This window comes from Capra hircus, chromosome 28 (assembly GCF_001704415.2).
Source record: "Capra hircus breed San Clemente chromosome 28, ASM170441v1, whole genome shotgun sequence".
Classification (NCBI taxonomy): domain Eukaryota; kingdom Metazoa; phylum Chordata; class Mammalia; order Artiodactyla; family Bovidae; genus Capra; species Capra hircus.
In genome coordinates, this window is record NC_030835.1 from 36137773 (window position 1) to 36281951 (window position 144179).

Here is a 144179-nt window from a genome sequence, read left to right on the forward strand (position 1 = left end):
AATAACAAATGCAAAATGCATTTAATGGCAAAATGCATTAAAAGGGTTTTTAAGAGGAACTGCAGAGCAACAGATAATCTATGACCAATATTTTAAGTTCAAGTAACAACAGAAAAGAAGTTTGCTCTGGTCCTCAGCTGAATAATCAAACCAGGGGATAAGTTTATAATCACAAAAACTGAGGAGGTAGTAATCAGAAAACAATCTGGAATATATCCAAACAATTCTTTTAAAATGGAGAAAAATATACAATTCAAGGTCACAGCATGCTTTTTTAAAACAGATAGAATATTTACGAATCTCTGACTTGTTCTTTTTACTTTTCTAGTTTACTTACAATTTTTTTTTCTTCTCATTTACTGCTAAAGTAAAATTCAGCACAGTACCATATATCATTGGAATTAATATAAACATGACTGAACCAAACATTTGTGGCATTTTTCTGTTTATTTGCACATTGATGAGACTTGTAAAAAAACGAGGATTTTTTTAAGCAAAAAACCCAATGTCTTAAGCATAAAAATAGGTCTGATTTTCATTTCTCACTATTTTCATTTCTCTCAAACCTGATCATTTTTGTAAAGAACAACAACAAAAATTCCTTTGAGAGATCTGTTTTTAAGGATGACAGAGACATTCTTGGAACTTAAAAAAACCACATCATTCTCTGCAAGGCAGTTAACACCCCATGCAAAAGATCATTAGCTATCTCTGGAAGTAACTGAGAAGCTGTTTTGGTTGTTGTAGATGCTGTTAAAGCAAAAATGAAAGGTTGTGTTCACAAAAAGAGAGATCTGCATGGAGCAGAGAAGGGAGCCTCTGAAACTATAACTCTGTTTCCAACAATCTTCAAGAAAAAAGACTGACACCCTGGCATCAAAGAGAGCTCCACGTCCTAAGACAAAGGAACGCATCTAAAATATACAGGTAGGATATCCGATCTCACTCCCGCATCCTGCGCAGCTTCTTGGAGGGGCCAGTTCACTCCATTTGGGCACATGCCCTTGCTCTGGGAACAGACTGTGGTATACTCATATGGGACACTCTTCAGCAGCACCAATCTATAGTGATACTAAGATGCCTAGTGGTTACCTGGGACCAGGAGTGGGGCAGGCAACACAGCAAAGGGCCCAGAGGGAACTTTTGGGGGCGACGGAAACTTTCCATGTCTTGAATGGACAGATAGTGATACCCACTTATTGCTAAACGGAAGTGTGCGATGTAGTTGTGAATTGTATTTCACCAGGGTTAGTGAAAAACAAAACAGCGAAACACACAGGGCGGGTACTCCGGAAATACGGTGGCTGGCCCCAAGCTTCAGGATAGTGGTAGCCAACATTTATTTGCAGAGCGGCTCGCGCTGCGATCAGTAGGTCATCTGATGAAATTCTCAGCCTGTTTTCATTTTATAGAGGAGATACCGAACTCCGAGAGCCGAGAATTCCGTGCAACTCAAAGACCCTAGAGTGGGTATATTAACCCAGGCTGTGACTGCATGGTTCAGTTTTAACCACCGAGCCATGCTGCCGGTACGTAGTAAAAATCTGGATACGTACGTTGAATGAAAGATTCCTGCTACGGAACGTCAAAGCTCACAAAAGGCCCAGTCAGAAACTGAAACGCAGCACCGAGCCAAGTACAGACCACAAGCCTCCAGCAGATCAGGACCGCGCGGCGGAGGGGCGGGGCTTCGCCGCCTGGGGGCGGAGTCATCGTTTCGCTTTCCGGCAAGCTTGTACCTCTTCTCTTGCCGTAGTGCCTGAAACCGGAAGTTCGCGCGAGGCGTGCTCTACATTTCCGGTCGAGAGCTGGACGTCTTGGTACCCATGTGGGAGCTGCTGTGAAGATTCATTGGCTTCTGAGTCCTGTCCAGAGTCGAGCTCTGGGTGAGCAGGGGCTGTGAGTCGGGGCGGTATGCAGGGGAGGGTAAGATGTCCTCGAATTTTCGAGTCTCCGCGGAGTTGGAGCTGAAAAACGCTTGGCGCGGCCCTCGGGGATGTCATTAGCTATTATCGCTGTTGCTTTGGGGTTTCCACGTTTGGCGTCTGGGGGTTCCTGGACGGCAGGTGATGCGTCCGCAGCCGCGCTGAGTGCGGAGGAAAGTTGCTTGTACGTGAGACATTTGCTGTTTGCCGTCACACCGTCTTACACTTTTGTAGAAGGTTCTCACGGTGGGTCTGTTTCTTAACCTGTGTTTTTAGAAGTCTCGCAACGTGAGAGATGACGTCCTTAGCCCAGCAGCTCCAGCGACTCGCCCTCCCTCAGAGTGACGCCAGTCTCTTATCTAGAGATGAAGTTGCCTCTTTGTTGTTTGACCCCAAGGAAGCGGCCACCATCGACAGAGAAACCGCCTTTGCCATTGGTGAGCTGCCTTTTAACTTAGAAAAAGCCCTGGGAAGCATGTGTGACCCGGATGTTGCTGTGTTTTCTGACCCGCTCTCTTAGCGGTTTGTAACCTGCTAACTCGACTTATGTTGTTACGGAAAAGAGAATGGCAAATAACTACGCTCTAGATGCATAAAATGTGTATAGGTGACGGCATCTGAATTTCACACCAAGGTTGGAGGGAGTCATCTAAGGTGTAGAAAGGAAGAGGCTGGAAGAAGTGGTTGGGGGATCAGGGAGGGGTCTTCCAAGGACTGGTCTAGTTATGGTACTGAAATTGTATTGGAAAAAAAGAAAAAAGGCCCCCTGCCTGGTGGTACTTTTTCTTCTTCTTGGTGAGATGAAATTTATTTTCTATGTTGGATAGAAATCTGTGTTTGGGACTGTATTATTCTAAAAGAATAGAGAGAGTGTTAGAGAAAAACCGTAAAAGAAGTGCGAGGTGAGTTTACTTGCCAAGAATTGTTAAATAAACTGGAGTTTTCCTAGGATGCACTGGCCTGGAAGAGCTGCTTGGAATTGATCCTTCCTTTGAGCAATTTGAAGCACCGTTGTTCAGCCAGCTAGCAAAAACCTTGGAGCGCAGCGTTCAGACCAAAGCAGTGAACAAACAGCTGGATGAAAACATTTCATTGTTTCTTATTCACTTGTCTCCTTACTTCCTGCTGAAGCCCGCACAGAAATGTCTGGAGTGGTTGATCCACAGGTAGCAAATGAAATTACAGAAATAATTATGGGATGATAACATTGATGTTTGAGAACATTTATTAATTTAAATATTGAGATAAATATGGTTTGTATTGGGCGAGATAAGTGTGTCCTTCTATGTTGAACTCATTTTTATTGATAGTGAAAAGTAAAACTGCTTTTTAAAAGATCTTGAGTAAATAGTCTAACCTCATTAGTTCTAAGGGGCTTATGTCACTTCGCTATTACAAATTGCTACTGCATATTTGGGGCAATGAGTGTTATTGAACTTCTTGCCAAAATAACAAAAATGGTGGTTTGGGAAGAGAATAATATTATTCTTTAAAATACCATAATTTAAGAAAAGCAGTAATAGCTAATGTTTATGGAACACTTTACACCAGGCCTGATGGTAAGCACGTTGTATGCCTTACCTCAGTGCTTACAACACTCCTGTGGGGGAGGTGCTTCTTTTATCCCCATTATACAATTGAGAAAACAGGTGTAGAAAGTTAAGCTGGCAGAGTCACATGACTAGTAAGCGGTGATATAAATTTGTTTCCAAGGCCTGATCTTTCATCTCCTTTTGAAATTGTCTTAAGTTTACTCAGTTTATTTTCTCATTTATTTACATCACATTGGTATCACATCATAGTTAACACATTTTTTTTTTCTTATGGATGTTTTAAAAGTAGAAAGGCTTCCACTTCATTAACTGAAGGAATGAGGGTAAGGGAAGCCAGTGGGTCGTTGAGAAAACATATTTTAACCTGGGTCTTCTGATGATCACATCATTAGATTCTTCAGACCAAAAAAAGAGTCAAATTTGTACTATTTCTCTCTGTCTTCTAGCATTTGATTTTCCCCAGATAAATCATTATTGTAAGGAGTACTTTTTGCCTTTGGTTTTCCATTTATTTATTCATGTAACTTATTTATTTAGCAAACATTCAGTTCAATACAAGGATGAATATGCTGCCTTTTCTTACCATTGTGAAATAAATGCCACAGTAAGGGTGTATACAAGGTTTTGGGGGTGTATGGTGATGCCTGAAGTAGTTGAAGAAAGCTTCATGGAAGAAATGATGTCTTGGCTAGTACTAAAGCCCTAATATAGAAGTAATAAAAGGCAAGAGGTATGGTGCTATAAGAGAGAATGGATAGGAGGGCTTAGACAGAGGGATCACTTGGCTGGGAGAATTTAGAAAAACATCTTGAGAAAGAAGCCTGGAAAGGATTTAGATCTTAAAGGCTGCTGCTGCTGCCGCTGCCGCCGCTGCTGCTGGCTGCTGCTAAGTCGCTTCAGTTGTGTCCGACTCTGTGCGACCCCATAGACGGCAGCCCACCAGGCTCCTCTGTCCCTGGGATTCTCCAGGCAAGAACACTGGAGTGGGTTGCCATTGCCTTCTCCAATGCATGAAAGTAAAAAGTGAAAGTGAAGTTGCTCAATCGTGCCTGACTCTTAGCGACCCCATGGACTGCAGCCTACCAGCCTCCTCCATATCCACGGGATTTTCCAGGCAAGAGTACTGGAGTAGGTTGCCATTTAATGAATCTGACAGAATTAATAAATCTCTCATGTTAATTAGGTGGCATGACCAATACCAAGTTTTATAAAATTCATGGACGAATTAAATATGCTTGTAATTACATAATTTTTGTATTCAAAGAAGGTAAAATGATTTTCTTTGTAATTAGTCTTCTGGCTTTCGGATCATGATATTAATAGTGAGGTAAACTGAGGAAACAGCTGTGGAAGGTGAGCTTTGGAGAACAGAGAGGAATTGAGTGTTGCCTAGTTGACCCAGTTTGGTTTCCTGTCGGTTTGACTGCAGTGATCCCAAAATCATGTTAATGTCATAAATGGGTTTTTTTTTAAGTTGAGAAAAAGTGAATGGATGTCAATTTTGATATTGAATATTTAAAAATATCACTGCATAAGAATTGGCCAACCCTATTGAATACTTTAATCCCTGTGCTTTAGGTGTGCTATACCTTGCTTCTAGTTTTATTGTTGTTTTAAATGGGTTTAGGTCACTGATATACCATTTGGGCACATAAGGAAATATATGCTTGTAAGTTTTATATCCATTTGAATTGTTTGCTTCTTTTTTCTCCAGGTTCCATATCCATCTTTATAATCAAGATAGCCTCATTGCTTGTGTTCTGCCATACCATGAGACAAGAATATTTGTGCGGGTTATACAGCTTCTAAAAATTAATAATTCAAAGCACAAATGGTTCTGGTTATTACCAATTAAGGTATGATTGTTGAATGACATGTATCTGTATTAATTGTAAGCCTTCATAAAAGGTGTTATTTGGAAAAAATAAATCCATTGGTGTTCCTGAGAGTACACCAAGTATTACCTTCATCAGTTTTATTTCCTAGCTTCCATTTAAAACTATTATGAATAATAGCTGGCTTTTATTTGGTATGTGATAGTAGAATAGGCAGTTTGTATTTTATTATCTTTGATTCTCACAAAAAAACTTTTTACGGATGAATACAGGCTCAGAGAATTAAGTTACTCACCAAAGTTCAAGCAGCTCTAAAGTGGCAGAGTCGAGATTTGAATCTAGATCTGATTCTAAAGCTTGTCTTTCCATTATACTGTGCTGTCTGGCATTTAGAATTTTGGAACTGAAAAGCGTAAAAAAAGACTTGAAGGACTTCAGGAAATTATTGTGAAGAAGATGCTAAGAATTAATTTACAGATAAGTAATAAGATGATTGCCTTACAGGAAGGCTCTGACTGAGATAAGATAGCATGATTTTGTAGGAAAACAACTGACTTGCCATTACCACCTTGCTTGTAACTATAGTAAAGAAAGTAGATGTATGTTTTTGGCAAGAATTTTGTTAAATGTTGAGTGGTGATTTGGGCCAGCAGGCAGCAAATGGGATGAAAGTAGGCCAACAGGCTGTGACCTTGGAACGAGTAACTTTCTGGCTGATGACAGGTGGTCCATGATCAGAATTAGTAAAGAGAAAGGAATGGGAATTTTAATTAGAAGAAGAAAAGAATTTGGAGGTAAAGCACTTAAACTAAAGAATATTCAGGAAGAGAAGGCCAACCTGTAGTAAAGCCTATCAAACTTTTACTCATTCTGCTAGTAACATTATTTTTTTCCCTAATCTACACAGAGACCCTGCTGTTCTCTAGGCACACTTGTTTCAGGTATCCAAACCACACTTACCTATTACAATTTGCAAATTATCTTTTCACTGATCTATTCAAAATGATGGGGCACGTACATATGCCATGCGCAGTGCTAGGTCGTGGCAAGAGCAGTATAAGTTGACTGGTTTCCTAGTCTATTTCTGTTACTCGTGTTATTGTAAAGCAGTGACAAAACCATATCACACTGACTCACAAACCAGGTTTAAATGGTAGAGTTACTAAGAATCTAGAGAATCTGGATTTAGATAAATGCATGTCAAAATGCAACACATGATAAGTAACCATTTTCCACTGAGTACCTCCACACACGTTGCTGGCCCTTCTCGTTTGAATTTCTTAAGTTTGCACAATTTTATATGTTAATCTCTTCTTTACCACCAGTTATAATGGAAGACTATATTTTGTATTAATGAACTGTAGCAGTTTGAAGCTGTTACTTTGTTAGGTACTTAAATGATGAGTTGATGAATTATCCTTAGTTAACAGTTGGTTCTTCCTGTCTGTAACAGCAATCTGGAGTGCCCTTAGCTAAAGGAACTTTGGTTACCCACTGCTACAAAGATCTTGGATTCATGGATTTCATTTGTAGTCTGGTGACGAAATCTGTGAAGGTGAGTAGCGTACTGTTTCATGAACGTGTAATTCCATTAGAAGGTTGTTTCTTCGGCCTGGAGAAAGCAAATGAAGGCCTTGTGTAGTAATAGTGGGACTTGGAAGAAGTGCCTTTTGTTAAGTGATCTCCACTTTTGGAACATGAGCAGCTTGATCAATCTTTCATCATCAAAGCTGTTTTTCTACAAAAATAAATTATTGTCTTCCTTGCCAAATTCTTTACAATGACTGTTTAAACAAAGACACAGTCTAAAAAATGTCAGGAAGGTTGTTTATTCTTGCCATGTAAAATTAGTGTCAGCCTGAAGTAGTTGAGAGCTGTAAATATTTTTACACCTATATCTCATTAGCTTTTCACTCCTAAATGTGTTTGGTTTGTGGTTTTTGTTCCAGGCTTTTGCTGAGTATCCTGGGAATTCCACTCAGTTGAGGGTGCTCTTTACTTTCTATGCCTCTACCATTGTGTCTGCTCTGGTGGCTGCCGAGGACTTATCCGACAATATAGTTGCCAAGCTGTTTCCATATATTCAAAAGGTTGGTCCTGCTTATGTGTAAAATAGATTATTTTGTACTGGAAGAAATTTTCTTGCTATTGAAGATTTCACTTAGGCATAAATGTTTTTACACTGGCAGTTAATTTCAGATGGTTGATGAAATTTAATTTTTAGGTTTAAAAAAATGACTTCTTAAAAACCTACCAGAGTGGAGTCTTAGTTAGGAAGCTCCTTAAGAATGAACACTGTGGGACTTCCTGGCTGGTCCAGTGGTTGAGATTTGGCCTTCCAGCGCAGAGGGTACTGATTCAGTTCCTGGTCAGGGAGCTAAGATTCCACATGCCTTGTGGCCAAAAGACCCAAAACCCAAAACAGAAGCAATATAGTAACAAAGGCAGTAAAGGCTTTAAAGAATGGTCTAAATCAGAAACTATTTGAGAAAAAAAAAGACAAAGTGAAATTGTTTTTAAAAGAATGGGTTAGAAAATCTCTTCAAGGCAGAGGCTCTCTTTTCATTCTTTTTGTGTTGATTTCTTCTTGATGTTTCTCCTGCCCGAGTGCCTCATAGCATTCCGCCTTTCCAGGTCCCCCGTAGACGAACTGCAAAAGCCCCCCCCACCAGTGTCCCTAAATTATTGTCTTTAATCAGATACTGTTTTGTTTCTGATTGAAGTCTCCCTTACACAGGTGGATGTTTACATGTAAAGAAGACTCCTTTGCTCCTTTTAGCATGTGTAGTAGATGTCTGAGTTAGGAGGCCTGCTGAGATCGCCTTCTGTCTTTCGAGAGCTTTGTCTCATTTCCACGTCCCCTCAGGAAAGGGGGCCAGCATCTTGATTTTTCACTTCCAAGGAGTGTTGACTCTCAGTGTGCATTAGGTTGTATTCATCTCTAATTTATGACACTTCCAATTTGTCAAAGTCAAGTAACATTTTTCAGTAGGCTAAAATAACATAGTTTGTCACTTTTCCTTATATTTTAAAAAATATTCAGGGATTGAAATCATCTTTACCAGATTACAGAGCTGCAACATACATGATAATATGTCAGATTTCCGTGAAAGTGGCCATGGAAGATACCTTCGTTAACTCCTTGGCTTCACAGATTATCAGAACACTGATCAGAATTCCGTCTCTGATCAAGGATGGATTGAGTTGCTTGATAGTGCTCCTTCAGAGACAGAAGCCAGAGAGCCTGGGGAAAAAGTACGTACACTTGAATTGAGAATGATGATAATTGGAGGTGAATGAAGTTATTTTGAGGAGATTTTTCATAGGATAAATTTTATGCTATTTTTAAAAATTGCCACTCACTGTCTTCTAACATGTAAACTCAATATCTTATGTCTTTGTTTCTTCAAAGGCCATTTCCTCACTTGTGTAATGTTCCTAATCTTATTACGCTACTTCATGGGATTTCTGAAACACACGACATTAGTCCTCTTCTGCGTTACATGCTTCCCCACCTGGTCGTCTCCATGGTTAATCAGGTTACAGGTAAATGGTTTTACATGTTGTGTCCAAAAACTTACTTTCTCATATTTGATTTAAAGATAAAAACTATACCCTGGTTAATATCTTTTAGATATCTAGAGTTTCTGCTGTCCAACTCTTTTTGTGTAATTTGTCTGTTTTTCTGACATGAGAAACATTTAGGGTGGGGAGCAGATTGGTTGAAGGGAGAACCTTGTTAATTGAGTGATACACTCAGTATTTTTTTTAAATTAATTTGTATTGAAGTACACTTGCTTTACAACGCTGTGTTAGTTTCTCCTGTACAGCAAAATGAATCCGTTATAAATGTACCTATATCCTTTTGGACTCCCTTTCAGGTTACCACAGAGCATTAAGTAGAGTTCCTCTACAGTAGGTTCTCATTGGTGGTGGGGGTTTAGTTGCTAAGTTGTGTCCGACTCTTGGGATCAGGTGGACTGTAGCCTGTCAGGCTCCTCTGTCCATGGGATTTTCCAGGCAAGAATACTGGGGTGGGTTGCCATTTCCTTCTCCAGGGGATCTTCCCGACCTGGGAATCGAAAGTGGGACTCCTTCATTGCAGGCAGATGCTTTACCAACTGAGCTCTGAGGGAAGCCCAGGTCCTCATGAGCCGCCTGTTCTATGCGTAGGATCAGTAGTGTGTGTGTGTCAGTTCCAACCTCCCAGCTCCTGCCAGCTTTCCCCCTTGGAATCCATACATTTGTTACCTATATCTGTTTCTCTGTTTCTGTTGCAAATAAGATCATCTATACAGTTTTTCTGGATTCCACCTGTATGTGTTAACATACAATATTTGTTTTTCAGACTTACTTCACTCTGACACTCTCTAGATAGTATTTTTTTTTTTTAATGTGTGTTCTTTTACATGTTTCTACATGGAAAAAGACTATGGAATTATTTTAAAATAGTTAAAACACATTGTTGAGTCAAACTTTCCCTTTTCATCTAGATATTTAATAAACTTTAGTGATTCCTTTATAATAAACATCTAGTCGCCCAAAAAAGTTTTTCTCCCTGAGTCATTGAAAATATAAGATGAAAAATCTCATGTGTGAAAATCCAGATTTAAGAAAGCCCAGAAGTTAATTAGAAGGTGATTATTGGCCTTATATGTTTTCCACCTTTCAATAAATATGGAAAGATAAGAAAGACATTCTTGGTGCTGTTGCTACTAGAATAAGAAAGACATACTAAGAAAGTCATCTCTAAAGTTACATCCATTTATTGGAAAACAAGGTTTACTTAACCCAGTCTCAGTTTAAACATGAGTTTCAGAAACATGGCTAGCACAAATGAAAGGGTACATTTCCTGTTCAGGTGGTGAGTAATGAAGTCAGGGCCAAAATTCATTCTTACATAATGGAAGATGACAGCTCTTGGTTCAGTCAGGAGGCATTGAGATGAAAGTTTAGTCTGTATTCAGATAGTTTATTGAAATGTAGATTCAGGTCCCAGCTTCACCGCTTGTAATGTGGCTTGGGGAAAGACTGTGTTTTTTGGACTTCGGTTTCATTAATGAGAGAGGCATGATAGTACTTGTTTTAAAAAAAATAGAGAGGATTTCAAGTAAAGGATAAATGAGGGTGATGTATACAAAATGATTTTAAAAGATAAAAATGACCAAATAGGTGAAGTACACTTGAAAATAGGTATAAAGCTGGATGTGGATATATGTCTTAAAGTTATTCCTGTAGAAAGATTTTCTGCTATAAAAAAACCTAATAGCATGCACATGCAAAAACATTTTTCTCCAGTCAATTTTAATTTGTTATGTATGCTAAGGAGAAGAAACTACAGAGATGGATGGTCAAGTCTATAGGAGACTCTTAGAAGCCATACTTACAAATATATCCCTGAAGAACAACTTAGACCATTTGTTGGCTGGGTAAGCTAACATATTTTTGATATGCTTTTGATATTTGTATTTCTGTGGCTTAGTATACTTCTCAGGGTTGGTTAACAGTTTTCCAGTATCCCTTTATAATGTATTTGTTGCTTTGTCCATGTTCATTTAATTGTAAGTACTTAGTCAAGTGATTATGGCAACAGAAAAAGAGGTAATTTCTCTTGTTTGTCTTTAGTGTATATATGTGATCATGCAGAGTTAATAGTGAAGATAAATTTGGGTTATATTATATGTAATTTGTGGTTGTTTAAAATTTCCTCATACTAAGTGGACCAAAATGCAAGAAACAATATATCACAGTTGGTAATCAGTAAATGTCATTAAGAAACTTAAACCACTAAGGAAAGATAGTTGAGAGTCTCCTGTTTTCTTTTCTTACTGGAAGGGCAACTGGATACAGTGTAAAAAATGTAGTCATAGTAGTCAGAAAAAAAGTGGAGGTGTTAGGTGCTCAGTCACTCTTTGTGACCCCATGGGCTGTAGCCCGCCAGGCTCCTCTGTCCATGGAATTCTCCAGGCCAGAGTACTGGAGTGGGTTGCCATTTCCTTCTCCAGGTGATTTTCCAACCCTAGAGATTGAACCTGGGTCTCCTGCAGTGCGGGCAGATTCTTTACCATCTGAGCCACCAGGGAAGCCCAGACATAAGTTATATCCTTCCTATTATCTCCTCCAGGCAAGTAGAGTAGTGAGTTCTGAAAGTCAGGCTGTGCGGATCTGGTTTTGTCATTGTGTATCGTTGGGCAGGTACCTATCTACAGTTCAGTTGAGTTCAGTCGCTCAGTCGTGTCTGACTCTTTGCGACCCCATGAATCGCAGCATGCCAGGCCTCCCTGTCCATCACCAACTCCCGGAGTTCACTCAGACTCGAGTCCATTCAAGTCAGTGATGCCATCCAGCCATCTCATCCTCTGTCATCCCCTTCTCCTCCTGCCCCCAATCGCTCCCAGCATCAGAGTCTTTTCCAATGAGTCAGCTCTTTGCATGAGGTGGCCAAAGTACTGGAGTGTCAGCTTCAGCATCATTCCCTCCAAAGAAATCCTACAGAGTGTGTCATTTGTGCACCCTGCTCCCAAGTTGGCTTGTGAATTAAATGAGGTTAAATATGCAAAGTACTGTTGAGAGGTTGGCTGTGGACTCAGACAGGGATTGAAAACTGTGCTCCACTTTTTATGGTATAATAGTGCTCACTGAGTATTGCCTCTTGTTGCTGTTCTTGTTTAACCTAAGGCAAATTATAAGACTTCTTAGTCTGAGTTTTTGTACCTGTAGAATTAATCTAATTTTTACCCTGTGGAGGACAGAGATAATACGTTCTAAAGCACGTAGTATGTAGTAGGTGTTCAATACATAGTCACTCTCATGCTGCTAGTATTTGTTTTGTTTTGCAGCCTTCTTTTTGAAGAGTATATTTCATATAGTTCCCAGGACAAAATGGATTCTGATAAAGTAGCTTTGCTTAATGAACAGTTTCTTCCACTTATCAGACTTTTAGAAAGCAGGTAAGCTGTGTGGATGTGTGTGTGTGCACTTATTAATGTGTACCGCTGGTTTTATAAAGAGATGATTTACAAGTTACTTAAAAAGTGAAGGAATTATAAAGGGATTGTTTTTCTTTTCTACCTTTTAGGAAGGGACAATTATAGGACTTAAATATATTTGAAATATAAGTGAAAGTAAAGGTTGTATGGGGACAATGAAGAGTATACTTTTTTATATAAACTGTTGTGGAGATAGTCATAGTAACAACTCGATCAATGTCATTTGGTTTTACATATTCCATCTGTCAAAAATTTAAGTCTTAATCTCAGTAATTTGAAAAAGTTACATTTTTTTTTTCTTTTATACCTAGATGGTCTGTGTAGTTAATAACTTTATTAAGAATAATAAACTGACTCTTTAATTTCATCCCAGATACCCCAAAACATTAGATGCTGTATTAGAGGAACGCCTAAAGGAAATTACAGACCTGAAAAAGCAGGAGCTTTTTCACCAGTTTATCTCTCTTTCTACAAGTGGAGGAAAGTATCAGGTAACGTTTTCTTCGGGGGATTTGTGGCATGGATATTCATGGGATTATTTGAAGAGCTTGGGAAGGAAATTTGCTACTTCACTCCTCTGTTTGAGAAGTTCCGCGGAGAGAGAAGGTTTGCTCAGTTTGCCTTAGTTACCAGAAGTGAGACTCTGAGGCAGGAGTTAAATAATTGCAGAAAGGTACAGTAATTTTTACATAACTGTGAACCTGATGCTTATTTCAGGAAAAGTGTTATTTGGAAATTTTATATCTCATGCTCATTAGCAATCACCAAAAGATGGCCTAACTTAGATTTCTAGAGATCCTTATCTTTCTCCTGTATCTTCACTTCTTAGCACAGCACCCGCCAGCCACATGTGGCTATTTAAGTCATTGATTAGGAAAAGAGAAATAGATTTTGTGTCATGATTATGTTAGGATTCCAGAAATTCTCTAGGGACAATTTGCCCCAAGTCTTTATGCTAGAAGTTAGACGCTTAACGTAGTTCTTATTGTCTGCCTTGAAAACAAATGTTATGAAGAGAAGTGTGATTGTTTTGGTTTTTCTCTTCCATGATTAGACTTTTGCATCTTTAGTGGTATTTCATTTCCAGATCACAGGTTGATAGGCTTCCTTCTTAGTCTAATTACATAAATAAGTGAAGTTGTCAACAACTCCATTGTCACATCATTTTCTTAATAGATGAAATGCATTCTCTCTTCAGTGATCAGTTTTTTTGATGCATATTTTCATTTAGATGCTAATACCCCGTGGTTTATCTTAGGTGTTTTTCACCTTGCCATCAGATATACATAAAGAACACAGAATCACTTCATAAATTACTTCACTGATTTAAACCTACATATAGACACAACTATACATGAAATCCCACTCCAGTTCTCTTGCCTGGAAAATCCCATGGACGGAGGAACTAAGAGTCGGACACGACTGAGCAACTTCACGTTCACTTTTCACTTTAATGCATTGGAGAAGGAAATGGCAACCCACTCCAGTGTTCTTGCCTGGAGAACCCCAGGGACGGGGGAGCCTGGTGGGGTTGCACAGAGTCAGACACGACTGACGTGACTTAGCAGCGGTGGCAGCATACACGAAGTCACAGCATTCACAGTACAGATTTTTGTATCTATTTACAAATCATACTGTTTTGGAGGCAAAGATTTTGCTTTACTTTTTACTTTTGGTTTACTTTACATTTTGCTTTCTGAAATTAGATGGTTATTGAATATGTCAGCGTGGTGTGGTTTTCTTTGGTTCTTGATTATATGCTGCTCAGATGTAATGGTGAGATCATTTGCTAATTGTGATGAATCCTACAGTTTTTAGCAGATTCTGATACCTCCTTGATGCTCAGTCTGAATCATCCGCTTGCTCCTGTGAGACTTCTGGCCATTAATCACCTGAAAAATGTCATGACAGCACCAGAGGTTTGTGTTAAATAGCTTTCATTTTTGATGTTTTTATCCTTGTGATGAACAGTGTAAGAAATTGAAGTTACCACCTAGAGTCAATATTGTTTAATTATAGAGGTAACCCTAATAAAGCAGATGCGAGTTCATTGGACAAAGATTTAAGACCATACATACTGAAAGCCTCTATTTTTAACCTGTATATGTTTTAGCTGGTAAAGAATCCACCTGCAGTGTGGGAGACCTGGGTTCGATCCCTGGGTTGGGAAGATCCTCTGGAGAAGGGAAAGGCAACCCACTTCAGTGTTCTGGCCTGGAGAATGCTATAGACTGTATAATCCATGGAGTCGCAAAGAATCGGACACGACTGAGCAACTTTCACTTTCTTTCATGTCCTAGTAACAACTTGTTATCGATGTTTCCACATTGCAGATGATTAGGTTAGCTTTAATTGAGAGTTTTTCAAGCTGGGATTAGGGATGAATTTATAGAGGGTCACAAATTATCTGAGTTTTCAGTTTTGGAATTTGAATTTGACAGTCTGACTTAACATGGACATATTTGAGGATATCAGAATGATAGCTTTTGGAACCCTGTTCAGTTTTGGTACTTGCCAGTCTCATTTGTGTCTAAAATTTTGGTGACTCCAAATAGTAAGTACAGAAGCTGACGTAATTTGTAAATAAAGCTTTTGCCCAAATAATATTTTACAAAGACTTTGCAGTGATTCGAGTAGAGTGGTATTTTCCGAACTTTAGTCATTCAGCCGCATTTTTTTGCTGTATTAGCTTACAACTGATGTTATTTTTTAGCTCCTTTTAAATGGACTCACTGCTTTTTCACATAGCCTTATTTGTTCCTTTTCTTAAAATATGGTGGACTGGGGCTTCCATGGTGGCTCAGTGGTAAAGAATCTGCTTGCCAATGAAGGGGACTTGGGTTTGATCCTTGGGTTGGGAAGATTGCCTGGGGAAGGAAATGGCAGCCCACATCTGTATTCGTGCCTGGGAAATCCCTCAGACAAGGAGGAGCCTTGTGGGCTGCAGTCCATGGGGTCACAGAGGAGTCGGACATGATTTAGTGACTAAGCTACAACAATGGTTGATTATAGTATAGTATAATATAGTATTATATTTCTTTTTTTTTTTTAGCTTTTTATTTTGTTTTGGGGTAGAGCCGATTAACCAACAGTGTTGTAATAGTTTCAGGTACAGTATTATAAGGAAATGGCAACCCACTCCAGTGTTCTTGCCTGGAGAATCCCAGGGGCAGGGGAGCCTGGTGGGCTACCGTCTACGGGGTCGCACAGAGTCGGACACGACTGAAGTGACTTAGCAGCGGCTTAGTAATTCAGTATTTTTATAGGTTATGCTTCAAACAAAGTAAATATACAATATTGACCATAGTCCCTGTGCTATGAATTAATTCCTTGTAGCTTACTGAATTTACACCTAGTAGGCTTGCACTTCATTCTCTTCATCTGTTTCACATAGGTTTTACATCATGAGTTTGAAGTGCTAACTGTATGTACATTTTATTATAGTTAGTACAGTTGGAAATAAGAATATCCATCCATGCACTATCTAAAATCACCTCGTGCTCTACCGCTTGCGTATTTGGGAAATTTTTGGACTAGAGAAACGCAGCAGGAGAAATTCATCTCTTCGTAGCGCATAGCGGTGTAAACAGGCTGAGCTCTGAGCTTGAAACCAGATTCATATTGCACGTAGGATTTTATTACAGCTAGTCATAATTACTGCTTTAAATTTATTCATGACTGTTCTTTTTAGTTTTTTAGCTTTTAACTTAATTTTATAAATATTTTGAAAATGTTCTAGTTTAGATTTTTAAACAGTTATACTTACTTTTGAAAATGGTTGATGTACTCATATTTGAAAAATACTGCTTTGCTTGATTGATTCCTGATCTGGTACAAATTATGTTTCTTTCATGAATTGCTGGTAGATTTGTCTTACTGACTTGTTGGATAAGTAAACCCAGTGAGTACTGTTCTTTGTTGTAATCGGAAGATTTCAGTGAGTAGAATAAGAAAGGAGTTCCTGAAATCTCCTAATATTATTGAACTCTTTCTCATCCTTCTTCTACTCTTTATCCAGTCCTACCCTGGATTTGTTAGTTTTTCAGTGAAGGGCAGTATATACGTACGTTCAACTTACAGGCTTAAGTACTGTAATTGCAGTTAATGTCTGTCTTCGCATGCATTGATTTCCTTTCACTTCTCCATTAATGTCTGGACACAGGTAGGTTCTGTTCTCGAATTCCAGATTGAGCAATTGGGCTACTTGTTAGCTATTGAGGAAAATTTGACATTATACTTTGACTTAGTTTTGTGGATTTGAAGGATTTTACTTTTTCTCTTCTAACCTTCCCTTCTGATCTACATTTTTCTTCTATAGGATTATTAACTTTTTTTTTTTTTTTTTTACCACCTACAGTCAGAGCTATAGTCAATTGGGTTCAGTTCATTTCAGTCGCTCAGTTGTGTCCGACTCTGCAACCCCATGAATCACAGCATGCCAGGCCTCCCTGTCCATCACCAACTCCTGGAGTTTACTCAAACTCATGTCCATTGAGTCGGTGATCCCATCCAATCATCTCATCCTCTGTCGTCCCCTTCTCCTCTTGCCCCCAATCCCTCCCAGCATCCAAGTCTTTTCCAATGAGTCAACTCTTTGCATGAGGTGGCCGAAGTACTGGAGTTTCAGCTTTAGCATCAGTCCTTCCAATGAACACCCAGGACTGATCTCCTTTAGAACGGACTGGTTGGATCTCCTTGCAGTCCAAGGGACTCTCGAGTCTTCTCCAACACCACAGTTCTAAAGCATCAATCCTTCAGTGCTCAGCTTTCTTCACAGTCCAACTTTCACATCCGTATATGACCACTGGAAAAACCATAGCCTTGACTAAACGGACCTTTGCTGGCAAAGTAATATCTCTGCTTTTGAATATGCTATCTAGGTTGGTCATAACTTTCCTTCCAAGGAGTAAGTGTCTTTTAATTTCATGGCTGCAGGCACCATCTACAGTGATGTTGGAGCCCCAAAAAATAGTCTGACACTGTTTCCACTGTTTCCCATGAAGTGATGGGACTGGGTGCCATGATCTTCGTTTTCTGAATGTTGAGCTTTAAGCCAACTTTTTCACTCTCCTGTTTCACTTTCATCAAGAGGCTTTTTAGTTCCTCTTCACTTTCTGCCATAAGGGTAGTGTTATCTGCATATCTGAGGTTATTGAGATTTCTCCCGGCAATCTTGATTCCAGCTTGTGCTTCTTCCAGCCCAGCATTTCTCATGATGTACTCTGCATAGAAGTTAAATAAGCAGGGTGACAATAGACAGCCTTGACGTACTCCTTTTCCTATTTGGAACCAGTCTGTTGTTCCATGTCCAGTTCTAAGTGTTGCTTCCTGACCTGCATATAGGTTTCTCAAGAGGCAGGTCAGGTGGTCTGGTATTCCCATCTCTTTCAGTATTTTCCACAGCTTATTGTGATCCACACAGTCAAAGGCTTTGGCATAGTCACTAAAGCAGAAATAGGTGTTTTTCTGGAACTCTCTTGCTTTTTCCGTGATCCAGCAGGTGTTGGCAATTTGATCTCTGGTTCCTCTGCCTTTCCTAAATCCAGTTTGAACATCTGGAAGTTCACGGTTCACGTATTGCTGAAGCCTGGCTTAGAGAATTTTGAGCATTACTTTACTAGCATGTGAGATGAGTGCAATTGTGTGGTAGTTTGAGCATTCTTTGATATTTCCTTTCTTTGGAATTGGAATGAAAACTGACCTTTTCCAGTCCTGTGGCCGCTGCTGAGTTTTCCAAATTTGCTGGCATATTGAGTGTAGCACTTTCACAGCATCATCTTTCAGGACTTGAAATAGCTTTACTGGAATTCCATCACCTCCACTAGCTTTGTTCATAGTGATGCTTTCTAAGGCCCACTTGACTTTACATTCCAGGATGTCTGGCTCTAGGTGAGTGATCACACCATTGTGATTATCTTGGTCATGAAGATCTTTTTTGTACAGTTCTTCTGTGTATTCTTGCCACCTCTTCTTAATATCTTCTGCTTCTGTTAGGTCCATACCATTTCTGTCCTTTATCGAGCTCATCTTTGCATGAAATGTTCCCTCGGTATCTCTAATTTTCTTGAAAAGATCTCTAGTCTTTCCCATTCTGTTGTTTTCCTCTGTTTCTTAAGGAGTCTTATATTTTTGTTGTGAATGATTTTATGTTTTATTTTCTTTCGTAATTTAAAAGAAAAACATGAACTTTTTTTTGGCAGAGTGCATGTCATCATCCTTATAAAAACTTTGAAAATTAATATGCTTCATTTTAACACTGCTGATGTCTAAGGCACTGTTTTAAGCATTGATATGTATTATTTGATCCTGTAGCAACCTTTTGAGGGATGTACTGTTATTAGCCCTGTGTTATAGATGAGAATAATGAGGCTTAGGAAGGTTATGTAACTTACTCAAGATCTCATAGCTTGTCCAGTTCTAGAGCTGGGATTTCAACCTAGACAATCTGGTTCTGTAATCTCTGCACTCCCAATATGTAGGTTTTCTCTCATTTTAACAAAATAAAAATTGCATTTCAATTACACATGTTATATTTTCAGTGGAAACTGGAAAAAGTTTGTACCAAACAATTATTCATTGTTGGACTTTGTAGGACTTTTAGAGATTGCCTAGTTCAACGCCAATTCAATTCATGTGTGCTTAGTTTTGAATTTGCGCCAGGGGCAGCAGAGCCTGTGTTCCTTGACTGGAATTCTGGAATGCCTTTCACAAAACCATACTTCCTTTCTAATTTAAAGTCTCAAGAGATTTTAGCAACAACTAATTTTTTTTCCCTATTGTTCAGGAGAGTATCGATGAGTCTTTTATAAAAGAAGCTATTTTAACCCGATTAGATGATGACAATATAGATGTTGTTTTGTCGGCTGTAAGTGCTTTTGAGGTGAGTGACTTTGTTGTTCATTGAAATGCATGTTTTGCTTGTAAATATTTACTTACCCTTCTCACATGAATCACCTCTAGGCAGGAATATATTTGTAAATTATTCTTTTTTGGAAATAGTTCTGTTGAGATCACAGACTTTTAACTGGGGAGAGCACATAGGAGTAGTTAGATAACACAGCTTTATATATCTGGAAGTTCTTTTAGAATGGAAAAGTGCTTTTTATTAATAGTAAATTCACGAGGTTCATGGGAAATTGGCTCCTGAGTGCCACTTTTGAGAAACTGCTCACATACAACTTTTAAATTATGTTGGGATTCTTGGGAGGTAAATTCTCTTTTTTGGAGGGGGGGATAAATTCTTTATAATTCATAATGTTTTTAAGTTTAATAAGCACCATATTTGAAGCAAGTAAAAATTTACTCATGGGTATTTTTTTCTCTCTAGATTTTCAAACAACACTTTAGTTCAGAAGTGACAGTTTCACATCTCCTGAATCTCTTTCGAAGAGCAGAACTTTCAAAAAATAGGGGATGGTAAGTATTTATATCTCCTCTTACAGATAAGTTAGTGAAATTCTTGTATGAAGTTCACTTTTATTTGGGTTTGTATGGGTCATAATATTCCCTGTGTTTGAAATTTTTCTTAATAAAATGGAAAAAAATATAATGTGTGACATAATGCTAAGATCTGGGAAGTAGGATGGGAGGCGACTTTTTTACTTTATATAATTTTACTTTATATACTTTATTTATATAATTTTTTTTACAAGAATAATATAATACTTTATAACTAAAAACAAATACAAATACATTAAATAAAAAATAGACTCAGAGGCACATGACACTTTTTTGTAATATTTGATGAGCTTTTGTTATTTCATTTTTGGCACCTACCCTTTTTACATGGAAAACTGACTAAGGTCTTTAGAGAATGAGAGCGTGTCTTACAGGTTTTTATATCCTATATAGGTAGCTGAACAGAGCGTAACATCTGTTCAGATATTTTTTTAACTTAAGAGTGAATCTTGGATTTCTAGTGGAGTTGAGACATAGTATAGTGTGATCTTTGTTTTATGTTATAATTAATGATCTCTCAAAAAAAAATTGGGCTTCCCCTGTGACTCAGCTGGTAAAGAATCCGCCTGTCATGTGGGAGACCTGGGTTCGATCCCTAGGTTGGGAAGATTCCCAGAAGGGAAGGGCTACCCACTCCAGTATTTTGGCCTGGAGAATTCCAGGGACTAAGTCCATAGGGTTGCGAAGAATCAGACACGACTGAGCGACTTTCACTTTCAAAAAAAATATGATTTGACAGAATTGATTTAAAATTCATGCCCCAAATAACCCCTTTGTTATCATGGATTTTAAGTGATATCTTGATGTTTCTTAGTAATTTATTTGGTAAAGAGACCAGGACAGTGTCAGTTGAGCTGGGAAAGTATGATGATGAGTTTTTGTTGAACTGAAGTCTAATATATCTCAACCAAATGTGTTTATGTATCTTTTAGGTACAAGGTACTTGAGATTGCAGCAGGCATACTGATTAAAGAGGAAATACTGGGTGAAGATGATCAGTTGTCAAATCAGGTGGTGGTGCATCTGTTGCCATTTATGATCATCAACAGTGACGATATGGCATCTGCTGAGATGAAAATGGCTGTTTATTTATCAAAATCAGGAATTTGCTCTTTGCATCCTTTATTAAGAGGCTGGAAAGAAGGTAAGAGATGAAGCTGTTTTTCAGAAAAGGTAAACAAGTGACACTTTAAAGAAGGAAGATAATGACAGGTAAAAATGGACAGTGATTGTTCTTTGAAATTGTTTATGTTACATGCCAGCAAGATTTTTAAAAATTTTTGCTGATATGAAAAGTATACTTTGAAAAGGAAGCTGACCCACTGATGAATTCTAAATTGTATGAAAAGAAAAATAAAAACCATACCTTCACAGGAAGATTGTAAAACTTTTGCCTAAATTCCTTACTCTGCATTCAAGTGAATGTTGGTGACAGAAGAGTTCCTGGTGTTTGATTCTTATGTATGTATACTTTTTTTCTGTAAACAGCTCTTGAAAATGTGATTAAAATCACAAAGTCAGAAGAACTAATTGGTGTAGCAAATCAGAAGATGATTGAGTTGCTGGCTGACAATATAAATTCAGGGAATCCCTCTTCAATGTTAAAGATGGTAGGTACACTTTTGAAGTCCACACCTTGGGTTTCCTTCTCAGAATCTTTCTGGACTCTCAGTGGTTACTTGACTAGGTTCTTCTTTTATTTAAAATAACTTTTCCATTCTTGAGTACTTCGTTTTGTTTTAAAAATATATAGTGTTATTTAGTGTATCTTGCAGATTGTTTGAAATCCTTAACATTTTGGAGAATTTATTTCATCATGGTTGTTTATTGGACCAGTAGGAATATAATGTATACTTTTAAATCTTTTTTCCTCTCATTTAAAGTATTAAAGTCATGTTATTTTTAAAAGAACAAAATAGAATCTGAAACAGGAGAAATTTTCTTTTGCCTTAGTAAATAAACCTTTTAAAAACATAAAAACATCTAGTTGGCAGGTGCAATTATGTTCATTGTAATTTCTCAGATTATTTTTATAATTACTCAGAAGTCAATGCTTATTACTTTTTTAACGTTTTATATTTATCATCTCTGGTATTAGAACAAATGATACCTAGATAGGCAGAGGTTGAGAAAATTGTTTTTATGCGAACCGAGAGCCACCATTAATGGAGGTTGTTTATTTTTCAAGGTAGAGGATTTAATAGGTGTTGGAGAGAAGGAATCCTTTAGCGTGAAGCAGAAAGTGACTTTTCATGTAGTCATGGCTGTGCTTGTCTCCTGCTGTTCGTCCTTGAAAGAAACTCACTTTCCATTTGCAACAAGAGTCTTCAGTTTGTTGCAGAAAAAAATAAAGAAGCTTGAAAGTGTCATTACTACAGTGGTAAGTAAGGAGTGCAGAGGCTCTGGAGAGTCGAATGTTGAGACCACTTTGCCAATCACAGTAGAACTGAAAATTGGAGGCTGAGATGCTGAGTCTTTGGATTCTAGGAGTAGAATATGAAGTGGCCTTTTGTAGTAGTAGGTAATGAATTAGGCACTCTCTTCCTTTTGGAAATACTCAGGAAATGTGATTGAGTAGTGGGATTTCAGGTTTGCAGTGTTTGTGTCTGATAATTGACTCTACTCTGTGTTATCTCTATTGGGCCATTTTCTGAGTTATACTTAACTACATCTGGTGATAAGGAATTCACTAGATACATTACTGTTTGAATAATATTGTTTTGTTGTTTACTAAAATAGATCTTTTGTATTATTTTTATTTGGATTTTGCAAGCATATTGTTATCTTTGACAGTCTTACATATTGATATTTTTACCTACTACCCCACCTTGAGGTTACAGATTTCTTTCTTTTAATATCTGCCGTAAATAGCGTCTCATAATAGTGTCATCTTTATTTCTTAGGTTCCTTGTTGTAGGAGTTGCTCAACAGATCTCGTGTTTTTCACATTCGTTTGTACCCTTTAGGATTTTATAAGTTCTGTCACAGCCATTATAGCTGAATTTTTGTAAACTTTATAGAAATGAATTTTCATATTTTAAAAAAGTGACCCAGGGAATTCCGTGGTGGTCTCATGGCTAGGACTCTGCGCTTTCACTGCTGGGGCCCAGGTTTGATCCCTGTCGGGGAGTTAAGATCCCCCAAGCCATGAGGCTCAGCCAAAAAAAAATTAAAAAATAAAACGTAATTCAGATGAGCCCTTTTTAACTTCTTTCTTTATTTTTTTGAACGCATGGTGACCTGGCCTCTACTTGTTTTCAGTGATAAAGTGTAGACAAATTGAACATTTTATTAATGGATAGATAACATGTTGTTTTATACCTGATACCCTTTCTGAAAGTTTTGAGCATCTTTTTGGCTGTAGTAGCACATTGAGCCAATGGATTACACTACCAGAGCCATTATCTTGAAAGTCTGGCTTTGGGTTATTTTACTTCCAAGTTATTACTCTGCACTTGCCTTGCGGAGTCTCATTTGTCATTTTCCTGCACCACTTCTCATGCTTCCTGTCGGCGTTTTAGTGTAATTTAGTGCGCCTTAATCTTATGCTGCTTATTTAGAATCATCTGCAAATCTGGGGATTTGACCATGTATTATTCTTCACATCAGCAGTAAAAGTGTGAAACGAGAAGTCTCTTTAAGGATCCCTTGGATATGCAATTCCTTATCTTCTGTTTAGAAACATGCTTACCCTTTATTTGATAAAGCATAATTAACAGGAATAACATTTGATTTAGGGATGGGTTTTAAGAAAACACAGATAAAAATGAAGCCACGCTGAACTTATTTGTGTCTTTTCTTGTGAATAGTGATGGTTAGACGTCTTAAAAAATCTGATTAAAACAACTAATCTCCCTACCCAAATACATGTATAGACAAATTTTTTCAAATTACACAGTTGTACAGCCATTGCAGTCCATCTCTATAACTCATGTTCAGGACACCTTTGAATTAGTGCTGTTTTTGTTTTGCTTTAACATTTCAGGAGATCTCCCCAGAATGGCATTTTGAGCTGATGATGGACAGAGGGATACCATTGGAGCTGTGGGCACATTACGTAAAACAGCTCAATAGTGCCCAGCGGATTGACGTGGAGGACTCGGTGTTACTCTTGTTTTCACTGAAAAATTTTATTCATACTCTAAAGGCTCCTGAATCTTTCCCTAAAGGTAGGACAAGCCGTGAATCCCTTGAGTGTGATACTGTGGAAAACTGAAGTATTAATTCTACAGTGTTGCTTGTCTTGAATGAAAAGTTCCCAGCAGTGTGTTCACAGAAGCTTACGCGCCCTTTCCCGTTCTCTTCGCGTCCCCGTAGATGACACATGGTGGAATCCCGAACAGCTGCGAGAAGACAGCAGAGACTACCTGCGTCTGCTCATTGGGCTCTTTGAGACGGTTCTCAGTGGTGCTGATGCCATTCACTTTCGGGTTCTGATGAAACTTTTCATAAAGGTACCAGGTCATCTTTTTCAGACATACTCTTCCCTTGAAGATGATGTTATAGATTATTTCAGTTTTGGTAGTTTTTAATGAAAAAGAAAGCAGACTTTTAAGCAGTGGAGTGTGTGATGATGGAGGCAGGCTGGTAAAGCTGTGCTGAATCATGACAGCAGCCCATAGGTTGGACAGAGACTGACATTGCTGCCGGCCTCCTAATGTATTAGTCCTGCTCAGGTATTTAATAATCACAACAGCCCAATATATCTGGCTGACTAATGCCATTACCAAAGAGAAACTGTGGTTCAGAGAGGCAGTTTAGGATGTGCAGAGCCACTCAGTGGAGAGATTTCGTCACAGCACCATGACCTCCATGCTGCCAGGCCCAGTGGTCAGTTCTTTATCCTGTCTTAACCTCTAAACAGTGTTTGACACAGTTGACATGGGTCACTCCGCCCTTAAAGTACTTTCTCAATGAGGCTTCCTAACATCATTCTAGTCTGGGTTGTCTGCTTGGTGACCTCATCCTTTTCATTGTTTGAGCCCCAAGTTATAGAGAAGTCCTCTGAATACCGCTGCCAATAAGTCCTTTGAACTCATCTATATCCTTCCCAGTGGGTTAAAGTATCCAGCAGAGATGAATTTTAAAGTGACTAGACAAAGCAAAACATGGCAGTAAATTGTTCTTTGTAACTGTACACTAGAGGAAATTAGTGCACAAATTGGAACCAGCTTATTTGAGTAAAGGGCTTCCCTGGTGGCTCAGATGGTAGAGTCTGTCTGCAATGCAGGAGTCCCAGGTTCAGTCCCTGGGTCAGAAAGGTCCTGTGGAGGAGGGAATGGCTACCCACTCCAGTCTTGTTACCTGAAGAGTCCCTCAGACAGAGGAACCTGGCGGGCTACAGTCCATGGGGTCATGAAGGGCCAGACACGACTGAGCGACTAACACTTTATATACTATTTGAGTAAGGTTAACTTCACTATCTTTTTTTTTTTTTTTTTAGGTACATTTAGAAGATGTTTTTCAGTTATTCAAGTTCTTTTCTGTTTTATGGACCTATGGTTCTAGCCTTTCAGACCCACTCAACTGCAGAGTAACAGCAGCGCTGCAGACGCAAGCTCTTTATGTGGGCTGTGCCCTGCTCTCTTCTCAGAAGGCACAGTGTAAACATCAGCTGGCATCTGCGTCTTCTCCAGGTACTACAAGTAGCCTTGTCCTGTTTTGTATGACCAGCTGGTAATGCTTTCTCTGTGTGAGATGTGTGAAGGTTGTGGTTTGGAGAATTTGTTTTTATTAGTGTGAGTGCACACTCTCTCTCTCGGGTGTGTGTATGTGTGTGTGTGTGTGTTTATGTGTGTTTATGTATATGTAGGCTGTTTGTGACTACTTTTATATTGCTTTTAAGTTCTAAATATCAATTGCAAAATCTTGCCAAAACAAATAACAAAAATGGTAGGTGATTAATTTTGGGATTTTACTATCCAACTGTTCATTTCTTGAGTAGTCACAGGCTATCTAGGGAAACCAAACCATCTTAATATAATTCAGCATTTAACTGATTGATTGTATAAAATTGGTCTCCATTCAGGCAACCCTTCTGGATTTATCTCTTTTATCTGGTATAAAGTAATTTTCAGGTTGGGCACTCAGTAATGAAACAGCCAAAAATAAAACTTATGCTTTTTATAAGTGAAATTACAAATTTTTCAAAACATGCAGAATTTCATAAAGTTGATGTGAATATGATTTTGAGAAGTGGATTGACTTGTAAAGTTATTGACAAATGAGAGGATCTGGCAGAATCAGACCCTAGTGAGAAAGTTGATGAGGATGATGAAATCATTTTAGTATGAGAGGAAGAAGAGTGGCCCGTGGGAAATCTGAACATGCTGTTGGTTTTGTCTTCCCAAATCACTCTTCATAAGTGGTCTGTGAAAGCAAAGTGAATGATCCTACATTTTCCTCAGAACAATTTCTCAGTGTTTTATTAGCTGCTTGAAAGAGGACATAATTATGATTGTAATCAAAATTTTGTTATATGTGAGATAGATACAATTTCAAGTTTTACTTACAAAGTTAATCCCATGAATGTAATTCTTTTTCCACTGCTTACTATAAAATTGCAGTCCTCTTTTTAAACGGGTTTACTTTTTTTTTTTTATGTTTTGGCTCTCTGTATCTTCATTGTTGCAGGCAGGCTTTCTCGAGTTGTGATGAGCAGGGGCTACTCTAGTTTCGACGCATAGGCTTCTCGTTGTGGTGGCTTTTCTTGTTGAGCACAGGCTCTAGGGTGCTCCAGCTTCAGGAGCTGTGGTACACAGGCTTAGTTGCCTTTTGGCATGTGGAGTCTTCTCAGACCAGGGGTCGAAACCATGTCCCCTGTTTTGGCAGGTGGGTTCTGGACCACCAGAAAGTCCTGGATTTACTTTTAAGAAGGTGTATTTAGGTTTTTTGGATGTGAACTTCATGCACATTTCTTAACTTTCCATTGAATACACTGTAAGCATCTTTCTATATTAATATATATAATTATATATTTTTTAAATGTCTGCAGAATATTTTATATGGAGATATGCCATATTTTATGAAAATAGTTATTCACTGTTAAACTTGTGAGTTTAAAAAAAAAAGTCACAAGTAGTTAGATTTTCTAGTTAGGTATGAAATGTGCTATCCTTTAGCATCAAAGGCAGTGGCTTCTCAGGGCCATGCCTCTTTGTGGGCAGCACAACAGCGGACCTGACGTTTCCTGTGGCATTGCAGCAAGATGAGCTCCCTTCATACTCCTGCTGCTTTGCTTTGTGTTGCCTCCCCCTTCCTAAAGTGCTGTTGCATTTATGCTCCCTAGACATGTCACAGGACTGTTAGAAACAGGAGAGGTGCGTTCCGTTCTGCTTGAAAGCTCAAGGACCACTAGCATCGCCTAGGCCCAGATAGAGGGCGCTTACTCATTGCACCTGTCCTCAGACCACTCCACTGCGAGTGTGCAGTGAGCTGCTGCTGCTTCTAAGTCACTTCAGTTGTGTCCGACTCTGCGACCTCAGAGATGGCAGCCTACCAGGCTCCTCTGTCCCTGGGATTCTCCAGGCAAGAACACTAGAGTGGGTTGCTATTTCCTTCTCCAGTGCATGCATGCATGCATGCTAAGTCGCTTCAGTCGTGTCCAACTCTGTGCGACCCCATGGACAGCAGCCCACCAGGCTCCTCTGTCCACAGGATTCTCTAGGCAAGAACACTAGAGAGGGTTGCCATTTCCTTCTCTGCAGTGAGCTTCTAGCCATACCTTATCCATAAGGAATCTTGGCTGGTATTTATTTTCATATAATTACAAAAAACATGATGTTGTTAAAAAGAAAAAGGACTGGAGATTCTAGCAAATAGATACCTGGGCCTGAAGCTGCCCTTGTGAATTCAACTTTTCAGCTGTTCATTTCTGGCTTTATTTTGTAAATTAATTTTCTGGAGACCAGGAAAGTCTAACTTTTGTATGACCTCAGAAAGGTATGAACACTTGTCATACTGTTTCTTGGCATTCCAGAAGTAGTATATATAGAATGGATCATTTCTAGCAAGATAAAAAGTACCAAAATTTGCCCCAGTAAATAGCATGGAATAAAGCATAAATAACTAACTACTATAAAAGGAATTTAGTTCTCTTTATCCCAGAGACTTCTCTTTTAAAAAACCCTGATTCAGTAGCTTTCACAGATTCATTTTACCATAATCCTTAAAGCCAGTTTATTTCAATGTTGTTGAGCTGGGCAGGGCATAGAATGAAGGAAAGCTTCCAGATTTTGTTTAAAACCAGCACGGCATGCTGACAGACAAAAGGCGATGGGTGCTTTGAATAATAATGCAACAGTTCTAAATAAAATATTTGTTGGGTCCCGGAGCATTATTTTAAAGAATAAACATTTCCCCAGAGTTCATTCCAGCAGGACAAAATTGGTTCAAAACTAGGAACTCTATTATGTAATTGGCTAGAGAAAACTCATATAATCATGTCCAAAGATCTGAAAAGGCATGAGATAAAAATCAGTAACTATTCCTAATTAAGTGACAGCAGAATAGGAGTAGCATCATGAAAATACTTCTCAGATCAGAAGCTAGTATTTTTGCCACGTAATTGGGGAAACAGAAACATTCTTGTTAAATTCATCAATTTTATTGAACATGGTTCTAGTTGGCAGAAATAGATGCCTTTCAAATACTAGCGAGATGTATGAATGATAAAGCTGACATCCCAGATCTGTGGGGTTCTTAGGTTGAATATTAAACAGAACATCTGGTTAGTCATTTGGAAATATTAAAGAAGTTTGTCTCCAGCCTTATTCCTTAGACAAAAATGTGAGCTGAACTAAAGATTGCACATTAAAAAGAAAACTTAGCTTTAGTGTTAGAAAATGTGGAGTACATATGATCACTATCTAAATATAGAGGTAGATACTTTTTAAAGAGAGCACCTTTCTAAGCAACATATAAAGCTAGAAGAAAGATTCTTCTATAAAGCTATGAAGTTTCCACGTCAAAAAGAATGTGAAAGCAAACATCAGTTCAGGCCAAAATATCTGCCAAGCCTGATGCACGAGTGGGTTATTTCCTCTGCACACTTGCTCAGGGGTGTATGTACAGGACGTTTGTTGCAGCGGTTTTAATGCCAAAAGACTAGAAACAATCTGAACTTTTACTAGTAAGGTACTAGTTTTTAAAAATATGGACAGCACAATCTAGCATTTCTGTACAGTTTTAAAAGGCTATTTAAGTTAGATATGTATGTATCAATAGTGGTATGGGAAACACTCCCAGTGTGCACTGAGATGTGAGAGCAGCTGTGCAGAATAGCACGTGTGTTCTCTGGTCGCATGTATTTTCAGACAAGCACACCAGTGCACATCCAGCATTTCTCTAGGGTAGTGAAATGATTAAACAGTGACTTCAGGGAGGGGGTTTGAGCCGGGAGGAAAGCTTTCATCATGTACTGCTTGATACTGTTGCAATTTTATGCTGTTTCAATGTTTTCAATTGTTACTTAAATGTTTTTCCCTTTGGTTTTAGTGGTGATATCTCTACTCATTAATCTGGGCAGCCCCATAAAAGAAGTGCGCAGGGCTGCCATTCACTGTCTCCAGGCCCTCAGTGGAGTGGCATCCCAGTTTCAGCTGGTCATAGATCATGTGGTTCCTAAAGCAGAGGAGATCATCTCAGATGCCACCTACGTCGTTCAGGTAAACTCAGTGGCGGAGAAGATGGAGTGTGTGCAGACGTTGTGGACACGCGAGCCATTCTCCCCTTCGTTGATATTCTGCTTTGCAGGGCATTTGATTGGCTAAGTCATTGAATTTAGAAATTGATATGTCAATATCTGCACATCTTTATCCCCTAATCTTAAAAAGATAGCAGTATCATGTTGCATTTCTGCTATCTTGTCACTGGCTAAAAGACCAGTGTTGGTAGGAAGCTACCAGATGGGTAGTGATACCATTTCCTATTCAGGTTTCAAGGGGAAATGAAAAATTGTTGCATCATTTGGGAAAGCATCTTCCTTGAGTAGCACATGGAGTACCCCCCCCCCCCCCCGGCCCTTTTTTTTAAGCCACTTTTCTTTTTTGTATCCTAGGACTTCGCAACTTTATTTGAGGAACTACAGAGTGAAAAGAAGCTGAAATCTCATCAAAAGTTATCTGAAACTTTGAAAAACCTCCTTTATTGTGTATATGGTTGCCCATCTTATATTACAAAAGATTTGATGAAAGTACTTCAGGACATCAACAATGAGGTATGTGTAATTTAAGTGAGCTATATCCATTCCAGGTGATGTTAGTGAAGATTATTTTAATTAGTCATGTGTGTACAAGACTGTGTGAGAGTTATACACACTCAGGCGTAAATACTTTCATATTAACGTGAGAGAGAGAAGAGCTGAGGTGGAGGAAAAAGATACAGGCAGTACTGCATTTCTGTCCATTTTAAAATTGTGTGTTATCCCTGTCTCATCATTGACTTGATGTTAAATGAATTTTAAAATCACAGGGAAAACCGATGACAATGCATTGATGAAAAATAGTTTGTGTTTATTCTCAGGTGAAAATCTCCACAAAATAATAATATTTGAACATGTAAGTCTATGTATATTTCAAAATTGTTTACTCTTTTTAAAAATATACATGGCTGTATATTTCTGGAGAGGTGGGGGGAGAAACAGAGCTTTCTCTGTGGTTCCAGGGAAGCCTGTGTTACAAAAGAAAGAGGTTTATGAACCACTTGTGTAATGGTTTGTGCTTGTAAGCCAGAGAAAACTGCTCCTTATCCTTGTGTTCCAAAAACTCCTCTGGACCTTACCAATCTTGGGACTTGACTTCAAGTTGAAGAAGTAAGAGAGGGTTGAAGTAAGAGAGAGTTGTTTAGTCGCTAGGTCAAGTCTGACTCTTGTGACCCTGTGGACTGTAGCCCGCCAGACTCCTCTGTCCATGGATTTCCCAGGTAAGAATACTGGAGTGGGTTGCCATTTCCTTCTCCAGGGGATCTTTCCAACCCAGGGATCAAACCTGAGTCTCCTGAATTGACAGATGAATTCTTTACCACTGATGCACTAGTGATGGAGAAGGCAATCGCACCCCACTCCAGTACTCTTGCCTGGAAAATCCCATGGACAGAGGAGCCTAGTGGGCTGCAGTCCGTAGGGTCGTGAAGAGTTGGACACAACTGAGTGACTTCACGTTCACTTTTCACTTTCATGCATTGGAGAAGGAAATGGCAACCCACTCCAGTGTTCTTGCCTGGAGAATCCCAGGGATGGGGGAGCCTGGTGGGCTGCTGTCTATGGGGTCGCACAGAGTCGGACACGACTGAAGCGACTTAGCAGCGGCAGCAAGCCACTAGTGAAGCCCAAAAGAGGATAAAATGGAGTAAAAGACATTTCATTATATTTTCCAGGCCAAGAAAATAGATGGCCTGTGTCAGTTCTGTGTTGTTCCTGATACAGTTTAAACTAGGAATTGACAGTCTTGTTCTATGAAGCAGTGTCCCCAAGCTTCTTGGCATAAGGCACTGGTTTTGCGGAAGACAGTTTTTCCACAGAAGGGGTGGCGGGATGGTTTCGGGATAATTCAAGGGCATTACTTTTATCGTGCACTCTCTTTCTGTTTTGTGGCCATCTTGGGATAGTCCACCTTGACTTTCAGGTTGGGGCTCATGCTCCTGTGAGAATCTAACGCCACCGCAGATCTGACTGTAGGAGAAATTCAGGTGGTAAAGCAAGTGATGGCGAGCAGCTGTAAATACAGATGCAGCTTCACTCACTCGTCTGCTGCTTACCTCCTACCGTGTGGCCCAGTTTCTAATGGGCCACAGCCCAGCCCCGGCCCACAGCCCCTGCTGTAAAGGAGCAGATAATAACTATTTTAGGCCCTGTGGCTGTACAGACTCTGTTGCAGATGCTCTGCTCTCCCATCATATTGCCAAAGCAGCTTCAGACAGTATGTAAACAGAAGAGCATGCCTGTGATTTTCAACAAAATTTACAGAAACAGATGGTCCTCTGAACGTGGCTTGCAAGCCATAATTTGCTGGCTGCTGCTTTAGTTAATGAAAACTTCACATATATAATTTGAATTAATATTAATTATACCAAGTTGGAAATGTTGTGTGGAAAAGCTTAATTTTATTTTTGTAGTCTAAAATTTCAGTTTGTATTTCATGTTTTTAGAAAGCCTTAGAATGCCCACAGATTATTACTACTGAAAGATTCAGAGCTTTTGATTATTACAGACTGAACTGTCATGAGGGACCTGGGTGCCTTAGTTGGATTAATAGCTGTCCTTATGTCTAAGAGGCCATTACTGTTGGTTTTTTTCTTCTGTGTTAAGCGTCTAGTCTTTGGATGTATCTTTGGATGTTTTTGTACAGCAAGGAAAAACTTGCATCAGTATAAATAACTATTTACTAATAAATTTTCCAAACTTTAGCTGGTGCTTTCTCAGCTGTTGTCAATGATTGACCAACTTTTAGAAAAGAGCCAGAAGGAGCCCACAGCTGTCCTGAAAGACGAGGCCATTGCCCTGCATCTCGCTCTGGGAAAATATAATGAATATTCAGCTTCTCTTTTACATAAGGACCCGAAGAGTCTAGATATATTTTTAAAAGCTGTGCACACAACAAAGGAACTTTGTACAGGAATACCAACCATTCAGATTACAGCTCTCGAAAAGGTCAGTGATTTCTTTCAGAGATTAAAGCATGTTAAGCTTTTGAAAATTTGTAATGTTGACTTCAAGAAGATAAAATGGTCTGAACATGTTTCAAAGGAATATGATATATTTGACCCATTTTGTCAAAACTGGATGATGTACGTGAGTCATTTAAATTGACAAAATGGGGACCAATTTTACATTGTAAGACAATGATGGAAACATCATTTTTAGAATTCAAGTTCGTTCATAGATCTCAGTTGCATTTTTTCTGCCTCTAGATTACGAAGCCATTTTTCGCAGCTATAACAGATGAAAAGATTCAGCAGAAGCTTTTGTGCATGTTGTTTGATTTACTGGTGAACTGTAAGAATTCACATTGTTCTCAGACTGTTAGCAGTGTTTTCAAAGGGGTAAGCTGCAAGCTTGTCATTTGTTTATTAATATTTCTTCTCTTCCAAGTAATGCCATGTTTAAGCCTTCTCCCTTTTGTAATTCCTTTAGGAAGTCAGATATTCCCATTAGACAGAATCATAGAAAAGTAGGTCATAGAGAAGGGCAAAGTCAGAGTTGTAAGTCCTCACTATTACTCTTATGGTATGAAATATTTAGTTTTGAACGGTAAGGTGTTTGTTAGTTTGGGTGTTACTCACCTCCTAGGCAAGAACCGGAAGGAATAGTGGCTTGATGTTCAGCAGGGTCACGGATTATTATTCTGCTTAATTTAAGTTGTTTCATGACACACAGAGTGGAATTGGGAACCTGCTCGTTGGTGTGTGTGTGTTGACCCTAGCTGTAGATCTGAATAGCTGCCTAATTTCCCTGTGTGTTGCTTTGTTGTGCTTTCTAGGGAAACTTTCTTTCACAAAAATACATAATAGCGTGGCGAAGTCCTAGTGTCCAGATTCTCCAGTTCTCAGAATTCTAACATATTTTCTTAGGTTTCTAAGAAAATTTGTTCTAAGTGGGACAAATTAAGGTACAGAGCAGTGTGATAATGTGCTCCTGTGTGTGTCTAATCTTTATAGAGCTGTTGGTATATGGAAAATTTCCCCGAGGAATACATAAGGGATTGTCAGTGAAGTTTCCCTTTGGGTATTGGACTGGGCTCTAGGGTCATAGGGAGACGTAAAATGGGACAGAGACGTTTGCATTGTATCTCTTTAAATATACGTAAACTGCTCTAATCCCGTGGAATCCTATCATCACCCATTTCTCCTTAATATTCTAGATTTCTGTTAATGCTGAACAAGTCAGAATAGAACTGGAGCCACCAGATAAAGCCAAGTCCTTAGGCACAATTCAGCAGACGAGGAGGCAGAAGATGCAGCCCAAGTAAGCGTGGCTGTCCCCAGGCCGTGAATGTTTGGAACCATCATGACTTTTTTGATGCCCATCAATGTGGCATAATTGGTTTCAATAGTTTTTATTTAACATTGACAGTATTTGCTTTTCTTTTTGTCTTGTCCGATTCCCAGAAAATCACAAGATCAAGAATCTGTCCAGGAAGTTGGAGGTTCTTATTGGCAAAGAGTAACCCTCATCCTGGAATTATTGCAGCACAAAAAGAAGCTCAAAAATCCTCAGATACTGATACCGACTCTTTTTAACCTGCTGTCAAGGTAATGACACTTGCTTTGATTTATGAGAGAATAAGATTCTAATTCTTGCCTGTTTTCATACTCTCTTCTTGCTCAGCTAGTCTGTAAAACAATGCAAGTTGAATACTATGGTTGGAAGATTTAAAGAATGGTTATAGGAACCTGTTTGCCAAGGCCTGAAACTAGCCTTCATCCTGTATTGTGTAGTAAATGAGCACTTACCTTGCAGCCTGCTTTTCTGCTTCATGTTCAGTACTGTGTCCCTGGGGCATCATGACTTCTGTTTAAGGATGTAGCGTGACACTTAGTGTCTTTTAGCCCTGCATCATTAGATAGCCATAGTGTGTGCCTTGCATGGTGGATGTGTGCTCTCGTCTGAAGGAAAAGTAATTCTCAAGGTTGTCCTCTAAGAAGGTTCAAAATGGGTTGATGGAAAGTTCAGTAGAAAGGAGAGGTAATGTGACGTCAGCGCCTGCCCGCAATAGAAGAATCAGCGTTAGAAATCTCACAGTGTTTATAGACATAGTGTTAATATTTTAGTTCTTCCTCATTTAATATATGCTCTAGGCATTGGTCATTACTGCAGAACTGAAACTGTACAACCCTTTCATTTCCCATCGTTTCTCTTCCGGAATTCCTGAAGGTGTTTAGAGCCTTTGCCACCGGAGCAGGGAAGCATGGAATACACCAAACAGTTAATTCTTAGTTGTCTGCTTAACATCTGCCAAAAACTGTCTCCAGAAGGTGGCAGAATACCCAGAGGTGCGTACTTTGTTGGAAGCAAGTGGGGAAGGATTGTCTGCTTTGAGTGTGAATGTACCTACCACTTGGAGATTTTTTATTTCTTGCCCTGTAGACATTCTGGATGAGGAGAAATTCAACGTGGAACTGATAGTCCAGTGCATCCGTGTTTCTGAGATGCCTCAGACCCATCACCATGCCCTTCTGCTCTTGGGTACTGTTGCTGGAATCTTTCCTGTAAGTGTTAATGACTTTAAGGCTTATGCAGATATTTTGGATGTTTTCTTCTGTGGACATATATAGGCGCACATGGTTGGGATTCTGTGGCGTTCTGGATCTTACGGTGCAGGTGGGACTCCCAGGCCTGCCTCTTTAGTTGAGGCAGTGAGCTGGCTGATCTTTCTAAGCTTTGGCTCCACCTTTTGTAAAGTGTAAAATGTAGTAACCTTCATAGAATCATGAGAGTGGGACTGGATAATTTATGGTTAGGACTTAGCGTGGCACTTGGTGCAAGGTAACTCCAGTAAGTGGACTTAAAAGTAATTTGATTATAAACTACCTCAGTTAAAGAAATCGTGTTCCTTATAGAAATACTTCATTTAAAGATGTTTGAAGAGATGGAAATTATTTTCATCTAAGGGATATGTTCCTAACTGACGATTTTTGGTTCTCCATGAGCTTCTGTGGGTCTCTTAATCTGCTAAAATCGTGTAAGATTTAATGTGTATAGGATTTTTTTTCCCTTGGTATAGAGTCAGTAGCCCTCAAAGGGGTTGATAATCCAGAAACAATTACGAATCACTGATATTTTTCTTTTGTTTTTATTGAAATATAGTTCGTATTGTTACAAAATCTACCGATTTGAAGTGTGCGATTTAGTGGTTTTAGCTTACTCACAGAGTTGTACAGCTATCTCCATTATGTATTTCCAGAGCACTCTCATCAGCCTTAGAAAGAAACCCCATATGCGTTCGCGTTCAGTCCCCATTCCCTTTACCACCAGCGCCACCACCTCTGGCAGCCAGCTATCTGCTCTTCTGTTCTGGACATTTCCTGTGAATGGAATCATATAATATGTGGCCTTTTTTGTGTCTGACTTTCTGCACTTCGCATGTTTTCAAGGCTAATCCATTTGGAAGCTTAAATCAACACTCCTTTTATGGCTGAGTAGTAAACCGTTGTAGGACTTTTCCTAGTAGCTTGATGGTAAAGAATCCGCCAGCAATGCAGGAGACATGGTTCAATCTCTGGGTTGGGACGATCCTCTGGAGGAGGGCATGGCAACCCACTCCAGTATTCTTGCCTGGAGAATCCCGTGGGCAGAGGAGCCTGGCAGGCTAAGTCCACAGGGCCATAAAGAGTCAGACAGGACTTAGAGGCTAAACAACAGCAATAACAATACACCTTTGTATGTACATTATTTTATTTATCTGTTCAGTAATTGATGGACATTTAAGTTGTTTCCACTTTTTATCTATTCATTAGTTGACATATTTGTTGTTTCCACTTTTTGGCTGTTAATCATGCTGCTGTGAACATTCATATAAGAGGTTGTGTGTGAACGTGTTTTCAGTATTTTCAGTAGGAGTAGAATTGCCGGGTCTATGCTAACTTTAACTTCATGAGAAACTGTCAGGCCATTTTCAAAGTGAGGTCATTTTGTGCCCACCACGCAGTGTCTAGGGGTTCTAATTTGTCCTCTCCCTCACAGTTATTACTGTCTTTTTTATTATATTCGTCCAAATTGGTGCTTTCTGATTTGGATTTTGCATTTCCCTCATAACTGATGTTGACCATCTTTTCATGTGCTTATCAAGTGTTTGTTTGTGAAGAAATGTCTTTGTGCATCATTTGCCTGTTTTTAAGCTGGGTTATATTTTTTTATTGCTGAGTTGTAATGAATCATTGATATTTGATCTGCTTAAGGTGGAAAATGTTGAAAAATGTGTTTGCTTTCAGGATAAAGTTCTGCACAACATCATGTCTATTTTCACATTCATGGGAGCCAATGTGATGCGTCTTGATGACACCTACAGTTTCCAGGTTATCAACAAGACAGTGAAAATGGTTATTCCAGCGCTTATTCAGGTGAGTTTTCTACCGGCGTTGGTGTTATATTTTTTGACTTTTAAGATTTTACATAGCGTGAGATTCAAATAGTAGTTAATAAATGACATTAAAAGCCTCTCCAGAATGCTCAGGTATCAGTGACCGTTAAATTTTAGAGTGGTGAAGCTAAGGAGTAGTCTTGGAAATATCTTTTCCAGAAATATCTGTCCTGTACTGCAAGCGTATAAACTATACAAGTACCTTAATGTTCTTCTGACAAAGTGAATTTACAGTCAGGGTATATCTCAGGACAGTGCATCAGTTTGATGAGACCCTTAAGTAGGTCTGTGCAGATGGGAGGTTTTAAAGGTATGGTGGCAAATGTGTTAACATACAGTTTAACAGACGTTTACCAAGTGGTCTCTGAAGCTTAGTACACAAAGAGATGACCGAGACCTGGTCTCTATCACCCTAGTCTCAGGAAGAAGTAAAGACCTTGAAGCTAAGAAATAGCCTTGGAGATGAACAGGCGTGGTTTCCCACTTGTGCTTTTTCTTCGCCTCCACGGTTGCTCCTTTCTCTTCTCACGTTACTGACCATTTCCTCAGTGACCATACCGAGCACCTTCTCCTTTTAATCTTGGTGTAAGGTTGGTATTCTTTGTGTCCAGCAAATTAGCCAGTGTGGGACACATATATAAAAAGGAAAATAACATTATGCATTCATGTGATGTATGCCAGTGGGGTAGATACAACACTGAAGAGTTCATTGTAGGGGAAGGCCCATATGGCCAGCATGACCACAGACTTCCATAAGAAATGCACTTCAAACTGGTATGAAGAGGGTAGGATTTGTTCTCTGAAACAGCTGGCAGCCCCAGCCTGGGGTTGTATGCAGTGTGTGTGAGGGATGTGGAAAGCAAAGTCGGGTGGAAGTAGGGGCGCTGGGTTAGCTGGTCGTGTCCTTTCTTCGTTCTTTCATTCATTCAGCAGTTGTCTTTCATGCACCCATACCAGATGGTCAGAACTGTATTCTGAAAGCAGCAGGGGGCTGTTGGCTTTGTCCTGCTGCGCTTGTTAGATTATACCGTCCTTCTCCAGGTGTAGCTCAAATCCTGTCTGGTTTTTCTGGACACCCCAAGAGCAGCCTTGCTCTCAGGGCCTGTGGTTGGCCCCTGCAGTCTCTTCACGGGAGCGTGGTGTCTGGCGGAGATGATGTGCCTCCTTCCGGGCAGGGCTCACGTCTTGCACTTTGTGGCCCCCTCATGGGAACGTAGTCTGTACTCCTTGAATACCTACTGATTGGTCTTTGATTGTTAGAATTCCTTTGATGACTATCTTGGGAGCACATCAGAAGGCCTTTTCGAGTCTACTTAAAGCTTGTCTCATGGCGAGTTGTTGGCTTCTCCTTGCTGTCCCCTGCTTACTGCCCTGCAGTCTGATGGTGGCGACTCCGCCGAAGTCACGAGGAACGTGGAGGACATCGTGGTCAAGATCATTAACGTGTTTGTGGACGCGCTGCCCCACGTGCCCGAGCACAGGCGCCTGCCCGTCCTTGTCCAGCTTGTTGACACACTGGGTGCAGAGAGGTTCCTCTGGGTTCTCCTGGTCCTGCTCTTTGAACAATACGTCACTAAAACCGTGCTGGCGGCCGCCTATGGAGAAAAGGTCAGAGTGCAGAGTGGGGTGACAAGTGAAAATGGGAGGTGTTTCACATAGATTTTGCATTACTTTTCACTTTAAACTTGTGGCTGGTGATGCTTAATCCACATGAGCTCAGAAGTGCTTTTAAAGGCATTTTTTATATTCTTTGGACCTACTTCCAGAGCCTGAGGCACTGAATATCCTTGGGAGTAACAGGACTTCTGTGGGTGACTGGAATTTAAGAAACAATTGGTGCCATGCTGGGTGGGTCTGTTTTAAGCACAACAGCATAGGGCTGTACAGGAATTAAACTGTGTCTCATTTCACGGGGCAGGGGAGGAGAGTCAGTGTTATAGAGGCCAGTGAGATGCAGGTAACTGTTTTGAAGAGCCCTGTTGAGAGAGATGATGGGGGACTTACAGGTCCAAGGCTGTTTCTAAATGACTTCTTAGACAGTGGGATCCAGGAATAGATCTAGAACCTGTGTTAAGTAATTCAGTTCTACCAGAAATCATAATGCAGTTTATCCTGGACTTACACCTCTTAATTCTTGTAAGTTGGCTTTATTATGTAAGGAGCTCACTATCTGATTCTTCTAGTCATACACATGACCACCCTTATGGTCAGTGTGGAGTGGTTTTGTGTGCTGAGAAGTATTTTTAAAATGTTTCCCTTATTTGTACTTGTTAAGTAATATAAATTGGAGAGGTACGGTTTTATTACTTCTTTCTCTCCTCTACGCAGGATGCTATTTTAGAGGCAGACACTGAATTTTGGATTTCCGTCTGTTGTGAGTTTAGTGTCCAACATCAGATCCAAAGCTTGATGACTATCCTTGAGTACTTACTGAAGCTGCCAGAGGACAAAGAAGGTAGGTGTAAGTCAGATGTTAATCACTGTCTGATGCGGAAGCTTGAGAGAAGCAGGAGACGATGCACTGAATCCTCAGAACCCGTGGCGTGTCTCAGAGGCTTTTTTAAAGGGAGTCAGCCATCTATATGGCCGTCACCTTCTCAGATCTTCGTAGGAAACAGTAAGGAGGATTTCTCCTGCCATTCCTCAAACGCTGGTTTCTGTGTCTCTGTGCTGGTATGTGGGCTGTGGAGTGTTCTGAGTGGGGTGAGTTATGGTAAAAAGACAGCAAGTTAGTAGGACCTGATTAGCAGCCTCTAGGACAGTGATTTGTAAGTGGCCCACCAGTAGACACATACCCCTTTTATATTCGATACATTTGAGTGTGGAATTTTAGAGTTTAAGGACAAAGGTCCTCAACTTTTAGGTTTAAATGTTGAAGGGGAGGGATGACCCTCCTTCAGTCCGTTGTGGGCCATCAAAGTACATGCCTCTGTAGCTTCAGAAATGGGGCATGGAGCCAGTTTAGACTCTTCTTGCAATATCTTTGTCTTCCATTTGTTTGTCTCAGTTGCCTCGTTTTTTGTTTGTTTGCTTTTGTCTTATATACTCTTATTCTCAGGGCTGTTGGATATTTTATTTGTAAATATATCTTTCACTAATTTAGAAAAGGAAAAAGTGGACATAACAAATTATATGTATATATATATATATGTATTATAGGGCTTCCCTGGTAGCTCAGACAGTGAAGAATCTGGCTGCAATGCAGGAGGCTCAGGTTTGATCCTTGGGTTGGGAAGATCCCCTGGAGAGGGGAATGCTATAATACCCACTCCAGTATTCCTGCCTGGAGAATTCTATGGGCAGAGGAACCTGGCAGGTTACAGCCCATGGCGTGGCAAAGAGTCAGACATGACTGAGCAACTAACACTTTCACTTTCTTTTCGTGTATATTATATGGATATGTTTAGTAATATACATGTATTTTATGCATAACAGTTCTCTCTAAAACTTATATGCATTTATCATGCTCATTCTGTGTCTGTACACTAAAATATCAGGTTGGAGATGAGTGAGGTCGCTTGTTCGTTGTTCTTTTTCAGAAACCATTCCCAAATCAGTATCTAACAAGAGCGAATCACAAGAAGAAATGCTACAGGTCTTTAACATAGATGCTCACACTAGCAAGCAGCTGCGGCATTTTAAATTTCTGTCTGTGTCCTTCATGTCTCAGCTCCTGGCTTCCAACAATTTTATCAGAAAGGTGAGATGTTCTTTAAATGTATTTATGATATAATTTTGCTTTTCCTGAAGAAATTGTGATTTAGGCTAGTAAAAATAGCTTGGCAAGTCTCTCATGAAAACATGAGGCATGCCTATAATAGAAAACAAATAGTGCTATTCACTTCGACATGAACATGTGTTGGGCACGACCTACTAAGATTGTATATGCATAAACCCTGTGGCTCAGCAGTTCTATCCTGAAATGGTACATACCTGCAGAGTGTATGACTGTGTGCATCGAAAGACATTGGAAAGTATGTCAATGGTAGCGTTATTGATGGTGCCAAGACTGGGAACAGTCCAAGTGTCCATCAGCAGTGGAGTGGTTAAAGTGTCTGTCATCGTCACTGGACGTGGGTGAACCTCACTGACACACTGTTGACACTCATCAGTGTAACATCGAAGGAAAGAAGGCAGAAAGAATGCATCCTGTGGCTCCTGTTGTATTAAGTTCAAAACCAGGCAGAACACACTTGTGGTTTTAGAAGTAACAACGGTGTCTGTCTTTGGAAGGAGGAGAGGGCAGGAGTCGGGGTCAGGTAGGGGAGGAATTTTGAGGTGCTGATAATACGTTGTTTCTTTACCACGTATAGTGAGCTCTGCACACACTATTTGTGCACCTTTCTGTTTGTGTGCTAAACTTTAAACAACAAGAGGGAAAGAAGTACATATGGAAACGAAGACATGAAGAAACAGAAAGAAGAGACAGGGTCACAACCAGGAACACAAGAATGGCTGAGCGTTTGAATATCTCTGTCCTCATAATGCATGAACTGATCGAGAGAGGAAATCTCTGATCACTGAAGTATTCAGACAAACAGCTTAGTGAATTCTGTACATACTCATGACTTAAGGACAGTGAGCGTCGGCATCATGAGGTCAGTGGAACTCCTTGGCCTGATAAAGACGTGGTTTATACCACACTTCATCATGAGTCCTGAATGTGTGCCCATCAGAGCTTGGAACAAGGGTGCCCTAGGTCACTGTTCACACTCAGCTAAAGGAACGAAGTGTAAGAATCAGAGGAGGACTTGACAGACTTGCTCAGCGAGTAATCAGCTAAGCAAGCTTGCTTGAGAGTGACCGGTGTAGACACTGCTTGTGTCACGCAGAGGCGAGGACGGCGGTGGTGCCTGATGCTGCGAGTGGATCGGTGTGACTGGACATCAGCTGGCCACACCCGCGTGATGTAAGAAGCACTTCCCATGCCAGGCAGCACCGTGTGACAGTGGGGAGAGAAGTGTGTGAGACCTAGGTCTGGTATGATTTGTGCCAAGTAGGGGGGAAGGCTCACGTCACATATGAAGTTAGAGTAAACAAAAGGAAGATTAAAAACTTCAGTGTGAAAAGGAGTGCTTGACACTTTGAGAAGAAAATCAAAGAAAACATAACCAGAGGGTGGAGAAGAATTTCTTAAAAACTTCAATAAAAAGCCACCATAAGCAAAATGAAAAGAAAACCACAGACTAAGACAAGATTATTGCTGTTTATAAGTCAAGAGGCATCCATTTCTATTAGAACAGTTGGCAAGCAGTAAGAATTCACTGAAGAGGAATCTTAAATGGCCAGTGAGATGAAACAGCCTCCTTAGTAGGAAGGAAAACGCAGATTAAAGGGGATGCCACTGTGATGTTATCAAACTGGCAGAAATTTTAAAGTTGTTAATACAGGCAGCCACAAGGCTGTGGGGACACGATCATTGTTCTGTGCGATGTTGGGTAGTGGGACTCAGTACTGCCACTTCAGGAAGCGCTGGGCAGTGTCCAGTCAAGGTGAGGATATTGTCCCCTGTGATCTAGTAGTTCCCTCTCTCTACCAAAACTTGGCTAGATGCTCAAGGAGAAAGGTTCTTTTTAGCACTGTTACTAAAGGAAAAAAGGATGAGGGGGGTGACATGAACTTTGTAACATATCCACAGAGAGAGGTGAATTAATAGGTTGCGATACATCAGGAGGAGTAGTGTGTGAAGTTAAAATAAGTGACTAGAGCAACACGAGTCACTTAGCGAGACCCCCCCCAAATCGAGTGTCATCAAGGAAAGCGTGATACTGCCACGTATGTACTCTCTAATGACATTTCACTGCAGGTTGAAGTTTGTGGGGCCCGGGGTGGGAGGAGATTGGGATTAGAGAGCAGTAAAGTGGGGACCACAGCTGTACCCTTCATGTTTATTAACATCTTAAAATTAGATACAGGCCTCACAAAAGATTAACATTTCATAAAATTAATAGGTAAGTGTTAAATCATTTGCTGTATTTTTCTGAATCTTTGTAGTACTTTACAGATAATATCTATAAAATGTAATCAAAATAAATTAAGGGAAGTGGAGTTAATACAGTATGATGGGGGTGATTTGGACCTGATTAAGTTGTAATATCAGAAAACACTGGGGAGTGAGTTGAATTTCTGAAGTTTCACTTCACTTACTTCAGTGATTTTTCATCACTGACTTCCATATTGTTCTAATGAACATATGTCCATATTGTTCTTTAAAAATCAGGTAGTTGAAAGTGGCGGTCCTCAGGTGTTGACAGGCCTGGAACAGAGGTATGTTCCCCTTTCTTTCTTTAATTTGTATTTGGAAATAATTTCAAACTTTTAATCAGAAAGCTGGAAGAAGTTAAAACTCACATGAGTCTCCTGTGTTCCAGGTTGCTAGAAACAGTTCTTGGCTACATCAATGCTGTAGCACAGTCCGTGGAGAGAAATGCAGACAAGCTAACTGGGAAGTTCTGGCGAGCACTCCTCAGTAAAGCTTACGACTTGCTGGACAAGGTGGGCGTTTCTTTCTCTCCATCTTCTGTGTTTTGTTGCTGTGCTATGTCATTGTCTGGTTCTTTATCAGAAAGTTTTACTTTAAGAATAAAGTTAGTGATACCTTCTTTTAATAGAATGCAGCTCAGATTTTTCTTGGAAAAGAATTTGATGCCTGGAGATCATTTTATCTGAAAAACAGTTGCTTACCTAGTGATTGTGAGATCGTGTATCTCAGTAAATTTAAAGCATTAGCTTTAAATGTTGAGTCATATCCTACTGTATGATGTTCCAGTTTATTCAAGTGTGTAGTTCACCAGTAAAATCACTGGCCAGCACCACTGTTTAACATTGAGCTGAACTGCTTATCTGTGTGGCATGAGCAGTTAGCTTAATGATAGCATCCTCTTTTGTCGTTGTGTGTTTGATAAATCTGGTTAGTCGTGCCTCCCTGAGACGTGAGTGTAAACTAGATAAGAATTGGTGTGTGAAAACGCCTCATATTTTGAAGGTGTGCAGCGAGTGGAAGGTGTGCATCTGTCTTAAATGATTCATCTTCCCTTTTGTGTTTTATATTTTCCTCTTTTGTTAAATGTGAAACTGCTGTGTAGGTCAATGCCTTGCTGCCCACAGAAACCTTCATCCCTGTGATCAGAGGACTGCTAGAGAACCCACTGCCGTCTGTTCGCCGGAAAGCTTTGGATCTTTTGAACAACAAACTACAGCAGAAAACCTCCTGGAAGAAGAAAATTGTAAGTGAAGACTGTACCACAGACCCATTACTCGTTCCTTGCTTTATCAGAGCTGCATTTAACTCCTTGTAGTTTCTCTAATGGTACAATTTAAATAAGTATGTTATTATCCAATAAGGTTGTGATGCCTGTGTGTTTAAATGTGATGTTAACTCTGGTAGGAGCACTATATATGTGTTATAAGAGCTATTAGAGTGGAATTGGAACTAAATGGAGTTCTTGCTTAATATTGACCACATGTTGCCTTAATTTTAGCATGGTTCTAGTCCTTTTTCACTCTAAACTGATAGGGTGCTTTATATAAATACAGAATTGATTGCAAGCACATGCATTTATTTATTCGTAAGTAACACAAGTGAGGAAATGGTTGCTTGTGTATCATCGTATGGCTTAGGACTTCTTGGTCTGATCTCCGTTTAAGCAATCTCAAGCAGTGAAAATGGACAGAAGACTAGCATTTCTTTGTAGCTTTAATTGTTTGGGAATTCTGGCTGTCTTCCTCAGATTTACCATTTCCTCGACCTGGTCCCCGTCCTCGTGGCCATGGTGAAGCATAAAAGAAAGACGTTAGAAGACCATCCAATAAACAGACAGACGGCTCTGTATACCTTAAAGCTCTTATGCAAGAATTTTGGTGCAGAAAATCCAGAGCCTTTCGTCCCAGTGCTGAACACCACTGTGAGGTTGATTGCTCTGGGTGCAAAGGAGGAGAAGAACGTCCTGGGCAGTGCCCTGCTCTGCGTGGCCGAGGTGGTCTCCACCCTGGAAGCCCTGGCCATCCCTCAGCTCCCCAGGTATGCGAGGGGACCTGGGGCAGGACCGCCGTACAAGGTTTCTGCTACCAACTGGGAAGTAAAACTGTAGTGACTTTTTTTTTTTGCCCGTTAGTAGAAGTTTCATAAAATTCGATTTGTTGGAGAGGTGATCTTTTCTTCAAACTGGAAAACACAGCATTCTCATTTATCTTTATGATGTGCGTTGCCGTGGGTTTTGCTCCCCTTGGACCAGCAGTCCTAGGAAGCAGTGGTGGCAGCTCCATCTCATGGAGGAGCCCTTCCATGGTCGGGCCTCGACTGGCCCGTGCCGGCCACGCCGGAAGTGGCCACTCCTGGCTGTCTCGCTGGCTCCGGTATCTGCTGGCCATGCAGCCTTGCCAGGGTTACTTAGCCTGTAGAGCTTTGCCACCTACAAACCGAGACAGTGCCTGTCTCACGGGGTAGTGATGGGGCAGTGATGGGGCAGTGCATGCAAGGCTTTTTTTTTTTTTTTAGATTAAAAATTTTTTTTAATTGCATAGACTGCTATTTTCAGAAAATACAGTAAAAACAACTAGAAAAATGAAATAACACAGGCACACAAAATTTCTTATTACTGTTAAGAGTCACAGACATAAAATCACTCTGCCAAACTGCTATAAATGTTTAAGAGCTTGCTCACAGTCTCGTTACTTACTGCTTTGTAGACCAGTAACAGGTTTTTTTGTCTTTTTTTAACATTGGAGTACAGTTGCTTCCATGCAAGGCTTTTTTACCTGACGTGTAGCAAGTATTCAGCTGAAAGACATTGTCATTTTTTAGGTAAAGTGATATTGTGTTGGTACTATGGGCCCTGGGAGAGCTCTTGCTCTTGGTCACGTGAAATGTATAGATGTTTCATGGGCTTGGACGTCAGAACGTAAGGGGCATGGATGGTGGTTTCGATTTTTTCATGGTGACTTCTGTTCCATCTTCCATTCTTTGTTTCTGCTTTAAGTTTTGAAACTTTCTTTCCAGCCTGATGCCGCCACTGCTGACAACCATGAGAAGCACCCGCGAGCTGGTCTCGGGTGAGGTCTACCTGCTCAGCGCCCTGGCAGCCCTGCAGAAGGTGGTCGAGACCCTGCCGCACTTCATCAGCCCCTACCTGGAAGGGGTCCTGTCTCAGGTGAGTCAGTGACCGCAGTAGGGGAAGGGAAACGTCACAGATTTGATCACTATGTTTGTGCCTGAAGCTTCTCGTTTGGCACGGAGACTCTTATTCTGACGAGATGTGCTGCTGCTCGCTAAATCTGTGCCTTTCTTGCTTTCGCTGTCCCTCCAGTTCAGTTGTGACGTTGGTATGGGTGCTGCTTTGTCATGAGGCTCTTTCCTTCTTTGATTTTGCAGGACGTATTTTACTGATTTCTTTTGCTGTGAGCTCTTTGGACTTGGGCTGATAGGGCTTCTTGTAGAAATGGGCATGCCTGCTTTGTTCCTGCTTTGTTTCTTAACCCTAAGGTGTGTCTTTCAGAGTGGAATGCCTGTGCTGCAATTCAGACAGTGGGCCAGTGGCATTTCTAGTGAAATGAAAATGCCTGAGAATGGCCCCCGATCTGTTGTGTTGTGTTGATCACTGGCCATTTATGAGGTTAGGAGCCTTAGCTGCTTTGACACAGATGACTTAATGGATTCACATACTTTCTAGCCACACCTTGAAGGTAGACATCGTGAAGAAAGGGACCTCTGCATCTGAGCAGCTTTCTAGATTCTTTAGCAAAGAACGTAGCTCTCCTCATGGTCCCTGGATCCTTATCCTCTTAAGATCACTGTCCTGAGCCCTGCCCTCTGTGTCCTGCCTCCTACCATTTGCCTGCATCCCTGACTCCTCGCTGGAAAGAGGTGTCTGTCCATTTTTTTCTATTTTAATTTACATTAAATATTAAAAATGTCTTTATTTTTGTTTATTCTTCTGTTTGGGGTTGGTGCATGAGCATGGCACGTGGACTGGCTTCTCCGTCCTCAGCACAACTCTCTGTGCATGTGTAGACAGACGCGCTCGGCGAGGACCTGTGGTGGCCTTAATGGTGGTGGTTATTTCCTACAGGTGATTCACTTGGAGAAAATCACTAGTGAAATGGGTCCTGCCTCCCAGGCTAATGTGCGTCTCACGTCCCTTAAAAAGACGCTGGCTACCACGCTGTCACCCCGAGTGTTACTGCCAGCCATCAACAAGACATACAAGCAGATTGAGAAGAACTGGAAGGTCAGACTGTACAGGGTATTAGACTTGGGAGGATGGAGATGTGGCACTGAAATTTTTAGATTTTCATTTAAAGAATATGGTTATTTAATGCCATTACAGATGCATTAATGAACTCTAGGAGTAGTAAAAACGGGCACATCTCCTGTGTTTTCAGAATCTCATGGGCCCGTTTATGAGCATCTTGCGTGAGCACATTGGGGTGATGAGGAAGGAAGAGCTCACCTCCCACCAGCCCGAGCTCACCACGTTCTTCCTGGAGGCCCTGGACTTCCGCACCCAGCACGCTGAGGTAGGCGTGTTTCCACCCACCTGTCCTGAAGTTACCACCTAGCTCAGAGCCAGAGGAAAGTTTAGCTGTGTAACCTGTTGTACCTGCCAGAGTTAGACCTAGATGTCAGTACTCTGGCTAATAAATTAGCTCTTCTGTTTTTAGAATGATCTGGAGGAAATTGGAAAAACGGAAAATTACATCATTGACTGTCTTGTAGCCATGGTGGTCAAACTTTCTGAGGTCACATTCAGACCCCTGTTCTTCAAGGTGAGCTTTCTTTCTCTTACTCACATATCAGTTACAAGATCCATAGAAGAAACTAATATTATTACTCTTTATCTTTTTAGCTGTTTGATTGGGCTAAGACAGAGGATGCTCCCAAGGACAGGCTGTTGACATTTTACAACTTGGCAGATTGCATTGCTGAAAAACTGAAAGGGCTTTTTACCCTGTTTGCTGGTCACCTAGTGAAGCCTTTTGCTGATACCTTGAACCAGGTGAACATCTCCAAAACAGGTAGGTAGCGGACTCTAGGTCAGTTGGCATGCTTGCTCTGTGTACCTTACACAAGGTGTAGTAAGGAAGATAAATTTCTTACTTTATAGTCAGTTGTCAGACACTGTTTTAGCATGTTATTAATTGGGGCTTCCCTGGTGGCTCAGATAGTAAAAGAATCTGCCCGCAATGTGGGGAGTCTGGGTTCAATCCCTGGGTTGGGAAGATGCCCTGGAGAAGGGAACAGCTCTCACTCCAGTATTCTAGCCTAGAAAATTCCATGGACAGAGGAACCTGGCAGTCCATGGGGTCGCAAAGAATCGGACATGACTGAGCAACTTTCACACACACAGTATTAATTCACTCACTTGGGAGAAAGAATAAAGGTCATTCCTTTGCTTCTGGAATTAACTCTAAAACATTAAAGTTGGTTTATTCTTTAATGCTTGCTAATAACAAGCAGTCCATTTGCCAAACTAAGCAATCTTAACAACTGAGAATGTTAACAACTCTGAAGGTGAGCCAGTCCCCTGAGACGTCCATTTTCCTTCATCCTGGTTGATTTCTAGATCATTTTAGAAATGCCCCTCTACTTATAGTTCTTGTAATAGTGATATGAATTTAAACACTGGAGATTTGAAACTCAGCTTTTTACGGGTTTTCCATTTTCACTCTCCCCAATCTACAGATGAAGCATTTTTTGACTCTGAAAATGATCCTGAAAAGTGCTGCTTGCTACTACAGTTTATTCTGAACTGTTTATACAAAATCTTCCTTTTTGACACCCAGCATTTTCTAAGTAAAGAGAGAGCAGAAGCCTTGATGATGCCCCTGGTGGATCAGGTAACCAGCAGAACCATCTGCTGTTAAAAGTTGGGACAGTCAGTGAGTGGCACATGCCTGCAGGGTTTATGTTGACCAGAACCACAGTTCGCTGGGTTTTCTTTTCCTTTTTATGAACTTTTTATTTCAAAACTGATTTCATGTTTCTCATGAATGTAACTTGTCTTCACAGTGGCATTGACCGAGTTTTTAATTTTTCAAATAAAAGGCATGATTAAGGTCTATTAAATTTCTAATTCTTAAAAACTGAGTTTCTTGAGAATGTGTAAGGGTTTGGCTGCTCTTCTCTGTTTCTGCAGAGGAAAGGGGGTGATGCTACGGGCTGTGATTCCATTTGAGTTCCTCAAAGGTGGTAAATTTGCTCTAGAGAGAGTAATAGAATAAATAGTACCTGGTTTTTCAGCCTGCTATTAGGAAGGATAGTAGAATACCATATATGCTGAGTATTTTTTTCAAACAGCAAGAGACCCACTGCTGTCCTTGTCTCACTGTCAACAGCTGGAAAACAGGCTTGGAGGCGAAGAGAAGTTCCAGGAGCGGGTGACAGGGCACCTGGTACCATGCCTCGCCCAGTTCTCAGTGGCCGTGGCGGACGACTCGCTTTGGAAGCCCCTCAACTACCAGATTCTGCTGAAGACGAGGAACTCCTCACCCAAGGTTAGGCGCCACGGTGCCACATGGGTGCTGCGCACCTGCCCCGTGGCCGCGGGCGCAGGACCTGCTCTGCTGCGTTTAGCACCAGGGGTTGGCCTGTGTCAGGCAGGAGACTGACCCTGAGAAACCGGAATTCCATCTACAGGCCGTTTATAAATAGCAGTCCTTCCCACGCCCCTGGTGTGTTAGACAGGACCACTAAAATGCGTTACACTTTTAAGTATTGAAAAGACCTTAGTTCCTCGTGTTTCTTAAGCACCGTTTACATGTCAGTGTACTCCCAGACACATGCTGGGTTTGTCCACAGACCATTCCTTTGAGTTAGAGCAGTGTATTATCCTGTGGTATACACACCGCAGGCCTAGGACTTTGTGAAATAACGTGCATCAGCATGGGGCGGTGATGTGTGGAGGTTTGAAGTTTTCAAGCTGTCCTAGTGATGGGTCACCATTTCTCAAGCTGATTATTACACTGGAATTTCAGTGGATAAAACAGACCAGAGCAGTGTTTTATTATTAGATTTATTGGTTGAAATTCACAGCATTTATTTTTTTGGAAGTAATGGAAACAGTGAGGCTCTTCAGTGTACCCCTACATTTTAAATTGTAGGTTCGTACAGAGTGGCTGCATTAGATTTATTGTAACTTGTTGTTTTGATTGGACCAGATCAGGAAAATCCTGATTGAACATAGGCAGTTGCAAATGTTTTTTAAACATCTCACTTTGCTGTATCCAGATATTCTTTAAATTACCCCAAACCAGAAAGAGCACTAACATGGCTTTTGTTTCAGAGTGAATGACTAACAAAGCAAACAGCTGTTAACAAAGCAAGGAACTTGGGTTCCTGTCACAGACAAGACATGTGAACAGCACTCCAATCTTTAAGTTCCAAAACTGGGACATTTATGACACACTGAGTGTCTTCCAGTCAGGCTGAGGAGGGTGCGGCCCCTCACACCACCACACGGTGACCCCAGGCGGGGTTGAGGGCAGGAGTCCTGCCTGCAGTGGCTGGGCACGCGCCCGCCAGGTGGGCATCAGCCAGGTAGCCAGCAGCTCCAGTGCAGGCACATTTGATGACACACTCGAATTTGCACTTGGCTTTTTTACTGTTTTTGTTTAAGGAAAATGTTACAAAAAAACACATTCACATAAAAGGCCTGCGGTACTGGAACACAGATTGAAAGGCTCTGACGTACAAGGTTGCCCATGTTATAAAACAGATCTCAAACTGTTAAATGAACTAGTATGCTAAGATGAAGCTTGAATGGAGAGAGTGAAATAACAGTTTAAAATTCAGAGCATGTCTCAAGTTAGATCATAAACTAAACAGAGCTATAATAGTTCTTTGGTTTTAAAAAAATGATTCTTCATCTTTTCAGGTTCGATTTGCTGCTCTGATAACTGTGTTAGCACTGGCTGAAAAACTGAGAGAGAATTATATCGTCTTGTTACCAGAATCCATTCCATTCTTAGCTGAATTGATGGAAGGTAATTCCCAATCTTTTAAGAAGTAATTAAACCTCTGTGGGAATGTGCCCAGTGGGAATGCCCGTTGGGAGAGACTGTGATGAGCTTTTGGCTCCAGCCCTTTGCCTGGAGGCTGAGCTCCTGTTTTGAGTGGGGTGGAGGGAACAGTTAGAAAGCAGATGCCTCTTCATTTGAGATTTGTTTACAGCCTAACCCTTACTGTCTTTGCCTCTGTGTTTTTGGCTGACAGTACAGACCAGAATATTGTTTTGCTTTAACCTCATACATGACTATGGTTGAATATTTTGGTCCACACATGCAGGGTTATTGTATCAAAACATTCAGTGCCACTAAGGGTGCCCAGCACTTACTCTGTGTGGATGAGCTCATTAATCCTCTCCAGGCACATGCCCTTATCCCCCTTTTTAATAAAGGAAACAACTAGAGGCTTTAACAGGATTAAGTAATCTATCTGATAACGAGTACGACAGGTGGAACTGGGGCTGAAGCTCAGGTTGCGCAGGTCTGCACGCAGAGCAGAGTGAGCGCGGTGCTACCGTGCAGCCCAGGAAATAGTGCAGGTGCGAGCAGGGGTGGCGGAGGCAAGGGCAGGTGCTCTCACATTGGGCGTTCACTGCGCAGCCCAAACCACGTGCCTGCACCTTTGTCCCCCCGCCGCGGGAGGGGCTGTGTGAATGACTAAACAGAGCGGCGTTGCTAGGTGTCGGGAATGTTCATTTGTGCACCACTATTTGGGGTCTTTCTCCACTTCCCAAGTCTAAGACCATAAGACGGGGGGTCAGGCAGGAGGGAGAAAGGCAGGAGGGACTTCAGGGTGGCTTCCGCCTCAGTACTGTGCTTCACTTCTCTCCTGACTCAGGGACTCGCAGCGAGAGCAGGATGCACAGACCCAGGCTGATGAGAACCGAGGCAGGAAGACTGACTTGATTTTGTTTTTTAGATGAATGTGAAGAGGTAGAGCACCAGTGCCAGAAGACCATCCAGCAGCTGGAGACCATCCTGGGAGAGCCTCTCCAGAGCTACTTCTGAAACTCTGGGTTTGGGTATTTCGTACTCTGTTCAGAGATCAGACTGCTTTTTCGTTTCTTTATTCTGGGTGTTCAGGACCATATTACTTTTGGTGCCTTAACCCTACTTGGATGTCTTTACCAAATTCCCACCTGATCTATGCGACCACAGAAGCCTTTCCTGGCAGTTGTACAGAATCTACAGAGAGTAAATGATATGTGGTATTTTTATACAGACTGCTGTGTTTGTTCAGCGCTGATCATGTGGGTAGTGTGTGCTCAGTTGCTCAGTCTTTGGGACCCTTTGGACTGTAGCTCCTCGGGCTTCTCTTTCCATGGGTTCTTCAGGCAAGAATGCTGGAGTGGGTCGCCGTTTTCTCCTGCAAAGGAACTCCCCGACCCTGGGGATCAAACCCAGGGCTCCTGCATCGCAGGTGGGCTCTTGTGCCGCTACACCACTGGGGAGCCCCCGCACGGACTGCAGTCTCTCCCGATCGATGTTGCTGTCGCTGCAGGCGTGTCTGATGCCAGCACTCAAAGCTGACCTGCCTTTGGACTATAAAGCCTGAACGTTCATGGTAAAGGAATAGCTTTGTACATGGTATCCATGTCAGGGATTTCACTCAAAGGAGCTCTTTAAGAAAATGACAGTTACTCAGCCCCAACAAGAATGCTTTCAGCCCTGAAGCCACTGGATTCTTACTTTTCGTTCTGGGTGGATAACACTTCAGTCTTAATTTTTGTGTGTGCCGCATAGAGCAGGTAGTTCTGGAATGCATCTTCTACTCCAGACTGTCTCTCCTTTATCTTTCAGTCTCTTGGGGGCAGGGTGGTGGTGGAGGCAATAGACTGTTACAGAGCAACCACACCCCATGATCCTACAAGAAGCCAGGGCCTCGAAACCCTCGGTAGCAAGAAGGAGCCCCTCCAGTCAGACGTGCTCACATTTCCATTGGCAGTTAACCAAGAATTGAGGAATAAAGTAAATAAAAGAATTTTTTCAAAGCTTTAAAGTTCTCTCTATACCATGTCATGATGAAGCTAGAAAGAACGTTCAAGCGGAATTAAATCTGCCTTTATTTTGTTTAAGACATTAATTGATGCCTTTTAAAAATTTAAGGCATCTAAGAACTGTTCCAAAGCTGTTACAAGTCTGAAAGCCCTTGATCTAATTTAATATAGAAATTTAGTGTGGAATTGTGACAAGCAGAAGGCTGGTCTGCATCTGGAGACAGAGCTTGCTAGGAGTGTGTATTTCTCTTTAAGAAATGTCACAACAGGATTTATTAATAAATGGTAACACCTTATTTTCTAAAAATGATCTTAAGATTTTATATTTACTCTATCAAAGAACTGTCTGACTTAGGTTTGTCCACATAAAAGGAAAATGTACTGTGATTAAGACTTAAAACAAGGTAAGGGGGCTTTTCTTTTTTTCTAAGTGGTCCACAGTTTCTGCCATCTGCCAGGCCCTCTGATGTTCTTTTCTGAAGGAAAAAAATAACCCTGGGGATTCTAGACCCTTCTTGCCTTGTACAGCTTTCCCAACATCCCCACCTCCACTATTTTTTTTTTTTTTTTAGTTTGGTGAGACTCAGCATAATAAATTAACGTGAAAAGATGGAAAAGGATTAAGTGCTCAAAGTATCCACACTGAGTACCTTTAGGAGTAAGATTGGTAATAGTATTTTCTGTAATATAGGGATACAAATAATACCTCACCACAAACTGTTATGAAAATATCCCCAAATCCTGGCAGAATTCAGCCCAGCAATTTAACGTGATAAAATGATGCGACTGATCTTTTTTTCCCCTCCCCACTCGCAAACCTTTGAAATTCCCTGTAACAAGATCTGACCTGTAAGAATTCTACAAAGAAGTTCTGCCAACTTGCTTCAAAGAATAATAGACAAAAATTACAGAAATGCAACAGTTTAACTTGCTGATACAGGTTTTGATTTTAACCACTAAAAGCAGAACAATGTTTTGATCTCTGTCACTAATGATGATGGACCCGTCTTCAGATGGGCAGAGGAGCTCCAGTCTACGCTGACAAGGGGCAGAAGACCAGCGCCTCTCCACTTCACTGGTCTCGGCCGCTGTACCTTACTTTTCGGATAGGGCCTGCTTTATAAACAGTCATTAACTCTAATCTTGACACTGCTTTGTTACCCACAGACATTTTACAAATTGAGACCATCTCTTGTCTACCTTACACTCTCTATAGAGTATGTGCATAGGAGACCTCTGGCTCACTCGAAACTCCAATATTCTAAAATATGCATTTACTGGTACAGAAATCAATGGCCTTGAGGCTGACGTCAAGTTAATTTCAACAGCATTTGGTTCAGTTTTGCTTTGCTTTTTGCCTTTATCATTCTGCTGCGTTTAGAGTTCATAGTGTTAATCATTTGGTAATGCTTACAGCTAGCAGAGCTAAGTATTTACCATGCTAAAGAAAATCTCCAGACATAAATCAACATCAGTCCTCCCAATTATGGGATACAATCAAACCCTGAGCCAGCACTGGAGGAAGTGTCACCTACGAATTTGTGTCGTAAGTCCCTGGTGAGTCTAGTGTGTGAAGGAGCGACAGTGGCCCAGAGCTTGGCAGAACAGGGAATGTACGCACCCCACTGTGTACCCCTGGCTCCCACCACACGTGGAAAAGAGAAACGCTCAGTGCAGGCTGGCTTTCTCTGTTGCAGTGGGTTTAAAAGAGGCAGTCAAGGTGCAGAGGAGAGAGCAGGAAAGCCTGTTATAGTAACGGCTGTGACTACCATCGCATCAGTCTTCTCACTCTGGGCTCGGCAGGTCGCGCAGCACCGACTGAGGACACCCAGCGGGACTTAAGGACTCTAACAATGTATATAAAGCATGTCGTGATAGAGGCGCTTTACCAAGGCCAGTGTTACAGGGGTCATACTGTATTTCAGCATTTGCAGCGCTCGTGACAGCTACCAGCTCCGCACTTCCAGTAGGTGGATGTCACCGTCGATCTCCAGCGTGTCAATTTTACTCAGCTCCTTAAACCTGTGCTTGTACTCCAGGCTGTGGACACCGTTTACCGCGACTTTGAATTCTCTCACGTCACAGTAAATTATCATCTGGAAGGAAAGCACACACGAGCGGTTCCCCAGGCTTTAGAAGTTTTTGTGTCTTGCACACAGTGTTAAAAAGTACACCATTTAGTTCTTCTCCCAGCCTGCCAGCGCTGACACCCTGCCATGGTTTCTAAGCTCTGACGGAAGTGTATCTGGTGGTGGCACTCTCTGCCTTGTTCCACTCACGGAAGTGGCTCACGTGCCTGGAACCTCACCGTGGCCTGAGGCCCGCTGGCGACTCCATCCCCTGCTCCTGCCCCGCATGCACCCGCTCCTGCCCCGGCTCTCAGGGAAGTGGGAAGTAGCCTTCCTTGAGACACACGGGAACTCAATTGAAGGAGGAGAGGGAGCTGCTGCTTGCCCATGGGCTAGGAACCCAGGGCCTTCGGTCCTCACTTCTCTGCCTGAAACTTGGGTTTGGGGCAGCTGGTGGGGACTGCGCGGCTGCCTGGTGACTCTGATCCCCACCCCCACTCAGCACACTGTGCTGCTCTAACGCTGGTCAAATCTCCTTGTTCTGTGAGCCTCTGCATTCTGGCAGAGTCGCAGTTCAGAGTCATCACTGGTGTTAGCCCTTCAGAGTTAACAGGAGAGTCTGCTGCCCTTATACATCTCCCATCCGCCTCAACCTATCCCCCTGCCACCATCCCCCGTGCCAGGCCAGCCACTCACTCCACCCCTTCTCCACCCTCACTGAACAGCCCAGCGGGGCGAGTCCACGGCTCTCCCCTCGCTCCCTGCCTCTGCCCCAGAGGCAGACGGAGGCACAAAGTCTGGATCCTCAAAGCAGCAAACTGAGTGCCTTTCTTCCGACACAGCTAGTGGGAATGGCTGCTGGGGGAGATGAGGAAGGGGGGAAATTGCACAGATAGCAGCAGTAACTGACACAGATGAAGGCTTCTGCCTTCTGGGTGATGCAGGGAACTGGGGGAGATATCCGTGACTGGGGGTCCTGTGCCCACAACAGTGGTGGCAACCCCAGTTTGAACCAGGCGCAAAGACTTCTCTGGTGGACATTTAACAATCTCCACAGAACAGAGGACACAACCACCCCAACAAGCTCAGAAGGGAAAACAGGCTGGCGTTAGGCAGACACTGTGGAAACAGTTCCTACGGGACATCAGAGCAAGTGGAGAGCCAACATGTTCAAATGGGAGATAAGTAGCCCCAGCCTGCTGCACACGTTACTGTGCCAACTGAATTTATAAAAAAAAGAGCTCACAGATGAAGTTAAAGAGCCGAAAGACACTTTTAAATGAAAAAAATTAGCACCACAAAAAACCACAATGATCCAAAATGAGGTCAACTGCCCTTCCTGAAGTAGAAAACCAGGAAAAGATTATTTAAGAGAATTTATTATTCTCCTCTTTCATATTAATGCAGTAGTCCCAAACTTGGACTCAAACAGGTCAAAAAAGACACGAGTTCCCAGTCACCAAACACAATCCTCGACCTTCTTCCAGAGCATCCACCGCTCCTTCAGTGAACCCACGTCACCCACACACCCTGACACCTGCCACGTCAGCAACCCTGGGGCTGCACGTCCCACCTCCAGCGACTTGTCCATACGTCCGCAACATCTGAAAAACGCAGTGTACCCACATCCTTCTGAATCCCGAACCAGTGTCCGTCACTTCCAGGAGCCTGTGCTTGGCTCGTTCCTGTTACTCCACACACACTGGGGCATGCCTTAGACTGGAACTTATTAATAAAACTAGTGTCAAATTGCCACCTTTTATTCAGCCTGATGTTCATGCTTTCAGCAACTCTGAGGAGTCTGGCGAGCTTGAATTGTCCAGAGCACGTGACAATTTAAAATGCGGAGGGATGACCGAAATCAGTGACCCTCAGTGACCATATGAGGAGTCAGTCACGCAAGCTCGTGAGGGTACCCCGCCGACCACGTGGCATCAGACACACCAAGGAGACTGGGCTCAGCAGCCTGGAAGCACGCCTGGGGAAAGGCTGCGCTGTGATACTCCGCCTCTGGGGGCTCAGGACTACACGCCTTCAAGTCCTGACGGTCTAAATGTGTCTTTCTCTGAAGGTACACAAGCAGGATCGCTTGGAAGAAGGTGCTGCCACCTCAGCGGCATGTCACCAAGACAGGGCAAGGAGTCTCGGCTCCCATGTCCTCGTGGTCACTCAGGGTTCAACATGTTACTCAGCCCTGAGACTGGGTTCCTGTTAAAATTCCTATTAACTAATAGGGGCTACACAGACACTGTCATCATGAAAACAAATGTCGGATACTTCCAGTGTAAATAATGTGGCACTCAACTGGCTTGGCCATTTATGCTGATTACCTATGTAACAAAACGGCACTCAAAATAACAGTCTCCAGCTAAACAAAACCACACACAAGCTCCACATAGTAAGCTGTACTTGATTTAAATAGTGAAAGTCGCTCAGTCGTGTCCGACGTGTTTTGGCCCCGTGGACTATCAGTCCATGGAATTTTCCAGGCCAGAATACTGGAGTGGGTAGCCTTTCCTTCTCCAGGGGATCTTTCCAACCCAGGTCTCCCACATTGCAGAAGGGTTCTTTACGAGCTGAACCACCAGGGAATCCCAAGAAGACTAGAGTGGGTAGCCTATCCCTTCTCCAGCGGCTCTTCCCGACCCAGGAATTGAACCTGGGTCTCCTGCATTGCAGGTGGAGTCGTACCAACTGAGCTATGAGGGAAGCCCAGGATGGACAATTTATCCTACCCCTGCCCCCAGGACTCTTTTTCCTGTACTGTTTTCAAAAAAGATAAACATCTCACCTCAAAGTACATCCCAGGACTAAAAGGGAAACAGGTGATATTCCTCTCTTCTTCTCCCCAGGCCTCCTGAAGAAAAGAATTTCTTACAAATGCTTTCATATTCAGGCGTGGGTTCAAGTGGAGAGCAATATCCTTGGATTTTCCTGATAGCAGGTCAACATTAAAGCTTTTGAGAGAATTAAAGAAAAAATTAATTAGCCAAGGAGAAGAGAGGGGTACAGTTTTAACAATAAGAATTAACTGATGACACAGCGCATGCAGACTCAAGGACCCAGGAATGCCACTGAAGGTGATATGTAAAACTGTCGGTCAGTATACCATTGGTATAAGTATGTTATTTGCAAAATAAAAATACGGAAAGCTTAAAAATCAGTGTTTATAGCTCCGACTGGGAAGAAATTAATGGGTTAGAATAAGTGACCCAAAGGATCACATCTGTCACAGGAATAGGGTCCCTCCAAAGTAGAAGCGCTCTCAACATTTACAAGTATCCCGTTCTTCAAAGTGTACTGTGTGCACTCAGTCATGTCTGACTCTTTGCAACCCCTTGGACTGCAGCCCGCCAGGCTCCTCTGTTCATGGGATTCTCCAGGCAAGAACACTGGAGCAAGTTGCCATTTCCTTTTCCAGGGAATCTTCTCCACCCAGGGGCTGAACCTGAGCCTTACGTGGCCTGCACTGGCCGGCAGGTTCTTTACCACTAGTGCCACCTGGGAACATAGCTCTCACTTCCAACTTTCAGCACTCTGGACATCCCTGGAAAAGATTATAAAAGCAGGAATTTTGAAGTCCCATGACAAGAGGAGTCCTGACAAAACTGATCTGCTCTCGTAGGCTGCCCTGCAGTTCAAGGCGAGGGCGCGCCTTGTGGACAAAAAGCCACCCTCCTCTCCTGTGTAGCCACAGGAAGCCCAGGGCTCTGCCACCAACTTGTCCTTAGCAGTGTGACTGCCTCTGGCTTTAACTGTCTTATTTTTCAAATGAAGCTCATGATGCTAGCCCGACGTGCACCTCACGAGACTGCTGTGCCAGGGTAAGAGACACACACGGCCCCATCTGCACTTGTATGGTCACTTAACGATACTGACCCTTTGGCGTTTGTATTTACTTCTCCTTTTATGACGACGGTCCGTCCAGGGCCCATGGAGGAGTTCAACCTTGCTACGAACGGCAGAGTCTGCAAAGAAACCCCAGTCAGTGCCAGGCAACCTCAGAAAGAGATCTTGTGGGAGAACTGCCTGAAGACACCGGGACTTGTTTAAAGGCTGTGACCCTGTGACCCCCGTGAAGGGACAGATGAGCCTGCCTTGGTCCCACGGGGGGCCCCGGCCGTCAGCACTGTGCCGGCTCCCAGCAGACTCTCCATGTTTCAGACCATGAAGTGAACGGATGTGGGGAGGGCCCTGAGCCTCCGAGTGACACTCCCTCTGAGAAGTCACCTCGGCTGGGGTCTGACGCGTGCTCTGTGTCCAGCCTGGAGGGGAGGTGGCCGAGGCGGGGGCAGTTACGGAAACACACTCAGGGGCTCAGGGACCTGCTCTCCATCCACGACACACAATGCCAGTGCCAAGTGGCTGCTTCAGGCTTGGACTGAGGGTGGAGGTTACGCAACCAGCTAACTAAAACTTAATTCGTTACACAGAATTAGGAAAATTTTGGCTCTTCAAACCTTTGACAAACAGTTGGTAGGTAGTATTTTGGCGCAAGTCAAAGTGTGATTTGGCGGCGAACCTTTGCTCTTGGTGTAGACAGTTCTGGGGACGATTTTAGAAATGTCTCCTCTATTACTAGGCTGTAGGAAAACAGTTCTGCAATAAGGTATGGAATAAGTGAAGCTGTCTTCCCAGGCTTAAACTTCATTTCCTAGACACTCTTATACAAAGGTTCCACGTGTTATATAGCAAAAATACTTACAAGCTGTGACCCGCCAGACTTTTGTACCTATTGGAAAAGAAAGACAAAAGGAGAATGTGTGAGAGGCAAGAAATAAACGGTATAACATGAGCAATCGGATCTTCCTGGCCGTGTGACTCAGAGCCTGGGACAGCAGGGCCTGCCCGGCCCTGGGCGGGGGACGTGCAGGGGCCAGTGGCTTCCGAACGCGCGCAGGGAGCTGCAGAGTGCCACGCAGCCTGGGGACAGTCTGCCTGTCCGGCTCATCGTCTGAATTCTATAACCTCCACCATGAGCTAAGCATTTTCCAAAGGCCACACATGGGGTCAAACATGTTTTACTTCTTTCCAGGGTGCTCCCCAGATGCTGAGATTAGAGTCTACTTAATGAACGTGCTGAGATAGTTAAGACCTCACTTTTCTCCGCTAATAACAGCTAAAAGGTCTGAACTGCACTTGTTTCCATGGGGAACAAGTGGAAACGTGGAAGCTGTTTACTGACGCACTGGTTGTGCTCACTGTGTATAAACACCTCCTGCCAGCCCTACTCAGCAGTTAAGACAGTTTCTGGTACATAAGATTGGTGGGGAGTGGTCAGATCAGAGTCTAAACAGCAAAACTTAACGCAACCGGCACCCTGAAGTATATGCCTCAATTTTCAACTTCCAGCATATTAATTGTTAAAAATGTAAGTTTTCACATTAAAAACATGTTTTCATATTAAAAAGGTAAGTGTTCATATTAAAAATGTAAGTTTTCATATTAAAAACATAACTTAAAGAAAACTCAGCCTGCCTGCCACCTAATTTACATGGCAACTAAAAAAGACATTTTTAAACATTTTTAGACATTTTTAAACTTTAAAAGATTTAATATTTACATTTTCTTTACTTATCCCTGTCTGTTCCAGAGTAGATCCTTGGGTACTTCCTAAATCCTGAAAAAAAGTTCAGATTGATGTTTTAACATCCATCAGAATTCTAAACATATCTTCTTGACATATCAAAAAAATCATAAATGGTACTAAACGTGCAAATATGCAAATATCCAAAATATCAAAAAATGCAGCAACATTAGCATCCTTCTCCTACTACCAAACTGACAAAAGTTACAGAGATAAGAGCAAGTGTGAAGACTCTGAGTGAATGTATACAGATCTTGAGACTAATTTGTTTTACTGTTTGTGGAGGGCAAGTTAGCAATTTCAACTGGACATCCCACTGCTGGGAAACAGTTTTAGAGAGAACTACCCCACTGTACTCCCACGTCAAGGAAATACCCCCACTCCAGCTATAAAGGGTTGGCTGGTTGTTTTGTGGTTATCACTTCAGGTTTTTTATAGAACCATGCTAGATTTGAGATCTACAGGCAATAAAGCTCTAGTCAATGATTAGCATCCTACTAGTCCGAATATTTACTTCTAAGAAATTAACACACTAGTGAGGGATATATTTACACTGCTTTCATCTCAACAGATGATGTTAGTTAAAGATGTCCCCTACATTTCATCAGAAAACGTCACCAAAGAAGACCCCCAGACCACCGCCCCCTGCCCGTGGAAGGGCCCTCACCGAGCTGAAGCTGAAGCCCACAGAGTGAACGATGACTTTGCCGTAAATGCCCAGCGTGTCGATCCTCTCTGGGCTGATCCTGTGGGCATACAGCAAGGTATGCTTTCCATTGACAGCCACCTGGACAAACAGAAAACAGCCCCCTCCAATAAAGCAGTCAATAAATGGATTTTATTAATCTATCCAAATTCAAATCTGCTGACTCAGATTTAGGTTGAGACTTTTCCCCACAGGTCTCCCCATGACATGTCTGACCAAACTGTGATGAAAGCACCCACAACGGGCAGCACTCTTGACTCCCTCTGAGTTCTCCATCTGACTTAACACCAGGGACACTCTCTCCAGACGGATCACACGCCTGTGAACACACGCCCGCATGCCCGTGTGGCGCAGGCCTGTACACGAGACACCCTGGGTGCCCATGAGCCCTGGCAGAGACCTGAAGTCACCCCGCTGTCCTGAGGACCAGACTCTGGAGACCACCCTGCACAAGGCAGGTGCTCCACACACATTTGGTTAATTTGCTGAATGAATGAACCTGGGCAAATGACCCAAGTTCTCTGAAATTCCTATCTGTGAGCAGGAAGCATGCGCCCTCCAGACGCCGCTGGTGGGAGATGACCCGGTCCCTCTTGTGAGACTCCAGCCCAGTGCCTGACTGAGAGAGCACCAGTGCTCCGGGCTCCTTCTTCCTCCCTCCCAGATACCAGTACACGTGTACGGAGTGTCGGGAAGACACGCAGAACACAATACGGTCTCTGACCTCAAGGAGCTGAAAATCCCAATGGAAGGCAATAGGAAGGCAGGGAAAAAAAACCAAAGCACCATAGTACAGACAAGCGTTAAAAAAAAAGATACAGAAAGATACAGACGCAAGGACTCCAACAGCCAGAAGAGGAGGGATGGGGGTGGGGGAGGTTTCGGGGAGGAGGGATGGTGGGAGCAGGCTCTGAAGGTCAGAGGGGTCTGCACCTCGGGTGGGACGCTTCCTCTGTGCCATCGAGTTTCTACTCTGGGAGGCTCCACAGGCTGGAGCAGCCTCGGGACCACATTCCACCTCTGCATACACTAGGGATAAAGTGCTCGGTGGTCCTGACGATATGTGGGCTTTCTAAGATCTCCTCTGGTTAGAATCTCTGGATCCTACGGGACGAGGCAGCGCAGGACGGAACTGAATAACCCCCCTGGCCCCGACTCCAATGCCAGGAACCCATCTGTCTGTCAATTCAGACTCCCCCACGCTCAGGGTTCTGGTGCCTGCAGTTAACTTTCCATCATCAGTGTAAGCCTGAGTCAGTTCGGAACGAACTCAGTCCTGCAAGGAGACACAATCCAGCAGAGATCCAGTCACAATAGACCTGCATGGTGACATCAGCAGGGACACAGGAGCCAGGCTGTGCCCACCACACAGGAAGGTACCCGCCGTGCCCTACTTCTGAGGAGAGTTAGAAAGCCAAACCGTTTCTCGGGACTTAGGAGATCTACGGGCGAGTCGCCACGTGTGGAGGCCTTCCCTCCTGCTCATTGTCACGAGTGAGGAGTCAACCTCCACCCTCCAAAACGTGCCTGGAACTTCTCTTTCAGCACCATGATCACGATCTCGAACGACTTCTCTTTCTTGAAAGGCGTGTCGTAGGTGATCTCCTCCCAGCCCCACTTCTCATTTCTCAGAGTGTTGCAGACAATGCAGTTGGCCCTTTTGAAGCGTGGATTGAAATGGAAGGCCACATCTGCTCGGGGTTTCACGCTGCTGCCACACTGCAGGTCCACCTGGAACCTGTGGAGGGAAGAGACGGCCACGTGGGGACTCCGGAAGGCGGCCGTGTGGAAACCCAGGCCGGCTGACACCTGACCGCTCCTCTACTCACCCACCCAGGGGGCCCAAACGGTCCAGAATAAGCACCTAATTTCCCGGCCTCCCTGCAGGAGGGCTGGCCGAGGGGTCCCAAGCTCTGCCAACAGGGTGGAAGGGAAGAATTCACAGAAAACTACAGGAAACGGCCTCAACAGTCAGTTGACATCTGTCTTCTGTCCACCCCACCCCTTCCCCCCAAAAACCACATGTGGACCCAGGCAGCCACACAAACACAACGTGAGGATAAGAGTCCCAGCTTCCAGGAACCGTGAGAAAGAAGACATCACCGTGGGACAGTGGGTGGGAGCACGAAGGGGCTCCCGCCTCTGACAGCTCGATGGCACGGCCTTCAGCCATCTGGACTGTCCCGTTTAGACGTCGCATTCGCCTCTTATTTAAACCACTGTTACTCGGGCATCAGTCATACAGAGCCAAGTCCAACTCCCGCTGATACAGCCTCATCCAGACTTTGTGCCCAAGGCAAGCATTAGATAAAACCGCCTGGGACAGGTCTGAAGAGACGCTGTGGGGAAGTTACACTGTAACTAGGCCATGTCCTTGTCATCTGCCCACTATTCCCTCCACTAGCTATGTTTCTAATTCTTTACACTAAAGTCAGACTCAGGGCAATAAAAAATCCAAAGCACCTGTATTTCAGTTTTTCATTCCAGTTTCCTCAGCACCTTGGCCAAGGCTGTTGTGAGAGCAAAATCAGCCTCGAGCATCCAGATGGTCTCTCCTACATTATCTGCTGTTGCCCACAACCACAAAGATGCACTTCTTGTGTTCTCGCCTAACACAATGACTGTACCTGTCAGAGTCACTAGGAACATGCCCACGTAGCACAATCAAAGTTCCCGGCTCCAACTGCTCAGAAATGGTCCCGACATAGGGGATTACCTAGGAAAAATAATTTTAACAAACGTTCACTTACAAAATCAAACGACTACACTCTTAAAGGCTGCACACGAATTTGCTCAGACCCTAGCATTTTTCCAAGTCCCCACCATTCAAACAGCTGTGCAGGAACAACACAGCCTGGAGACAGCACAACGCCTGCAAACCACTCTGGGGTCTTCAGAAATACATGCATGCCATTCACAGCCGTTTTTATCCGGCTGGAGTGTGTGCTCATGCTCGGTGTGTCCGCCTCTTTGTGGCCCCATGGACTGTAGCCCACCAGGCTTTGTGACCATGGGTTTCTCCAGACAAGAATACTGGAGCAGGTTGCCATTTCCTCCTCCAGGGGATCTTCCCAACCCAGGGACTGAACCCACGTCTCTTGAGTCTCCTGCCTTGGCAGGCGGATTCTTTACACTTGAGCCACGTGGGAATATCGGGCAGAGGGTTGTATGAAATGCCACACCTTGCCCCTCTGTTTTTCCTAAGGTTCCGTGGATGATGCCAACATGATGTAGGCCAGGCCAGGCCCTTCTCTAGCGCTGAAGAGGACGATGACGAGCATGCACTGCCTGCAGAGAGCACTCCACTAAGCCACTCCACCACACCTGGGACTGGCTGCCTTACCTTACCCACCGGGCCTCCACACTGCACCCCCACGGGAACCAGAGACCTGCACGGTCTGAAGGATGCACTCAGCGTGCCTGTGGGTCTCTAGAGACACGGCATCTGACGGGTGTTCCCACACAGGATTCGGGCCTCCCCCCTGCCCCTCCCTCACCTGGAAGCCAGCATTCTTGTCCGGGGCCTGACAGTCACCCCCCTCCCCGGGTGGCTCCACCGTCCTCCCTGACCACTGGTTATGTGGCTGCATCTCCTGCTCCCCAACCACACCCCACTTCCAGCTGAGACAAGCAGGTCAGACGCCAGCGTGCCTTGCACCAAGCTCACCTGGGTTATGATACCTGTGCTGAAGTTGATCAAGGTCGCTCTGACTGTCAAGAAGTAAGAAATAAAACAAAAGAGGCCGTACACTCCCACCTGAAACACAATCTCCTGTGTGAAGCCTTTTTTGGACTCGCTGGACCAACTGAGTCAGCCCCCTCTGAGGGTCATCACGGTACTCATTACTCTGTTCCTGTGCAAAGGTATGCCTAGATTTTGAGCTGCATGGGGCAGGACCCACCCATCATCTTTACACCCCCAGGACAGAGGTCAGGCGATGATCAACAATCACTTGGTGAATGAATGAGCTCTCACCATTCGGGAAACTGGGTTCTGACAGGCCTCACATATGCAGAGGCGTGGCAACTAATCAGCTGCTGAACGGAGTGTTGCTGCCTTGAGCAGTAAGACAAGAAATCACCAAAGCCACTAACCATCTGGTGTCACAGTCACTGCTGGGGGCAGCGTGGGGGAGATGAACAGGGCGTCAAACCAGAAAAGGAAAAACATAATAGATGTGTAGAGCACGGCCACAGCCACACATCAGACTGGATGGGTTCTGTGTATAGAGAACATGGAAGTCTCTTGGCCACAGGCAAGAATAAACAGCAGCATCTTTCATGACGTGTATCTCTTAATAAAATGAGAAGCGTTTTTTTAACTTCAATTTTTTAAAATATATTTTCAACTTATATTTGGGCTTCCCAGGTGGCTCAGTGGTAAAGAATCCACCTGCCAATGCAGGAGACACAAGAGAGGCAGGTATGATCCCTGGGCCCAGAAGATTCCCTGGAGTAGGAAATGGCAACCCACTCCAGCATTCTTGCCTGGAGAATCCCATGAACAGAGAAGCCTGGCAGGCTACAATCCAAAAAGTCGGACATGACCAGCAACTGAGCACAACTTATATTTATGCAGAATATTTAATAACACAGAACTGTTAGTGGAATAATTATCAGTGAGAAACTAGCCTACAAAACTCCATACAGTGTGGTCTTAACCAAGTTAATAATAAACATCAAAAAGCAAAGAGAAAACACTAAAGAAGTAAGCCAAAAATGTTATAACACTTTTCTTGAGGAATGAGATTTTAATTTTATTTATTTGTATATTTTCCAGATTTATATAATAAGCATTTATAATGTTTATTACCACAGATTTTTTATTATATCACTCTGAGAAACAACTATAAATTTGGGCCATTTGCTGTTTGTTTTCCATAGTAATGCTTCTACTCAGGACTGTACCCTAATTTATATTAATACCACTGCTGCTGCTGCTGTCATGTCTGACTCCTTGCGACCCCATGGACTGTAGCCCGCCAGGCTCCACTCTGTCCATGGGATTTTCCAGGCAAGAATACTGGAGTGGGTTGCCATTTCCTCCTCCAGGGGATATTCCTGACCCAGGAAATGAACCGGGGTCTCCTGCATTGCAGGCGGAGTCTTTACCTGCTGAGCCATCAGCAATACTCAACTTTTTTGGACCATGTGAAGGAAACAAAAGCCCCTCAGCCCGCTTACTCCCTCACAAATAGGCTCCTGTGGAAAGGGAGAAGGGTGCTGTTTTCAAGGCAATTCCAAACTTTGAGGCTTTGATGTTTCACAAATAATTTACATAAAACAATACAGATCTGAACACACTGGGACAGTATCATAAACTTAAGCCTTAGTCAGGCTTGGCATTAACCTGCCTAAACATCCCAGCTGATTCAGACTGCTTTGCCTTTTTCATGTCATTTATCAGATGTCTGCCCTACACCAGGGTTGGGTCAGGCAGCCTGCAGCTGGAAAGAAGTATGAGTTCTGCCCATCTGGGAGGAGCTGATGATACAGTTGGGAAGAAGTCAGATACCCTCCAAAAGATGATCAGTGGGAACGTGACACTCTGTCCAGCTGTTTGAATCGGAACCTGCTTCCAGCTGGGAAACCCTCTATCCTATGAACACGAGCCCTCATCCAGACTAGGACACAGGCATATGACGCACATCTGTCCTATGAACACGAGCCCTCATCCAGACTGGGACACAGGCATATGACGCACATCTGTCCGTCAGCACCGCCAGTTCAGACTCTAAGCTAGACGCCAGGACAAGCCGCAGCCAGAGTCCTGCAGTGCCCGCGCCAGCCGAGGGGGCAGCAGTGCCACCTGGGTCAGAGGCAGCAGGCGGCACCGCCAGGGCACGGAGGACCGTGTTGGTCCGCTGCGGAGAACAGCCCTGAGCCAGGTTTGGGCTGTCATCTGTGATGACATCGTTGACAAGGCTGGTTCTTTGGTCCAGCCTGCTGACATCACTTAATAAATTCCTTTTCTGCTCAAATTAGCGGCTGGCTTCTGTTTTTGCGACTACCAGCCCTGGCCAAGTCAACATCTTCGCAAAAATGGGGCAAGAAGGAAGTGTTGAATAAATGCTTCAGAAAAATGTATAAAGAGCTGTAACTGAGGTGGCCACAGCTGATGAGTGAGGTATGGTGTGACCTGGGGAAAAAATACGGTTAGGCAGAAAGGAGAAGGAAGCCAGTTCAGGTAGAAATGTCCAGCTACGAAGGCAGAGAAGCAGGGAGAGACGAAACTTGTCTGGGAGACAGTAAGCAGTAAGGGAGCAGTTAGAGACAGAGTTAGAGGCGGGCTTTAGACTAACAAGACAAAAGCGGGGGCTGGGAACAGCAGCCCAGTGGGCAGGGGTGCATCTGGGAGGCTGCCTGGCAGCAAGCAAGCCTGGCGCAGAGATAAGAACCTGACCCACGCGGATGGCAGCAGACGCTGAGGGGTGGGCGTGGGAGAAGATAAACACATTGAGCTATATCAAAGAGAACTGTCTACGTGGGGCCCCCACCTAAAATGGTAAAGCTGTGGAAGACACAAATTTCAGAAGGAAGATGACTTTAGCTGTGAACACCCTTAGTGTGAAAGGCTGGCAAGACCTCTAAGGGGAAACTCACTGAAAGGAGTGGAGACTCAGGACCAACATTAAGTGAATGGCCGAGACTCAGCAGTCAGAGAAGAGATGATGACTTAACGAAATGAGAGGTACGAGACAAACTGAGAGAGGAAGTCGGGGGCAAAGCCGCAGTGGTGGTCAGTTACGGGGTGTGCGGTGTCAACACAGCAGACCTGGCTGCTGGCTTTGAAAGGCCTCCTTCCAAGAAACTTGGCTTTGCGGACAGCACCCACCACCCTAACTGAGAAGGGTGGGTTACCCACCTCAACTGTTTGTGCAAACATGATTTATGTCGAACACCTGCTTTCCTGCTGGGAGTCTGGGGTTTTGGTGCCTCCTAGGCAGATCCTATCTACACAACATCTCTCAATAAAGACCCTGGGTGCTGAGTCTCTAATGAGCTTCCCTAGTGGAGAAGATTTCACGCAGGTCACAGCTAGCTGCCGGGAGGTTTCAGTCCATCCTGTGTGACACCACTGGCAGGATTCCCTGGAATCCTGTACCGATTCCCCCGGGACTTCGCCCCATGTGCCTCTTCCCTTTGTGGTTTTTGCTCTACATCCTTTCACTGGGACACATCACAGCCACGGGTATGACTGATGGTGAATCACTACAACTGAGGGTATGTGGGAGACTTCGATGCCGGGGGTGAGAAGAGAAAGACGAAAGAAGGACCTGACAGAGCAGGGCAGTCGTGTCAATGAAGTCAATTTCAAAAAGGGAATGTCTCTAACATGGAAAGATAAGGAAGACCTCACCCCTGCCTCCACCAAAAGATAATGAAATGGATACCATACTCTCTGACACAGCGATTCCACTTTCATAGATTTCTCTTGTAAAATACTAGCACATGTGCACAAAGACGCACCTCTCAGGATGCACACTACAGCCCTGGATAATCATGGACAGATCTAGCCCTTTAACAGGGGGCCGGTTAAGTAAGTCACAGAACATCCACACAGTGGGCAAATTATGCAGCCGCTAAGATAAGTGAGGAAACTCTATGCGATACCTCCAAAATGTGCTAAATGGGAAAGAGCACAGTATAGCACAGTTTATCCCACATGATACTTGCATGTAAAGAAACAACATACAAAAGGTGATACACACAGCATGCGTTCACTCTGGGATATTCACATACAGTCTCAGGAAGGGTATACAAAAACCTGGTAGAAAAGTTACCTTTAGGGAGGGTAAGTGAGCACCAAGGTAGAAGGAAAATTTATGTTTTAATGAAATCCTGAAATACTGCTTGAATTTTTAAAATGCTGTACATATCTTTCCTTGTATTTTTAACGTAATAATAAGGAAAAGTCATTTGAATTTGGGATAAATGAATTTAAAATTTTGAAGACAGATTAACTTCAAACTGTTGGGGGCTTGGCAGCATGGAAGGACACTGAAAGAAATGGACATCCACGAAAGGGAAACTGGTTTGGAAAGGAAGATGGGAGTTTCGTTTTGAACTCACAGTCCTGAAGGGCTGGCAGGGCATCTAAGTGAGCTGGAGGTCACAGAGCTATATACAAACTGTCCACATATTCAAAAGTGCTCAGTCAACAGAGAAACAGACGAAGCACAGGCTGGAATCAAGATTTCAGGGAGAAATATCAATAACCTCAGATATGCAGATGACACCACCCTTATGGCAGAAAGCAAACAGGAACTAAAGAGCCTCTTGATGAAAGTGAAAGAGGAGAGTGGAAAACTCAACATTCAAAACACGAAGATCACAGCATCCGGTCCCATCACTTTACGGCAAATAGACAGCGAAACAACAGAAACAGTGACAGACTTTCTTTTCTTGGGCTCCAAAATCACTGCAGATGGTGACTGCAGCCATGAAAGTAAAAGACACTTGCTCTTGGAAGAAAGGCTATGACAAACTGAGGCAGCAGATTAAAAAGCGGAGACATTACTTTGCCAACAAAGGCCCATCTAATCAAAGCTATGGTTTTTCCAGTAGTCATGTATGGATGTGAGAGTTGGACCATAAAGAAAGCGGAGGGCAAAGAATTGAAGCTTTTGAACTGTGGTGTTAGAGAAGACTCGAGAGTCCCTTGGACAGAAAGGAGATCAAACCGTGTGTCAGTTGCTTAGTCGTGTCCGACTCCTTGTGACCCCATGGACTGTAGCCTGCCAGGCTCCCCTGTCCATGGAATTCTCTAGGTAAGAATACTGGAGTGGGTTGCCATTTTCTTCTCCAGGGGATCTTCCTGACCCAGGGATCGAACCCAGGTCTCCTGTATTGCAGGCAGATTCCTCACCATCTGAGCTATAAAGAAGTCCCTGAGATCAAACCAGTCAATCCTATAGGAAATCAGTGCTGAGTATTCACTGGAAGGACTGATGCTGAAGCTGAAACTCTAATACTTTGGCCACCTGATGCAAAGAGCTGACTGACTGGAAAAGACCATGATGCTGGGAAAGACTGAAGGCAGAAGGGGACGACAGAGGATGGGGTGGTTGGATGGCATCACCGACTTGATGGACACGAGTTTGAGCAAGCTTAGGGAGTTGGTGATGGACAGGGAAGCCTGGCGTGCTGCAGTCCATGGGGTCACAAAGAGCTGGACACAACTGAGTGAACTGAAAAGACAGCAAAGAAATAAAGAGAGACACTGAAGACGAGAGTGGTAAAAAAGAAATGAAACTAAGGGTAAAAACTCAAGAGGGCAGGGAGGAATAAATTAGGAGCTTGGGATTAACATATACACGCTACTATATACAAAATGGATAATCAATAAGGACCTACTATATAGCATAGGAGAGAAGGAAATGGCACCCCACTCCAGTATTCTTGCCTAGAGAATCCTGTGGACGGAGGAGCCTGGTGGGCTGCAGTCCATGGGGTCGCTAAGAGTCAGATACAACTGAGTGTCTTCACTTTCACTTTTCACTTTCATGCATTGGAGAAGGAAATGGCAACCCACTCCAGTGTTCTTGCCTGGAGAATCCCAGGGACGGGGGAGCCTCGTGGGCCGCCATCTATGGGGTCGCACAGAGTCGGACATGACTGAAGCGACTTAGCAGCAGCAGCGGCATATAGCACAGGGAACTCTACTCGGTACTCTGTGATTAGCTACATGGGAAAAGAATCTGAAAAAGAGTGGATACGTGTAGATATTTATAACTGAATCACTGTGCTATACACCTGAAACTAACACAACCCTATAAATCACCAATATGGCAATGCAAACTTGGAATTTCAAAAAAATTAGGATTCAGAAAAAAAAAAATCAAAATGCAGAGTTATGGTGCAGAAATCAAGACAGCAGAAATCGACTGTCTCAGGAAGGAAGTTAGCAAAAGAACAAGAGAACAAATAGGAAGGATCTTCAGGGATTAAAAAGAAACTTCATCGTTTTGTGTTTTAAGGTTAAAATGCAAGGTAGAAAGGGAGATTCCTTAGAATACTAAGGAAAAAAGAATCAATGTGGAAGTAAGGTTCCTAAGGAAATTGGAATCATGAGCTTTTCAGGGTGGGATTAATATTAGCAGACGGCTTGTTAACTAAAAGCGAGAAGCGAATGGATTAATTTCTAAATAACTTCTCAACTCACACCTGATCACATCCTAAGACCTCTATAAACAACAATAATAAAATATTTAAGCAGATATATTGAGTTGCCAAGCAAGAGATTTCACTGAAGGAACTTCTGGTATGAAGATACTGTCTTCCAAATTAGTCACTCAATTTGAGTAGAAAGAAAAGTGAGCTGGACTTTCTTAAGTCTTGGAATTCTATCAACTGAACTTGTCAATGAAATATACTAAATAGGAAAAAAATTATACAGGCCAGCTATACAATTGACTTAATCTTATGAACAGAATTTGTCTACCACAATTTTAAAATATATTTTAAGTCATTTTTATTGAACTGATTTTAATTATACTGATTTAGCTGGTGGCAGCTGCCCCAAACCAAGATAAAGGCCTTGTGAAGGCCATTCAACATCCTCAAAGTAATCCAAATGCAAAAGCAAACTGGATATATTGTTAAAACAGTTATACTTTTGAAATTATACAATCAAACAAACAATGCAGACAAGTGTGGTGGCCAAAGCATTCATCTGGGTTTCTCCATAACATGACGGAAAAACCTGGATGAACTTTTGGGCCAAACCAATATATTATTCAAAAAGACATTACGCATTTCATTAAAAAATAATTTTGAAAGAAGCTTCAGTTTTATAATTGACACATTCTGTACTTCATGCTCTCAAAATAAGAAATGCCCTAAAACTAACTCTATGTTTCTTTACTGATATGAATGAATAGGATTCGTATCAGTAGGAACTGAAATTTAACATATAAGAGACAATACACGTGGACCAAAATGTTAGAAACGTAAAGAGATAAAAATAGAAAGATGGCAGTTCTGTGTCTTCACAAGGCTTAATGAAGAATATAGTAGAAACTCCATAAACACTTCCTAGTTGAGTGAACCGATCACTAAGGAAACACCCAGAATGCAGGAAGACATCTACTCTGGAAACACACTGTCATGAACCGTTCTCAGAACTACCCGGAGTTCTGAACGCAGCATCTGTTCCAAGAGCCTTGTCCTCAGGAAATGAAACGTCAGCTGATTTTCGTTTCAGCCCTGTAGTCGAGGGTACTAACCCCAGAAACCACAGTAAACTTCAGTGTGCTAGTATCAAGACAAGCGAGGATCTCAGGTTATAAAACTGTTTCCTAAATAACACTCAGATAAGCTGTCTCTGTGATGCAGGGCAGCGCTGAACATTAACCCGACCATCCACCCCTCCTGGCTTGAGCAAGGGTTACATTTCAGTTCCCCCTGGCAGGGAGAATATTTCTTTTTTTCTTTCAATCTTTGCAGAAAGTCAAGTCTACAACTTTGAGATGTTTTTAATTCTTGAGATGCACAAAATCTTTTAAAATGTCTAGCTGACTTCAAGTTCAGCAAGTGTTCCTTTTTAAACCTACTAGAAGTGAAGGCTATTTCTTCCAAAACGGACTTTGCTTTACATGGTGGTTGTACCTCATTCTTACACAACGACAGTAAACCTTAGCGGGGAAAAGAGAGCTAGAGCTACAAAGTAAATAACAAAAAACTGAACTCACTCACACTAATAAGACTGGCTGAAGGCCTTACTTGAAGGACTCTTACCAGGAGTCTCCTACAGAGGGTTTACCAAAAAAAAAAAAAAAAAAAACAAGCAGCAACTCTGTCTTGGATCTAAATTCAAGATTCAGTTTCGGACATATAGAAACTAGACAGTTCTAAAGATTCTCACACCACATGAACTGAAACCAGTTCATTACTGAAATTTCTAGTAATTACGTTCACGGGTTCCTGAACTGGCCTGAGGTTCACACAAGACTATTAGTTTTTCTCCTTCTCCACCTCACCCCTGGCTTTGAACATTCCCCTGCTCAAGTAACAAGCAGGATTTGAAAGGCAGGGGCAAAGCTGAGAAACGAACTTCTCACGAACAGCTCTAGTTAAAAAAGAAAATGAAAGCGTGTACAGAAAGAAATCCATTCCCTCTGAAAATTATGTCTTACGATGGTCTGAGTCTTTTTCCCACCACGATCAGAGTGGCTTTCCCATCACTCTTTATCCACGTTCTTTATTCACAGCACGTCTCATCACCTTGTACAGCTGACCTTTGAACAACACAGGTTTGAACTGCGCAGGTCTCAATCTACTTACACTTGGATTTTTCCAGTAAATACGTACAATCTATTGGCAATTGGCTGAATTCCCAGATGCCGAATTGTGGGTACTGAGAGGAGAGCTGAATATTGAATTTAAGCACCTGTGGGGCTGCAGGGGCTGGAAATGGTTTTTAGTCAGCACCCACTGCAGTTCCATCACATAGCAGGTGCTCCATTTATGTTTACTGAACTTCTGCCCCCACCCACCCCCTGCACTGAGTAATTGTTGTTCAGTCTAAGTCGTGTCCTGATTCTTTATACTGCAGCATGCCAGGCTCCTCTGTCCTCCACTATCTCCCAGGTAATTATTGGGTTGGCCAAAAACTTCATTTGAGTTTTCCCGTAAGATGTTATTGAAAAACCTGAACTAACTTTCCAGCCAATCCGATATTACTCTTTGGACTTGCTCTCAACACTGCCACAGGCAAAAAGTGATTGTGGAGATCAGTTACCGGGTTATAGATGACATTCTGTAGATTGTTTAAGGACAACATCATTCTCTTCCACCTTATTGTTGACTGGGCTCTCTTCCGGGTATGGTCTAAGATTTTAAGTACGTTTCACTCAAAGTATTCCCAGATTGAAGCCGAGGCACGTGCCCTATGTAAAATCAAAACAGAGGGAAAGAAAAATAAGCATACACCATTTTTCGTCATATTATAACTATTTTAAAATATATAAATTATTTTACTAATATTTATCAAATAACAGGATGCTATTACAATCAAAGATCTGACTCCAACTCTTATCAAATGTACTCTACTAAATAATTTTGTATTATGAGGACAGCACATATTAAATTTAAAAAATACATCTGTAGAACATTTCTAACGTGGAAACTTTATTAAAAATACTTATTACTGGGAGTTTCCAGTGGCCTAGTGGCTTTTACTGCTGTGCTCCAGGTTCAATCCCTGGTCAAGGAACTGGAATCCCACAAGCTGTGCGGCACGGCCAAAAAAAAAACCAAAAACTTTTTATTAAAATACTAAACCAAATAGCAGGAAATACTCCTATAAATCATCAAAGATATTCATTTAAACTTTCTCATCTGTACAATAAGAATAATAATAGTGTTCACCTCACAGGTTTATTCTACGGATTAAATGAATAAATAAAACAATGGAATAACACATGCTTTAGAAGTTTTATATATTGTTATTAGTAGAAGGGAATGCTCTTCCTCCTCCAAATTAAACAAGTTGAAAGAAACAAAAATCCAATGCCTCAAATATTAACTGCCCTGTGGCTTAGAAAAAAAAGTGGGGTATGGAGCAACAGCCACAGTTTTCAAGATAAAAGGACCCATTTTACAGCTCCAGGGAAGACCTGAAGACAAAGAAGAACTAAAAGGGAAACAAAACTAAAGCTTCTGACATTTTACTTCCACTAATTCTATCATTATACCAAAGGGCAATACACACTGATCACATCTATCACTTTGAATCTATTAAGGAAAAAAAACTGCATTTCCAACTCTGGATGTAACTGAGTGGTGATGTTAAATTACAGCAAGAGGGACTCTGCACGTGAAATTAGTTACAAATCAGCTGATGTTAAGACAAGGAGATTGTCCTCCATTATCTAGTGGGCCCCATGTAATTACGTGAGCCCTTAATAAAGAAGGAAGTCAGAGAGATGCGGTAGAAGAAATCAGAGATGTGAAGCGTGAGAATTTGACACAGGATTGCTGGCATTCGAGAGGGAGTGCAGGCAGGCACACAAGGAAACTAAGAACGAAACTCCGAAAACAAGCTCAAGTATCCTGGAAGTGGGCTATTCCCGAGAGAATAGAGCCCAAACTGCAAAACACCTGCACTTAGCTTTTGACACCCTAATCACCTAACTGAGCTAGTAACACTCATCCTGGTCCCCCAAAGATCTGTAAGAAATAAGTGGGTGTAATCGAAACATCAAGTTTTATGCCCTAAATATATACAATTTCTGTTTGTCACATATACCCCAATAAAGTTGGCAAAAAAAAAAAAAAAAAAAATCCCAGGGGGGAAAAAAAAAAAACGGTATCCCTCTTGGTTTATAAATGTGACCGCAATCTATTAACTTACTACGTTAGTCAAAAATCTCAAAACTTGTTGTTTTGCTCCATCAAACTCGGGAAGTATCAACAAGACCAAAAAAAAAAAAAAAGGATACAGAGATTCCACGGCCCCATTCATAATTTACTTGTGACCAGAGAGTGAAGGCGATGGCACCCCACTCCAGTACTCTTGCCTGGAAAATCCTATGGACAGAGGAGCCTGGTGGCCTGCAGTCCGTGGGGTCGCGAAGAGTCTGACACGACTGAGACTTCACTTTCACTTTTCACTTTCATGCACTGGAGAAGGAAATGGCAACCCACTCCAGTGTTCTTGCCTGGAGAATCCCAGGGACGGGGGAGCCTGCTGGGCTGCCGTCTATGGGGTCGCAGAGTCGGACACGACTGAAGCGACTTAGCAGCAGCAGTAGCAGAAAGTGATCCAATTTAAGCCATAGGCCCGTGTGAATTCCCGGAAACATCCCCAGGCCCGAGTCCTGCTCTAATTAATTAAGACTTGGTTCGCATCCCAAGAAGCCATCAGGATGCTGAAGCAGTTAAAGGACTTGCGTTCCCTATCGTTTAATCCTGCAGTCAATGACTCTGCATCTCACAAAAAGCGTATTCAGAGTCCGGGAAGACCACGGAGGTCGGTCATTCCCTGAAGAGCTCGTCATTTAAAACACTGGGAAGGAAACGACCGCGATCCCACCGAGTGAAGGCGGCGCTCGGCCCCAGGCGGGGAGGTCAGTGGGGCGAAGGCAGCCCCGAGGGAGGGGGTGGTCAGCAGCGGGGCCAGCGCCGGGCGCCCGGGGCCCGCGACCCGGGACCACGACTCATCCCTGGGGCGCCGCGCGCCGGGCAGTGCCGGCCGCCCAGCCGGATCCTCCGCGGTGACGACACGCGAGACGGGGAGACGGGAGCCAGTCCCACCGTCTGACTCTGACGCGGGCCAGAAACGCCCGGCCCCCTGCTCGGCCGGCGCACCCACCGCGGCGACGGCCCCCCGACGACTCACCCCGGGACTGGCGTCGCAGGCGCGGAGCGTTGGAAGCTGTCCACCGCGGCGCGTCGTCCGCGTTCCCGGCCGGGCGCGCGCGGGCGGCGACCGGAAGCGAGAGGAGGCAGTCCGCCGCCACTTCCCGGTTCGCGCGTGCCGCGCGTCGCCGTCGGCCTTGCGTCTGCGGCCGGGTCGCGCTCCCGGCTCTGCTGGGCTGGGGGCCCGGCCTCGCTGCTGCCCGCCGCCGGGCTGGGCCTCCTGCACGGCCTGGGGACGCGGAGCGCGGCCGGCTTGCTGCGGGACGAGCAGAGAGGGAGGGGGCAGAGTGTGTTTACAAAATTCCCAGACGTTCCTGCAGGCGGGACTGAGGGGCCGGGAAGTGCGGCAGAGAGGAGAGACCACCTGCTCCCTCCGCCCGCCCGCGTGTCCGCGGCCTCCAGCTCCTGGGTGGACGCCGCACAGGCCCCCCTGGGCCCGGCGAGGCCCCCTCCACGCGGACGGGGGCCGTCTCTGACCTTCCCTGGTCGCGGGGGTCAACGGGGTACATGCCAGGTATTTCTTTCTCTAGGTTAGCCGCCTTGTCTGCCTGGGGTCAGAGGCCAACCAGTGCAATGAAAGCACTGGAATTTGGAAGCACCCCGTTTTGGGCCGCACCTTCGGGTGTAAGTAAAGTGATGGGGACATGGGTTCAGTATAGCTGGACTTCGTCCAGTCTGGAGCCGCCAAACATTTAATCTAACTTGGACTTAAGTCACTGCGGCTTCTCCGCCAGTTTTGTGTGTTGCCGTTTTCTTAGTTTTATCAGGACTTCCCTGAGGAAAATGTCAGCGGTACAGAGCCCAGTTCTGAGCACGGTAGGTGTTCACAGATAACCAGCTTTTCCTATCCAGGGCCCATACTGACTGCCAGATTGACCTACTGGCTGTAAAAAAAAAAAAAAAAAAGTCAGCGACAAGTACAAAGTTATGTAAGCTACCTTGAACACTTGGTCCACTTTGTTTTCTGATAGGGATCATGAAGTTCTTATCTTCCTACTTGTCTCTGCTTGACTTTTATCCAGGTTTCCTTTGAAAGGCAGGTTTTGCTGTCCCTGCCTTGGACCTTCTCCTCTGTATCTTTGGGCTTTATTATTTTTTATTTAAATTGAGGAATGCATTACACACTCCATACCATCGAACTCACATTCTGATTCCCTATTACATTTCTCTCCTCCTATTCATTTTCCAAGTTTGCTTCACTCTTCAGGATTCAACTTCAGTAGCTGAATTTAACCTTTAAGATACACTACCTGGAATTTGTACTTAGCCTTGTTCAATCTATTCAACACGGATTTAAATTGAAAAGAAGAAATTGTCCTGTATATTCCCCAATGCCTAGTGTAATAATGCTTTGCATGAAGTTGACACTCTAAATGTTAGGTTAAAATGACAGGTTATTGATAAAGAGGAGCAATTGAATGTCTTCACAACTTTGCCTGGGTTGATCACCTTTCTCCACAAAGTTGAAATAAATATACATCAGTGCTCTATTTCTTTGGTAAATGGAGTTTAGGTACAAATGGGACTGTGTAAATGGGCTTCCCCAGGGGCTTTGGCCATCGGATGCAAAGAGCTGTCTCACTGGAAAAGACCCTAATGCTGGGAAAGATTGAGGGCAGGAGGAGAAGGGGCAATGGAGGATGAGATGGTTGGATGGCATCAATCACTCAATGGACATGAGTTTGAGCAAACTCCTGGAGATAGTGAAGGACAGGGAAGCCTGGCTGCTGTAGTCCATGGGGTCGCAAAGAGTCGGACACGACTGAGCGACTAAACAACAGTGGCTTAGCAGCAGTTAAAAAAAACATCTGCCCACAGTGCAGGAGACTCGGGTTCCATCCCTGGGTTGGGAAGATCTAGGAGGGCATGGCAACCCACTCCAGTATTCTTGCCTGAAAAACCCCATGGACAGAGGAGCCTAGTGGGCTATAGTCCATGGGGTCTCCAAGAGTCCAACATGACTGAAGCATGACACGGGACTGTGAAAGGGCCAGAAATCCTGGGTTGGTGCAGTAATGTTGGACTAAAAGGAGCGCAAATCCAAAAAATTTATTCTTAAAAAAACTTTGGTCCCTGTTTTGCTCAGTGAGCTCAGTATGTTTTTCATATCTTTAAAAATCAACAAATACATACTCAGTGCCCACTATGACAAGGCACAGTGGTGAGGAACACAAGGAGACAACGAGCTTTGCAGTATTTGCCTTGCAGGGCCCTTCTAAAGGCAGAGAAGAGAGAGAATATATGGAAGTCCCACCTCTATTCCTTGGATTATTAGAATAGCTTCTTCATTGATTTCCCTGCTTTTGCCCTTCCCCCCTGCAGTCTGTTCCCAATACAACAGCCAGAGAGATCATGACAACACAGGATCCAAACAGCGTTACTCCTCTCTCAAACCTTCCACTGCTGCTGCTGCTGCTGCTAAGTCACTTCAGTCCTGTCCGACTCTGTGTGACCCCACAGACGGCAGCCCACCAGGCTCCCCCGTCTACTTTTTGCTTATTCTTTGGGTGCAAGTCCATTACATTTCATGTTCTGGTCCCACGTCTGTGCGCTCTGACTTTTCACTTCCTACCATGTTCCTCCTTTTTTCTGTCCTGACCACACTGGCCTTTGTGGTGTCATCACCACACCCGTGTGCTTGTCACACTCCCAGATCAGAACCTTTCCTTGTGATGTTGCCTTTACCTCCTTAAAAGTCTGTTCAGTGTCAATTCTCAGTGAGGCCCTTCCTGACCACTGTATTTAAAATTGTAGACACCCTCCCTAAACACACACACACAATCCCCTATCACTCCTTCTTGCTTTATTACTCTCTAGCATTTACCATATTCTATCTAATACGCTGTATTATTTACTTTTTTATTTCATCCACCAGACTACAAGCTCCATGAAGACAGGAGCAGTTTTGACTGCTCTTGTTTATGGCAGGTAGTAATTTTTTTTTTTTCTTTTAGATCTCATTGTGCAGCATGAGGACATTAGTTTCCCAACCAGGGATCGAACCCCATGCCCCCTCCATTGGGAGCATGTAGTCTAACCCCTGAGCCACCAGTCTTTACCCTGCCTCTTCTTGTTTCAGTGGCATTACATTCCAGTGGGGGACACAGGGAGTGATGCATTTTGGAGATTAAGATGATGTAATTGGGAGCACGTGGGTGACTTTTGTTGCATGCCTGGGAAAGTCTCCAAAAAGGTGAAGTTTAAGCTACTGGTAAAGAAAGGAGACAGCTAAACAAAACGAAATGATAACTTATGGACTGGGAGAAAATATTTGCAAGCATGCGGCTGACAAGGGCTTAATGTCCAAGATATATTAACAGCTCATGCAGCTCAATACTGAAAAAAACAGCCCAATAGTAAATTGGCAGAAGACCTAAATAGACATTTCTCTAAAGAAGATATACAGATAGCTGACAGGCACATGGAAAGATGCTCAGAGTTCCTAATTATTAGAGAAATGCAAATAAAATCAAATGCAATCAAATCAAAATAAATGCAGATCAAATCAAAATATAATATGCTATCATCTCTCACTGGTCAGAATGGCCATCATCAAAAAGTCAAATAATAAGTGCTGGAGAGGGTGTGGATAAAAGGGAACCCTCGTACACTGTTGGTGGGAATGTAAGTTGGTACACTCACTGTGGAAAACAGAATGGAGAGTCCTTTAAAAACTAAAAACAGGCTTGCCCACCCCTGGGCTTATATCCACAAAAGACAAAAACTAATTTGAAAAGAAACATGCACCCCAGTGTTCACAGCAGCACTGTTTACAATAGCCAGCATGTGGGAGCGACCTAAGTGTCTGCTGACACATGATGAATGGGTAAAGAAAGTGTAGTGTATAAGTACACATACACACACATGTACAACAGAACATTACTCAGCCATAAAAAAGAATGAAATAATGCCATTGGCAGCACTGCATGGACCTAGAGATTATTGTACTAAGGGAATAATGTCAGAGGAAAACAAGTATCTATGATATCCCTTCTCTGTGAAATCTAAAAAAAAAAATGATACAAATGGTCTGATTTACAAAACAGAAATAGACTCAGACACAGAAAACAAAGTTTTGGTTACCAAAAAGGAAAAGGAGAGGAGGGATAAATTAGGAGTTTCAGGTTAACAGATATACAGCAATGTGTATAAAATGGATAAAGTCTACTGTATAGCACAGGAAATTATATTCAATAACCTATGATGGAAAATAATCTCTAAAGTATATATTATACACACACACATATATATATACACACACACCCTCTCCAGCAATACTTATTTGTAGACTTTTTGATGATGGCCATTCTGACCATTAAGAGATGATAGCATATTGCAGTTTTGATTGCATTTCTAATAATTAGGTACGTTGAGCATCTTTCCATGTGCCTGTCAGCCATCTGTATATCTTCTTTAGAGAAATGTCTGTTTAGGTCATCTGCCAATTTTTTATTGGGTTTTTCTTTAATATTGAGCTGCATGAGCTGTTTATATATATATCTAGGCTTCCCTGGTGGCTCAGTGGTAAAGAATTCACTTGCAAGGCAGGAGACAAAGAAGATTCAGGTTCAGTTCCTGGGTCAGGAAGATCCCCTGGAGAAGGGAATGGCAACCTATTCCAGTATTGCCTGGAGAATCCCATGGACAGAGATGGGCTAGGGTTGAAAAGAGTCAGACACAACTGAAGCGACTTAGCACACACATATATATATATAAAATATACATATTATATATATCACTTTGCTGTATACCTGAAACACAACATTGTAAATCAACTATATTTCAATTTTTTTTTTAAGTAAAGCAACTATATTCCATAAAAATTTAAAAAGTAAAAAAGATGAGAGGCAGTCACATGAAGATCTTGGGGCAGAGCACTGTTGACTGAAGGGATAGATAAATGCAGTCTTTCGGGCTCTTGAGAACACATCGGAGGTTTTCAGGCACGGAGACCACCAGCACGGCCAAGCAGAGTAAATGGGGGAGAAATGATATGCGATGAAGTCATGGACTTTGATGAGGTCACATGGGAGGGTAGCTAGATGGACAAGTTGACTTGGACAGAGCCCCCAGGAGAAAAAAGAAAGAAGAAAAAACAATTATAGAGACTTGAGAAGGGGCGGCCACGGAGACCTGCTGCAAACGTGTCATAGCCGCCAAAGGAAGGAAGTGCTTTAAGAGAGTTGAACAACCAGTTGTGCTGTTAAGAGGTCAAGGAACACAGAAGTGACCAATGCATTTAGCAACGTAGAGGTCATTGGTGACTGACTCTGAAGTGGACTGAGGCATGTGAGGTGGTGGAAGCAATGACTATAAATATCTTAAGAAGTTTTGCTGTGAAGAGGAAGAAAAAGTGCTAAGGCTAAGGAAGCAGTGAGGTAAAGCGACTGTTTTTCTTTTCTTTTTTTGCTTTTTAAGCAGAAGACACCACAGTGGTGCCTTTTATCAAGTAAGCCACAATAAGAAATACATTTACTTTGTGACTTGTTACATGCCTATTAAAATTCACGGAAACAAAAATTTCACAAAACTGTACTCTTGAATGAAGCAGTCTCATTTTTTTCATTTTAAAATACTGCTTAAAACTCTCTAAAATGTTCACAAGACTAAATGTTACAAATTGTTTGTAGACAATTGCCTTGGACTTCCAAAGATGAGGGGTCATTTCTAGTTGGATCAATTTTTTTTTTCATCTATCTTTATTGTCCTCTTTCCTTACTCAAGAAGCCACATTCATAAAGTACAAATTTAAAAACTGTGATATAAAAATACTAAATACACACACACTACTATATCTAAAATAAACAAGGACCAAGGACCTACTGTATAGCACAGGGAACTATATTCAATATCCTGATAATGGAAAAGTATGTGAAAAAGAATATATATTGGGTTGACCAGAAAGTTTTTCAGGTTTTTCCATGAGATGTTACAGAAAAACCCAAATGAACTTTTTGGCCAACCCAATCCTATATATATATATATCTCTCCTATATGTAGGTGTGTATATATCTAAATGTATATATCACATATGGCACTGAATGGCTGAGTGCCAAAGAATTGATGCCTTTAAATTGTGGTGCTGAAGAAGACTCTTGAGAGCCCCTTGGACTGCAAGGAGATAAAACCATTCAGTCCTAAAAAAGTCAACCCTGAATATTCATTGGAAGGACTGATGCTGAAGCTGAAGCTCCAATACTTTAGCCACCTGATGCAAAGAGCTGACTCATTAGAAAAGACCCTTATGCTGGGAAAGATCAAAGGCGAAAGGAGAAGCAGGCAGCAGAGGATGAGATCGTTAGATAGCATCACTGACTCAATGAACAGGAATTTGAGCAAACTCTGGGAGATGGTGGAGGACAAGGAAGCCTGGCGTGCTACAGTCCACGGTATCGCAGAGTTAGTCACGACTTAGTGACTGAACAACAATATATGGCACTGAAGCACTTTGATATAAACCTGAAACTAATGTTAACATTGTAAATCAACTACAATTAAAGAATTAGAATATGAAGTAATATATGTTGCCCCCATTTTAAAAAAAATTAAAAATCACATGATTTTAGACTTATGAGTTTAAACTGTATATACTGTTCACAGGATTAATTGACTAATTAATATGACCTGCCATATTTTGTCAATGATGTGAACTATGTTGTTTCAAGCCAGGAAATATTTCTGGTAGTGATTTTGCTTATTATTGTGCTGCTGTGTTATTTTTGTTTTTATAATAATTTTTTGAAATGTTGGCCCTCCAAACATTCATTAAATGGTGGTGCCACTGCTGGGAAAATATGCTCCCATATCAATAATTATGGGATACAAGTTACATGTGATAAAACATTATAAAGAAATCTAAATAATTACTCTTTTTTTTTTCCCCACCATGAATTTAGGAGCCAGAACTCTAGAACGTTTGGCAATAATAATGATAAACAAAAGCAATATTAAAAAGTTGCCACAATATGTATACATTTATGAACTCTGAGAACACATACACTGCTTTCCATTTATTCTTGTGAGAAAATTAGTCTTGAATTTTGCAGGCTTTAAATTATGCAGTCTTTAGGAATGCATTCTTCACACAATCATAGCACTCATATTTCTTATACGTATATCTCCTTCCCAGGGAAATTTTTATGGTTGGTGTCATCTACTTCTTCTGACTCCTCCGCCCCCTCATTCTACATGGATTCATGTCCTCTTTGAATCCTCTAGCTTTGAACTATGTCTCCCACACCCCAATACTGGTACCACGCATAGAACTCAAAGTCTTTTCTCACCCCTGAGACCCACTGTGTTGGTTGATTAGGCTTACCTCTTATGTTCTACAGGATCATGTCCCAAATCTAGTCTTTTCAGGTCTGAGAAACAAGCTTCTAGAACCATGGCTTTGTCATAAAATAAAAGAATCTTGGAGACAGGAGAGCTCTTCAGAGGAGTGTGGATTAATTTATCCCAGTGGCTCCAAGAATGAGATGCTGTCCCATTTTCAAAATACTTTTCTTGAATGCCTTGGCAGGCTATGGTATGTTAACTAGAACATGTTGTACTGTTATTTGATATAAGAATATATCTGAAATTATTTAAAAGTCAAAACAAAATAGAACCCTTTAAAAGTTTACATATACACACACACGTATATAAATTGAACAAAATGTTACACACTAGAGATACAGTGGGTAAAAAATATAGCTTTCCCAGGGACTTCCCTGGAGGTCCAATGGCCCAGTGGCTAAGACTCTGCATTTCCAATGCCAGGGGCAAGGTTCGATCCCAAGTTGGGGAAATAAGATCCTACATGTTGCACAGTGTGGCCAAAAAAAGAAAAAAAAAAAAAAAAATATATATATGTTTGTGTGTGTGTGTGCACGTGTGTCCTCAGTCACTCAGTCTTTGACGCCATGGACTGTAGCCTGCCAGGCTCCTCTGTCCATGGAATTTTCCAAGCAAGAATACTGGAGCGGGTTGCATTTCCTTCTCCAGGGTGTCTCCTACATTGGCAGATGGATTCTTTACCACTGTGCAACCTGAGAAGATGAAATGAAGTGAAAGACACTCAGTCGTGTCCAACTCTTTGCAACTCCATGGACTATACTGTCCATGGCATTCTTCAGGCCAGAATACTGGAGTGGGTAGCCTTTTCCTTCTCCAGGGGATCTTCCCAACCAAGGGATCGAACCCAGGTCTCCCACGCTGCAGGCAGATTCTTTACCAGCTGAGCCACAAGGAAAGCCCAATCTTTGCTTAAATCTAGTGGGAGTTAGACATTCAGTAATCACATATATGAATTTTTTTAAAGTGCAAAAGAGTGATGTTAGTGACTGTTAATCTTCATCGTGATCTTTGTTCCTACATAGTTGCTGCAATACGTAAAATCGTTAAAAGGCCTCCCTCAGTCTCCCTCTCTCAATATTTAACCAACCCCTCCTGCACACAGCTAATCTCCTTCTAGCTTGTATTTACACAGCTCATTGTAAAATAAAGTGACAAGCAAAAGCTCAAGGGAAGAATTTTTGTGACAGGTTGGAGCAAGTAAGAAATCCAGGTGGTTTTTCCAAATAGAAAAATGTTATTGAGTCCAAATACTTACAAAATTAAAAAAAAATTATTTTGAAAATTTCAAAACATACACGTAAGAGAGAGTGGGATGAATTCACATCCAGTCACAGTCTAGATCCAGCATGGACACATCTATCTTATCAGCAAGTCCTATCTTGTTTCTGCTCCTAATCCACTCTCTCCCCACCCCCAGATCACTTTGAAGCAAATCTCAGACTCCATTAATCTGAAAAAACTTCAAAACTCGTTGTTAGACTTTAATGTTAATAAGATCAGGTTCAGTTTCTTGCCCAGATGACTTCATAGTGGAATTTATTTCCAATTACAAGTCAGCAGAAGCAGCTTCAAGTCTGGTGGTTCTTTTCTTTTTAAATATTTATTTATTTGTTTGACTGCACCAGGTCTTAGCGGTGGCACGCAGGGTCTCTGATCTTAGTTGCTGCATGCAGGATCTTCAGCTGTGGCATGCTAACTCTTAGTTGTGGCTTTTCAGGATCTAGTTCCCTGACCAGGGGTTGAACCCGGGCCCCTGCACTGGGAACACGGAGTCTTAGCCACTGAACCACTGGGGAAGTCCTCCGGTTGCTTTCCTATGAGCAATAACCACACCTCAGGAAAACCTCCGGAGAAGGCAATGGCAACCCACTCCAGTACTCTTGCCTGGAAAACCCCATGGACAGAGGAGCCTGGTAGGCTGCAGTCCATGAGGCCACTGAGTCAGACATGACTGAGCAACTTCAGTTTCATGCATTGGAGAAGGAAATGGCAACCTACTCCAGTGTCTTTGCCTGGAGAATCCCAGGGATGGGGGAGCCTTATAGGCTGCCGTCTATGGGGTCGCACAGAGTTGGACACGACTGAAGTGACTTAGCAGCAGCAGGGAAACCTCATTGGCTAATGATACTCCACCTGTGCGACACTGGTGGTTTTTGTCTGTATGATGTCAAGACTGGTCAGTGGTTTGAGATGTTCTCAGCCTGATCCATCGATCTAGTACGAAGTTCCCATCAGTTATTTTTCTCCCCACCACTGCCTGGATCCATTATTTCATGAAAAGCTGAGAAGTGATATATCAATGATAACTTTCCTCCTGCATTTATAAGCTGGATTTCTTCTAAAAGGAAATATTGTTTCCTATTTGGTAACCCCAAGCTGAAGTTTACGCCAGAAAGGCAGGTCATCTGCTTGATTCTTTCCCTTTACTTAGTTTTCTTAATAAGTTGGTTTCCTAGGCTCCACAAAAGGTAACCAATGAGTTAGTTTTCTAAAACATCATTATGAATATTAATATATTTGATATGTTTCTATTTTTCCTGATACTTAAGTTATCCCATCTTTAACCAACCCTTAGGGTTGGCTTCTGACTTCTTTTGACTCAACATAGTGATCTTAGCTTCCTTGCTTTCTGGTATGACAAGATGTCCCAAGCTACCATTTTTATTTCCTGCCAAACTTAGATTTAGCAGTTTCTCCAAGGAAACTTGAAGTGGGAAATGGCATATAGAGACTACAGTTTTGACGAGGGGTACTCATGACATCTGGGTTGGTTTCTAGACTTCCTAGTGAACAGAGCTAGAAGAAGAGTTTTATTTTTTAAATATCTGAGTTTATACTGATTTCTTTCACTTTAGTATTACAGTGTTTTCACTGAGCTATTTTTATATTTATACCTCACTTTTCTTATAAAAAAGTTTCAAACAAAATTAGTATAATTACTTATTTGCTTTATCTTATATAATAGTTTCAGGGTAAAAGGATAAATATTATCATAACCATATGATTACAAAACCAAACCAATGTTTATTTGCAGTCTTTTTCTATCCTTGGGCTATATCTCATAAGATACAGATATATACACACACACACACAAACATATATTAATAATTACATTTCTGTGTTTTAAAGTAATTTGATAATACTATCCAAAGTGATCTATAAGTTCACTGCAAGCACTATCAAAATCCCAACAATGTTTTTGCAGAAACAAACAAAAAAAATCCAAAATTTATATGGAATCTCAAGGGACCCTGAGAAACCAAAACAGTCTTGAAGAACAAAAAGTTGAAGGTCTCACACTTCCTGATTTCAGAAAGTAAGTTAGTAGGCAAAACAGTGTAGTACTGCCATAAAGACAGACACCTAGACCAACGTAACAGAACAGAGAACCTTGAAATGAACCCTCATGTGTGTGGTCAAATGATCCTTAACAAGGGTGCCAAGACCACTCAATGGGGGAACAACAGTCCCTTCAACAAATGATACTGGGAAAATTGTAATATCCACATGCCAAAGAATGAATCTGGATGCTTATCTTACACTCTATATAAAAATTAACTCAAAATGGATTAAAGAACTAAACACAAAACCTGAAACCATAAAATTCCTTGAAGAAAACTTCATGACATTGGATTTTAGCAATGATTTCTTAAATATAACACCAAAAGCACAGATAATTTAAAGATACACAAATAGGACATCAAACCTAAAGATTCTGTGTATAAAGGACGCAACCTACAGAATGTAAAGGCAACCTGTGGGATGGCAGAAAGTATTTGTAAATGACATCTGACAAGGGGTTAATACCCAGAATATATAAAGAATTCCTACAACTCAACAGCAAAAAGACAAATAATCCAGTTCAAAAATGTGCATAGGACTTTAAAAGACATTTCTCCAAATATAATATACAAATGACCAATAAACATAAGGTGCTCAACATCATTAGCAATTAGATAAATGCAAATCAAAACCACAGTGAGATACCACACTTATTAGGATGGCTATAATAAAATAATGTGTTGGCAAGGATATGGAAAATCAGAATTCTTTTGCACTGTTGGGAGTACCAAGTTGTGCAGCCCCTATGGAAACCAGTATGGAAGTTCCTCAAAAAATTAAAAATGGAATTACCATATGATCCAGCAATCCCAGTTCTGGGTATATATCCAGAAGAGCTAAGAACAGGCTGTTAAAGAGCTATTTGCATACCCATGTTCATAGCAGCATGGTTTGCAATAGCCCAGAGGCAGAAGCAACCGAAATGTCCACTGACAGATGAATGGTAAACCGCATATATTCATGTGATACAGTATTACTCAGCCTTAAAAAAGGAAGGAAACTGGTCACATGCTACAGCGTAGATGAACCTTGAGGACATTATGCAAAGTGAAGTAACCCAGTCACAAGAAGACAAACACTGTATGATTCTGTTTAAATGGGGCACCTAAAGTAATCAAGTTCATAGACAGTACAATGGTAGTTGCCATTGGCTGGGGGAAGAGGAAATGGGAAGTTGTCAATGGGTAGAGAGTTTCAATTTTGAAAGATGAGAAAGTTCTGGAGATTGGTCGTACAACAGTGTGAATGTACTTAACACCACTGAACTGTACACTTAGAATGGTTACAGTGCTAGATTTTATGTGTCAAACACAATTTTTTAAAAAAGGTAATTGAAATAATGTATCTCTGTGAGTAAGCCACCACCTTAATATACCATTTACACTCGTTAGTTTCATTGTGCTTTCAATTCTTGGGGCTTGCTTTGTATTTATTTAACTTTGGTTTAATTCTGCTTTATAATTTTGTGGAGTATTTACATGAATTCAAAGCCAAATTTACAAACAAGACACATTCCAGGAATTCTAACTTCTCCCCCTGTGCTCTCCATCCTAGTTCCTCCCTCTTTCTACAGGTAACATTTGTGGATGGCTACCTCTATCCGTTCATATTCTCATCTTAGACAAAAAGTAGCACACCATGAATAGTTCTGTACTTTCCTCTTTTTACTTCACATATAGCTTGAGGATCACTCCACAGTAGTACACAGAGATACTCCTCATTTCATTTCTATAGCTGCATATTACTCCACTATGTCAACATTCCATCGTTTACTTAACCTGTGGATACCTGGTGGTTTCTCGTCTATCATAAGTAATGCTTCAGTGATACCTTTGGGTACGTGTCTCTGTATACAGCCACACTCTCTCTTTGGGATTGAGTTCTAGAAGTGGCACATTTAATATTATCAAGATGTCAGTTCTTCCCTAATTGATTGATAGACTCAATGTAATCCAAATCAAATATAATCCAGGTATTTGATGGATATCAACAAACTAATTATAAAGTTTATACAGAGAGGTGAAAGACCTAGCATAGCTAACACAATATTGAAAGAGCAAAACAGAAGGGCTGACACTCCCTAGCTTCAAGACCTACTGTTGAGGTACAGCAATCAGGAATTCCATAGTATTCTCGAAAGAATAAACAAACAGGCCAACAGAACCAAGAGCCCAGACGCAAAGCCACATAAATAGAAGCAACTGGTCTTTGACAAAGGAGCCAAGGGAATAAAATGGAGTAAAGATATCCTTTTCAGCATATGGTTCCGAAACAAATAGACATCTACATTCAAAAACAATGAATCTAGATACAGACCTTACGTCCTTCACAAAAATCAGCTCCAAATGGATCTTACACCTAACTGTTAAATGGAAAACTAGAAAACTCCCAGAAGGTAATACAGGAGAAAACCTAGAAGACCTTGGGTACAGTGATGACTTTAGATACACCACCAAAGACAGGTTCATGAAATAATTAACTGATAATCTGAACTTCGGTATAATCAAAGACTTCTGCTAGCAAAAGACAGTATCAAGAGAATGAGAGGAGAAGCCTCAGATTGGGACAACACGCTGGCAAAGAACACCTCTATTAAAGGACTTATACAGAATATATCAAGAACTCTTAAAGCCTAACAAAAGCAACAAAAGCCACCCAACTTAAAAATGGATCAAAGACCTTCCTTAACAAACACCAAAATACTTTTACCGTGTGTTCCAGCAATTGCACTCCCTGGTATTTGCTCAAATAAGCACAAAACTTTATGTCCACACAAAAAAACTGCACGTAGATGTTTACATAGTAATATAATGTAGCTATAACTGCCAAGACTTGGAAGCAACCAAGATACCCGTCAGTAAGGTGAGTGATAAACTGTGTTATAATCAAGTAATCAGTGCTAAAAACATGAGCTACCATCTGCGTTACCGCTGACCTCTCCCTCGACTTGCTCCTTTAGACCTAAAGATGCCTCCATCTGTTAGTTCCTCCTTGGTTTCCTTTCACTCTTGTAATTAATTCCCTTATTAAGTTGTCCTGGTAGAACTTACCATTTGTTCCCCCATAAACATGCTGACTGGGTTCTAAATTCTAGCTATCAGAGATAAACTTTGGCTTCCTAACGCAACAGACGCCTGTTTTCTCGTCTGTCTGCATTCCTGGATTTGTCAGTTCCTTGAGGGTTGGGGTCTATCATTATGTTCTCAGAACTCAGTTGAGGGCTTGACCATAGTAAGTGCTTGGTAAGTGTTCGCTGACTGACTGAATGTGATTTCCCCTGTTAGTTTCTATTTAAAACTAGAAACAGAAATCTAATAGAGGTATAAACAGCTCTTCCAAATCTGTCACTCCAGAAGAATAACCCTGTTTTGATCTGGCTTTTTTTCAGAGACATGCACATGGAGGAAGACCCAATTCTTGCCATTTATTTCTCTTTGTTTCCCTTTTCCGGTCAGTTCTCCCATGCTGCTACTATTGAGTCCACAGCAAACATGATGATTTTCTGTACCTTGGACAAATCCAACTGCTACTGCCCTGATCTCTTGGCTGTCTTGGTGTTTTGGCCTGTGTCTTCCTGGGAGAGAGGCTGAGGGGCCTGCAGGTAAAGAGGTGGGATAGATGGTGGTGTTTGGAGCAGGGTCCTAAGCTCCACAGCCCCTCTGAGAAGCAGGATCTTCAGCTCTGCAGAGGACAGAAGGGGTCCAGAGCGCTTTCAGTATCCTGGCTGTCAGGGAGACGGAAGGCACCCTGCTAGGTTGGACTCACAGACCAATCTTCACTGGCTTCAAGTCCAGCCTCCTCCTCACTTTCCCCTCCGCCTTCGCCCGGCTCCCCTCAGCTGCTGGGAGCTGGTGTTTTTGCTTCACTCTCCCCTGTGGGGACAGCTTTATTTTCTATGTTTGTTTTTTTTCCTATTGGGATACAATTCACATAACATAAAATTCACCATGTGAAAAAGCACTTTCAAGCACACAATTCAGGGGCTTTGTAGTAGGTTCACAACTCTGTGAAAGATTCATTGCCATCTAATTCCAGAAGATTTTTGCTTTGATCTTTGAAGCCAGAAAATGAAGGGGATGAGCCTCATTAAAATAAAAGCATCCTGTGTCCCAGAGGCATTCACGGTTTGGTATGTAAAACCCTTCATTTGGTATTTTCTATTTATAACATTTTTCCTCCTCAAGAACCATGATACTGTTTAAAATTTTTTTTAAAGCTTTCACTTTATTTAAAGTATTACTTTCTTAGTTCCATTTCATTTCTGCAGCATATTTCAAATCACTCCAGGCCAGTTAGCGCTAATGATAACAGTGAGCCACAAACAAGGCCCCATCCTCTGTGGTTTGCAGCCGAGTGGGCTTGACACCAGTAATCAGGTTATTACGGTGATGAGTGCTGCGGGGTAAATATAACAGCAAGACAACCAAGTCTGGGAGGCAGGGGCGCTTTCCTGGTAAGGGCGGTGTTAGAGGCAAGACCTGGGGCCTGAAGAGGCTGGGTAGGGAAGGGCGGCGGGCCCAGGTCTGAGTGCAGCTGCAGTGTGGGGAGCTGAGGGCCTCAGTCTAGTGCGGCTAAAGCTTCAGGAGCTGCGGGAGAGTGGACACGACGAGCCATACAGGCAAGCCAAGGAGCCTTAGAGGCCATGCCGCCCATCTGGGATTTTGTCTTCAGTGGGAGCCCATTGAAGGAGTTAATGTGGGGCTGGCAGGATTCGTCCAGCGGTTGGAGACCACTTGGGAAGCTGCTGCAGGATGAGAAAGGGTGGCTGCCTGGCTTAGGACAGTCATGAGGGTGGAGTAGAGGGAAGAGATTTAAGAGACATTTGGGGGCGGGTCTTGAGCGTGGTGTACCAGCAAGGTAGATGGTCAGGTAGGGAACTCTGGTGAAGAGGAAGTGTGGACGGGGGAGCCACGGGTTCTCTCCAGGACGGGTTGGATTTGAGGTACCTGGGAAGCGGCTGTAAGGAGATGTCAAGCTGGTAGTTGGGGTGTCTGGCAGCTCAGACCAGCCTGGGCAGAGAAGGTTAGGAGAGGCAGAAAGTGACTGTGAAAACACTCTTCACGTGCAGGTATTACAACATCCGAAACACTTCATCAGACGACTTATTCACCCAAGTTTCCTCCTACCTCAGCGATTCTCACTGTGTTCTGCCCGTTCCTGGGTGTGTGGGGCACCCTCTCCAGGAATGTCTCTCGTTGTGTACAATGACTCTCCCTCATCTAAAGCTCCTGGAGGGTAGGAAGGTCTTGCTTACCTTTGCATCCCTGGGATGTATTGCAGAAAGTCACTAGGTTTCTGACTGATGACTGACCAAGAGAACAAAGGAATCAACGACTGTGTTAGACTCTGCATAAAAACACCAATTAGAGTTATGGTGGACATCCACGTAATTTTATAGCACCCGTTATGATAGTTTAAAATAATCTCTATTTATAAAGGAACGTATAAAATCATGCAGGACATCAAAATGAAGGCATCTTCAAAAGTACAGCATGAAGACATACAAAGGATCACAAAAGTTCAGTCATATAAAAGCATTGCTGAAGAAGTCCTCCATGGAGCTTTCGAGGGTACGTCTCAAAGGAAAATGGTCATTGGAGGTCACATCAAGCATAAGAGCTCAGCTCAGCTCGGGGACCATGAGAAGCTAAAATCTACATTTCCAAAAGGGTTGATAATCATTTCAAGTTGCACTGTTGACTGCTTTGATCTCTTCAATTGCAGAGTTGATTTCAAGGGTGTCCTTGGCTAAGATGGCCATGGGGACAAAGAGAACATCCTCCCGTCCTCTGCTCTGGGTCTTCCTCTAGGTGATGGGACCCCCAGGTGCGGCGCCCACTTGCCCAGCACTTGGTTCAGCATCACGGCCGCAACCCTCCAAACAAATGGGAAGCAAGATTTGCCCTTGTCCATTTATTCCAAAGTGCACACATTTCAGAAGGTGGAGCTGGAACTCTCAGGCAGGAAATCACAGAATCAGGAGGGAGACTGTTCCTCAGTCACTTCCTCGAGTACACACAGTTGCAGCTGTTTTAGTTACAAGGGTAGAAAACAGTTTCAATGTTCTTAGGTCCAAAGTGTCATTACATATGAAAGACAATCCTCTGTATGTATAAGCAAAAAAGAGGAAGCCAATGTTAGCAGGTCACCGGGATTAAGAAGGACAGGCATATAGAAGAAATCTGATTCAAAGACTGAGGAACTGGCCCTAAAACAAGCAATACAGAGAGCAGAAACACGAACCCAGAGGAGAGGAAGATTCTAGAACAGGGAGGACAGAAGTGGAAAAATGTTAGTAATATAAGGAGGATAGCCTTGCCTCAAAACTAAATGAAACATATTCACTCATCTGCAAGAGAGAAAGAAAATTTGCTAGATCTTAGTTATTAGGACTGTATTTAAAATGCCGAGTTTCTTTTACGTATCACAGAGGAAGCTAGCACTCTTCCTTGAAGTCTGCTGTGACCGAGGGAGACCAATCCCTTTGTCTTTTTACACAGAAGCCACTATTCTTGTGATGTTCAAGACGAAGCATCATTAAACTGAAAGCAGGAGAGACCACAGACAGCTAACCTTAAACCTCCACAGAGGAAAAGTCCTAATTCCCAGAGTGAGGAACTGTAACTAGGGTTGACTGTTCCACATTTCATCTGAGTGATGGATGTTGTCATGATGGGGACACCTTCAGGGGACAGGAACCCTCATCTCAATTATGCCAGCCTCATTCCATTAATATTTGTCTTATCTGTAAAATAACTGCACTCTTCCGATTTTTTAGTGGGCTACTTCTAAGGGTTCTAACATACAACCAGTAATCAATAGAGGTTGGTTCTAGGCTGGTCTTAGGGCTTAGTGGTCCCAGGTAGCTCAGACGGCAAAGAATCTGCCTGCCAGGGCAGGAGACGCAAGAGACAGGGGTTTGATCCCTGGGTCAGGAAGACCCCTGGAGAAGGGAATGGTTACTCACTCTAGTGTTCTTGCCTGGAGAATTCCATGGACAGAGCAGCCGGAGCCTGGTGGGCTACAGTCCATGGGGTCACGGCTTAGCGACTGACACACACACAGGCTGGTCTTAACCAAGCCTGAAAGGGTGCAAATAAATTTCATTCTCCAGCAGAGGGCAGCACCACATAAAAATTACCCTACAGAGTGACAGCGGTGCAGCATCTTTGCCTGTCACCATGCACTTTGCATACCATTATTTTACGGCCATGTAGCTCCTGGGATCTTAGTTTCCCAACCAGGAATTGAACCTGGGTCCCCTGCAGTGGAAGCACAGAGTCTGACCACTGGATTGCCAGGGAAGCCCTCTATATTATCGAATATTTATTATTTAGTGTCACAAAAATGGAAGACTTGTCCATACAAGTTACCTTGAATACTGATGGGCAATCCAGGCAAACAGTTTAAGCCCTAACTATTTAAAATCTTATAATTTTAAGATTAAATTAAGTTATTTAAATTTAACTTAATTTAAATTATTTAGTAATTTAAATAACTCTGTGCTTTATTTGTCACTCAGTCGTGTCCAACTCTTTGCGACCCCATGGACGGTAGCCTATCAGGCTCCGTGGCCCATGGGATTTTCCAGCCAAGCATACTGGAGTGGGCTCCCGTTTCTTCCTTCCACATGAGTCTTCCTCTGTGTGCATACGTCCTGGGTGTGTGTGTGGTGTCTACTTTGCTTTCCATTCCCATGCAAGTAGTAATTTTCTATTGCAACCAAATAAAATGCATATTACATAGAGTCGCAACACATAACACCACAACATTGCAGGTGAGAGTTTTGTTTAAAAGTGTGTACCTTGGAACTTAGCTAAAAAGAATTCATCTTTCTAATAGCAAAAGGACCTCATCAAAAGCAGATTCGTTCATAGTGCGGTCAATTCAACATGGATTCCTACAGAACAAAGCTTTTAAGTATTAATGAATACATTTTAACAATTATTTGATCAATCAGTCATAAAGTAATTTCCTTCCTTTCCGCTTTGACCTTTGTAAAGTATCAGCATTGTCAGGCTAATACAGTATTCATCTACTAAAAATAAACTTTGAAGAAAATTGTTTGGGATTATTACAGAATTGTGTTATAGTTCTATTTCAGTTGAGATTTACTTTTGATATTTATGTGTGTGACACAGATGAAAGTCCTCCTCCATTTGGTCAAAGTCTATAATCTGAATCAACTTTAATTAAAAAGAATTTTTGGTTAAATCTCTCTCTGCTAATCTTGTACTGTTAATAATTACAACTTTTCCTAAGGTAAATGCCAATGAATGCAGATGTCGATATGTGCAAATAATGATAGAGTGAAATTAAAACAACATACTTATATCAACTCCTATTTAATTTAAAAAAAAATCCCTTCTACCCTGGCACTTCTGCTATGCAATTATAATAGAAACTTACACTTTTATAGCCAGTGATGGAAACTATTAGCCATCAGGGCTTTGGAACTAATGCTGCCAAATGGAGAGATGAGTGGGTGGTGCTCTGTGGTCTTCTGGTGTCTCTGTAATTCCTGAACATAAAGATACAGGCGCGTTCTTAGCTCTGCCCATAGCCGAACCATCTGCACTTGCGTCAACATTTCTGATCCAACTCAAAGGAAATTTCAGCTGACAGTTATGAACCATAGCCACGTTCGGGTGTCTATGAGGTAAGTTCTGTCTAAGTTTGGGGGAATTCCCTGGTGGTCCAGTGGTTGAGACTTCGCCTTCCGAAGCAGGGAGTATGGGTTCAATCCCTGATCAGGGAACTAAGATCCCACACACTTCTTGGCCAAGAAACCAAAACACAGAACAATATCATAAAAAATGCAGTAAAAACAGATTTTAAATTCAAAATGCTTTAAAAATGGTCCACATTAAAAAAAAACAAAAACTTGGAAAAAAAGTCAGCTTTGAGATTGAAATCTGCAGTTTGGAAATTTGGAAACATGTCCAGGACATTTGTCATGCTGGGACTCTCTCCTCCTATCACAAGGGGGTGTTAGGATCCAAGGAGAGATGACCCTCTGACTTGAGGGTCTGGAACCACAAAACACTAAATAAGCGCACCCTTTTGGTTCCATTACCCTAAATGTCCATAATAAATGTGAAAGGCTCATCCGCACTTTCCCATAGTACATTTTGGGCTAACATATGAGAACACGTCACACGCAGCCCAACGAAAACACCACGTGTACGTGCTTGCGCATGCTCAGTCGTGTCCGAGTCCTGGTGACCCCATGGACTGTAGCCCACCAGGCTCCTCTGTCCGTGGGATTCTCCAGGCAAGAATACTGGAGAGGGCTGCCATTTCCTCCTCCAGGGGAGCTTCCCGACCGAGGCATAGAACCCGAGTTCTTGCGTCTCCTGCCCTGGCAGGCAGATTCTTCACCATTGCTCCACCTGGGATCTCGAACGTGGTACAAAATCAGATGTTCTGTACAGTGCCAAGAACAGGGCAGACAAGCAACATGTAACAACCACCCCATTGGACGTCAAGCTGCAAAAGAACTCAGTTTTTAAAATTTACCTTTTATTTCTGACTGCTGCTTTAAGTACATCTTTTGATAAACTTGGCATTTATCTGCTAAATCTGACGAGCTAGGTGTGACTAACACTGACTAAATCGGAAGTGATTGGTAGGTCTCTACAGTAATTTTGCAAGTTTAGAGATAACATTTGATGACTACATATCAGCAACCTCTGTAACTGCTATAAACAGTGGGGGAAAAATGTCAGTGGTTTAGAAAATAACTTTGAGTTAATCCTAATCTTTCTTATACTTCTATTAATGTTAGTCACCACTTTTGCTTCTTTTAGTCAGGGATTTATACGGAATCCTCCCAAACTGGATGAAGTACCTTAATTTTCTAAGCCTATAGCCAAAACCAAATAGCACTTTTATGAAACTGTCAAGTAAACCAAGGCTTCCCTCCCATCCTCCACAGCTTCCACAGTAAACCATCAAACAAGAATTCTGGATATTCTTTGGATCTAATCTTTCATTTGGTTAATCCTCTAAAATTTGGATTTTAAAGCACAGCTCCCCTTCCAATATCATCATTAAAGATTTCTCTTTCTTGGCTAATGTGCTGGGTCATACTGAGGCTCTGTCTTAAGCTGAGATAATAGGTTTTAGAGGGGGTTGCCTTTCACCTATGGGCTGAATTGTGATGTACAATATCTGAACTGTACAATATTGTGATGGATGTTGCCATACATTAATATGAACTGACCACAGGCATACATGTGTCCCTTCTATCCTGAACCCCTCCTCCCTCCCCAGATTTTTATTTATTTCTCAACTGAGCTTTCTCTCTGGGGCAAAACACTTGACCTGATAGAAAAGACATAGAAATAAATATTAAATTAACTTTTAAAAAGGCAAGGATACTGGGAGGGCCAACTCTTTGTCAATACCTTTCCCGTGGTGGTCCTTATTACCCTGCTAATTCCTGACTTTGTCTTCCCAATAACCAACTGTTTTAATAAACATTTCTTTCAAAAATACTCAAGCAAAGACCTCTTTGACAGCACCCAGATTATGCAAGTGCTTGAATGAGAAAGAGGGCACCTGTGTCCTAGAGTGTATCACTACATAATGCCAGTAACCTGTAAGTTCACTTATGCACTTTGTAACAAAAAGAGTAACAGAGTAAAGGGTGACTGCTCTCTGTGGTTTTCTTCTAAACTGTGGGAGTGTCAATACTCATCCCGGATCTTGCGGATGATGACTTTTGGGAGCCATCAACCATCTTAGCTCCAGTCTCAATCTTCAGTATTTAAAGGAGGGGAACTTTTATTTTCATCATGGCATGAATCCATTCCGATTATAGATTTGGCCCTGGTCCCCGTAGGAGCTTACAACACATCTTCCCCAATTCCAGATTCAAATATTAAATTAAAACAGATGTGCAAAACTAAAGGAAATTCCACCACCAAAAACATACCCGACCCCTCCACAAAACTGCCAGCTCTGGGGAAAACCAGTGTCCATGGCTCTGGGCCCTTCTCCTAAACCTGGAAAAGAACAGAGTCAGGACTTCCCCAGCGGTCCAGTGGTTAAGACTCCACGCTCCCAGGGCAGGCACCATGGGTTCGATCCCTGGCTAGGGAACTAAGATCCTGCACGCAGCACAATGTGGGAAAAGAGAAGAAAAAGAACAGATTCACATTGCTCCTTAACCTGCGCGTGTTTCAATGTCCGAGAGGCCAATGAGAAGGAGCCAAGGTCTAGAAGTTCCTGGGGTGCTCTCCACGCCCCCGCTTGGGCCACTCCTCGTCCACCCACCTGCGCAGCACCTTCTCCACGTCGGCCCGGTGGTACAGCCGGCAGAGCTCCATCAGCTGGCCCACCGTCCTCTGACTGTTCCGGAGCAAGAACTCCAGGGTGGGGCTCTGCGGTCGCTGCTCCAGGAAGCACAGCTCGTCGTAGGGCATGCCCCACTTGCTTGCAAAATTCCTCCAGTTTTTGACTGTTGGGTGACAGGGATCCAGCTTTATCCTGATCACATCTAGTAAGTCCTGGTCATTGAGCAAGTCGCTGATGGTGGGGACTTGCAGCGAACAGGAGGGACAGGAACAGGTCTCCGTGCAGGACACATCCTTGCTCACATCTGCAGGGTAAAGCACAGGGTGCATGTGTCAGCAAGAGGCCCCGGACACACACTTATCTCTTCAGTCCTTTATTTTCCTACTGAATTGCTCATAGCATCAGGGTGAGCACAGCATCTATTTCAGGATACTCACTTCTACATATTCACCAATAACGCCTTGTTCTTTGCGGTCAAGAAGAGCTGCTCTGCTGGAAGCGGTGGCAAGACTTTATATAGCCAGTGTTCCTTTCTGAGACTGTCTGTCTCCCCAGGCTGTGTGTCTGTGAGCCTGCTGGCCAGATAAGGGCTCCAAAAATCAGAGCTCTTTCCATGGGCAGATAGCCAGTCCAGGGGGGTTGGACTCAGCCATCCCAGGAGAAACCAGCCCATTCTCACCTGCTCCTCAACCCTCTTGCCCCTTCCAAATTATAAGTCAGCCTTGTCAGCTTTTTAAGGTCAAGCACAGCATGTCAGAGTGTAAAGTATTGCACAATTCTTCAAAAAGTCTTTATTAAAAAAAAAAAAATACATGCACAACCCCAAACTGGAATATCCACTCCAAACGCATATTTGAAAATGAGTGATAACTGATAATGCCAGACTTTTCAGATTTATGGCTACCTTATCATGGCTTTGCCTTTATTTATGTTTTTGTCCTTTTTTTTACACATAGGGCTGCCTTTGAAGTGGAGCCAATACCCTGAGGTGTGTGCAGTAGGCTGGATGAGTGGGTGACTTTGAGCTCAGCCTCCCCAAGAAGGGGGCATCCCTGGTGGCTCAGATGATAAAAAAAAAATGTGCCTGCAATCCTGGAGACCCAGGTTCGATCCCTGGGTTGGGAAGATCCCCTGGAGAAGGGAATGGCTACCTGCTCTAGTATTCTTGCCTGGAGAATTCCATGGACAGAGGAGCCTGGCAGGCTATAGTCTATGGGGTCGTGAAGGGTCGGACATGACTGCTTTCACCAAGAAGAGCAGCCCCAGCACAGAGGAAGGGCCACCTTCCCATGCATCATCTCTGGCCTCCCTGCAGGATCTGCCATGTGAGCAGAGGATGAAGCTAGTAGGTAAGCAGTAAATAGGTTAGAGGGAAGAGGTTAGTAGGCAAGAGAGAACTCAGAGTACAGGTGTAAGCGGGGTCTGCACAGCAATCCAAGTGAATTAAAACTCTGCAACTGCACTGAATTTCCTAGCCCCTCTCACTGGGAATATTTAACCATCAAAGGCAACACTAAAGATCACTGGCTTGGAAAATTCTGGGAGGTTATGATGCCTTTTTCTACACTGAACTGTGTGGACTGCCCAACTTAGGAAATTAAAACATTTGGAGAAAAGAAAAAAAAAAAAAAAGGAATCACCCTGGTTGTTATAAAATTGAGAATTAGAAAATTTGAGGCAAATACAAAGTAAAAGATAACAAAAACCATGAGAATTATGCTCATACTCTGACCTACTAATATAACTTCTGAGAATCCAGCCAAAGGAGATCCTCTAAAATATGTATGTACTGGAACATTTTTTATTATAGTCTTACTCTTATTATACATTTTTTAAAAACTTAAAATCAAAGTTAGGGGACTAGTGAAATAAATTATTGTTACTATTTGAAGGAATATTATTTAAGAAATTATGAAAACTATATAGCAACCTAGAAAATGTGTGTGCTGTCATGTTAAGTGAAAAATGCAAGATGTAAGGCACTTATGTGGAGAAGGAAATGGCAACCCACTCCAGTGTTCTTGCCTGGAGAATCCCAGGGTCAGGGGAGCCTGGTGGGCTGCCGTCTCTGGGGTCGCACTGAGTCGGACACGACTGAAGCGACTTAGCAGCAGCAGCAGCAGCAGCAGCAGCAGCAGCAAGACATTTATGTACTCTGATTAAAACCATGGGAAAAGTCTCTGTTAATATTACCGTGGAAGGAAATGTACAAAAGCAATCATAGCTTCTGTGGTTAAGGTAGGATTATGTTTTTATTTTCCAAACTTTCTCAGTGTGTATGTCGGGGTGTGCTCAGGTGTGAGCTGTGCGCTCAGTCATGCCCGACTCTTTGCGACCCCATGGGCTGTAGCCCACCAGGCTCCTCTGTCCATGGGATTCTCCAGGTAAGAATACTAGAGTGCGTTACCATGCCCTCCTCCAGGGGATCTTCCTGATCCAGGGATGGAACTTGTGTCTCTTGCGTTGGAAGGCAGAGTCTTTACCACTGCACCACCTGGGGTTATGCTTCTATTTTCCAAACTTTCTCTAGTGGTGTTTATATTTCTGCAATAATGAAACCCATGTATTACATGAACAAACATATTGTTCAGCACTGAGCCGACGTATTATCGCAGCAACCCTCCTCACCAAGCTTCACTTACCCCTTTGAGGCCACCTCTTCCTACCTTCCCCATGATTTGTTTCGTCAAATACCTCCTTTCTTTTCCCTCACCTCCAGACACCCATCTCTACTGATTCTCTTTCCTTTATCCACAGATAGGTATATAGCTCCTCTATCATAAAAAATAAGAACCTCAAACTGCCACTCTCTGGTTTATAATTCACTGAAGGACTTTCTATTACTCTTCATTTCCTTACTGCTTTAAAAAGCCCCTTATTCCCAAGCACATCCTACCTTGTCCAGGCCACATCCCTTTTCTTGTCTTCCAGACACACTGCGATCCCAGCCTGTCTCACTGCCAAGTCCCTGGGAGTTACAAGGAGGTGCTCTAGTCTTGTTCTTAGCCCAAAGCTTTCCTCTTCTGCACCGTGTCCCTTTGGTCTTCTCCGCTCCCAGCCTCTACAAAGATCTCCCACTAGAATGGAAGACCCTTTCTTTTTGCATCTGCAGGATCTAATACAGCTCTTGACACACAGCAAACACTTAACCAACGTGGATTGAGTGAGTAAATGAATGGCCAACCCTGCCAGCTCACCTGGGCTCCAGAACTGACTACTAGAAAGTGTCTCTTGATGTTCAGATGACATCTCCAACTCTTTAAAGGGCCCAATACAGTACTTACATTTCTCCTACTGTGCACCCAAAGCACCTCAAGTCCCCTAATGACACCTGCAATTCTTCAGCATCCTTACAGACTTTCTTTCTCTATCCAACCAGTTACCAGGGTCCCAATCTCCCCTGGAAGCTCTCCATACCTCTCTTCCCATCTTATTTCCCTTGACTTCCTTGAATATAATCTGGGCTCCAGAGAAGGGGGACTACTCACTTCCTAAATAGACAACCTGTATTTTCTTTGTTTCAAAGTTTAATAAAATGAAAAGGAAAAAAATACAAGCTCAGTGTAGAACATTTAAAAATTATATTCAGTTATGAATTTTGTATAAACTTGAACATCGAGGGTTTCCCCATAGTTGCATGACTAGGAGTAACAATTTGATGCAGACCCTTACATCTAAATTTTTGGCCACCTCTTTAATTATCTCTCCAGTAATGGGACTATTAGGCTGAAAAGTATGACCATCTTAAGGCTAACAGTGCATATATCCTAAACTGCTTTCCAGAAATAAATGTTGTACCAATTTACACTCCAAACAGAGAATAGTGATGGTGCATATCTCAGCTGACCTTTGTTAGCACCAAGTAACACTTTAAAAAATATCTGTCAATTGCATAGGTGGAAAATAAAGATTTCCTCCATGACTTTTCTGATGTTTTCTCTCTGATCAGTTATCTCTCTTCTTTCTCTCTGCCTCTCACTGAATTCCTCTCATTGAAATTCCCCTCAGCTACTGAACTTATCTATCCTATGAAACCCACCTCGGAAGCACCCCTTCATTAAATCCCCTGGCTCTGCCTGCAATGCCGTCGCACCCAGAGTCTCATCATTGTGTTGGCATCTCCTGACTTTGCCTTGCAGGGAGATATTCCATATGGTCTTTGTTGTTGCACCTTCAGGGCCCTGAAAAAGGATCCATATCCTTCTGCAATGTGTACACATCTTAGAGTTCTAAAATGTTGAATTCCATTTCTGTGTAACATAGTGAGAGTTATTCTTCCGTTCCATTAATAATGGTGTGGTGTATCTGGAAGTAAGACTTTAGCTCCATGACGGGACAGAAATTTATTTATAAAGAGCTTTCTAACATCAAAGGTGGCTTTTGCATACAAGGGGGAAACTGTGCAATTTTCTTTGCCCTTATTTAAAAGCAGAGTCAAAATCCAGGGAACTCAAATCAGGGCTCTGTAACAACCTAGAGAGGTGGGGTGGGGTAGGAAAGGGGACAGAGGTTCAAGAGGGAGGGGACATATGTACACCTATGGCTGATTCATGTTGATGTAGGGCAGAAACCAACGTTAATACTGTAAAGCAATTATCCTTCAATTAAAAATAAATTAATTAAAAAAATAAAGGTGGGTATATGGGAAAAAAGTTGAGTCAAAATAATAATCTGTCAAGTAGAAAAACAAGCAGTTTACCAAAGGCTATGTATAATTCAGTTTTTGTAAAAACAAAATAATACAGTCATTTTTATCCACATAAGGCATATATTATACACACATTCATGGGCATAGGAAAAATCTAGAAGTATGCATAAATACGTTAACAATGGATGGTCCTAATTTTCTATAGTTAATATATTTATTTGGATACTTAAAATATATTTTTTAAATGTCACAGAAAAATAAACAATTTATATCTCTAAGTCCAGAATGAAATGTATTGCTTTCTGAAGGTCTGCCCTGTATTACCTCCATAAGACTCAGGGTTTTAGCAATGTTTTCTTCTTTAGTGTCAAGAAGAATGAAAATCGTTATGGTTTCTGTGAAGCTCCTCTAAGCCTTCTAGTGTATGAGAAGCTTCAGTTTCTCTGAACACCACCACCATCCATTTATCAGTTTGTTTTGAAAGCATGATGTGTCAAAAATCTATTGTTTCCTTTTTTATTTTCAATGACACACATGTTAAGCCATTTTCCCAACTGGAATCTACACAAACTGCCAACAGTCATGAATTTAAAGTTGCCTTTTGAATCATAAACTATAATTAGTTCTCTGAGGATTTAAGCAGACAAACTTTTTTTTCCCCTATGAAATACATTTTGTCCTGCCCTCCTGTAAACACCTATCATGTATTCGTGTGCATGCAAGGAAAGAATGGCTGATGCTTTGGGGTAAGAAAAATCATGGGAAGAGAAACATTTAGAACCAAAGAAGTTTTCCTAAGAAATGAGGGAAAAAAATGGGATTATTATTGGATGCTACCCTGTGGCAAGCTCAGGATATCCGTACAGGAGAAACTCAAAAACTGTTTACTAAATGAATGAATAAGAATTGTTTTTTCTCCTCCAGAGACAAGGTAGGTTTCTTATTACTGTGTGATGCATTTTAGGATGTGAAGAGAGAATTACTAGCAAAGGAAAGAGAATTTACTGGTGTCTGTTGGCTATTAACAGAAAAATACAAAAGAGTGATTCTAGATTTGGGGGAAGGAAAGGAGAGCGTTATTGAGGAGAGAGAAGTCAGTTATGTATAAAAATTCACTTTAACAAGTAGGGTCCTTGCTTGTCATGTTTTGACACTTGACTTGCATATTTTCCACTGATGAAAAACAAGAATGGACTGCACCATTAATTCATAATAACCTCTTAGAGGCCAAAACCCTGGAAGGACTTGCCTTCTTAAGTTTAGTCTGAGTCCTGGCTTGAACTAAGGAAGAATTTATCAGTGGAGGAAGGGCCAAATTTCTCAGTGATTTTTATCATCACAGTAACTGTCATTTATTAAATGCTTAATATATAACTGGCCCTGCACTGTGCCCTTTTATATCAGGAGTCCCAAATTCTGGGATCTTATGCCTGATGATCTGAGGTGGAGCTGATGGAATCATATTAGAAATAAAGTGCACAATAAGTGTAATGTACTTGAATCATCCTGATACCATCCCCGACTCCCACCCCCAGATGGTGGAAAAACTCTTTCACAAAACCAGTCCCTGGTGCCAAAAAGGTTGGGGACCACTGCTTCACATGCATAATCCTGAGTCAGCTGCATCAGACGGGGCTCCTCAAACCCTGGTGCCCCAGCTTTCCAGGGCTTGACTGCTAAATGGCATTTAATATCCCTGGACTTCAGCTTCCTCATCTATCAAATGGAGATGATAATATAATAATTCTTATATCTCATGAATTAAATGAGATGAAAGCATTTTTGTCAAGTCTTATATAAATGTTATTTAAGGGTGTTAGGTTTTACATTTTTTTTAAAGTAGAATGGCGGGGGGGAAGAGTGTGTCATTGTGTCATCTGGCCTCTGCTGACACCTCCCAGCTCATTCCCTTTTCAAGTGCTCTTCACTGCCCACCCTTGTCCCTGGAACATATACTCCACCCTGGCTCAGGACCTTTGCACCAGCTGGGTCTTCGCCCTGAAGTCCTCCTTTCTCAGATCTCCACATGGCTGGCTCCTTTGCACTGTTTAGATCTTGGTGCACCTTCTTAGCTAACACAGCATCCTTTCCTTGCAGGCAAACCCCACTGTACACTCATTTGTTTTCCTCAAGGCACCTACCACCATCTGTAATTACTTGTGTTTACTGTCTGTCACTCCCAACTAGTATATAAGGTCTAAGAGGGAAAGGGACTTAGATGTCTAATGTCTCCACTTAACTCCAGGCACACAGTAGGCACTCAGTAATGTCTGCTGAGTAAATCTGCTTAATGAAGAACATGACAAAGAGAAATAATCAAATCAGAAACTTCTGGGCAGCATATGAAGAGTTATCTAGAAAGGTTCAGACAAACTGAAAGGTTTCTTGTGCTGAGCATATACAAGGCAGAAGAAGGGTGACTGGTTGCTACGGAGAGGAGTGAGAGCCTCATGAGCTTTAGAGCCATGCCGACCAAGTATCGATACAAGCCGACGCTGTGCAGGCACGCAGCTTGGCCAGGCTACTCAGCTTGCTACGGCCGCGTCCTCCCTCTCTGAACAACTGAGAGGACTGGATTTCATAACGTTGTGGAGAGGATTAAGTGAAGCCATCCCTTAAAGCCTTATCCTAGTTCATGGTAGTTGGAGAAGGCAATGGCACCCCGCTCCAGTACTCTTGCCTGGAAGATCCCACGGGCGGAGGAGCCTGGTGGGCAGCAGTCCATGGGGTCGCGAAGAGTCGGACACGACTGAGCAACTTCACTTTCCCTTTTCACTTTCATGTACTGGAGAAGGAAATGGCAACCCACTCCAGTGTTCTTGCCTGGAGAAGCCCAGGGATTGGGGAGCCTGGTGGGCTGCCGTCTATGGGGTCACACAGAGTCAGACACGACTGAAGCGACTCGGCAGCAGTGCAACAAAGCATTAGTAGCTGCAGGTGAGGAACCGTAACAGCGGTAGTTCTCAGGGCTTTCCTGGTGGTTCAGTGGTTAAGATTCTGAGTTTTCAGTGCAGGGGTGCGGGTTTGATCTCTGGTTGGAGAACTAAGATCCCATGCATGACAGGCATGGATGAATAAATAAAGCAGTAGTTCCCAAACCTTGGCTAAAGACGGAACTCTCTGCCCCCGCCCCACCCCACTCTCCCCTGGGGAGATTACAAAATCCCGATGTCTGGTTCCACCACCAAGATCCTTATTCAATTGGTCTGGGGTACAGGCCGGGCGCGGGAAGTTTTCTAAGCTCTCTTGGAAATTCTCATGTGCAGCAGGGTTGAAAACCATTGCCTTAAACCATATCTACTGAGGAAGTTCTCAATCAGATGGGCCAGCAAAAGTAGATGCTTTGAAGAATACAGTGTGTGGTTGGTGATTGGGAGTTTGTGGATAATATTTCCGCACACTCACAAGCAGAAGAATGGGTTTTCCTAGGGTTTTTTTTTTTTCCCCTTCTTCCACTATTCTTCATCTCACATACCTTTTACATCACACCTTGAAGAGTTCAGAAATCAAGCATGCTCAGTGACAAGGTATGTCCATGTCATTTCAAACAAAGTAAGAAACAGTTCACGTCCAGAGATGCCGTACTCTCAAGCTGGCGGCTGGCAGACCATAAAATGCTGGTCAATTAACAGTTAATTGTGAATTGGAACAAGATGCAGAGCTCACGAGGGTCGTGATTGGCTGAGCCTGGAAAATGGCTCCAGTCGGGGTGCTGGCAGTGGATCACAGATTGACTTAATGCGTCTCCCTGCAGGGGAGGTGCCGTTTTATCTTGCACACCCTGGCTTCTCGGGAGCTATTACCACACAGGTGTTTCCCTCCACAGTGCTCAGTGCCACTGCGGGCTCTCAAATCATTTACAATAATGTTCCCCATGATAACCAGGTCTTCAGCTGGCACGAACAATTATATAGTAAACATTTTATACTGGCAGCTTCGCAAATAGCAAAACATGTTCTGTTCTAAAATAACTGAAATAACTCCTGGGTGTCTATACATTATGAGATTTGGAAAATACCAGCAAGTGTCAAAGTACTGTCAAATACTTCCATAGTTCTGTTTGTTAATGGCGTAAATTCATGCTTTTTTCTGCATGTAATTTCTAACACAGCTAGAAATAAATATATTTAAAATGCCAGTTTACGGCTTTGAGAGATCACTGGGGTGCGTGCATACCACATGACTCATCAGAGGTAGTTATTTGCTCTGAGCTCGAAAATGGTGAAGAATTATTTTTATCTACTAAGAAACTGACCCCAGGGCTTTTGGTGGGTGTTTGATCTCTTAACCAAAGGGAAAAACAATGTGATTTCATTTTCCCTCTCTGAAACACCCTTTTAAGAAGACATCAAGTTGGCAGCAGCGCTAGGAAATCTAACTGACAAATCGGATGGATCTTGGCAAGTAAATCACACTGGGCCACTCTGTCATCACACAAAACGGAGGCATAGAAGGTATGTTTAAAAACAAAACAAAACACACATATAAGAAAGGACCCAGGTTAAAATTTAGCAGCGAATTTTACGTGAGCTTGCATTCTGAAATTACGTGACACAACGTATTTACTAAGTGTCACTATATAGACCTCAGTTGAAAAAAAAAGAAAATATTTTTGCACATTCTCTTCTACAGGGAAATTAGGTTTGGAAGAGGCAAGTGCTGAATTATGCAAGGTGGTCAGAAAGTCAAGTCCTGAAAACCTGGCAACTGTGAAGAGGTAGGGAGGGAGTCATGGTCCAAGTGATATTAGTGCCACCAGAGGGGAGAACAAGAGGTTATTATTTGTTTTTTTAGTTTTTAAAATTATTTATTTGTTTTAATTTCTGTAGTTTACAGAATCGACATATCTTTTTTTTTAATGTCATCTTCCCCTTGCAGCATGTGGGATCTTAGTTCAACCAGGAATCGAACCTGTGCCCCTTGCATTAGGAGCGCAGAGTCTTAACCACTAGATTGCTAGGTAAGTCCCTAGAAAAGGTTTTTAACTTTCCAATTTGTGAGGAGTTTTTTGTTTGTCTGTTTTTTATAGCTGAGTCATACTCTTTTAAAGCCCAAATGTTTTCATTTTGAAAAGCTGCATGGAAACATTGTGAAACTTCTATGACTCCTGGGGCCTGGCTCCTGTATTCAGTGGTTCTGCGAGGGGGCTCTATTTTTCTGGCAGTAGCGGATTCTGAACTGTATTCTTATTCTTTCCTTGATTACAAACTGTCAGCTGTCATTTCTCACTCTGGTTGAATCCCTCCTTTTATCTTAGAGCCTTCCACCCTCTGCACATTGCTTACTTTAACGAGATATACACTGGATGGCAGATAACTAAGGTTTTCAGATTTTAAGAATTAAATAAAAGCCAGGCTCTGAGTTAAGGCTAGACCAAGGGCCTGATTAGGGGAAAGTAGCAAGCGTCTGCAAAAAGTGTTTCAATGGCTCAAAGACTGACTCTGGGGGAAGTGGGTGGACTTTGGCTTTGTTCCAGCCTGAGACTCTGAGCTGGAAGTCTGACCTTCACCCCCCGGGAATGACACCCCAGCATCTGACATGCGTGCTACACAGGCGATGGGTCTGGCCAGTAGGGAGACAGCGTGGTGTGGTGCTGGTGGTGGCGGTGGGGTGGGCAGTCAGGCCAGGCCTGGGGCTTGAATCCCACTCAGGACCTGTGCGATGGAGTGCCAGTCACGTGACCAGTGCCAGTCATGTGACCCGGCGCTACTTCTGTTGTATCCACCGGTGAATAGCTGAACCCACAGAGCTGTCATTAACACTTTTTTCTAAGGGCATCTCTAAAAAGAGCAGACGCATTGGAAAAGACCTTGATGCTGGAAAAGACTGAGGGCAAGAGTAAAAGCAGCAACAGAGGATGAGATGGTCGGATGGCATCACCGACTCGATGGACGTGAGTCTGAGCAAACTCCGGGAGATGGTGAAGGACAGGGAAGCCTGGCTGCTGAAGTCCATGGGGTTGCAAAGAGTTAGACATGAATCAGCGACTGAAGAACAACAATAAAAGTACTTGAAGGAGACCTGGTTCATGGCAAATGCTAAATTTGTGCAAGGACAACAGTAAGTAAACCTCACTTAGGTGGCTGCTCTCATTCAAAGGGGAAATACGGCAGGACTCACCTGGTGGTCCAGTGGCTAAGACTCCCAACGCTGGGGTCCTGGGTTCAATCAAGGAACTAGATCCCATATGCCACAACAGAGTTTGCATGCCGCAACTAAGTATCCCTGTGTGCTGCAACTAAGACCGGGTGGGGCCAAATAAATAGATATTTAGAAAAAAAAAAAAAAGAGGAAATAACGGGGATCTGCTTTTGCCCCATCTTCCAAGAGCAAAGTCCTGAAGTCAATGTCTCTCATTTGCTTGTTTATGGAAAACACACACACACACACACACACACACACACACACACACACCCCCAACCAAACACCTGAACATTCCTCTGGGCAAAGCATCATGCTGGGTGGCAAAGATATTGACTTCGGCAGCACGGGTTCTGCTCTAGGTAATGCTACCTGCTATCACTGTGATAAGTTTGTCCTCTCTGAAAATCTTTCATTTCATTTTGACACAGGTAAAGACATTTAGAGACAAACCGTAATTTGATTAATCTAGTAATGACCTGACCTCATAAGAGTCTTGGAAGGGTTTACAGATATTACTAACCAACTTACTTGATTCATTCTCATTTTAGCTGACATTTCACATTGGTAGGCAGGATGTTAGTCTTTAAAGAGTTTAACTATAGATTTTTTTTAAATTAGAAAAGAAATATGTGCTTGTCACAGAAAATCTAAAAACTCAGATGAGTATAGGAAAAAAAATTTCACATTCTCACCACTCAGGCTCATCACAGTTCACCTTTTAGGTTATTTTACTACTGATTATATGTATGTGCCTACACCAGATCATTGGTGTTATATATGTTTGAATATACAAGTTTTGGGGGTAGGTTTTTCTGATACCCACTCATGCTAGAAATTTTTTAAATACAGGGGAGTGAAAAGAAAATTAAAACTGTCTCTGCTTGTATGAAAAGATACTTTCTGTTCCTTCACCTCACTCAGTGAGGTGCTTCTAATACGAGCCTGTGTCCACTGGAGCATTTGTGGAAGAGGATAATTCTTAGCCGTGGCCTTAGCTTCCAGCAGGGGCGGACTGTGGTCCAAGGAAGACGAGTTCCATGGGTTCCTGGTTGGGACCCCAGATGTTGGGCCTGTCCCATGAAAGCTGGTGGGTAGGTGCCACCGGACGTTCTCCTGGCCCGATTTCTCCCTGATGTCTCTAATCACAGTAGGACAGTGGCTGAGCAGGCTAGTGGCTGAACGGGAACCAGCATCCCAACTTCTGTCTTTCAGAACTGTACCTTTGCCACTTGGCCTCCTCAGAGAGCCTGGCACACAGTGGGTCTTTAAGAAATGAAAAAAACAAAAAAACACCTGGAATCTCATCACCCAGAGATAAAACTGCTCCTAACATCATGTATCAAAGTTGATTATGCATCGCAAGTTCTGATTTTCAGCATGGTTACCTGGGCACAGCCTGGGATTGATGATAGAATATCCTAAGACTTTGATGAGTATCCCCATCCTTCTTTAAAAAAGAAATGAACAAACCCCTGATGATTTGGGTCATTCAATATGTGTTTTAAAAGATATTTTAAAATGTTGGTGAGGTTTTTTTTCCCGCTTTATTTTGGTAGCTTATTTTAATGCTCACTCCATATTTTCCCCATGATTAATTAATGAAAAATCTAAATACTGCCAGTTTTTTTTTTGTTTTTTCATTTTTTTGGCCATGCCACATGGCACATGGGGATCTTGATTCTCTGTCCAAGGATCAAACCAGCAACCCTGCACTAGAAGTGTGAAGCGCCAACCCCTGGACCACCAAGGAAGGCCCTTAATACTGCCAGAGTTTCTGTCTTACAATGAAGAAACAGAAAAAGGTGATGGGGGACGAGGCAGTGGAGACAAATTAAATGTTTCTTGTATATTAATGCATATATGTGGAATCTAGAAAAATGGTATAGATGATCTTATTTGCAAAGCAAAAATAGAGACACAGACATAGAGAACACATGTATGGACATCAAGGAGGGAAAGGGGAAAAGTGGGAGGAATTGGGAGACTGGGATTGATTTATATACATTATTGATACTACATATAAAATAGATAACTAATGAGAACCTATTGTTTGCTCAGGGAACTCTACTCAGTGCTCTGGGGTGACCTAAATGGTAAGGAAACCTAAAAATGAAGAGATACATGTATATGTATAACTGATTCACTTTATGTGCAGTAGAAACTAACATGACATTGTAAAGCAACTATACTCCAATAAAAATTAATTTTAAAATGTTTTTTGGTGAAACACATTAGAAGCAGAAAATGGTGGGGACCAGCACATAGCCTGGCTCCCTAAGGCGCGGAGCTGGAAGGGAGGCGGTGGGTGTCCGAGTGGCCCTTCTTACCGTGACTGGGTCTGCCTACATCCCATCATTTGCTTCCTCCTGACAAAGTTCTCTACCAACACTGTGGCTCCTGGAGCTTGGAGGGAGGGTCGGTTCTGACCCTCATCAGATCCTAACGCCATCCAGTTAAAAACCCTGCTGTGCCTTGCACAAGCCAAGGAGGGTTAACACGAGAAAATATCCCTTGTAGGCTTTTGTGAAAATCCTGCAAGATTTCTTTGCAGTTCACCATGGCGTGTGGTTAGAAAGTTTCTCTAGTCGGTAATACAGATTTTGAAAGTTAATGATAAACACCTTCTCGAATGATCTTGAATTTAGCCATGCTAGCTAGCGCTGATGCCTAGATACCTTTAAAGTCAATCATTTACCTGAAAGGGGGTCTCCAGTACTGTCTCGAAAGCCATTTTCTTCTCCCTTAAAAAACAAAAATGCAATCTTCATTAAAACCATACCCATATGTGATTAGAGATGTTATCAGTTTTCCAATTTAGTTAAATTTCCACCAGAACCTGGGAGGGGGGTATGGATCTTAAGAATGGTACTTTACTAGTAAGTCAGACAGAGAAAGACAAATATCATATGATATTGCTTATATGTGGTATAAAAAAAATGGTACAAATGAACTTACTCACAAAACAGAAAGAGTCAGAGACACAGAAAACAAACTTACAGTTACTGGGGGGAAAAGAGAGAAGGGATAAATTAGGAGATTGGAATGGACATGTTTACACTACTAAATATAAAATGGATAATTGATAAGGACCTACTGTGTAGCACAGGGAACTCAATACTCAGCAATGATTTATATGGGAAAAGAATTTTAAAAAGAGTGGATATATGTATATGTGTAACTGTTCACTTTGCTGTAGAGTAGAAACTAATATAATGTTGTAAATCAACTACCCTCCAATTAAAAAAAAATGGGTAGTGAATGATGTGTCTCTCCCTAGAATATAAACTCCCAGAGGGCAGGAATCCTTGTCTATTTTTTCTCCTTGCTGGGTCCTCAGCGGTCAGAACAATGCCCAGCACACAGCATACACTCAACAGATGTTTGTTAAATTACTGTCATTTTTTTAAAGTATAAATGCATACAAGATGCCACTTCTTCCTTTTTTTAAATTTTACACTATGGACTATTTCCCTTATTTTATTCTCTATCTGCTTTTTGGCGGGCTTGTTGTTTGTCAGTCCAAGTTATAATTCTTGCCTGTATCTATTATACTTTTTGTGGTTGTTGTTCAGTTGCTAAGTCACAGAAGCAAAGAAAAACTGGTAAAAAACAGTGACTAATTCCCTTTAGAAGCAATGTATTTCTGCCCACCTACTTGAGGCTCTATTTTTACCAAGGCTGTGCTACCTGGAGGGAGTTAGCTGATCTCCTTGTAGGGTATGTGTGCGTGTGTGTTTTCAGTGGAGTCAGCAGAGAATGACCCCAGTGTCTATCTGTTCATGCTAACTCTATGTTATTTTTTAAATTTTTATTTATTTATTTATTTTGGCTATGCAGCATGTGGGATCTTAGTTCCCTGATCAGGGATCAAACCTGCCTCCCCTGCAGTGGAAGTGCAGAGTCTTGACTACTGAACCCCCAGGGAAAGCCCACATTAATGCTACCTACATACAACTAAATCTCTCTCAGCAGCTAACGGTACCCCTTCCATCCACAGTACTGCAGAAGAAGCATGAAGGGATGGGTCAAGGCCCCGGGTGTGAGTCCACCTGCGTTCGTAACCACAGGCACCTCACTCACCTGGAGTCAGAGCACTCCTCTGATTTCTCATTTGCATGCTGAGGGGCTGATAGATGATAGATGATAGATGAGGGGCTGATAGACGCTCTACATTCTCAGGCCTCTGAGAGTTTCACTTAAAGATGTGCTAGCTCCCTAGAGTCAAACATTTTAAACAGTCTTTTCCTCTTAATCCCCTAGGAAGCCTTTCTCCTTGCTCTCGAGTTCATAAATCCCCATGTTTCAGGGTTTTCCTGGTGGTCCAGCAGTTAAGACTTCTAGCTTCCACTGCAAGGGTCATGGGTTCAATTTCTGGTCCGGGAACTAAGATCCCGCATGCCACAGGGTGTGGCCACAAACAGATTTTATCCAAAAATAAGTGCCCATGTTTCTGCAGAATACAGACAGTGGTCTAATTACAAGCCTATTTTTTTCTTTTACACAAGAAGCATCTGTGTGTCTTACCAGCTAGATTTTGTCCCCTAACTCATCTGTTTCTTGCTTTGTTTGAATCCTATTCTTTCTCACTGTCCTCACTAGAACAAAAAGCAACGTGTTCACCATACGGTATATACACTTTATAAGAGTGAGGGCCAGTCTCTAAAAGAGCAAAAATGCCTCTGTCTGCAATTTTTTACTTCTGCAAGACAAAACCCAGGAACTCCACAACGTTAAGGCCACTATTCAGTGTTCACCGGGTCATGTGGGGACCTGCCTTTTCCCATCTGTGCAGCTCCAGCAGGACCAGGCAGGCTCGCCCTCCCACCAGCACAGTCACGGTTATGCTCACTGAATTGGAAACTTTCGCGGAGGAAGCAGAAACCGGACCTTCAGGTAGTGTCAAGAGACACAAACATTAGCACTGGACAGATTTTTGTGGTACTGATGAGGTCCTGCTAAAGCATGGGCTGTTCTTTAAGTAAAGATGATGTTATGTGGCATAGGTGATTTGATTCCTCATCATCTGGAGAAAATGTTACCAAAATCAGTGTCTGGCTAGCCTCACCCCACTGATGTAGGTGAGGGGCAAGACTCGGAGTTACTTGGGACAGTCGATGGGGACACAATTTAGATTTTTGTTCTTGGCCTTGATTAGTATGTCATGCTACTTTTAAAGATGGTTTCCTAAGAGTGAAGTCAGAAGAGACTTATATTTGGTGGTTTCCAGGGTCTTACTGAAACCCCATTCGGCACCTCTTTTCTGAGTAACTTAATAGGTACCGGCTCCTGTGGGGGAACCCATCTACAAAGGTAAAAGGACCTGAACCCTGACCGCTCAGAGATGCTGGGGAAATAGAGACACACCAGACTAATTAAAACGTATGGCAGAAGACGGTGTGTTCTGATAGGGAGGAAAAGATCAAGTCAGAGGGGAGAGGTTTCTTCCAACCAAAACATATTCTGATTCTTCAAATCAGAGATGTCTGAGATGAGCCTTTTTGAGGGCCTGGAGAGTGGGGAATCAGGAGGAAAGGGCACTGAGCTAGAGGTCCATGGCAGCCCAAAAGGAAGTGAAAACACAAGGGGCCCCTGCAGGGCATTTTGTCTGAAGCAAAGGTGTTGACGGGGTGATGGAGGGAGATGAGATGGGAAAATGGGCTGAGGTCTGAGACCTGGTTTCAGGCAATGGGAGTCACTAAGAGGCTGTCATCAGAACCTGGGCATCCTTGGAGCTGTCAAGGATCAGAGCGGGAACACCTAACCAATTGTAGGAGGTAGGAACACACGGGTGGCCAGGGAGAATGGGGCAGCCAGGCAGTCTGATGAGGGGAAGCATGACTGGCTCAAAGGCAAGGATTAGGAAGTCTCCATACCACTGCTTTGGGAGAGGAAGGGATAAAACTAGAGCCATGGCAAGGATACAACCAGCATGGGGGCGGGTGAGCAGAAGTGAGACGAAGAATGAGTCCAGAAGATATGACGGATGAGACCACAAGAGCTTGGCGGAAACTGAAGACAGTGCTGGTCCTCGGGAGAGGCTGGGTTAGGAGACTAAGACACGGACGCTGGGAGAAAAGTCAGGCAGTGGAGGGCATGTGATGAAGTCTCAACTTCGAGGAACACCCAGGGCCTACATTTCAGCAGCAAGGGAGGGAATGAGAAAGGAGGGAAGTCAGAGGGGAGGAGAGAAAAGAGCAAGGGCCACATGAAGATGTGGTCTGGCAAGGAGAGGAGCAGGTTCTGAGAGCAGATCTAGCAGCTTCTGCCAGGCGGGCGGTGAGGATGTGGGGAACCCCCTCCCCCACCCCTCCTTGCTGCTTCGCTTTCTCCTGCCTTTAAGGCCTCAGCTTAGGCATCACCAGCTCTGGGAAGCTGTCCAAGCTCACAGTCAGGGTGATGTGCCCTGGGTGCTCCCACAGCCTTCTGGACCTGAATGATACTTGGTGACACGTAAGGTCAGTACCAATAATCCTCGGGGGGAGACTGATGGTGGGAACCTAACCAAAGTGCAGCTCTGAGGACAGGAGTCCAGGGCCGAAGAGCTGTGACTCAGGCACGGAGGCCAGCCCTGCAGCGTCCTGGGGGCGCTGAATCCAGGTCGGAGGGTATGAGTGCAATTAAGCATTCGCTGCTCCATTAAAACTGATCCAGGAACAGAGGACAGAGTCGTGGGTCAGAGCAGCAGTGGGCTTAGCTGTGAGCAACACAGGACGGCAGGGGACATGAAACAAGGGCTAATCCTCTCCTTTTCATGTCTGCCTCTTCCCCTCCAAGGGATCCTACCCCTGGGTCTTTTCTGAGCCAACTCCCAAAACCAGTTCCTCCATCCTGCTCCTTCCTCCTTCCAAACTTCTCGATGGCTGACTTTTGCCAAGTGCATACTATGTCCCAGGCAGATGACACTTTTTCTGGGGTGAGGTGGGGGCATGAGGTATGTGGGACTGTAGTTCCCTGACCAGGGATCGAACGCATGCTGTCTGCATTCAGAGTGTGGAGTCTTAACCACTGCACCATCAGGGAAGTCATCCCCAGGCTGAAAATCTTTATTGGGTTAGCTCATTTCCTCCTCGAGATGCCGAGGAGCTGAGAACCACCACACACAAATGATGAAACACTGCAGATTTCTGTTTGGAGGACTTGTTTTAATTCTGAGTGAAGTTCAAGTGCAGTGCATTGGTTTTGTGGAAGAGAATAGTTTTTGGATACCATTGGGTCTGTGTGCCAAAGGGAAATGGTCTAGATAAGAAAAAAGGTAGAAATGACCTAAATGTCCATTGACAGATGACTGGATTAACAAAATATGGAATATTATTCAGCCTTAAAAAGGAAGGGAATCCTGACATGCTAGAATAAAGATGAACCTTTAGTGCAAGCTAAGTGAAATAAGCCAGTCACAGGTGGACAATACTATATGATTCCATTTATATGGGCTACCTAGAGGAGTTAAATTCAAAGAGACAGAAAGTAAAATAATGATTACCAGAGGGTGGAGCAAGGGCGAATGGAGAGTTAGTGTTTAACGGGTATAGAGTTTCAGTTTGGCAAGATGAAAAAGCTCTTAAGATGGGTGGTGAGGGCTGCACAACAGCGTCATTGTACTTAACGCCTTTGAACCGTACACCTAAAACTGGTCAAGATGGTAAACATCGTGTGTGTATCTTACCACTTACAATTTTTAAAATATCTCCTTAGGAAATCTGAAGGTAACCACGAAACTGAACACCAGTGTGGTATAAATTCAAGCTGGCTAAAGAAAACACCCATTTTGCAAACCCCTTCCATTGTGAATATGTGGAAATTACCTTATATTTGGGCAAATGTGTTAACTGCTGCCAAGAATTCTTTGAGTAGAAAGAAAGTTGGCTAGGCGACATCAATTTTGCACTTGGGTGAGTTTATAACCTAGTCGTTGGGTCCCATGTCTGCTTAGGGAGCTGCAGGGATCCGGTGATGAACAAGAGTCTGCCCTGGGGACTTACAGGTGGGGACTTCACACCAGGCTCCAAGCAGCAGCAACCCCGGGGCCAAGAAGACACTGGGGGGAAGGGGAGATGAACACACGACCCATGTGCCATCCACACATGGGGATGGCCTGATGGGCTGAAGACGCTGACAGACTGATGAGGAAGACGCAAACCAGCACCCAGGAGCTAGACATGTTTTCAGGGAAACACGATCTGCTGGCCTCTTTCGTCCGTCTTTCTTCCTTCCCTTTCTTTCTTTTCTTTCCTTTCCTTCCTCATTTCCTTCCACAGCACTGCATAGCACGTGGAATCTTAGTTCCCTGGCCAGGGATTCAACCCGAGCCCCCTGCGCTGGAAGCAAGGAGTCTTAACCACTTGACTGTCTGGGAAATCCTAGTTTGGTCCATCTTTATGAGTCTATGCTTAGCTCACTAATAAAGAGTCCCATCTTTATGCCTTGTAAAACTAAGGAGAAGAGAACTCAGTGGGAAAGCCCTCAACAGGTTGGTTAACCCAGTTGTAGCCTAAGTCTGATTGGAAACCACCATAAAGACAAAGTTGTCATTGTCCCCCTGTTGGCAGCAACCTACACAATAGGCAGAGCCTGAGAAGAAACGCCTCCTTTGAATTAACCAACTTCTTTGGGAGAACAACCAATGCTAAAGCTTGATGTCTCTGCTTCATGAAAATATTTTAGTAAATGGCTTTGAAAATGTGATTTTAAATGCCTGAGTGTGCCAGGGAAATAGGGCTTATACAGCATGGGTTTAGACTGTTCTAAATTTTCTCCCATTGCTTGCCACTGCAAGCAAGCACCTTTTGGTGCTATGAATTCCCAAGATAGACCTGTGTTCTATGTAACTCTTCTGAATGCATTTACTGATTATTCACTTCTAAACATTAGGACTTGACTATCAGTCTCCTGTTGGGTTTTTCTAAAGCAGTTTATACTCAATTCTTTTCCTGCAAATCAATTACAATTGTAATAACTGTTTACATGTATTTTTATTTCTTACTGAAGTATAATATACAGAGGGAAAGCTGGACATATCTATCTGAAAGTATACAAGCACAGTCTGAAGATATTGCAGGCTTAGTGCTAGGCCACCACAATATATTGAATAACTCAATAAGGTAGTTGTTATTGTTTAGCCACTAAGTCCTGCCTGACTCTTGGCAACCCCACGGACTGTAGCCCACCAAGCTCCTCTGTTCATAGGATTTCCCAGGCAAGAGTACTGGAGTGCATTGCCATTTCCTTCTCTAGGGGATATTCTAGACCCAGGGGTCAAACCCACGTCTCCTGCACTGACAGGCGGATTCTTTACAATTAAAAGCCACCAAGGACACCCCCTAATAAGGTAAGCCGCATGAATTTTTTGGTTTCCCAGTGCATATAAAAGTTATGTCTATACCATCCTATAGTCTATTAAATATGCATTCTATCTAAAAAACAATCTACATACCTTAATTCAAAAATATTTTATTGCTAGGGAATTCCCTGATCCAGTGGTTAAGACTCTGCACTTCCAATGCAGGAGGCGTGGGTTCGATCCCTGGTTGGGGAACAAGATCCCACGCGCCTCGTGGCGCGCCAGAACGTAAAAGTAAAAATTTTGTAAATACTTTATTGCTAAAAAATACTAAACATTATTGGAGCCTTCAGCAAGTCATATTCTTTTTGCACCAGTTGCATCAAAGATCACCGCTCCCAGATCATCATAACACATACAATAAAAATGAATAAGTCTGAAATATTGCAAGAATTACAAAACATGACACAGAAACATGAAGTGAGGAAATGCAGTAGGGAAAACGGTGGCCACAGACTTCCTGGACACAGGGTTGCCCCAATTGGTAAAAAATGCAATCTCTGCAAAGGCAAAGAGGCAATAAAGGCAAAGAACACTAAAACGAGGTCCGCCTGTATTTCAGAACCGGCTTTTAGAAATGGGTTTCAGTCAATACGTTCATCAAGCACCTACTCAGTGCTGGAAACAAATCCCTGATGCTGCCGGTTACGATCCAGTAATGGGACCAAGACACACACATAAACATCCAAACCACAAGGAAAAGCGTGTGACAAATGTACATGCAGTGTGCCAAGGGAACACAAAGGTGGGCAGGAACTCAAGGGAGACCTCCAGGAACAGGGCAAGTCTCACTAAGGATGAAAGAACTAAATCTGGAAGAAAAGGATTTTGAAATGAACGTTCCAGTGCTTCGCCAGGATGAGAGCAAATCTGTGGGTTTGTGTACATTTAGTTCTTTCTTCTCTTCAAGGAGATCTCGATCGAATGACAAGGAAGACCTGCTACTTGTGGAGTTGAAGTGAAGGTCAAAGACTGCAGCGGCTCTTCCCACGACTTCAAGGAAGGGATACTCAGGTGTAATTTCATACCTCGCCTCTGGTTTCAGAGATACAGAGGGCGGGGTTTTCCCGCTGTGTATAAAGCATTAGACGATTACTGCTGAGAAATATCACGAAGTATTTTACAGGAGATTATGGCTTGCATGTGCAAATGCCAGCAGACAGTGAGGACATGGATATTACTGCGAGGCAGGGAGGTTCTGCCTGTGCTTCTTTCCTTCACAAATCCTGGGTTGGAGGATATAAGCAAGGCTAGAGCACAGACCAGTTGAAGGTTCCAGACGAGGAAGGGCATTTGAGAACTCCTCATTTCAGTTTCTGAGTTTCCTCTCCTGCATAATTACGTTGCTAGCTGAAGAAAGACTGCTTGGCTTCATATGCAGGGCCAATAGATGAAAAGGTTACTGAACCAAAATACCGTCTAAATGCGTATATGATTTAACCCATCACTTTTCTTTGAAGAAAATTCCAAAAACACGAATAACAAGTATTCAAAACTATATTATTTTTCAAAACAGCAACAAGTGAAACAAAAATTTTTTGTCCCCTAATCTCTCATCCCAGCTCCTTCCCCAGAGATCATTAGTTACAATCTGGAGTGCCTCCTTCCTCATTCCTTATTGATAGCCACACTCAAAACCTACCCAGAGATGTTGTTTAGCCCAAAACCATACTAGTCTACAATTTCATTTATTTAACATTATATTGTGAATATCTTTTAAGGTCAGTATTCTCTCCTCTTTTCAATGGCTTAATATTACTCTGTGTCAAAGTACCATCATTCATCAACCTCCTCCTACCTATGTGCATGTAAGCTACCAGCAACTCTTCTCTGCTTCAAACGCACTCTGCAAAGATGTCTCCAGTATCAAGTCCTTCAAGGGGGATCACTGCATCAACAAGCAACAGATGCTGCCAAGCAGTTTCCTGAAAATTCCATCAGTTTACAGTCTCAACTGCGAATGAGGGCAGCTTCCACACCAACCGGAAGTTTAAGTGAAATGTAGCACACTTGTGAAATTTAAAGTCATTATAGTTCACAGAGCACTGAATGATAATGAAAATGCTGCTGCTACTGCTGCTAAGTTGCTTTAGTCGTGTCTGAGAATAGAAGCCACTAAAACTGCAAGGAGATCCAACCAGTCCATTCTAAAGGAGATCAGCCCTGGGATTTTTTTGGAAGGAATGATGCTAAAGCTGAAGCTCCAGTACTTTGGCCACCTCATGCAAAGAGTTGACTCATTGGAAAAGACTCTGATGCTGGGAGGGATTGGGGGCAGGAGGAAAAGGGGACGACAGAGGATGAGATGGCTGGATGGCATTACCGACTCGATGGACGTGAGTTTGAGTGAACTCCAGGAGTTGGTGATGCCAGGGAGGCCTGGCGTGCTGCGATTCATGGGGTCACAAAGAGTCGGACATGACTGAGCGACTGAACTGAACTGAACTGAAGTCGATTAGAGCAGATAAAGTAAAGAACTAGAGACTTCCCTGGTGGTCGAGTGGTTAAGATTCCATGTTCCCAATGCAGGGGGCACAAGTTCGATCCCTGGTCAGGGAACTAAGACCCTACATGCTGTGTAGCACGGCCAAAAGATAAAAATAACTAAAAAATAAATTAAGAAAAGTAAAGGGCTGCACAATTTTAATGGTTAGTAAACTCTTTCTGCTGCTCTCAGGATAATAACTATGAAGTCTAGAAAGTAGGCATGTTTGCCCTTTAGCATGTACCTGTCTTATCACAAATATTGTCTTTTGACTTGGTACCAAAGTATAAATAAATCAAAGACACAGACATTAATAGGTTCTATCAAATTAGAGTACTATGATTTTTCTTTTAACATTTCATATCTGGAATATTCACTAGAGACAAAAGGACTCAAGGTTCTGAGATGATGACTGTGGTTGGGTGGCATAAATTTGTGGTGGGAGGAATAGTTCACATTTCATCATTTTCCAGGAATCAAAGACAGAGAGAGGAGGTGGTCCTGGTTCAGCCAGCCTAGGACTGGGCCAGACAGGTTCCACCCCAAATTAGCAAGAGCATCACCAAAATGCCTGATGAGTTGAGACTGTTGCCAGCTAAGTTGATGGACAGAAGCAGCAAGGGGGAGGAAAAAAGAAAAGAGACTAGGCTGGGTCAGAGACGTGGGAAGGAGATAATCCACCACAGACGCAATGGTTCCCATGGATGGCCGAGCACAGTGAGGAGGCAAGCAGGTCACCATCCAGGATAAATAAATTACTGGTTCAAGAAAGTGCAATCTGTTTGGACTGGGAGATGGTAACTGTAAAGCTAAAGGGAGTCCCTCTCATGAGAGTTAAAAACACCAAGTGTAAGGTCCTCCTGGGCAGTCCAGTGGTTGTAACTCCGTGCATCTACTGCCAAGGGCCCAGGTTCAATAAGGGAAATAAGACCCTGAAAGCTGAGCAGCACAGCCAAAAATAAAACAAAGGGACTCAAAAAAAATAAAAACAAATCCAGATCAATAATGCAAAATTCACAGTGTTTGCCATCCAATAAACTAGTTAGTAAACAAACAGGGGACTTCTCTGGTAGTCCAGTGGTTAGGACTTCCCTTTCAATGCAGGAGGGTGCAGGTTTGATCTCTGGTCCCGGAGTAAGATCTCAGATGCCTCCAGGACAAAACATCAACACATAAAACAAACAGCATTGTAATAAATTCAATAAAGACTTCAAAAATGGTCTACGTAAAAAAACAAATCTTTAAAAGAATTTAAAAATCATACAAAGAAGTAAGAAAATCTGATTAATAACCAGGAGACAATATCTGACAATTAAAAAAAAAACCTGAAAAATGCCAAATGTAGGTTCTGGGCAAAGTTCTCTAGTTTTATCTGGTTCTACATCTCTAAACTTACATCAGGGTGAAGTAAGGAACTACTGAATATTTTCTAAATGCAGAATGATCTGCTTTTCCCTCAGAGAACAAACAAAAGGACTCGCCAATCGATCAAACGGATCTTGTTGGAGCTTGAAAGGATTGCTGCGTATCAAGGAGGGCAGGTAGGGGCCTGCTGGGCTGACTCACAGAACACACCATCCATGGCAACTGCTGGTGGGCCCATGCCCTGTTATTAAAACACATGTAATTGCTTCAGGTTTGCAGATGGTCTGATGGGCTGCTACCTCTGCCAAGGCAATGAGGCTGCCGGATGGGATTCTGCCAGCCACCTCTCAGCCTAATTTAAAGAAAAGAGCAACCCCTCTATTTACCAATTTTGTTTCCAAAGTTTTTACACTAGTGGCCTGCCAGACTGACAGCACTGAGATCTGTGGAAAAGCCTAAAATCTCCCCCTGGTTTAGGCCAGGAAAGAGGCCCAGTAACAACTGATAACGCCAACTGCTACTGATCAGAAATGCTAGGCATAGGGGCACTGATGAGGAAGGCGCTAGGTCCCAACTCTGCCACTCAGCCACTGGCTCAAGTCCCCTTGAGGAAACAATGTGATTTCTATGCCTCCTACCCCCACTTTAGCTCTAGCGATGCCAAGTTGTCAATTTGGGCATCTAAGTCCAAACCCACTATCTAAATGGTCAGGATTAGCAAGGCCAGGCCTTCTCTTGGATTTAGTATCAGGTGGCAAAAAGGTCAGGATATAAGGTACAACATAGACAGGACTCCAGCCTCTGTCACAGTGGAGGGTGTGTGGAAGGCCTGGGAGGAAGCGGGGAGTCCAGAGGGTATTATGAAGGGTCAAGGCTATGGGGTGGGGGGAGAGTCCTGCCTAAGATAGCAAAGCATGTGTCCTTAGAAATAAAAGACTTCTGTTTGGTTGGTAAATTAATAAGATACAAAATTAATCATCTCCAGGGGTTGCAACTCTAGCATCAATCAATAACTGAGAGTTTTTAGGCTTCAGTGTCTTGGCCATCGTACTATACTTGGTGTAACACTATCAGCGGGCTAGCATGCTTGGAGCTTCTGTGCTTTAAAACTGGGTGGATGTTCCCTGTGCCCTCACCCCCTCCACTGACTCAGAGTAACATAATGAGGAACATTACACTTTGAAAGGCTTGTTTAATTTTGAATAAATCAGTTAGCTGTTGTTAGGCTTTCCACAGAGAAGACAGCATGTTTTTTTTAAAATTTGGTGGTATTTATGACTAGAAATAGACTTCAGGCCCTTATAGCTTGCTTAGTGGAAGAACTGGCAGTGTGGTCTGTTAGGTCTAACCTAATAGATATGTAAATGGAGTCTAAGGAAATACATAGCCTTAAAGGTGGGGACTGACGCATGCACACCCACCACAGCAGCACCGAGAACAGTGAAAAAGCTCAAAGTGATCAGGAAGCTCAAGCAGCTCTATGGCACAGATGTAACAGGATGGAGGACGGGAAGTACACCTCCCACAGAGAGGGGCCCGGCTAGTCCCGAAGGACCAGCCTTCAGCTGATACAAGAGGGAGAGATTTCTTTGAAGGAATCGGTAGAAGAACTGAGAGCTGAGGCTGCTTTCCTTCCTCTATCCGTACGGCTCTCTGTCCCACCCCCAAGCCAAGTGAAGGGGGCCTCAAGATCACCGCTTGTCAGGGGTGCTTACTAAAAGGAGGAAATGGCCTCTCACTCCTAGCCCGCTGCTTGTTGATCGGTGGATGCTCACAGTCCCAACCGCTCTGCCACTGGGAGACCTACCCTGTGTGGGACCTTGCCCAAGGTAAGAGGAGCAGGACATATTCCTGAGACAGGAGGACCTGGGGTTAGCTGTTGGAGGCAAATGTGAACATTCAGCTGGGGATGGTTTGCCCGGATCAGGTGACTGCAGTGTTATTCCCACTTGCTGCGGAAGTGGGGGAGAACCAAGACCACTTGCCCCTCTTAGGGGGCCCCAGCATTTCAAATCAAGCTTGGGTTGGAAGTGAAGAGAAAAGGTGTGAATTGGATGAGAGATTTAACTACTGTATGGAGTCCACTCCATTTAAATATACTAACCAGTCTACTGGATGCTAGGAAACATACTACTATGCTCATTTTTCAGAGGTGGAAACTAACAGAGCGGTGAACTAACTGTTCAAAGTGATATAGTTAAGTGGCAGAGTTAGGGACCTGGTAGGTCTGTCTAGCTCCAAAGACCATGGTAAGCTGGTTACGGTTCCAAATATGGATTCTAGAGTCAGACTACCTATGTCTCTACTATGCAATAGCTGTGTGATCTTAAACAAATGATTTAACCTCTCTGTGCCTCAGTTAGATGGGCAGAATAACAGTATATCCCACATAGGGTCATTCTGAAAATGAAAGTTCACACTGCTGTATTTAACATGAATAACCAACAAGGTCCTGTGTATAGTGCAGAGAACTCTGCTCAACGTTATGTGGCAGCCTGGACGGGAGGAGCATTTGGGGGAGATTGGATACACATATATGTATAGCTGAGTCACTTAATTGTGTATCTGAAACCATCAAAATGTTGTTAATCGGCTGTACTCCAAGATAAAAAGTTAAAAAAGAGATATTCCCCTCTCCAGCTGTTAGCATTTTAAAAAATTATTAATAAAAAAAATAAATTAAAAGAGTTCATGCAGGTGAGTGCTTGGAACAACACTTGACCTAAAAACGTTAATGGTGATGCTTCTTTAAGGCAAAGAATGCTGAAGATGGCGTCACCCACCAGAAGCTAAGGGAGAGAGCTGGGACAGATTCTGCCTTTCGGCCTAGAAGAAGGCAATCCTGATGGCATGTGGACTTCTGCCTCCAGGCTGACAGATCACGAATTTCTGTTTAAGCCACTCAGTCTGCAGGATTTTGTTACGACAGCCCTAGGAAACTAATACACATGTGATATGTTCGTCGCTTCTGCAATGGAAAAAACAACTTTTTGGACCTCTGTTTTCCTATCAGCAAAGTGAGAAACGGATCCCAGAGACAGCTTCTTCCATCTCTGTTGGGAACATCTGCATATACTCTCCATCAGAAACACATATATTTAGGTAAAGAATACATCTAAAATAACCTAAACTCTTATTCATAAATACAGCACATCAGCATTTCCAATGTGTGTTTCTTGGATTATTGGGCCTAAGAGTTGGAGAACGGGCTTCAGCAGTCAAAGAACTCTCTTTCTCATGCTCTCCACATGCAGTGAGCTGTCCCCTTCCAGCTGCGCTGACCAACCACTGTGAGGGGACCGGCTCAAGGATCAGCACCACCCCCCACCCCCTAGGCTGCCCCAATTCTACCTCAGCTAACCAGCCCACCTGCTGGCAGGAAGGAACAGTCTGCATCTGTGCCAAATGAAGAGGTGATGCTGAAGACGTGTCTGGGTTGTTTTATCCTGTGGACACATGGTCTACCCCAGCCCTTCTCACCCTAGTTACACAAAGTCCTGGAACACTGAGAAATATCAGAGGTTGGAGCCTACTCCAGACCACTTCAGCAAGATTCTGCAAGATAAGAGCCAGCCATCAATATTCCGTAAAAGTTCTCCAAGTGATTCTGATGTGCAGTCAGGGTCCAGGACCATTCACTTGTCTACACAGATCACAGGTGGGCACTAACAACGCTCGGGCTTCCCAGGTGGTGTTAGTGGTAAAGAACCCAGCTGCCAATGCAGGAGACGCAGGAGATACAGGTCTGATCCCTGGGTCAGGAAGATCGCCTGGAGGAGGCCATGGCAGCCCTCTCCAGTATTCTTGCCTGGAGAATCCCATGCACAGAGGAGCCTGCTGGGCTATAGTCCATGGGGTCACAAAGTCCCAGACGTGACTGCAGCGACAGCATGCACGCTATAGATAGCTTTTAGTGAGAAAAGTAAATTTAAATCTGTTTTTTGTGGGAGCTTTCTTCCAAGTTGTTTGTTTTTTTGTTTTAATTTTTTGGCCTTGCAGCGTGTGGGATCTTAGTTTCCCAACAAGGAATCAAACCCATGCCCCCTGCACTGGAAACCCCCACCCCCACCCCCAGTGTGAACCACTGGGCCGTCAGGGAAGTCCCTCTTCTAAGTTGTAAAATCTGTCCTCAAGGATTCTCACTGCTGCCTATAGTGCTGGATCAAATAGGAGCCAATGGACGGTACAAGACCCTGCCCCTTTCCAGAGCCGATGTTTGAAGTACTTTCTATGTGCAAATGATGTGCCATGCTCACGTGAAGTCGCTCACTCGTGTCTGACTCTTCGCGACCCCATGGACTGTAGCCTACCAGGCTCCTCTGTCCCTGAGACTTTCCAGGCAAGAGTACTGGAGTGGGTTGTCATTGCCTTCTCCGGATGGTCTTGCTAATGCCCCCCAAATAACAGGACTGATTTTATACAGGAAGAGAGTCCTGGGAACCCCCAACAGCCTAGATGCCCGTGCGTATGTCCAGCCCACTCAGCCCCTATGCGGTTTCTGGAGGGAGGAACCTTGCTGGAGAGTCCTCTGTAGATCACATGGATACACCGTGGCCTCTGGGGCTGTGGAGGAGGGCAGGCCATGAACCTGGACTAGCACCTGCTCTCCATCCCTGGAGACTTCACATCTACAGCCTTTCACGCTGCTTCCTGTAACACTCCTCAAAAATCCACCATGTGCTCTGGCACCCTGAACACAACATAGCTTGTTTCTGATTCCCTGTAACAAATGGCAACTCCTGCCCAATCTGGACACTCCCCTTCCAGTGATTTTTTTTGGCTTTTTGGCTGCAAGGTAAGTGGGATCTTGGAAGGCGATCCCTTAACACTGGACTGCCCTTGGGGATATGTTGAGCTTAAAAAAATATGAATTCACTTTTTTTTTCCCCGAGTTCCCAGAGAAGCCATTTTCTTATTTTTCAACAGTGACCCCACTAGGCACTGCTCACCTGCTGGGACTCTCTGAAGCAGATCTGTAACCCTTCCCTCCTCTGCAGTCTCAAGTCCTATCAGACACTGAACCCCTGACATCTCCAAAATGTATTATTTTGTTCTTTCTTCCCCCAAGCATTCATAGAGGTTGAATGGTGTCCCTTAAAAGTATACAGTGGAGTCCAAACTCCAGCACCTGAGTGTGATTGTATTTGGAGACGGCTCTTTATAGAGGTAAGTCAGTCAAATGAGGTCATGAAAGTGAATGCTAAATCGGTATGACTGGTGTCTTTACCAACCCGGGAAATGTGAAAGCAGAGAGCCACACCCAGAGGGAAGGTGACAAAGACACAGGGAACGGACGACTGGCTACAAACCCAGGAGACAGGCCTGGCGCATCCTCACGGCTCTCAGAAGGAATCAACCCTGCCCACAGCTTGACTTCAGACTCACAGGTTCCACACGGTGAAACGTTTCTGCTGTTACTGCCATCCTCTCTGTGGTGCTTCGTGACAGCAGCCCCAGCAAGTAAACATGGATGTCTTGGAATTACACTCCCCACTCTCCATTCTTCCCTCCACAACCACACCCAGGCCCTTGGGCAAATGGTCTTCCTGGGTGACTGCAATACCCCTTGGTGTCTCCTGGCCTCAGTCTTTCTTCCTACCCACCCCTTGGACAAGCCACTTATGAGAATAACATTTCTAAGACTCTATTTCTATCCCATCATTTCATAGGAAGACTCTTCCAGGGACCTTCCAAGTGCCTAGGAGATCTGGGCCCTCCCGACCTCCCCTGGAGCAGCACCTCCTATGGTAGCAGTTAGAGAGAACATGGACCGTGGAGAGACAGGTACGCTAAAGTGGGAGAAACAAGTCTGTCTCTCTTCAACAGGTAAGAAGCTTGCTTACCTATTGAACGAGTTCAGTCAGTGTCTTCTCTCTTTTCTTTTCTCTCTATATTTCTGTGCTGAGACATTCTGAGAATCTAAGGGAGAGGCTCTTAGCTTAAACATTCTGATTCAGCTTTCCATGTGGGAGATTTTAAAATGCTCAGTTTTACTGAAAGCTCTGAGTGTGCATCACTGTACACCCCTAGCACTTAACAGTAGTGGTGATACATTCTTGAACTCAAATAGTGGATGGATGGGTGGATGGGTGGGTGGGTGGGTGGATGGGAGGATGGGTGGGTGGCTGGGTGGGTGGATGGATGGGTGGGTGGGTGGGTAGGTGGGTGGATGGATGAGTAGGTGGATGGGTGGGTGGGTGGGAAGATGGAAGGGTGGGTGGGTGGGTGGGAGGGAGGGTGGATGGGTGGCTGGGAGGGAGGGTGGGTAGGTGGTAGGGAGGGAGGGTGGGTGGGTGGGTGGGTGGGTGGAAGTGTCATCATCTATCCTCTTGCAATCTATTTCCCATTTATCAAACACTGTCACACCGCTACCAAGTTCAAGAAGGCCTATGGCCTCAGTGCCGTATGAATGAAACAAACTCTTTAGTCCCCTGATATCTTTGCTGGATTTCCTTTCTTCCTGCTCCATCCACACGTCATGATTCAAGGCACAACTCAGATTTGACACTGACTAACTCAACTACTTGCCTTTACATCTAAAAGAGAAGTTTCTATCTTTCTCCCATCTAACCCTTCTTTTCGTCCTGCCTCTGAAAAAGTGTCGAAGTTCTTACTTTTAAAATCCAACTCCTCCCTCTGTGTTTTTGGTATCTTTATTTATCTAACATGGGTGTACATATATCTCATTTGCCAGATTACAAATTCCCTGAGGGAAATCAGTGTGCTGTGTCTTCTCCAATAGAAAATGCTAAGGACTTATTGGTAATAGTTGCTAAGAAAATTAATCCTCTCTGCCTTCCCAGGGAAAACAAATCCCATTAATTATTCCACTTCTCTCTCTCTTCCCTCTTAATCTTTAATCTCTACACTCCTGGTGACACCATATCCTTTAAAATCTGTTGTTTCCCATCCTTAGAAAAAGAAACTTTTGCCATGTTTTCTAACATCTTTAAACAAAAGCTTACTACTTTTCCTTGCTACCTTAGTAAATCTGACAAAACTACACTTTATCACCCACTCACTCCTCAAGCCTTTTGTAATTATGTTTTTGTCCCTATACCTGAGTTCCTTCCTAAAAGGCCCTTCCTGAAAGTAACATCTGAAAGGACAAACGCAAAGGGGTCTTTGTAGGGCTTGCCCTTGACTACAAGATGATGTTGGCAGTACTTTCCGTGGCACTTGAAGCAATGCCCAACCCTGACCTTTTTCTGCCTTTATTCAACGTACATATATTGAGACTTACTATGTGCTAGGCATTGAGGATACACTTATGAGCCAAAAGACATAATAGTCCCTGGCTCATGGGGAGAGACAATCAGACCATCAGCAAACATTTGAGTATTGACCGGGAAAGTGTTGCAAAGTACAGATGCCTCCACCACACACAGCATTCTTCTGTGGCCACTGCTCTCTTTGCCGCTCAGCTCCTTTTCTTCCTCTGGACTCCAGATGGAAGTGTTCCTCAAGGCTCCATCCTTGGCACCTCTCTTTGCTTTTCAACAAGGACTCTCTCCTTGACAGTCCCATCCTCCTCTCGGGCTTCAACTGTAACCTCCTGAAGCAGGCATCTTAAACCAATCACTTCCTGCCACACATCTCAACTCTACAGACTTCAATCTCCTTTTTCTGCAGTCCATAAACAGACAATTCTCAATCCTGAAAAGTGAAAGTCGCTCAGTCATTTCCAACTCTTTGCGACCCCATGCACTGTAGCCGGCCAGGCTTCTCTGTCCATGGGATTCTCCAGGCAAGGATACTGGAGTGGGTAGCCATTCCCTTCTCCAAGGGATCCTGATTCTGAGATCAAACCCAGGTCTCTTGCATTGCAGGCAGATTCTTTACCATCTGAGCCATCAGGAAAACCCAGTCTCAGTCCTAATAACACACAAATCTTATCTTCCCCCTTAATCCTCTACTAATGTTAGTAACATCCCTCTCTGCTCACAGGCCGAGTCTCATCTCTCCCCAGTTCCCAGGGTCCCAGACTTGGTCACAGGACCATCCCTGAAAGCCACCAACACTTTCCATCTGCCTCCTTCTGGCACTTAAGGTTCTAGGGTCCTGGATCCAAATGATCTTCCAGCCTCACTGCCTCAATCTGCCAATACTTCAGCTCCAGGCAAAGTTAGTTGTCACTGACTCTCCTCAGAGCATTCCTTCTATGAGGCGTGCTCTCACCCTGCCCCAGGCACACATCCTCAAGTCTATTTCTGTTATCAATAAATATCAGAGGTGACAGTATCATGCAGCCACTGATGGATGGTAAAGCCGTGCAGCAAACTGGATGAAATGAGATCCAGTTTGAAAACTGGATGAAAACTTGTGAGATCATATTATACAACAAAAGCAAGACGCAAAATTGTCTGCAAATAGGTTTTTTTAAAAAAATAATTATCCAGATAAAAATATATAAGAAATATATCAAAATGACAAAAATAATTATATTAGAGTGGTGGAATGTTGGATGAGTCTTTTCATTTTTCTAGATTTTAAATTCTATTTAGTGTGGTTTTTAAAATATATGTATGTTTCAGGACTTCCCTGGAGGTCCAGTGGTTCAGTCTGTGCTTCCTGTTTATAACAGCCAGGACATGGAAGCAACCTAGATGTCCATCAGCAGATGAATGGATAAGAAAGCTGTGGTACTTATACACAATGGAGTATTACTCAGCCATTAACAAGAATACATCTGAATCAGTTCTAATGAGGTGGATGAAACTGGAGCCGATTATACAGAGTGAAGTAAGCCAGAAAGAAAAACACCAATACAGTATACTAACACATATATATGGAATTTAGAAAGATGGTAACGATAACCCTGTATGCGAGACAGCAAAAGAGACACAGATGTATAGAACAGACTTTTGGACTCTGGGGGAGAGGGGGAGGGTGGGATGATTTGGGAGAATGGCATTGAAACATGTATAATATCATGTAAGAAATGAATCGCCAGTCTAGGTTCGATGCAGGATACAGGATGCTTGGGGCTGGTGCACGGGGATGACCCAGAGAGATGGTATGGGGAGGGAGGTGGGGAGGGGGGTTCAGGATTGGGAACACGTGTACACCCGTGGCAGATTCATGTTGATGTATGGCAAAACCAATACAGTATTGTAAAGGAAAATAAAGTTTAAAAAAAAAAAAAAAAGTCTCTGCTTCCCCGGCAAGGGGTGGGGGTTCCATCCCTCATCAAGGAAATAAGATATCACATGCTGTGCAGCACAGCCAAAAAAGAAAAATAAAATTTAAAAAATATTATATGTGTGAGTGTATGTATGTTTCAAAATAGTTTTAGATTTACAGAAAATTTGAGAAGGTAATATAGAGCATTCCTATACACCCTACAGTGGTTTCCCTTATTAGCAACATCATATTTTAGTATCACACTAATAATACCATATCAATATGGTATGGTATCAATATAATATCAATAATACTGATACCAATCATTTAATGTGGTTTTTAAAACTTAAAAAAATTATAGTTTGGTAAAACCAAATAACCAGCATAAACAGAGGAAAAAGTCATTTTTTCATAACCTCTAACTCCAACTTAGCATCCTCATAGTTACTATTTTTCTTATTATCTCAGTCTCCTCTTGGCATGGATTCTTAACTAAAAACTGAAACAAATTTTGCTCTGCTATCATTTGCCATACATGTGTGCATATAGTTAAAATTTTATTATTTGATTTAAAAGTTCTGGGAAATATTTTCTATAAACATAAAGAACCATGAAAATTTTTTTAAACAGTGGAACCAGAGCCACATCTAGAATCTAACGCTGTGTACACTGCTGTTCAACAAGCCTAGAAGCTCTGCTTGGGTCTGGTCTCCTCCCTACTCCCCCTACCACCTTAACCCCCACCCTGAGCATTGCACATTTAAGAATACCCAAGCTCAGGACACAGACTTGGTAAGTACCAGCTGTAACAAACTGGACAAGTAGCATAATTCTAATTGATGGGGTATTGATTTCAAATTACTAAAAGAAAAGGACCCTTTATGAAATTTTATGAGATGTCAGTTTTCCATTTTTGACAAACAGGACATCACAATGTTTTCCCTTGACATCATTCAAAAAACCTGGTTAAAATTAGATCTTACATAGAAATGGATTTTAGTTTATAAATTAGAAAAATCAAAGAAACAGCAAATGATAAATATTCTAAAGACTGTATTTTCAACTTGCTTTTAAAGTCTGAGCTACAGAAAATTAAGTGCTGTTGTGTGGTTTTTTTTTAAACATTTCTCCCCTAGTGAGCTTTCTTTGTTCTAACTGCCAAGTTGGTTTCAAAGATTCTTTCTGGATCCCTAGCGGTTAGACCAAGTCCTACAGATTATGCAAAGAAATAACCAACTGAAGTAGTAGGTACAGTGCTACTTTTTATAGGAATATATGACATCCTGTTTTAAAACAGAACTTAAATAAAAGTCTCAAATAGGTCCCTCCCTTTTTTGGGGGTGGGGGACCTTCCCAAGTGGTTCAGTGGGTAAAGAATCTGCCTGCAATCCAGGAGATGCAGGCAGATATGAGTTTGATCCTCAGGTCAGGAAGATCCCCTGAAGGAGCACATAGCAACCCACTCCAGTATTCTTGCCCGGAAAATCCCATGGAGAGAGGAGCCTGGTGGGCTGCAGTCCATAGGGCTGCAAAGAGTCGGACATGACTGAAGTGACGGAGCACGCACCCTGATTTTTTAGTTGAAAAATCCTTTTTCCATCTTTGAAGATAGTCTATACTTGATGGCAATGGCACCCCACTCCGGTACTCTTGCCTGGAAAATCCCATGGACGGAGGAGCCTGGTAGGCTGCAGTCCATGGGGTCACGAAGAGTCGGACACGACTGAGCGACTTCACTTTGACTTTTCACTTTCATGCATTGGAGAAGGAAATGACAACCCGCTCCAGTGTTCTTGCCTAGAGAATGCCAGGGATGGGGGAGCTTGGTGGGCTGCCATCTATGGGGTCGCACAGAGTCGGACACGACTGGAGCGGCTTAGCAGCAGTATACTTGATCAAACCAGAATTATAATACGAAAATTAGAAAATATACTGAACAGTGTCCTAAAATATACTCTGCATCTAATCTTATATGATTTTGGAAAATCCCTAAAACTAAACAAACAACATAACATTCTTGTATCTTGTCACAAAAAAATGTGAGGAGCAAAACTTTGTTAAACAAACTAAGGATTGCAAGAAAGGAAAAACTTATACCAAGTTTTCTGTGAACCTAAAGTTCACTAAAATAGTTGAAATTCAGTCACTGTCGAAGTCCAGCATCGGGTTATAATTCCAAGGAAAATGCTGAGTATCAGGATTAATAAATAAGAAAATGGTATTCCCAATTGGTGACTAAAGACTGCCAAGTTACAGCTAGAAGTAGCACCATTGACAATTTTCAAGAGAACTGTGTTTATGGTTAAAATTGCTTATCTTTATCAACTACTGTATAAGTCTGCTTTACGACAAAAGTGACTTGACTATATAAGAATATCACTATTATTGATTTGTTACTGACTGATGCTTTAACAGCAAGACTTAAAAACAAAACAAAACAACGTTAATCACTCAGTCGTGTTTGACTCTTTGCAACCCCATGGACCACAGCCTGCCAGGTTCCTCTGTCCATAGGATTCTCCAGGCAAGGTAAGCTTCAAATCAGTCTTGTTAACAATTAACTTGGTATTACAGAGAGAGCAGGACCCAGCCAGTCTGTCTTGAGGCAAGACATCCTTTTTGAGACTTTTAATGTCCTAACTACAGTTAGGCGGATGTGAGGAATTGTGCAGTTTTGCCAATGTGCTTTGAATGAGTAAACAGAGATAGACTGGGAAGCGTCAGAAGTAACTGAGGCACACAGTGACCCAGAGAAGCTTCTGGAAGGATGTACAGTAAGTCCCCTACATACAAACCTTCAAGCTGAGAACTTTCAAAGATGCGAATGTGCGTTCACACGTCCAATCACATAAATTAGTTCACGTGTCTGATGTACACTGTCACGTGCGTGCATCCCCTACAAGTGGCTGCGCTTTTGTGAACTTTGCTGTACATTACTGTATGTGGGCAGTAGTGCAGTGCCTTTATTTCAAGCCCAGGGTGTCTGGAAGCAAACGTAAAAGCAGCGGTGATGCAGCTGGTGGTGCCAAGAAGCACCAGCTGTTGTACTACATACTACAGTACTTTTCAAAGTACTAAACTGTAAGGTTAAAAATGTTTTATTTTTCGTGTTTGCTTTGTTATATATTATTTTCATGAAAAGTATTATAAAACTAGTTCACTACAGTACTATATAGCCGATTATGTTACTTGGGTACCTAGGCTAACTTTGCTGGACTTATGAACAAATCAGACTTACAAACTGCTCTCAGAACAGATCTCATTCCTATGTAGGGGACTTACTCTTCCTCGCAAGGTGAATAGTAGAAGGTGCCAAGTGATTCTCAACATTTTGGTACATTTTTGTCTGATCTGAAGTTTAAAATAACAAGCACTCTTTTAAAAGCAGAAAACAACAGCTGTATTTTGTAAAAGGACAATTACAATAATATGTTAAAACTTGGTACGTGAATGCAGTAGAAGTTTTATAAAACGTTACAAAAATGTCTTGAAACTACCCAGTTTTGTTGAGGCTTTAAGAAAAAGTTCCCATCCACTGCATACCAACGACAGGCAAAAGAAAGCAACTTTCCTTTCTAACTCAATAACACTGATGGTCTGTTGTTGGCATATGGATAATATTTATTTCAAAGAGTACAGTAAAGCTACCCAGTCACTAAAAGTAACAGAAGCTATATAGATACACCACATTACTGGGATTCTTAAAGATCATTTCCAAACTTATCCAAAAATCCTGTTCTTTATTTTTAAAGCTCTAGAAGATAATTACTAAATAAATTCTAGTTGGATTACCAAGTGCCTAGGGGTAAAAATATAACTGACATTATTCTTACCTGGTGCTGCACATCGGAATTTGCTGGGCAGTTCAAAGTAATTGGATCACACTCCTCTTCTATGGATTAAAAAAAAAATATATGCTAAGCTTGATGAAGAAAGCACATGCTCTGTAGTATAAGGCCTAAAATGAAGACTTAATATTACATTCTGTTTACGTCTGGTAAAACCAGGAGGACCCTGAGTGGCCCAGTTACAAGTTCCCCTCGCTCTGCTCCTGTGGACAAGACCCCAGCTAAACAATTCTCCTTCTCAAGAGGATCAGGCACAACCCTTGCTTATTCCTGAGGAGTGGGTTTCGGTTCCCTGCCAGACCACTGAATTATTCAGACAATTACATCCTTCCCCAGGAGCCCTGCGGCACACACCCGCTTATAGGACAGCCTTGTCACCGCAGCCCCTGGCTGTTCACTCTGCTCCCAAGTGCAGCCCCTGTATGACCCTGCGTGGCGTGCAGCATCGTCCTCCCGCAGGCCAAGAGGCTCCAGATGTCCTGTGCATGGCTGTCCTCATAACCCCATGGCAGGATCCCTCCCTGGCCAATGTAGTGAACAGCGGGTGATTCAAACTTTCCCCTCTGATAATCTTACATCAGATTCCAGGGTGTTGGCTGTTTGACAGTTTACTAAGCCCTTCAGAGATCAGCGAGTGGGATTATACTTATCTTAATAGCTCAGCCTCCTAAAAGTCAAACTGAAACCATTTCAGTTCTAAAGTGGGGATTGCCAGTGAAAGTCAGAGGAATATAATGGACATGTGAAACATCTAATACTTCTCATAATTAATTGTGAGGAAGGAAATTCCATTCTTACACTGTCTTACATATGTGGTAACTTCACAGCTCCCCAATTTGTGGTGAAGACAAATACATTACAAGCTGATCTGGGGGACTTCCCTGGTTGTTCGGTGGTTAAGATTCTGCACTTTTGTTGCAGGGGGTACAGGTTCCTTCCCTGGTTGGGGAACTAAGGTCCCACATATCATGTGATATGGCAAAAAAAAAAAAAAAGCTGAATTTTTCCATTAGATTTTACTCTTTAACCATAGAATTCAGTATCACACTAACCTTGAAAGCTGACAGAAATACAGTATACTATGAAACAAAAGTTTAGTGGCATGTAAAATTTTAGAGTTATAAAGCCTTACACAGAGAATCACTTAACTCAAGGTTCAAAAGTTAGGACTGAATGACAGATTGATTGATTCATCCATTATTTATTTTTACATTCGGTAACATGCATTGACCTACTACAGACTGAGCTGATAGATTTGTTCATGTAAGGGGCTGTATTTATTGCTGCCTACATGATTCTGACTAAAAGGTCATTTTCCCTTAATATTATTATGTGCAAAATTTAAACTAAAAGCACAATCTTTTACTACGATTCCATATGGTATCTTTTTCTTAATTTATTTGGCTGCACTGTTCTTAGTTGCAGTATGCAGGATCTTTAGTCGCAGCATGAGAGAGCTAGTTCCCTGATCAGGCATAGAACTCGGCTCCTGTGCGTTCGGAGGGCAGAGTCTTAGCCATGAGGCCACCAGGGAAATCCCTACACCATATCTTTCTAAGCTGGAGCAATGGAGATCTCACCTAGGCTTGTGTTCCTCATGATACAGTTCCAGTTCTCTTGCATGAGAATCATTTGACTCTCTGTTAACAATACAGATTCCTGGGCTCCACCTCCAGACTTTCTGGTTTGGAACTTTGGGGAGTCCAGAAATCTGACACCTAACAAGTACCCCCATAGAATTCAGGTGCATACTAAAGTGATTTTTCACAGTGACAGACATTTTTTTCCATTCATATTAATTCTCACAATGGCCGTGTGTGCTGTGTACGCTCAGTTGCTTCAGTCGTGTCCAACTCTACGTGACCCTATGCACCGGAGCCTGCCAGGTCCATGGGATTCTCCAGGCAAGAATACCGGAGTGGATTGCCATGCCCTTCTCTGGGAGATCTTCCCAACCCAGGGAAGCCACGTCTCTTATGTCTTCTGCACTGGCAGGCGGGTTCTCTACCACTGGCACCACCCGGGAAGCCCCTCACAACGGCCAGTGTCATCACCGCCACCCAAGCCCTTTTGAAAAGGCAGGGCTTTTTATTTCCCAACACAATGTTAACTTGAAATTAAAAGGCAACTTTTCTTACATGGCCTCCCAAACACTCCTGTGGTCGTAACCTTCTCCCTCCCATCCACCCTCCAGTAAAGAAAAAAGTTTCAAAGAATGGTCACCTTTGTATTGGGGGAGGGGATTATAATTTGGGGGAGGGGATTTAACTGTTGGTTTGCTGTAACAGGAGACTGCCAAGAATCTGGGTCAAGGATGGGTGGGAGGCAGGCAGTGAGCTGGTGGGATGAGTGGGACCAGGTAACATCATATCACGCAGACGAGAGAGGTTTTTAGTTTCATTTTAAAACAAACTTAATAGCAAAATACCATCAATCAATCGGCAAAATGAGAAATCATAAAATACAATACATTGGCTTGCTTGTTTGGGGGCAGACATTTTTATTGGGTTGGCCATTAAGTTCATTTGGGTTTTTCTGTTACAGCCTATGGACAAACCCAAACAAACTTACTGGCCAACCCAACACTTCCGAATTATTTTAGCGATTTCCTCAGTACTTGTTTATTTTCTCCTAACTTTTCCAAACTGAACTACTACATTTTGTTAACAAATTTTTTCAAATATCACCCATGTTGAAGCTCAAATTACACAAAATTATTAACAATAAAATCAGTCTATTTCTCTTTCACTTTATATTTGCTATATACTTTTTTTTGAACAATGAAACTCAGAGAAAATGAAGGTGATAAAATTCTGATTAAATCAAATATATTTTTGTACAATTTCCCCTCACTAGGAATAGCAGCTGAAATATCAGAATTCTGTTCAAAAGACATTTTTCTCTCAAAATGTGAAGAGCCACCTTCCCTCTAGAATCTTCAAGCCAGTAGTTTCTATAAGATATAGGAATTCATGAAATAAAGTGAACCCCAATCTTAAATGAGTCCTGAGTTTAGGGCCTAAAGACTGTCACAGAGAACCTATAACAGACATTTGACATAATGAACAGCCTGAAATCTCTAAAATCAGGGGAGGCAGAAGCTACACATTTGTTCCCAAGAAAACAAGGATTATAGCATGTTTCACCTCAAAAATATGCTGATCATTGAAATTACACTAGATGCCTACAGTTGATTTACGGTAAAAAGCACAAAATTCAGACCCACTTTTGTTTGGACCATGTTGAGGAACAGTGTTATATTGTCCATGGGGAAACTAGGAATATACTAGAATTAGGATGAAGATTTTGTGAAACATGCTTCTTTTCTTAAGAAAATATATTTTGAAGACTTTTTAATCGGATGGAAATGGTTCAAGCTAATTACAAATGACTCCTCTATTAAATATAGTAGTCCCCTAGAATTCACTTACATGTCAGAGTCTGAATCTGTACTTAATATAATTCGATTACATTCACTTTTAATCTATAAATTAGCCTCTTCACTAATTTATGTGGGCTTTGTATTCCTAAAAACAACAAGAAAATTACCATAATCATTTAATACTGATACTGGCTCCATTATGGTATCTTTAACAAAATACTTCAGACATTAAATTGTTGTATTATCAAATGCAAATGTTGGAGTAAGTTTTCAAACTTCCGGACACGGTTCATTACATTTAAGATCATGTATTTCTTGGAGAAAAATTATGTGCTTAATAATGCTCTTCTACCCCATGAATAAAGACAGAGGAAAGGTCTAGAGTATGGTTTTTAACAGTCATGTTACTTGTCAACTCACCACCGTTTTAATTGAAGTTTTGTAAAACTTAAATTATTGAAGAAACAGTTACAGTACAGTTACTGTATTATCAGGCTGCTAAGCAACAATCTTTTTCTCTTAAAACAGGAAATCACATTCAAGATGATTTTAAAAAGATTTCAGATGGATCAAACCATGGCAATGCATTCCCAGTCACTGCGGCTCGGCTTGTGCTTAAAACAGTGGTTCCACTCTCTCCTCTGCTGTGAGAGCTTTCCACAGTCCTCAACCCTGACTGATCCCAGTTCTCTTGCCAGACTTCCCTCCACCCTGTCTGAAGCTCCTGGGTGCCAGGCGCTATTCTTGTGTTCGATTCTCACGAGCACCCTGGGAGGTGGGATCTACCTTGTCCTAAGCTATGAAGTCATCTGCTGAGTCCTCTCAGAGCTGGCGAGGTTTGTCAGCTGGTTCTCTCCTACATGTCCCATTGGAGGGTGCACCGCGTTCTTGAAACTTCTTGGGCAGGCTCTCAAAGGGAGGTCTGAGACCCACTCACTCAGGTATGCATTGAAACACAGGTATCAATCCTAATCTCCCGTGTGTCTCACCCTCCCCTACCACACGACCATGTGTAGAATAGATAGCTAGTGGGGAAGCTGCAGTAAGCACAGGGAACTCGGCTGAGTGCTTTGTGATGACCTAGATGGGTGGGATTGGGGTGGTTTGGGAGGGAGGTTCAAGAGGGAGAGGATGTATGTATACATATAGCTGATTCGATTCGTTGTACAGCAGAAACGAATCCAACATTGTAAAGCAATTATCCTCTAATTAAGAAAACAACAAACACGTGAAAAAAAAACCCCTACAGGTTTCTGGGCCTGATCCTAGACCCACCACATGATGATTTTGGAGAAGGAGGGCCCAGAACCTGCATTTTAAACTAGCTCCCCAGATAATTCTTTACTGCACCCTCCCTGAAGTCCAGTGAATACCACCCAGGATAGTTTCCTGTCAACGCTGGTGTCTCGGCCCGCGCCTCCCACTTTCTTGCTGCACTAGACAGTCACAGGGTGGGGAATTCAGGATGCTGAGAAGTCATTCAGGGAGAAGAGGAAGGGAATGGAAACATGCAGGAAGCCAGCCTCCCCTAGAACAACCAGGAATTGGGCTCAAAGGCGGCCTTCAGGCTCTTTCCCTTATATTACTGCCATTCCTGGGCGACACTGTGCTGACGTCATTTCAGGAAGCAGGGGGAGGAGTCTGGTGGGCAGAGAACGAAAGAAGGGGACTCGGCAGGACCACAGACTTGACCACAGATGGGCCCTGGCAGGGAGCTCCCTTCCGACCTGCAGCTTGGCAGTCCTGTGATACCCATCACCACAAGGAGGCTGGGGAAACCCACAGCAGGCTGTGCTGGGAAGTCCTCTCTCTCCAGGAAGCCGGGGAGGCCCTGCCAACTCTGACGCTGGTCAGATCTGCTTGCCCCCCACCCCATTCCTTCACCCTCGGTTGTCAGCAGAACATAAGGTAAGTGCTCCAGTGTGATGGCCACCAGCTTGTTCTCCTTACTGGATACAGCCTTGCAGACTATAGCCTTGGACAGGCTCAGGCTCCGTTCAGATGCGTCTGCACCACATCTGAGATGTTAATCTGTGGATCATGAAAGAAAGCTCTTTTTGCTTTGGGACCTGACAAGCATCCCCTTCCCCTTGTCTGGCAACGGAACCTGTGGTTTGAGTAGAACTGTCTCCATGCCCTCTACATGTACCATCTAACCTCAAGGCTCAGACCTGGTCAGCCCTCCATCCTCCTGAGGACCACAATCAATATGATCGCCCCATGACGAAACTGCTCCTGTCTCAACTGCCCCTAAAACGGAGCCATGTGTGCGGGGGAAAGGCTCCCTCTTGTTCCACTGTCGTAAGCAGCACCAGGTGAAGCTGGAGGTGGCAGAGACCATCTTTCCCACCACGTGGGGAAAACTGGCCCGAGAATTGAGTCAACACAGAAGGCTGAGGCTTGAGAGTCAGAGAGAAGGGTGGGGAGAGAAAGAAGAGGAAGAAGGAGACGAGGAAAAGAAAGAGAAAGGGAGGGAGAGAGAGACAGCCTGAGACACCATTTTAAATGTTTGGATTTAACAGACTCAGAGACTCTACACCACCAAATCCTTCCCCTCCCCTTTTTTCTTTTTATTGGTTTGGGGCCATACCACGCAGCATGCAGGACCCTCATTCCCCAACCAGGGATCAAACCTGTGTCCCCTGCATTGGAAGTTCAGGGTCTTAACCATTGGACTGCCAGGGAAGTCCCTGCCCCACCGCTTTTTAAACTAATTTGAGTTATATTTCTGTCACTTGCAACCCACAGTCCTGGTTGTCTTCACTTTAAGCACACCAAAAACACCTAGGAAACTGATGTATCATTCGATCTAAAGTCATTTCTAGATTTTAATTAAAAAAATTCATACTACAGATGATCAAATCAGGCACTAAATTATCAGTATGTTTCTGTTCTACAATTTTAACAAATGAAAACTTAACTCTGACTAGTGCTTTGTTCAGGACAGGGGAATAATCACAAGCACAAGTTGTTGCATTAACTGTACATACCTTTAGGGAGTCCTGTGTCTTGAATGGGATACTTGTCTGACTGTAGAAAACCAACAAAAGGGGAAAGTTATTTTTTTAAACACCATAGTCAATTAGAAGATCAAAGTGAAAAGAAAGCTTTGTCTTGGGAAAATCATGATTTTCATTTAAAGCCTTGCAAGGTTTCAGCCTTGAATTTATCCATAGGCCTGACCCATGGCTTGTTTTTATTCTCAATTTTATAGAGATGAAATCAGATTTGATGAAACGTCAATGATAGAACATGAAACAGAATAAGCCTTCAGCTCTGACCACAAAACCACACTTCCTCTCTTGTCTGCGTGCTATTTTACTTCCTGCAGCTCAAAACTGAGGGACTGGTGTGTCTCCTCTCACCATTTGTGTGACACGCATTTGGGTCAACATGCATGTGTTCTGGGCAGCTCTCACAACTGGAGAGCTCTGTCCTGGGTTGACAGGATTGAAAAGGTAACTATCCCGTAAGTTGCACGAAGATCAGTCCCCTATTCTGCACAATCAGGCACAGTTCCCCAATGCTTTCGTTGAGGGCAGTACTGTCGCAGGGAATTCAAAATAGCAAATGCTCTTGCAATCACATATTTCTGTGTTGGTACGGATAAATATGCAGGTATCTAAGCTTCTGGAAACTTCTACTTCAGATTACACAATATAGGTGTTTTCTGCAGATTGCTATGAGAGAAGCTTGAATGTGCCTAATTTCCCTAGCCTGCCTCTGACCCTGCCTCAGTTCCACCATCACCTCCTCTGGGCCTTTGGGTCCATGGCTCTCCAGCTTAAACAAAGCTGCACCTCCCAACTCTCCTGTAGGTCTCACCACTGTCTTCCTTGGAAAGAGGAGGAAAAGAAATGCAGAACCAGAGATTCTCGTTTTAAGGAAAAAACACCTGAGTTTATTAACATTATTAAGCTTTAAAATTAACATGGCTTCCTTAACATAGTCCAATATTCTACGGATGTTCGAGTTTACATGGTTGTCATCTATGTATTTAATTTTGCTTATTGATCAGGAGTTAAAGGAAGGCTGACGTTCAGTCGTCACTCAGTATCCTTGAGGGGCTGATTCTAAGACCTACCATGGATACCAAACTCTGGATGCCCAAGTGGGATTTTAGTTCCCCGACCAGGGATGGAACCTGTGCCCCTTGCACCGGGATCATGTAGTCTTAACCCCTGGACTAAAGTCCTATGCCATTTTATGGAAGGGACTTGGACATGCAAGGATTCTGTTTTAAATGCCTTTCCTTGGAGTTTCTTTGGAGCAGAAGCCTCCAACCTCTTTCCACAAAAGAAATTAATCTTCTTTATGTTATCAGTTCAACCTTTGAAGGGCCTGGGGTTTAAGATCAGACACACTGGTGGTCAAGCATGTCTATACAGCTGAGCCCCAAGAACACTCTGGACACCAAAGGCAGGATGAGCTTCCCCGGTTGTCAGTACTCTGTGTATATCGTCACACACCATCACTGAGACTGGTAAACACTGTCCACACAGCAGAGAGGGTAACTGAAAGCCACCTACTTACAACTCTCCTGGGCCCTGACCTATGCTCCTCCTCCTTTGGCTGACTTTAATCTGAATCCTTTTGCTATAATACACCACAATCTTGAGTGGAAAAAATAAATAAATATACATCAATCAGAAAGAACTTAAAAGTCAAATACTTCCCCCCCAGACTAAATCCTTCCCCATACTCTGCCCCCTACAACGTGGAAAACACACCTGTACTATAATACTTCTCAGACTCTTTTCAAAGTATTTTCTCAGACTGTGAGTGTTTGAAGAGAAGGGACCATCCCAAGGTTTTGACTAAGTTCAGTCTATAAGAACGAACAAGTGTGGGTTTCCTGGACAGACTGACAGTTGAGCGGGCCTAGGGGTGCCCAGGACTCAGCACGGCCATTGCAGATGGTGGACATAGAGGATCAAGGCCAGGTGGTTGGAAGACTGGTCGGCCTACAGCAGAGACGAGGCTGGGGGTGGAAAAGGAAGACACAGCTGGATATGAAATAATGGAGCTGGTTTCCATGGAAGACCCTGGAAGTGAGATGAAGGGATTGTGGTGCCATTCTAGGATCTCAGGAAGCTTGACTCACCACACACTGCTGCCTGCTTGGTGCCCACCTCTGCATATAAGAACATGGTCGGCACAGCCTTTCAGAAAGCCAGGCAAGCAAACCATCCCCACACAATAGCATAAAAAATAGAGAAGACAACAGCTGAAGGCCCCAGGATAAGGCAGAGAAGGCTTTCCAGGTAAGGAATGCTTAAGTTGAGTGGCAGGGTGCATAGGAGCTCAC

At 42.8% G+C, this 144179-nt stretch overlaps 3 protein-coding genes across 7 annotated transcripts in view; 1 reads left to right on the forward strand and 2 right to left on the reverse strand.

Moving 5' to 3' along the window:
- Nucleotides 1772-52053, forward strand: HEATR1 (HEAT repeat containing 1). Of its 4 annotated transcripts, none has more exons than XM_018042236.1 (45): nt 1772-1886; nt 2202-2362; nt 2875-3091; nt 5193-5334; nt 6767-6868; nt 7263-7403; nt 8357-8568; nt 8726-8859; nt 10643-10742; nt 12153-12263; nt 12676-12793; nt 14114-14221; nt 19087-19182; nt 19630-19718; nt 20693-20904; nt 21249-21370; nt 21949-22140; nt 23746-23929; nt 24078-24214; nt 25204-25396; nt 29256-29425; nt 29818-29976; nt 32164-32406; nt 32667-32798; nt 33617-33720; nt 33864-34007; nt 34630-34748; nt 34843-34964; nt 36687-36815; nt 38213-38443; nt 39164-39290; nt 40375-40535; nt 43056-43102; nt 43207-43330; nt 43921-44061; nt 44566-44855; nt 45834-45984; nt 46903-47061; nt 47216-47350; nt 47495-47599; nt 47680-47848; nt 48516-48670; nt 49169-49327; nt 50707-50815; nt 51756-51999. In XM_018042236.1, the coding sequence occupies exons 2-45, from the start codon at nt 2221-2223 to the stop codon at nt 51842-51844; spliced, it is 6426 nt and encodes a 2141-aa protein (XP_017897725.1). In that variant the 5' UTR covers nt 1772-1886; nt 2202-2220; the 3' UTR covers nt 51845-51999. The 4 variants fall into 4 exon arrangements, with proteins under 4 accessions (XP_017897725.1, XP_017897726.1, XP_005699052.2 ...); XM_018042237.1 differs by having other exon boundaries at nt 8468-8568; nt 10640-10742; XM_005698995.3 differs by having other exon boundaries at nt 10640-10742; nt 51756-51916.
- LGALS8 (galectin 8) lies at nt 49829-76809 on the reverse strand. 2 transcript variants are annotated; one of them, XM_018042239.1, is made up of 11 exons: nt 76539-76809; nt 73938-74085; nt 63823-63911; nt 62723-62933; nt 61157-61276; nt 60466-60522; nt 59608-59634; nt 59363-59485; nt 58782-58870; nt 57694-57859; nt 49829-54929 (listed from the first exon to the last, which is right to left on the reverse strand). In XM_018042239.1, exons 2-11 carry the CDS (start codon nt 73980-73982, stop codon nt 54780-54782), a joined length of 1077 nt encoding a protein of 358 aa, XP_017897728.1. In that variant the 5' UTR covers nt 73983-74085; nt 76539-76809; the 3' UTR covers nt 49829-54779. The 2 variants fall into 2 exon arrangements, with proteins under 2 accessions (XP_017897728.1, XP_017897727.1); XM_018042238.1 differs by lacking the exon at nt 59363-59485 and having other exon boundaries at nt 49830-54929.
- EDARADD (EDAR associated death domain) overlaps nt 96510-144179 on the reverse strand; it is a 64069-nt gene continuing 16399 nt past the window's right edge. The window contains exons 3-6 of the mRNA XM_018042240.1: nt 141862-141901; nt 135475-135533; nt 112027-112072; nt 96510-98843 (exon numbers count right to left, since the gene is read on the reverse strand). Coding sequence (XP_017897729.1) covers nt 98461-98843; nt 112027-112072; nt 135475-135533; nt 141862-141901 — 528 coding nt within the window. The 3' untranslated portion in view covers nt 96510-98460. The remainder of the gene's footprint in view (nt 98844-112026; nt 112073-135474; nt 135534-141861; nt 141902-144179) is intronic.

What these genes read in the sequence shown, in the direction of transcription:
- HEATR1 (XM_005698995.3), top strand. Translation starts at nt 2,221, where the DNA reads ATGACGTCCTTAGCCCAGCAGCTCCAGCGACTCGCCCTCCCTCAGAGT. An exon ending in TTATTCCAGCGCTTATTCAG is followed by an intron (nt 36,816 to 38,212) that starts GTGAGTTTTCTA and finishes ACTGCCCTGCAG; the next exon opens with TCTGATGGTGGCGACTCCGC. An exon ending in CCTCCTGGAAGAAGAAAATT is followed by an intron (nt 44,062 to 44,565) that starts GTAAGTGAAGAC and finishes TGTCTTCCTCAG; the next exon opens with ATTTACCATTTCCTCGACCT.
- LGALS8 (XM_018042239.1), bottom strand. Translation starts at nt 73,982, where the DNA reads ATGATGTTGTCCTTAAACAATCTACAGAATGTCATCTATAACCCG. An exon ending in CAGGGATAAGTAAAGAAAAT is followed by an intron (nt 59,635 to 60,465) that starts GTAAATATTAAA and finishes CTTTTCCAATAG; the next exon opens with GTACAAAAGTCTGGCGGGTC. An exon ending in AGTCTGGCGGGTCACAGCTT is followed by an intron (nt 59,486 to 59,607) that starts GTAAGTATTTTT and finishes GTTTTCCTACAG; the next exon opens with CCTAGTAATAGAGGAGACAT.